At 37.5% G+C, this 132202-nt stretch overlaps 1 protein-coding gene across 6 annotated transcripts; it reads right to left on the bottom strand.

Moving 5' to 3' along the window:
* Positions 1–13066: 13066 nt before the first annotated feature.
* TFAP2A (transcription factor AP-2 alpha) lies at positions 13067–94953 on the bottom strand. Of its 6 annotated transcripts, XM_044065243.1 has the most exons (9): positions 87349–87638; positions 84915–85352; positions 82603–82654; positions 80114–80345; positions 78782–78900; positions 56128–56269; positions 49540–49821; positions 49267–49419; positions 13067–19066 (listed from the first exon to the last, which is right to left on the bottom strand). In XM_044065243.1, the coding sequence occupies exons 1-8, from the start codon at positions 87535–87537 to the stop codon at positions 49299–49301; spliced, it is 1575 nt and encodes a 524-aa protein (XP_043921178.1). In that variant the 5' UTR covers positions 87538–87638; the 3' UTR covers positions 13067–19066; positions 49267–49298. The 6 variants fall into 6 exon arrangements, with proteins under 6 accessions (XP_043921178.1, XP_043921181.1, XP_043921180.1 ...); XM_044065246.1 differs by lacking the exons at positions 13067–19066; positions 87349–87638 and adding an exon at positions 94849–94953 and having other exon boundaries at positions 48432–49419; XM_044065245.1 differs by lacking the exons at positions 13067–19066; positions 87349–87638 and adding an exon at positions 89450–89674 and having other exon boundaries at positions 48432–49419.
* Between the last annotated feature and the right edge of the window lie 37249 nt (positions 94954–132202).

Raw genomic sequence — 132202 nt, 5'->3', positions numbered from 1 at the left:
TGCCTCCTCATACACCTCCGGTTCACCTTTTCTGCATACAACACAAGTATCGCCTTTGAGGAATTTACTATTAAACACACACCCTCACACGAATTACTCACACCCCATAGAGCACTACTTTGGTTGTTGGCCCATGACACGGCCAGAGTTACACACTGACTACCCTACATGTGTCGGGTACCTTTATGGTTGTGTGGACTACCCTGCCATGTTTGCTTTCCATATGCTATACCTCACGCACATAGGTACATGCCCTTACTTCACTTTCATTACTTGGTTGGTGTATCCGGGTACTACCCGTTTGACTGTGTCACATACACGTTCGAATTATACAGCTGACTTCCGGATTTTGCCAGCCTGTTCTACTCATTGGTAGGATGGCACCTTTTCCTATGTCCAAGCTATTCCTTACACATGTCCGACCGTTGTGGACATTGCCTCCCCACAGCCAACGGTTGTGTTTCCACCTTTTCAATTGGCCACAGTGTGACATAGGGTTACCACCTGTCCCACTTTGCGAGGGACAGTCCCTCTTTGGGCAGTTGTGTCCTGACATGTAATTGTCAACATGGCAAATGTCCTGAGATTTTAGGACAAACATATTTCTTATATTTTATGTGATAGTTGCATTAAACAGTTAATTCTGTATCTGAAATACCTGACTGTTATGAGAAACAGAATAAGCAACTAAAATGCTACAGGAATATGCTTTTCTGTAGGCAAAACAGTTATGTTCAGTCCTTTGTACTGGCCATGGGTATGTGTCGGCCTGTACAGTCTGATGTCTGTACCAAACATGTCCCACTTCGGCCATTTGTAAGGGTGGTAACCCTACTGTGACAGTTGCGGTGAACACAGCATATTTTACAGGCCGACACATTCCCAAGGTCAGTTTGGCAGATAGAACTTACAATTCTTGCCTATATAAGCTTATTCCTGTAGCATTTCAGTATCTTATTCTGTTTGTTATGACATTTATGTATTATACGTCCAGTGAAATATGTTTAATGCAACTATTGCATGACGTCTACCGAGGAATTATGTCTTATATTCTCTGGACATTTTCCAGTTTTACATGTTTGTGTCAGGACACATCTGCCCACAGAGGGACTGTCGCTCGCAAAGTGGGACAGGTGGTAATCTTGGTCGACGGTACGGATCATACTGTTCCTTTCAGCCTACATGTGTCCGTGTTGTTATGGCTCGTTTATATGCTCCTTCTGTTTCATTTACATTCATATGCTATTTCTTATCACATTTGGTACGTGAAATACGGACATACCTTTTGTATGTGACTATTACATGGCTTGTGGGATATGATTCAGACATACGGTCACTACCTATATCTACATTTCTCCTCGTGTATTTTGTTATGGACACATCTGCACAGTTATGTTCCCTCCCTCAAATTATGGGTCGGCTGGTGACCATCTCCGTTGGACTGGACGTACCTACTGGCGGCACGCTAACATCTGATACATTTCACTTCCACATGGTATAGCTATCAACACTATGTTGGACTACAGGCACACGGTTTTCCTGTCATTTGTTCATGGGTAGGGACCCGTTATTCCCTACCGTGCATTTGTGTTTGACTCTTCATTTTCTGTTCACAGGGACTCTGCTTTGCATATGTTTCAGTCTCCACGGACACTGATAGGTATGATTACTATTGCTGGCGGAATATAATATTCAGTAGTCTAGGTTGCTCCTCGAAAAGCCGACATTGACACGCCTCCCTGCGCAACTTCGATATGCCCCTTGCACTCGCGCACATTTCCTATGCACATGGCTGTGGCAGCTGTGCGCCTTCATTAATATGCATATGGCGCGTCTACTCATCTATGCCGCTCGGCCAGCGCAAGCCTTATGCCGGACTTGCGCCAAGCTTCATGAATCCGGGGGATTAGGTATATGTAGGATTAATCAAACAAACTAACCTAGAATTGAAATAAATTTTACACCTGATAAAATGTGCCCATCATAAAATGTTAGTGGATCAACAGTTTGTACACTTATCTTTCATGATTAAAGATTGGAAGGCTGCAGGTTTTATTTCCATACTAGGTGTTTAGATTTGTTTCCCTATAATGGCACTGCAGTGCAGAATAAGGGGGTGGGGGGGTGGAGGGTTGCTGCACTCCTGACTATGTTATCTTTTAGACGAGCTTGGGTCCCATCTGCCTACGTTGATGGTAGCTAAGAAGGAAGTAAAAGATACAACAGCACTTATAAAAAAGTAATGGTTCTTTATTACGAATTTCTATTTACACATTCTATACTTATACATAAAACATGTGCATCACTGTCATATTTACATATTTATAAAGAATTTTTCACTCTTATTTTTTTTTTTTGCCCACTACTTCTGTTGCAGTCAGAATTTTATTCTTCTGATTATTTTAGTTTCTATCCATGCTGCTTAGGTAAACAAAAAATTTTTACATACCATATTTCAAATGTCCTAGATAATTGAAAATGTAATTTTGTCCAATTCATCAGTTTGCCTGATACTACATCTTCATAATAGCCATACAGTATAGGTACATAGGTAAGTGCCCCTGCAGGCCATTTAAGCCTAGCTACTTTCCCTTTTGGTGCTTAAATTAACTTCTCCCATTTTTGTTAGATTGGTCTTAGCCATCCCATGGTCTATAATTATATAGTACCCCTAGTGAGAATAACTGGGATCATATCATAAATAATTTAAGGGTCACATGCATGGAATAAAGCATTTAGGAGCTACTTCTGTCCATTACTAGTACAGAAGACAGTCCCAAGATAAATTTTCTATTATACCATGACCACCCCATTAATATTTCAAAACATGCACGCTGATTGGTCAGCGTGCACGTTGTAAATCGACTTATACTAATGGAAAAAGGTCCAGTCGCCCGGCCTTTTTCCATTAGTATAAGTCTTTTTTAAAACACTGTCTTGCTATGTTAAAGTAGTTTAACATAGCGACACAGGTTTAAAAAAAGCAACGGAGTTCTCTGTTGCTTTTTTTAAAGCTGTCTCGCTATGTTAAACTCCTTTAACATAGCAACACAGTGTGTAAAAAGCAACGAAGATCTTGCTTTCTCCATTGCTTTTTTTTTAAACCTGTCTCGCTATGTTAAGTGGGTTTAACATAGCGAGACATCTTTAAAATTAGCAACGGAGATCTCCGTTGCTTATTTTAAAGCTGTCTCGCTATGTTAAACCCATTTAACATAGTGAAACAGTTTGTAAAAAGCAACAGAGATCTTGCTTTCTCCGTTGCTTTTGCCCACAGCTCTGATGTACTGCGTAGGCATGCACAGTACATCAGAACTTCCGCGGAATACCAGACAGCTGCAGAAGGGCAGCAAGGAGGCATTATACAATGCCATTATTTAAGAAAAGTAATTATTTTTTTTCTTAAATAACGTCATTGTATAATAGCAATAACCCACTTCTGGGTGTGGGTAATGCTGGATTTACCCACGGTTGGCTTTGTTTGGTCCCTCGGGCTTTGCCCTCGGGACCAAACCATGCCAACCGTGGGTAAATCCAGCATTACCCACACCCAGGCATGGGTTATTGCTATATTATCCATTCATGGATCCAAGTTGCACTTAAATATGGATAGGTATTTGCTTTGGTTTGCATGGATGGGAAGTCTGTTCCAGAACAGAGGTATTCCCTGTGAGATATACCTGCCCCTTCAAACCTTTCTGTTGATGTTTCGGAAGTGGTTTAGATCCCTAGACTGAACATTTTTTTATTTCATTTGTCTTGCTAATGTGCAATGCATCCATCAGTACTGGGTCAGAGAATGCCTTTTATGCCAGATATGGGTTGCTTCTTAGCAATCTGTGGGAAAGTGAGTATAGTAACAGAGCTTTAGGTCAGTCCATGTGGAACATATTGTTTAGGCCTTTCATCATTTTAATAAAGTATCTCTGTGGATATTCCAATTGCTCCATGTGTCTGGGCAGATACATGCCAAAGGGGGATTATACTCAAAGATTGGCTTAATGAAAGCTGAGTAAATGGGAACAAATACATCTCTAGTTCTAGACACAATCCCATTGTTTATAAACAGCACAAATTGAAAAGGCTTTGTTATGGCAGTCTTCCTTATTTATATTTATATTTATATTATATTTATATTTTCCAAGCCTTTAAGCATCTCTATTCTAAATAACTTATCTGGCAGCTATTTAATTATTTCACATGATCGAAACTTGTGTTCTAAAAATTCCCTCTACCTTGCATATATTGTTCCTTCAACTACCAATTTATTCTAACAATCTCCATATGAACCCTTGCACTTGTACAATACCTGCAAGTTTTTTCTTTTTTCTCCTTTATAGCACATTAAATTATATCTGTTCATCCCACAGGGTTCAGTACAATAAAATTAAACCATAGCTTCATTATTAATACATTTTCTATTCTCTTATATGCATTTACATTTTTGCCAGACTTTGTCATACAAAGGCCATAGCAACTGCATCACAGGTGCACATTTCCTATAGTTCATAAGTTTCAAAATTTAAAATAAACTGTACTGAGCCCATCCACCCCTGGAAAAAAGACAAGAGTTAATCATTTCAACTTCATAGCCATTGTCTTTCTTTGTTAGAAACATAGGTATTTATTGTGGTAAACATTTGAAAACCTGCAACATTGAGTCCCAGAATATGGAGACTGAATGGTCAAAAAAAAATCATACTTATAAATACCAAGTCTAAGATGCCATTCCTTAGAATACTCCCTTTTCTCCAAGGTATGTCAATTTCAGAGTTGGTATATATAATTTTGGGGGGTGTAAGGGGTTTACCCCTCAAGGGGGTGCAAGGTGACTTGCCATCCCTGCAAAAAAAAAAAAAAGTTTAAAGGAGAGGGGCAATTTTTCAGATTTGCTCTCTCCAGGTTTTCAGTCTTTTTTTTTGTCTTGTCAGCACTCAGCACTTCCGGCGACAATAAAATAAGCCATTTATCCTATGTCACCATTTCCTAAGTCACTGAATTTACCAAATACAAATTCTTCCTAAATTATTACTCATAATCTTTCCAAAGCTTTGTAATATTTTGTAATGCCACTAACATTTTTCCAGCTGTTCTCTTATCTTCTATTTTTTTCAGATTTTATTCCCAAAGTTCTGGCTTCCGTCATTCTAATGTAAATATGTTTTAACTTTATCATCTCAACAAGACACTTGCACTTTTTTTCTTTATTTGGCTTCAAACCTCCATATTTCAACAGTATTTCTATCTCTTTTTCTAATTCCACAATCCATCTTCTATTTCTTGCTATCAGACTATATTATCTGTATATGACATAATAAAAGGTCATCTTATATTTTCTTTAAAAATATACTCTCCATCCCCAAATTTGCTTAGTACAGTCCACGGTACTGCTTTCATTCCAAACAAGAATAAAATATTACATACTCCTTTTTCAATTTTAATACTCCTTCTCAACCATTCATTTTGTAGAAGAATTCTCACATAACTTTAAGTCAGCATTAAGAAATTCAAAATATTTTCATATTCAGTCATCATATAATATATCCCATAATAATTGTTTCTGCACAATATACATTGAATACTTTTGATGCATCACAAACACAACAATCTTAGCTTCTTCTCCTTTATACAAATATTATGTCCTAATTATTTTATTATAATGAGCATTTCCATATTCTGCCAACCTTTGATCCCATTAAACCCTTCTCTCCATATAAGCTTCAAGAAATTCTCAAATTGTGTGTGTGTGTGTGTGTGTGTGTGTGCGTGTGTGTGCGTGTGTGTGTGTGTGTGTGTGTGTGTGTGTGTGTGTGTGTGTGTGCATACTTTTCATCATTACTTTATAAACAGCTATGTTACAGGTTCATATGTTCATAGGTGTTTACTAGGCTAATGACCACAAGGGCCTTTTTAAGCCTAGCCATGCATCCCAAATCTCTGACAAGTTCTGATACCCTTGACAAGTGTAAGCATGGGTCTGGGAGATGAGTCATTTACATGTTACCTGCTTGCATTAGAGACATAAGTACCAAACCAGGGATAAATTTCCAGTTTCCCATCCAATTGTCCAAGCTGCACTTGAATTGGGTTAGGGAGGAACTCTGCTTCACATGGATAGGGAGCCTGTTCCATAGATGGGGTAGTCTCTGGGATACATACTTATCTCTCCAGCAGGTCCTATTTATATCACAGGCAAGGTTTAAGTATTTAGAATGGGTAATTCTGGCACTGTTTGTTTTCTGAATATGCAGGAGGTCCATCAGAGTGGGGTCTGACAATGCCCTGTATGCCAGGCATAGATCTCCCCTCAAAAGCCTGTAGGAGACAGAATACAGGAATAGGGCCTTGAGACGGTCTGCATAGGACATATTACTTACACCCTGTATTCTTTTAGTAAGGAACCTCTGTGGATGTCCCAGTTGTTTGGTATGCCTGGTTAGGTACATACCAAAGGGGGCATTATACTCAATGACAGGTATGATGAATGCCAAATACAGTGGAACAATGACTTCCTTGAAATTAGATGCCATACCTTTGTTTATAAGTTGCCCAACATAGAATGATTTCCTCACAACTGGAAGGCTAGATTACTATCTATGTGTGTCCCTAAGTCCCTGACTACTGGGACAACTCTAAGGGGTGTGTTGTCAATATCATAGTTACCAGGGATAGATGACTTCCCAAAGGATACTATTATGCATTTCTTGGCATGTGCTTTAGGTCATGGCTCTGACACCAGTTGTTTGTCTGTCAGGCCCTCCTGGCAAACATTTGTGTCAGTGTGAGATTCAATGACAGCTCCTAATTTGCAATCATCTGCAAATTTAGTCAGCCAGAGACCACTGACATTGGCCTTGACTTCTGAGAAGTAAATGCCAAAAAGGAGCAGTCCAAGGACTGATCCCTGAGGGACTCCACTTATGACTGGCCTCTTTGTAGAGGTGGACTCCTCGATTCTAACTTCCTGGGTCCTGTCTGTGAGCCAATTGGCTATCCACTGGGTGACATACAGGTTTATACCCAAACTCTTGAGTTTGTCAACAATGGCCAAGTGAGGTATTGTGTCAAATGCCTTGCCCAGGTCAAGGTAGGCAGTGTGAATGATTTTCCTCTCATCCATTGCTTTGGTGACCTTCTCAAAGAAGTTCACCAGGTTGAGTAGGCAGGATCTTCCCTTGACAAAACCACACTGGGTTGGGTCCAGTGTCTGTAGGTTTACTATATCTCTGTTGATCATCTCCATGATAATTCTTTCCATGGCTTTACATATAAGACTAGTGAGACATATGAGTCTGTAGTTTCCAGAGTCTGTAGATGGCACACCTTTGTGCAGAGGGGTGACTGTTTCCTTTCTCCATTCATGAGGCACGAAGCCTGTTTGGAGGCTACAGTTAAATAGTAATTCCAGAGCCACTGCTCATGTTTCATGCTATTTAGAAGGCATCCTGGGATACTATCTCAACCCACTGATGCATTGTTCTTGGTCTTAGAGAGAGCATTAAGGACCTGTTCCCTAAGTAATAGTAGTGGGAGTTATATTTGATGATATTTCCTGAGGGAAGGTTGGGGGGGGGAGTAAAGTTGGAGCTGAATTTATCAGCCAGAAGGTTTGCTATATCTTCTGGCTCAGTATACGTGGCTCTATTTACAATGAGCTTTGCACACAACTGTGTATTGCCTTTGCGGTTGCTGACATAGCTAAAAAATGCTTTGTGGTTGTCCTTAGCCTGGAGGTGAAACTTACTTCAAATTTGGCTTTGGTAGACTTTATTTGTCCTCTGACTTTTTTTGATTCGTTTGATGAGAGTGCGTTTATCCTGCTGGGTGCTGCACCTAATAATTTTTGTCTAGATTTTCTTCCTCCTGTTATACATCCGATTGATTTTGTGATTCCACCAGGGTGGCTTGTTTTTTTGAGTTAGGTCGGATCTTCTTCCTACAGCTGCCTCTATACAGCTATTAACATGCTTGTACAGGGTTTCTGTGAATAGTTCTGCATAGGCATAAGTGTTCTCAGGGTTTATGGGGGTTTTGACATTTTGCCAGGTTCTCACTTAATAGCAGGAGGTTAGCCTTAGAATAGTTCCTGAATATTCCCAGTTTAGTGGGGTCCAGGTTTTATTTTTACTTCAAAGGAGACCATTTTTGTGGTCTAACCTTACCGGGTAAGGCATTACAGTAGTGGGTGTGCAGCAGACTCCCATATTAGTGAGGACTAGATCTAGTATGTTTGCACCTCTGGTTGGTGTGTTGATTATCTGGTCCAGGGAGTTTGTGTTTACAAAATCCAGTATTCTCTGTGCATGTACATTTGGTGTCATATAGGATTCCCAGTTAATAGTGGGGTGATTAAAGTCACCCATGAATATGTTATTGGGTTGGATGGTTAGTGTTTCTAATAAGTTTAAATACATGGTATGGGGATTTTACCTATGGTGTTTTGAACATGGAGTGGCTCAAGTGCATTGTCCTGTTTGACCAGCCTCGAGCTATATTTATTTTTGATGTAAATAAAGACAACTCCACCTTTAATCCCTGCCTGTGAAGTAGCTGGTTTAAATGTGTGAAAGGCAAGCTACAAGTACACGAGTACACAGATTAAACATTGATGTTCAGGTGTTGTCCCACCACATCAGCATGGATTGCATCTAATGGCAGTTACCCACACTGAGTATCAGACATAACACCATAATTATAATATATTATAATATGAACATATGTAAATGTGTCACAACAGGGATCATCAACTCAGGACACAACTGACACAGCTATGCATACACACTCAGAGTGTTGTATCAATGTATGCTAAACTAGAACGGACACACTTGAGTGCTACACATACATATCTCTACCATATAATAACATGAAAAAAGAAAAATCATGCAGGATATAATGCTGACTTTTTAGAAAACGCATATCACAGTACAGTAGTATTGCAATAATATGAGCCAGCTATGTGTACTACACTGTTGGACACACTCTAATGCAGTCTAGGGTAACCTTGCTGACATCTCACACCACAGTCCGCTCTGTCCCAACAACAGACACATCTTGCCCTGGCTGCTCTGCAAAGGAGATGGACGGGGCTACAACACCATGTTGAGATGAAGGAGCATGACTGCAAGGCAAAGGCCTTGTGAATGGCAGGACCACAGCAGATAGGCCAGCAGTTGAACTCTGTGCAAGATGGACCACAGACAGTGATTCTCGATGGCCAGTGGTGGTTCTGTGGACAGGTGGTCTGCCTCTCACAGGTTGCAATCTGCTGAGCACAGTCACATAATTCAGAATCCTGCTGATAGTAATACACTGCTGCAGTATTATAGAGGCCATGGTTTCCACCTACCATGCCACAGCTACCAGACGGTCTGAGTGACCAATGCAGCCATAATCTCACCATGTCTGTGCTCTTGTTCTTCATCTATGACACTTAGGTAGTGTGCCATATGATCTGTGGCATGGGCAAGTACATGCACATCTGAATGATGTCATTGTTATGACCATTCATTTGCCTGCAGCAGGAAGCGGTCACCCTCAGACATCTGGCTATGCACAACATCTGCTCATCTACATCTACCACAATGCCTTGTTCCTTGTTGTTGTGTGGAACTGCCAGCAACACTGCCCTCAACTGTGGTATGTTGGTCAACAGCCTCACCCTGTTCAACATCCAATGTGGCAGCATCCTCTGAACTAGAGGCTAGACAAGTGGGCCACCACATCTAAGGCTACTTCTGCTGAAACATCAGTGTCAAACTCACGGTTGGATTCTTCAAACAACTCAAGGTCCTCTGTGCCAGGGGCCATGCTACCATGCAGATTACTACTTTACTGTGTCCATAATGTACAGCAACATGTATGGTTCTGTTCACATAGCTTATACTACATGACGCTGTCACACTGCCTGAGGAATATATGCTTTCCATTACCGTTAATGCTTCTGAACACAGTGATAACATGAATGTATTTTTTCAACTGTTTATCTACATGAACTGTACATGTTCATACATTGAACTCTTAAGCCAAGATCATTATTAGTAGACCATCCCACATCCAGATGATGTGATAACATAAACTCTTTTCACTACATACAAAACATGCTTTTTCAGTTAAGATGTGTTAGGTAGGCAGGTATCTCTCATGGTTGTAGGTTTGGTTCTGTCCTCTGGTGAAGTTATTTACCAGTATTAGAACTGCATTTCTTCATCTGTAATGTTGCTTGGTTTACACGTGCAATGTTGATGGACTAATTGAATATGTGTATATGTAGTTAATGTGTGCTATGAACTTACTTTATTACCCAGGAACACACATTTACCATTGGCCATACACGTCCAGGTATGACTGCCACACAGTTTGCAACAAGTCTTAACATGATAATGCATAGGCAGATATGTTTTTCTGCATTTCATCATGGCTGGTATACACCCCCACCATGGTTGTCATCTTTCCATTTCCTGTGTTGTGCAGTGTGCTGTAACTTACCTGTCCTTACTGTTTCTTCCAATCATTTGTTCTATGGGTATACCTGCTGTGATGACCTTCATCTCCTCTTTCCTATGTTTACCTTTAATTCTATTCTTTAAAAAAATGGGACCTATTTCCACCAAAATTGCCATTGTGCTTCTGACATTCCCTCAGATTTTCCAATTCAAACATCCCTCTTGCGTGTCCCTCTTCTTTTCTTTTCAATCTCCCACTTTCCTTGAGTGTATGAATTACTTGTGTTCCCCACACATGTCCTGAACCCCCACACATGTCCTGAACCCCCACACATGTCCTGAACTCATTGTTAGCAATTTTAATTATAGCGATGTGGCCATGGTTGCCCTTCACCTTTAATTTTTTCATTAGAAAATTTACCGATTCCTTCAGAACCCCTAAGACCAAGACGATATATTTTATTACCTGCATTAATTATGTAGATATCCATACTGGTCTCTGAGCTTTCTGTAAATATCTATAGGTGTCTGAGATGTTTCTGCGTCTACTCCTGAAAATTTATGTTATGAATGCCCAGCTTACATTGGGATAGTTGGCATTCTTAATTTTTTTTTTTGTTATCGTAACAGAGTTAGTTGCATTCCATAGCTGTCCTTAACCTTACTGTACAGATTCTGTTGTATATATATTTCTATACGACTATCAGAATTCTTGAATTGTGATCATCTTTACATAACTTTGGTACTGTACAATGTGATTGGACAATCATTTCTTAATAATTATGGATTACTTATGCATTTATATAGTGCACTATTGATACTGTGATACTCTGTTGTGTGCTGAGCTATTCTGAGTTTCTTGTTGTACTTTAACATATTACAATATTATCTACAAGTTTTGTGCTGATATAGGTCTAATGCATCAGATTTGGTGAGCTTTATGGAATCCAGCCCACAGTCGACCCCAAATTGCCCTGGTCTATGACATTTCTGACGTTACATCTTACAGTTATCAAATGCCCCCTCTCCCCACAATGTTGACAACGCCATCTGACATAACCATGTATTAAGTGTTCATGAGATCTGGAGAAAAAGTAAGTCTTTGGCTAACTCAATATTTATGTACTCCTGTATTCCTGTTTATTATTAAATATAGTCTAAATGTCACAGTTTATTTTCTATTTATTGCAAAATCATAAGACATTTCCATGCTAAAGTCATAACTTTGCACTGCCTTTATGTTTTTACTCACTGTGTTGCAAACAGATTCTCAATATTGTCTTACATCAGCTACCTCAATATCCTTTGTTCAAAACTGAATGCAAAGTATTTTTCTTCATAATATATTATTTGCTGTAAAAGCAAACTCATTCCAAGAATAAGCATATTTTTTCACAAATACTTTCTTTTCCAAGATGTATAAAAGACCTCATGGATTATGACCTCTGCTTAACTGCAGCCTTTTCCTGTTTATCACCATTTGAAGCAGTAGCCATAACTGTGTCATTCCTTTGTCGTTATAACACATCGCTGCTTACGTTTTCTTCTTTCATACCATCCATGTCATTTTATAAATCCTCACAGTTGGCATTGCTCTTCATCTCATGTATCTGACATTGATACATAGCTTAGTGGAGTCTTTTAACTTTTGGTGCTTATTTAATAAATGTGAGATCGGGGTTATGGCTATCCCAGTGCTTTTTTGGTTTTTTTGATACATAGCTTCCTACTACATCACGTCATGACAGGGCAAAATCATCATCCAGACCTTGTCGTTGAATGAAATCTATCAGCATTTTATCACCAAAAACTCCTGACTGTAGGGTAATAATGTAATGTCCTGCAAATAGGAATCTACAGAATACTGCAACTCTGATTACTTTCCAGTAGCTTCTTTTCTTGTCATACCTCCCCATCCATCACTACTCTGTCTGTCGCAGCTACATTCACACTGGAAATGAAACCCATGGACCAAAAATAGTTTGAGCAATTTCCCTGCTGCCCAAGCCAAATTTGCCCTAGTCAAAATTAAATACCTCCTTGGGTCTCCCCTGAAAATAGGCCACACACCTAGTGAGAACAACACTGACAAAAAATGACATAAGTAAATAAATAAAATAAAAAAAATATTGCTGATTTTATGAGCAAAACCCTGTATGTGCTAAATAATGAAACAGAACTTCATTTTTTAATAATGGTTCCCTTATGAGCCCAGTGAGATGAACCAATCAACCAGAAATTAAATAAACACATATGCAGAACTCCACATGTAGTCATTCTTGAACCAGAGTTGCAATGTACTAATACTAGCAACTCTACGATGTGTCTTTGTTTTTGTTTGCTGTTAGTTGTACAGTTGCAGTATGTATTTGGTAATTTATTGCCCAGTATTAGCTCATGATCATGGTCAACTGCAAAAATAAATTATAATTTCAGAGATTAGTCTAATAAAAGAAAAACACTTTAACTGGAAGCATGAACAAGCACAATGTTCTAGGGACCAGAAACAGCAAAATGATAGCACAAACATGTACAATAAAATAGCAACAAATTGTAGCATATGCTATGTAAATATGTAACCAGAAACAGTTTAAATGAACTGGAAGCTATATTATCATGATTGCTTTATTTTTTTTTTTTTTTTGTAAAATAGTATCACTGTACAACAACTCAGAGGTAGACTCAGGACGTAGAAAGGTGAAGCCATTCTAAAATGACATGTCCACGGAGGAGTACAATGATGATTTAATTATGGTCACACGATGTTTGTGACTTATTTTCAGTGATTCCTCATCAACAGGGGCTAGAATGGTTTTATGATTTCCTATGTGGTAATTCAGAGTTAGATCATGCAAGTATACTTACCATCAGGACACTTATGGTGCTAGTTCTTGACAACAACTTTTTGATTTTTGAGAATCAAATTTCTAAACAGGTTAAGGGTGTTGCTATGAGGGCTGTTTGTGTCCCCATATTTGCTAATATTATGTTAGCTCAATGGTAAGCTCTTTTTGTCCTTAGATCCCAATATTGGGATCGTTGAGCTTTATATGGACATTACCTTGATGATACTGCAGTATTTTGGAAGGATAATCTAGACAAGCTGACTGATTTTTATAACTATTTGAATTCGACTACCCAGTTTCTGAAATATACTATGATGGTGAATATGAGCAGGGTCAACTATTTGGATGTTACTATTTTTAAGAAATATAGTACTAGACAGTTTCAGTCATCCCTATACAGGAAGCCAGCCTATTTGAATTATTTATTACATTATGCTACCTGGCATCAGCTATGTCTGAAAAAATCATTAGTCAAAGGACAATATGTAAGGCTGGCTAGGATGATATCTCAGTTGATGTTTCAGGAAGAATGTTTGAAGCTTTTACATATGTTTGTACAGAGGGGATACCCTGAGCCTTTTGTCTAGGACATCATGAATGAGGTGAAAATAAAAAGACAAATGGGAAGAGATTAAGTACTAGTGGTCAGGTCCACCAATGTGCAGACAGTGGGTTCCAGAGAGCCTTGATTCTCCCATTTAACTTACACTATTTTGACATTAAGGATATTATATATAGAAACTGGACTGTTTTTCATGTAGATCATGAACATCTTGCTATAGTCAGAAATGAACCTAGAAATGTATGTAGGAAGGATGTGAGCATTAAAATGCTGCTTGAGAGGTCACGTTCTAAGTTGAAGAGGGATGCTATGAAAAATGCGGGCACTGTGCTCAATGTAAATACATTTTGGAAGCTGACTGCATCTGTGTAAATGGTTTTGGTATGATAAAATCTATGTATAAATACTATTGTTTTATAAAAGGTGTAGTCTACATTGCTTTATGACAATTATTTGAAAGTTTTTATGTAGGAAAAACTAAAAAAGCTTTGAAGAACAGAGTATACCAACATGTATATGATATAAAGACAAAAGCTGAAACTAATGTGTTATACAAACATATAAAAAAATTTCTGCAGTATTATTTTAAATTTTTTGTTGTTGACCATGTGGACTTGGGGTCTGGGGGGTACCTACTGATGACTATATGGAATACAAAGAGCTAAAGTGTCATATCAGTACTAATGCCTCTGAACCCCCTGGACTAAATGAACGGGTGTCATTAAGCAGTGTGCTTAGGCTGAAAGCTGATTATTTTATGTAAAGATTTCTTGGTGGTGCTTTAAATAAGAAAGTTTATTGCTAATTTTAGTATGATTATTTTAATTTTTCTGTTGTAGTCTACATTAGTAGATATAATGCAAAGTTTTTTATCATTTAAAAAATATGTTAATTGATCAGTTGGTTACTAGTGTTGATGTATTTGTATAAAAGAAGGGATGTTGGTGTGTTTGTTATTCTCAGGAAGTCTGTTTTACCAGGATGGAAGTGCTTAATTTAGTTGATTATTAAACGTGGTTCGGCAATTTTACCTAGTCCCATTTTCTTATGTTTCAATTTTTTTGTTTCCATTGCTTTTTGTTTTCTTAGTCTGTCATATGGAAGGAGACAAGGGGAGTGATTGTCTTCCACATTCAGGCTATCAGGATGTTGTAGCCTCAACTGGAACTCTTACCATGTTGGTGAATGAGCTTTCACAAAAAGTGGCCATTTTATATAATCAGAATGGGAGAAGTAATGTTTCCATTGATTTACACAGTGGATCATGCAATTCTCAAGGGACTAATATTTCATTCATTATTCCTGCACAAAGGGAAAATCTGCCTGCGAATTCTACATCAGGTCCCTTTAATTCTTACAGTGAAGCAGTAGGTTCCTCCAATTGGAAGGTTCGTGGAGGGTCTGATGACTTTTCAGCTCATTTCTCCTTTAGAGACTGTTTAAAGGAAGGACAGCAATGGAAGACTGAAGCGACTGCTGAAGTTAATAGTTTCAGAACACTGGACCAACAAATTAAAGCTTTCCGTGACCTTGTTTTTAAGTACAAAATATTACAGTTGGAAAACTGTTATCTCAAAGAATGTTTGAGGCGTGAGTATGTATCAAAAGGGCTTTGTACGTGAATGTACCTGACCGGTCTACTGAAAGATTCATCTTTATATCCTGAGTTACTGGTGCTATTTAATAAACATGGCTGCAAGTTGTTGGAATGTTTTAATTAAGGACAATGATAGCAAAATGTAAAATGTAAATGCAGAGATTAGTAGAACTGATAACACTATACACATGGACTTATTGTTTGATAGTAAGAATAATGAATATAAGGCTGCAGTTAACTATGTGGACAAGAATATTGTTGAACTTAAAATCAAAGAAGAAAAGAAGTTACTGAGGGATAAAAGGGACAATAATAATGGGCGGGCTAATCCTGCTCCACCGGAGGGCCAACAGCAACAGAGGCAAAATGGTGATTATTGTGAAGGGCATGTTGTCAGCAATAATGATGAGAATGGTGAGAATCCTGTTATGGACTCTGACCCTTTAGTTGCTCCCCCTCTGACAAGATTGGAGAGGTTAATGAATCAAAGGTCAGGAGCATTGTAGGATATGAGTCATGCACCCTACCATTACCCATCCTAGCAGATGGAGAAGGGGCGGGGAGAGGGAGAAGGAGGTTCAATTAGATACGGCTGAACATATCGAGGGGGTGTGTACAATTATTTACAACTCTAAGGGAGATTTCAAGATCTATTATTTCAGTCAGGCGTGTATCACTACTGAATGGGTGAATTTACTTGAAAAGGGCCTGAACGTTATCCGTACCCAGAAAGTGAACACAGAGGAAACTATTATACATTTAAAACATTTTGTAAGGAAATTACATTTTGGATTTTTTTTTTAAGGGATTTTCAGATCTATGTACTGCCCACACTTGTCTGAACTTAAAAAGATCTAGTGTATTTACCCTCCTATTGAGCCCATTATTAACATATTTAAAATATATGTGAATTTGACTTAAGGTTGTTACTCAGGAAGGAACATGGTTGTGAGAGGGGTGTGAACTTATCTACTAGGGAGGCCCAACTACTTGGTAACATCAGTTTGGATAAGGGAATCAGAGTAATGAAACCAGACAGGGGTGGGGTCATTATTGTTATCGACTCTAATGCTTACATCAACAGGGTGTTTTCTATCCTGTACACTATGTATGAGGAAGTTTCAATAAAAGAGTTAAATATTGCTTATCGTAACATTGATTTAATGTTGAAAAAACTGTTGTTAAATGGACAAATTTCTGTCGAGGAGCATGACTTCCTTAAAGTACCCCACCCTTGTATCCCTACCATCTTCGGAATCCCAAAAATACATAAAAGTGTGTAAAATCCCCTCCTACATGCCACTGTGGGTGCCAAGTCATCAAAGTCATTTCCTATTGCTAAGTTTGTAAATCATAAGATAAATGGTGTTTTAGACTGATGTCCCTACTAATACCGAGATTCTTGGGACTTTTTATCTAAGGTGCCCAAAGAGGTATGCAGTGATGATTTAATTATGGTCACAGTTGATGCCTGTGACATATTTTCAGTGATTCCTTATCAACAGGGGCTAGAATGGTTTTATAATTTCCTATGTGGTAATTCAGAGCTTGATATACAAGTATACTTGCCATCAGGATACTTATAGCACTAGTTCTTGAAAACAACTTTTTGATTTTTGAGAATCACATTTTTAAACAAGTTAAGAGTGTTGCTATTGGGGCTGTTTGTGTCCCCATGTTTGCTAATATTGTGTTAGCCCAATGGGAAGCTCTTTTTGTCCTTAGTTTCCAATACTGGGATTGTTGGGCTTTATATGGACATTACCTTGATGATATTGTAGTATTTTGGAAAGATGACCTAGACATGCTGACAGATTTTTATAACTATTTGAATTTGACTACCCAGTTTCTGAAATTTACTATGATAGTTAATATGGACAGGATCAACTATTAGGATGTTACTATTTTTAAGAAATATAGTACTAGACAGTTTCAGTCATCCCTACATAGGAAGCCAACTGATTTGAATTCATTACATTATGCCAGCTGGCGTCAGCTATATCAGAAAAAATCATTAGTCAAAGGACAATATGCAAGGTTGGCTGGGATGATATCTGAGGAGTTTATGTTTCAGGAAGAATGTTTGAAGCTTTTACAGATGTTTGTACAGAGGGGATACCCTGAGCCTTTTGTCTAGGACATCATGAATGAGGTGAAAATAAAAAGACAAATGGGTTTTTATACCGTTATTAGGGAAGAGGTTAAGTACTAGTGGTCAGGTCCACCAATGTACAGACAGTGGGTTCCAGAGAGCCTTGATTCTCCCATTTAACTTACACTATTTTGACATTAAGGATATTATATATAGAAACTGGACTGTTTTTCATGTAGATCATGAACATCTTGCTATAGTCGGAAATGAACCTAGAAATGTATGTAGGAAGGATGTGAGCATTAAAATGCTGCTTGAGTGGTCAAGTTCTAAGTTGAAGAGGGATGCTATGAAAAATGTGGGCACTGTGCTCAATGTAAATACATTTTGAAAGCTGACTGCATCTGTATAAAAGGTTTTGGTATGATAAAACCTATGTATAAATACTATTGTTTTACAAAAGGTGTAGTCTGCATTTTATGACAATTATGTGAAAGCTTTTATGTAGGAGAAATTAAAAAAGCTTTGAGGAATAGAGTATACCAACATGTATATGATATAAAGACAAAAGCTGAAACTAATGTGTTATACAAACATAAAAATTTTCTGGGGTAATATTTTAAATTTTTTGTTGTTGACCATGTGGACTTGGGGTCCTGGGGGGGACCTTAAGTGGCAGATCAATACTAATGCCTCTGAACCCCCTGGACTAAATGAATAGTTGAATAGGTGTCATTAAGCAGTGTGCTTAGGCTGAAAGTTGCTTATTTTATGTAAAGATTTCTTGGTGGTGCTTTAAATGAGAATGTTTATTGTTAATTTTAGTATGATTATTATATTTTTCTATTACAGTCAACATCAGTAAATATAATTCAAAGTTTTTTACTATTTAATAAAATGATGTTAATTGGTTGCTAGTGTTGATGTATTTGTATAAAAGAAGGGATTGTTGGTGTGTTTGTTATAATCAGGAAGTCGTTGTACCAAGATGAAAGCACTTAATTTAGTTGATTATTAAATGTGGTTCGGCAATTTTACCTAGTGCCATTTTCTTGATTTTCAAGTTTTTTGTGTTTCCAGTGCTTTTTGTTTTATTAGTTTTGGGAATTTCCCTGCTGCCCTAGCCAAATTTGCCCTAGTCAAAATTAAATACCTCCTTTGGTCTTCCCTGAAAATAGACCACAAGCCTACTGGGAGCAACACTGACAAAAAAGACATAAGTAAATAAATAAAGTAAAATATTTATTGCTGATTTTATGAGCAGAACTCTGCAGTGCTAAACCATGAAACAAAACTTCATTTTTTTAATAATGGTTCCTTTATGAGCCCAGTGAGACTAATTGATCAATCAAAAATTAAATAAACACATATGCAGGACTCCACATCTAGTAATTCTTGAACCAGAGTTGCAATATACTGATACTAGCAACTCTACAATGTGTCTTTGTTTTTGTTTGCTGTTAGTTGTACGGTTGCAGCATGTAGTTGGTAATTTATTGCCCAGTATTAGCTCATGATCATGGTCAACTGCAAAAATAAATTATAATTTCAGAGATTAGTCTAATACAAGAAAAACACTTTAACTGGAAGCATGAACAAGCACAATGTTCTAGGGACCAGAAACAGCAAAATGATATTACAAACACGTACAACAAAATAGCAACAAATTGTAGCATATGCTATGTAAATATGTAACCAGAAACAGTTTAAATGAACTGGAAGCTATATTATCATGATTGTTTTTTTTTTTTTTTTTTTTTTTTTTCATTTAGTAAAATAGTATTGTAGTACAAGGAATCAAAGGTAGACTTGGGCCATAGAAAGGTGAAGCCATTCTAAAATATCTTGGGAACAATAATGCTGATAATTTTACATGATGCACTGACAAGATTATTCAGACAGACTATTGCCAACTTTATAGTGCAATGTGAACATCTTTCTAGGTAAACATTTTTTTAATTATTCTTCTGTCCTACTGACATGTTTTGCCTGGTTCATGGCTGGAAAGGCTCCTCAGACATGCCCACCTACCCTGCTAACAAATGTAACATAAAATAAAATGAAATAAAATGAAGTAAGTATTTGGCATTTATTGTTTTGTGTTTTTGGACAAAGCTTAAAACAAACAACATATGCATATTGCTGGAAATATAAATGTACTCTATTCAAATCTCTGCATTAATATTTTTGCAGGAGAAACTGTTCATGATACTGATTCCTGCCTGAAAATGAAAATACATTTTTATTTTCTAAACACTGGGCAACAAATTCTGACACAGAAAAATATGAGAAATATATTTAAAGGCAGAAGAAATAACTGTAAAGATTGTGAAATGCCACTTCCACTTCTGCAGCTGCTAATGAACACATAAAATAGATATAGGCATAGAAAGCCCATAATTTCAAAGACACATATATGTAAAATCAAAATGAAAACTCCAGCAAAACTAGAACTTCCACTGAGTGACTTCCCAAACCTCTTGTATCAGAGGCACATGGGATATATGCAATTGTAATGCATATAAACACAGAATAAATGCATACCTCTGTAGCTCTATTTACTTATACACACTTGAAAACATAGATATGCTTGAAGAACCTCTTCATTTACAATAAAATGTAGTAAAGCACATTTAATAATCATAGAAGCTCCATGGGCTTGTATTTTTGAAGCCACAAATAAACACACAGAGGAGGACACAGGCTTGTGGTGAACCTGTAATTAATTATGTGCCAAGCAGTACTAATGCATTCCATGAAATGCATGCATGCAAAGTGATCCTGTGCTTTCAATGTGAAAAGTACTTGCAGAAACTGTAATTGCAGAGCGTATAACTATTTGGGCAAACTGTAAAGCTACAATGGCTGGTGTATGATCACATACATTTAAAGGATAAGCCCCTGACACATTAGATATAGTCAATGCTGTCCACAATAAGAATCATGGTATGAAGTGCACAGAAAAAATATGAACACCATGTGATGTGATGTATCATAGTAATTCTCCACTCACAAATGGTGCACATTCTGTGATGTGATATAACATAGTAATTCTCCACTCACAAACGGTGCACATTCTGTGATGTGATATAACATAGTAATTCCCACTCACAAATGGTGCACATTCTATGATGAGATATAACATAGTAATGTTCCACTCACAAATGGTGCACATTCTGTGATGTGATATAACATAGTAATTATCCACTCACAGATGGTGCACATTCTGTGATGTGATATAACATAGTAATTATCCACTCACAGATGGTGCACATTCCGTGATGTGATATACCATAGTAATTCTCCACTCACAAATGGTGCACATTCTGTGATGTGATATAACATAGTAATTCCCACTCACAAATGGTGCACATTCCGTGATGTGATATACCATAGTAATTATCCACTCACAAATGGTGCACATTCTGTGATGTGATATAACATAGTAATTATCCACTCACAGATGGTGCACATTCCGTGATGTGATATACCATAGTAATTCTCCACTCACAAATGGTGCACATTCTGTGATGTGATATAACATAGTAATTCTCCACTCACAAACGGTGCACATTCTGTGATGTGATATAACATAGTAATTCCCACTCACAAATGGTGCACATTCTATGATGAGATATAACATAGTAATGTTCCACTCACAAATGGTGCACATTCTGTGATGTGATATACCCATAGTAATTCTCCACTCACAAATGGTGCACATTCTGTGATGTGATATAACATAGTAATTATCCACTCACAGATGGTGCACATTCTGTGATGTGATATAACATAGTAATTATCCACTCACAGATGGTGCACATTCCGTGATGTGATATACCATAGTAATTCTCCACTCACAAATGGTGCACATTCTATGATGAGATATAACATAGTAATGTTCCACTCACAAATGGTGCACATTCTGTGATGTGATATAACATAGTAATTATCCACTCACAGATGGTGCACATTCCGTGATGTGATATACCATAGTAATTCTCCACTCACAAATGGTGCACATTCTGTGATGTGATATACCACAGCAATTGTCCACTCACAAATGGTGCACATTCTGTGATGTGATATAACATAGTAATTCTCCACTCACAAATGGTGCACATTCTGTGATGTGATATAACATAGTAATTCTCCACTCACCTATGTCAACTTGGTCTTAGCCAAATGGGAAGTCAAGATGGTAATCGAATCAATATACAGTAACAACTGATCACTTTATAGAAGATTACTGGAAGACATATGTATCCTCTGGGAAGAGCCAAAAGAAGAAATAGAAAAATTCATTGAATATATTAACAACGGTACTGATTTTCTTGAATTTACCTACAGAATAAATTATGAGAAGTTGGAGTACTTGGATATAGAAATATACAAGGAAAACTCACATTCCAGGGTGTATAGAAAGAGTACCTATTCTAACTCTTATTTGCACTTTGAAAGTCCTCACTCTTTGTACTCCAAGAAAAATATAGTTAAAGGACAATGTATTAGGGCCTGCAGGATGACGTCCAGAGACAACGACTTTGAAATGGAAAAAAGGTTACTAAGGAAAATGTTTAGGACGAGGAAATACCCAGATGATATGATAGACAAAATTGAGACTGAAGTGACAGAAAGGAGACCAAATGACTTTAAGCCAATATTAGGATTACCAGTATTTGATACTGTAGGTCCAGTAAAAAAGGCAAATGACAATTTTGGCAGTGCACTCATCTTGGAGTATAATGCTTGTACAAAAATGGTAAGACAAACTTATAGATAAGGAATGGAATACATTTTTAGCATTCACTGACTTAGAGAAACTAAAGAATGAAAATCTAATAGTTTATAAGAATTCAAGTAACTTAAAACTTTTAATGGAAAATGGTACAAACCAAGAAGTTCAGAGACGGAGAAAAAGGAGAGGAACGTTCAAATGTGGACATTGTCAGCAGTGTGCTTACATTAGCAATGCAGAAAGTGTGTATTTGGAAAGCAGGGGTGTCACCCTGGAAGGCAAGTATTTTTATAATTGTGACTCCTCTGGGCTTGTATATTTAATGAAATGTCAAACCTGTGAAGCATTCTCTATAGGGAAGACACCGCAAGCTCAGGAGAAGGGTATATGAACATATGTATGACCTAGAAACAAATAGACTAATGCATTGTACAAACATAAAAAAAGTTGTGAAAATGCATGCTATACATTTTTTGTGATAGAAAGGGTGGAAAAGAGTGGCAGAGGGGGTTTATGGGAGGAATGTTTGGAGTACAGAGAATTATGGTGGCAGATCACTTTGGAGGCCATAGTAATTCTCCACTCACAAATTGTGCACATTCTGTGATGTGATATAACATAGTAATTCTCCACTCACAAATGGTGCACATTCTGTGATGTGATATAACATAGTAATTCTCCACTCACAAATGGTGCACATTCTGTGATGTGATATAACATAGTAATTCCCACTCACAAATGGTGCACATTCTGTGATGTGATATAACATAGTAATTCTCCACTCACAAATGGTGCAGATTCTGTGATGTGATATAACATAGTAATTCTCTACTCACAGATGGTGCACATTCTGTGACGTGATATAACATAGTAATTCTCCACTCACAAATGGTGCACATTCTGTGATGTGATATAACATAGTAATTCTCCACTCACAAATGGTGCACATTCCGTGATGCAGTATAACATAGTACCGTTGGGTAGTTTGCACAGAGAAATGAAGCATCAGTGCAAGACTTTTTGAACCATAAGGTTGGGGGGAGGGACAAAACAAATGAAGTTCTTTTGTGCAGAGTGACATAGAAAAAAGAAGATGGAAAAGCTGTTACAAAATATAAGGAGGTTCTTGTCCAGTATAGGGTTTCTATAAATGTTGGATATCTATAGGAGCTGAATTGTAGGTATTTCAGTGGTATTAGGTAATTCTGCACAGTATCAAGCACACACAAACAATGTGAGTGAGTATTTCTGACATAGTGTGCAACTAAATATTTCTGTTGTATTAAGTACATCTACACATTGTAAAAAACAAAATGGCTAAGCAGGCACTTCTTCAGTGTTGTGTGTACCTGCACTGAGCAACTTGTGCCAGCACTGAAAAAACTCTGTATTCAGCAATCGTAGTTGCTTAAACAAATCACAAAAACACATCTGGGGGGCCCCCTCTCCCTTATAAAAATACAGGTTTAAAGGAGATAAATGATGCCTGATATCTGCTCTTCTTCTGTATTTTATGTCTTTTTTTAGTATGTCATAATTCGTCAATCTAAGTTCATCCCATCTTGTATACAAAGTCTTGGACAGCCATTTCAGCAGATAAGCTGTTTTTAGAAAGTTCTTTGCTGTAGGCTTCAATCATGCCCAGATTCCATGTGTGTGCTGCAGGTATTTTCACTAGGTATACTAAAGAAGAAAAGGTCCTGACTGGACTGTTGAACTCCATGCATCCAGGCTCCTCCAGGGAAGCCTATGCTTAATATTTCTAGAACCTCCAAATGAAAACATCACATTTGGTTTGCTGTTTGCTGGATAACTCATTTTATGCAACAGTAATTGGCAATTAGCAGTGCCATATTCTCTAAGCAATTTATGCAAGTTTCCAGGTAGACTTCTGTGAGAGTGTCCCATGCACAAGTCATTTTAGAGGCATGCTACACATGTTCTATACCCAATATGTAACTATAGAGATAGATAGATAGATAGATAGATAGATAGATAGATAGATAGATAGATAGATAGATAGATAGATAGATAGACAGATAGATAGACAGACAGAAAGCTAGACTGTACCAGTTGTAGCATGGTGGTTATGGAAAGTGTATGAGCACCTTTAAACTTTAAATGCATTCTCAAAATTTACAGCATGCAGAAACATTCTCACAGCAAATAGCTACATCACAAGGTCTTAACTGCCAATTACTAAAGTGAAAAAGGGAGTAGCCTGAAGGGCTAAATTCATATTAGTTCTTCATTGAATGATTATTTGAAAGGTAAACCTTGATGTTTGGTTTGAGAATGTCCTCATTTGGAGATAACATCTATAAACCTATGGATTATACCTTGTGGAACTATCTGATTTTAGAGCTGAAAGCATGACCTGGTAGCGGCCAGCAGTCTTGGATTTATTTGGGGCCTGGGAAACCTATAATATTCTTTCTAGTTATAAGACAACCTGTGCTCTATAAAGGCTGTGTGGACTAGTCACTGTTATGAATGCACTGTTTGTTTTTTTTCTGTTTTGATAGTACAAAGCCAAATGGGCTAATATTGTGCTTTATACAATTTAAATAGATCTGTTTTTATATACATCCATCTCAAGTACTGATGTCTTCTTTACATGAACCAAGTTTCCTAATCCTGCAGGGCAAAATTTATGCAGGTGTGTTTTATTTGTAGTTAAAAGTAGCTACAGATTTTCATTCACAGTGTTATTGTATGTGGGCTAGGGTATTCTTGAATTGCATGTAAGTACCCCTGTTTTGCATTTGCAATGGGTGAAGCTTCACTTTCATTTTTAGTTTGTAACAGAAATATGGTGTGTTTGGGAATTTGAGTGGAGTTGATCATACCCCAAGGATGTAATGCAGAAAAAACCTTGGGAAAGATAATCAAATATATATATATAATGATCATGATCATACCATGTCATCCGGGATCATAAATGTGTGTGTGTGTGTGTGTGTGTGTGTGTGTGTGTGTGTGTGTGTGTGTGTGTGTAAAATGATGGATTATAATAGGAGTAATTCAGATAGCCATGCAGGGACCATTGGTCACCCTGTGCACTGGCCAGGCTATCTAAACATACAACAGTTTTCTTGAAAGTTAACTCATTTTATTTAGCTTGCTTGCTGAATGCAACAGAAACTGACAATATCTGCATTTTTCTTAAATAGTGCAAGAAACAAGTAGCTGCATTCCAACAAAACTATGTTGTATAGCACTGTCTGTGTTTATGCTCCAAGCAGTATGCAGCTATGACCCGTACTGCTTACAAGCTGCTCGCAGTTTGATTTCAAATTCAGTTTTTGGTTTTATTATCCTATGGGCAGTGATGAAGGGCTGGCACTTGCAGTGTTGTTTAAAATTATTTTTTGTTTTATGATCCAGTATGCAGCGGTGACCTGTACTGCTTAAAAACTGCACATGAGCAAGAAGCTGCTTGCAGTTTTATTTAAAATTCAGTTTTTAATTTTATGATCCTATGGGCAATAGTAATGGACTAGCACTCGCAGTATTGTTTAAAAATCGTTTTTGTTTGTTTTATGATCCTATGTGTACCAGTAACGGGCTGACATAATCTAATTGTTATAGATCACACACAGATATGATTATGTATTTATTTATTTATTGATTGAGTGATTTATATTTATTTATTTATTAACTGGGTTAAAAGTTATTAGCACCAATCCAGATGGACCCTTTTCACATATTGTCTTCAGGAAGTGAACTCAGGTGAGAAGATACTTAAGTAATTGTCTAAGATTTTGTAAAATGTTCTGATTTTGCTTCACTTTATATATATATATATTTATATATGTGGGTCTACTTCACGTCACCAAAATCCCATTTCACTGACATTCATTTCACTGAGGCCAACTCAACTAAAGTTCAAATTACTGAAAATTCATTTCACTGAATCTCATTTCACTGAATTGTAAACTATAGACTTGATGTGGCAGTGTGTAGAGTACTGTAAGGCAAGTAAAGGGTATATGCTCTCACCCCCACTGTAGTGCGACCTGGAGTTAGTTTGGTTTTATATTGTCTGGCTTCTGTTAAAAGGCTAAATAAGTAGTTTTTAAGTTGTGGAAGGAGGTAGGCTTTTCTTTAGTAAGTTTGTTTGTCTTTGGTTTCCCATTTAGTCTTGTGAAATGTTGCATTGTAAGCTGTCCGAGCGAGATTCGTGAAATGAAGTTTTCAGTGTTGTGAACTTTAGGTGATTTGGTCTGAGTGAAATGAACTTCAGTGAAATGAGATTTTAGTAAAGTGAAGTAGACCCATATATATATATATATATATATATATATATATATATATATATATATATATATATATATATGTATATATATATACACACACACACTTGTATATGTATGTATATATATATATATATATATATATATATATATATATATATATATGTGTGTGTGTGTGTGTGTGTGTGTGTGTGTGTGTGTGTGTGTGTGTGTGTGTGTTTATTTTTTGGAAATTGCTGAGGATTACAGCCAGCTGATAAATAATGCTGGGCATTAGAGTGTCATACATCTTGTTGTTCAGAAAATGTGCAATGATGCAAAACCTGTTGTTCTATTAACTTTTTTAACTGCATTAAAGTAAATTTTAAGAAGCTATCCTGTGTGTTTGTAGTGGACGATTTACATTGTGCTTGTAGTTAATTAACTCTTTTTCAAAAAACTAATGTGTTGAAGCAAAACTTGTGCTATTAACTTTTTAATTGAATTAGACTAACATTTAAAAACTGTGTGTGTGTGTGTGTGTGTGTGTGTGTGTGTGTGTGTGTGTGTGTGTGTGTGTGTGCGTGTGTGTGTGTGTATTTCAGGGAAACTTGAAGTGAGATCATAAAAAATTTATTAGGGCTTTATGATGACTGCTGCAGTTTTGGTTACATGCCTGTCCCTTGCACTGCACCTAACTTTCCATTGAGGAGTACTGTATCGAAATAAGAGGGAGGAAGGGCTGTAAATGAAAACAACTAATGATCTTTTATTATTTGCTCAGTGCCCAGCTTAAAGAATGACATTACAAGACTAGTGTGCATTTTATGACATAAGATGGATTATTTACTCTCTCGCTACTGTTTGTTTAATGTGTGCACTCTTTCAATAGCTGGGCTGTGATTACATGGTGACAAAGTCACATTTTTGGACTGTCACATTTCAAAGAATGTCTATGATTTTGCCACATCTTTGGTCTGTTGTGTTTTTTTTTTTTTGGCAAATCATTGAAATTACAGTCATTAGAAATTTGGCATTTGAGTTTTCAGACTCACTAACCTTCAAAAATGCATGTCAATGCAAGAGCCATTTTCTCTTTTAAGTATATAAGACCTGTAATATTTAAATCCTTTCCTTGTGTTTTAGCCTTTGTCCCTCATTGTTTTTTTTTTTTAGCCTTGATCCTAATTCTATTCATAAGAAGTTGATTGGTATTATTTTTATCACAGTCAAGTGATGTATAAACAACAAACTGGCTATTGCTGTTAGAAGAGGGGTGGAAGCTGTATGTAGATGAAAATAGCTTACTCTTTTCAAGTTGTTTGCCCAGTTTAATCAATCATGCTTTACAGAACTAGTATGAATTTGTGTGAAATAAGTTAGAATACTCAGGCTATTGGGTGTGTAACAGCTTGAAATACATTGAGTCTATAATTATTTACTATAGTCAGACATCTAAGGTATACACAGAAAACAAAAGAGCCATATTAATTACTAGGTATAGGGGCTGCCTGTGAATGAGAATGGCTGACCTTGGCTGTTATGATCAAGCTAAACAATCAGTAATCTGTCTTTGAAGGATTACTGTGTATTTGTGCAAAACAATTTTAAAACAGTAATTAATGGGAACAGACAAATTACAGCAGTGTGAACCATCTTAAGTCAGGAAGATGAATCTAAACAAACCAAAAAAAAATGGTTGCATGGCTTGACAAGCACTCAGAGCTCACAGTCTGCTTAATCTGCCACTCTATACATTACACACATACACGTGTGTGTGTGTGTGTGTGTGTGTGTGTGTGTGTGTGTGTGTGTGTGTGTGTGTGTGTGTGTGTGTGTGTGTGTGTGTGTGTGTGTGTGTGTGTGTGTGTGTGTGTGTGTGTGTCTGTGTGTGTGTATATGTATAGATAGATAGATAGATAGATAGATAGATAGATAGATAGATAGATAGATAGATAGAAACCAAAGAGCAAAAAGGTCACACAGACAAACCAATTAGTAAAAACTACAAGAAAAACACAGCCAAGCTAGAGTTTTCACTGTGTGATACCTTAAACCTCCCATTATAGAGAGCCATGGGATATATACAAATCACCCCTTAAGGACATCATGTGTTTCAGCAATATGGCTTATAAATGTCCATGACTTTTTACTTTTTCTGTCTTTGTGGATACATACAGGAAAATAAAGCCAAACCTCATTAGCTCTGGGCATGCATGTTTCAGCCATTTTATAACCTCATCAGCAGAGCATAACTGGAATGTTTGACTACACTTTAGAAACACAGGGTCTATAACCCAACTGATGTCCATAGCCATTAAGGTATCTGCAAACTATCCCAACTAACATCCAAACCAAGATGTCCTTAAGGGGTCATTTGTCTATATCCCATGGGCCTCTATTACGGGAGGTTTAAGGTATCACACAGTGAAAACTCAGCCGTGGCTTGTTTTTTCTTGTAGTTTTGATGAGGTTGATGCATTTTTGTCTATTCTTATTTATCTGAGTAAATCACATAAGTATAATGGAGCAATGATGCTGCAGTAGCTGGGTCAGTTCCCAACCTCTTTTCTAACTCAATAGTAGAACAGTTGAATGGTGATCCATAGAATGTTGAATCAAACACTTATTTGGTGCTTTACTCCAGGATTTTTACTAATTCTTTGCATCCAGTACTTAATAGGAACCTAGTTGATCTTTGGTTCACTTTTCATCTGAAAACATCAAACTGTTTTTTTCTTCGGGGTGCATGGTCCCTAAAGTTTTCACCTTGATGTATGTAGCTGTACATGCAAACACAAATATAAGCATGTTGCTTTAAATAACCAGTTTCAAATTTGCTGCAGTTAAGAAAAAAATGGCTCTGCAGCAGTGATATTAGAACAATACTTCTCTTTATATCAGTCAGTTATTATATTTTCTTTTTGTCTTGCAGTTGGGGTCTATATTATAAGATCGACAGTTGAAAACATCGAACACCATATGGTCGACACCATATGGTCGATGTCTTCAAACATCGAACTTATAAAAGAAAAGTATCCTGATGGGTTTAAGCAGGGGGGCAAGCCTCCCTGCACCCCCCACACTCCCCCTCGCTACTTAAATATACCATCTCAGAGACAGCACTACATTGCAGTAAATGAAAATCTCCGCTTACGGAGATTTCCATTTACACGTTCGATGTGCGCTATTGCTATTCTCGTGTCGGCAGTATCAGCTTCGATATTGTCGTCTTTCAAGAATATAATATAAACCTTTGCAGTTGTCTTGTTACCATTCCTTCTATGGCTGGAGAGCACATAAATCAACATATAGTCCCATTCAGTGGAGATCATCTCAGAGTTCAGTATACCAATACAGGACTAAAATACACTGACACACACACACACACACACACACACACACACACACACACACACACACATACATGCACACACGCGCGTGCACACACACACACACACACACACACACACACACACACACACACACACACACACACAAAACACACACATAAAACTGACAATATAATTAGTAGAAATTCTATTTTTAATTCTTCCTTATCATGCATATTCTTTTGAACTTTTAATTTTAATAACATAAAAAGGATACTGACTATGTTTTTGACACACAGGATAAAGCCCAGACTATGGCTCTAGTCACTCAGGCTTGACTAGTAGCCCATACTCTGCACAATCTAGTTAAGGAGGGATAGAATTGAGGGACTGATTACAGTTCACCTCTCATGGGTGGTGGGATTGTTTGTCTCCCACAACAGCAGCAATACTAGCTGGTTATACAACAGGCTTCTGCTCTGTGTGTGAAAAGGTAAGTTGTGGGGAGGGACTAAACCTGCTAAGTGCATCATCTCTTGCAGAAACATGCATCTATGGAAGAGTGACTATGGCAGTAGCTGCATAATTCATGCCTGCACTAAAAGTAGGCTGGAGTAGGACATAACAAAAGACTACCTGATGTGGATGGTGGCCTACTGATGTCTGACTCTCTCCCCACTGCATGGATATAAGATAGTGTTACCAAAATGTATCCCTTTGGAAACAAGAGACTTTCACACTACATGATAATGTGGATGCTAATTGTAGGCAGGATAGGTGAATGAATCACTTGATAAGGTGCAAGGGGGTGTTTAATGTGAGAGGCTGGTAATGGACTACCAGTGGATAAAAACAGTTGCCATACACACAAAATAAATATATTTTTCTATTTTTAGTAAATAAAGACAGTTGTTAAATCAAAAATGAAGATTATATCAACAAAGTAAGCTCCATTTGTAATGATAAGCATATTGTAAAGTTAGTTGTGAAACACTTAAAATCAGTCAGTATCATAAGCCAGAATATACCAGGCTTTGCTTGATTTTATTTTTTTCCCACAAAAGTTTCAAAACAAAACTCTTTTTCCACACAATATTTCAGAGCAGTACTGTTGACTGTGAGGCTATCTGCTATGTTTTGATCATAGAGTACACATAGCAGGTGATCATAAACCTGTCTAGTTTAATAGACTTTGCCCTTGGGTTACTGAATACTCCACAAGTAATATTGTACAAGAGAGGCAATATTATTAAGGAGAAGGAGTACTGGGCAACATTAAACCACTGGATAATAACTGAAACTGCTCAGTAGATAGTTCTGACACATCAAAACATCAATACATCTAATGTCCTTTTTGTTCATTTCACTCTCAAGGCAAGAAAAAATAAAACATTTCATAACAGTTAGTCTTTTGCCATGTAAAAAGTTATAAACATAAATCAAGATGGCACTACACTGCTATTCATCAGAAAAATCTGCTGAAAACACTCTGGCATGTTGGCATGGAAACTGTAGTGGCTACTTGTAAAATGTGGTAAAGAAATTAAGTCTCTAGTTAATATTATTGAAAATGTGCAAATAATTATAGTGCTCAGAAGTACTAACACTGAATTTAAGATGGTGCTGTAGCAATGCAATATTTTAAGCACTTAAAAAATGCATAGAGAAACCTTTTCAACATGTACTCAGTGAAAAAGTGTTATTGTGCACTTTTGCTTTAAGAATATGTTTGAATTAAGTAAAGTGCTGCCTTCTGTATACCGCATGTGTATGCACACGTGTGTGTGTGTGTGTGTGTGTGTGTGTGTGTGTGTGTGTGTGTGTGTGTGTGTGTGTGTGTGTGTGTGTGTGAGACAGAGAGAGAGAGAGACTGTTAGGTAGAAGGCTTTAATTATGAGCATGCATACACAGTTCTTTTCTACAACTCTATTTTAACATCATTTCTAGTCTCTTCTGTGTCGTGTCATTCATTACAACAAAGTGCATGCCTTTCATTGTAAAAGCAGCACAGGCATGTATTTTTTACCACTCAGAGATATTGTTATGCCCTGTGGCAGATATGACTGCATGTTCTCATGGATGCTCAAACAATACTGGACAAAAGTAATAAATCTTTCTTCAAATACCTTTTCACTATGACCCCACCTCAATGGGATTATGCCATAAAATCACAGTCTTACTTTCTGTCAGCCACTATTCTAACAAATGAATGAACATTGGTCTGGTTTGCAGAGAGGTAAATTAAACTCTGATCCCTGATACCTATTTTTGTGGGACTCAAAATTACTTAAACGGTGCACTTCCATTTTGTTGTACTCTGTGTTTATAACTTAAATTAAGCAATAAACATGAATGAAACAACCAAGAAAATGCAAAAGGATACCTCAAATAGTGTTTTACAAAAAAAGAGATTGCATAGATCACCATAAGTTGTAGTTTATAAATGGCTTTACATGTTTCTGTGACATTACATTATGTTCATAGTAAAGCTTTGGAGGTAAATGTAACAACCCCTTTGACAAAAAAGATGGTTTGAGTACACTGAAGTATTCATGAGAATAGAGGAACAGGGTACAATGAAATATCCACCTCAAATATTGCCTTACTTTATGTGCATATTTTGTGCCTTTGAATGGTATTCTCGTGTTCATAGGTTCATAGGTTCATAGGTAAGTACTAGGCTATCTGCCCAAGGGCATCTATAAGCCTAGCCAGAATGTGTTGGCTTTCACCGCCCCCTAAGATTAGTTCCCTGTGCCTCGGTCCAGCAGAGCCATTAGTTCCCTGTGCCTCTGTCCAGCAGAGCCACTGCAGTGATCCCTGGGGTACATTTTCTGTTTCCCATCCACTCGTCAAGGTTTCTCTTGAAGAGTGTTAGTGAGGGGCTCTGCCTAATGTAGATTGGAATCCTGTTCCAAAGCATGGGGAGTCTCTGGGACAGGAATCTATCCCTCCACCATGTCCTATTTATCATTGTGGTGAGGTTTAGATCCCTAGAGCGTGTGGCTCTTGGGGATTTTTTTTTTTTTTAGGTGGAGCATGTCCATCAATTCTGGGTTGGACATGGCCTTGTATATCAGGCAGAGATCATCTCTGAGTAAGCGGTATGCAACCGAGTACAGCTGGAGTTTCTTCAGTTGAGCTGCATAGGGCACATGTTTGAGGCCAGTAATCCTCTTGGTGAGGTACTTTTGTGGTCTTTCCAGCTGTTGCAGGTGTCTTGTAAGGTACATCCCAAATGGGGCATTGTACTCTATGATGGGTCTAATGAGTGATGAGTAGAGGGGCACAATAACCTCTTTTGTTCTAGATGTGAACCCTTTTGTGATTAATTGGGCCACATAGAAGGATTTTCAAACGACCTTGGCAATATGATTATCAAAGGAGAGATTACTATCTACTTGGGTCCCCAGATCCCTTATTTCATTTTCTGTATTTAGGGGACTACCACATATGTGGTAGTTCATGGGTATTTTGTTTTTTCCAAAGGGGATGTCTATGCACTTTCTGGCATTTAGCTTGAGGCCATGATTTTGACACCAGGTATCCATCTCAGTGAGACCCTTCTGGAGGATGTCTGTATCAGCTGGAGAGTCAATTATGGCCCCCAGTTTGCAGTCTGTGAACTTGGTCAGCCATAGTCCTCCTGTGCTTGCCTGTACCTCTGGGAAGTATATACCGAACAGGAGGGGTCCCAGGACTGAGCCCTGGGGGACACCACTTGTAACTGGTTTAGAGTTGGACCTAGAGCCTGCAACTCTCACCGTGTGGGTTCTGTCCATGAGCCAATTGGCAACCCATCTCTTGATGTAGGGGTTTATGTTCAGGCTGATGAGCTTGTCTATAATACCAGAATGGGGAATGGTGTAGAAAGCCTTTGCGAGGTCTAGGTAGGCTGTGTGGCCCTCCTTTCCCTTGTCTAAAGCCTTGGTAACTGTCTCCAGGTTTAGGAGGCATGATCTTCCCTTAACAAAGCCAAACTGGATAGGGTCCAATGTTTGAAGGTTCCCAATGTCTCTGTTAATAAAGTCCATGATGATGCCCTCCATAGCCTTGCAGACCAGGCTAGTCAGGCTTATAGAGCAAATGTTCCCAGGGTCCGTTGTAGCTCCACCTTTGTGGAGCGGGATAATGGTTGATGTGCACCACTCTATGGGTAAGTAGCCTGTAGACAGGCTGGGTTTGAACAATGTGTTTAGGTGAGGGGTTAGTTCATTTTGGAGCTCATGTAAGACACAGCCTGGGACACAGTCTGGTCCCATTGAAGCTGTATTTTTGGCTTTGGATAAGGCTGTTTTAACATGTGTGTCAGTGATTGCCAGGGCTCTACATTTTTCTGGTATGGTTATGGGCCCTTTAGGGGGTGAGAGGGGGGTGAAGTTTGCACTAAACCTGTCTGCCAGAATATTGGCAATATCAGTCGGTTCAGTGTATTTTGTGCCATTTTGCACTAACTCAGAGCAGATCTGAGAGTTTCCACTTATGTTCTTGACATAGCTAAAGAATGCTTTGTGGTTATCTTTGGAGTCCTTGGCAATTTTTCTTTCAAAGCTAGACTTGGATGATATTATGAGAGATCGTAGTTTCTTGCTGTTACTGATCAGGGATGCCTTTCCTTGTTGGAATTTTACTCTTTTCTGCACTAGTTTCCTCCTTCTATTGTATAGCTTGTTTATGGCAGGGGTCCACCAGACTGGTTTCCTTTTCTTGGAGGAGTGAGTCTTGGTTTTGCTTGGGATAGCACGATCCATGCATTCTTGCAGGTGCTCATAGAGTGCCTTTGTAAGGGATTCAGCAGCTTGGACAGCATTGTCCTTTAGCATGGGGGCTGTGAACCTTTCCACCTCGGTCTTAAGTAATGTGAAGTTTGCTTTTGAAAAGTTTTTCATGGTGGTTGGATATCCAAAGTGATTAGTCTATGGTCTGATCTAACCAGCGAGGGTTTGACTTCTGGTGTAGAACACCGGTCGCCCATATTGATGATGACCAGGTCCAATATGTTGTCACCTCTGGTGGGGGTGGTGACCAGATGATCAAGGGCATTTGAGTTTATAAATTATAGGAAGCATTGAGCAAGGGAGTTAATACTTGAGTAGTTCTCCCAGTTAATGTTTGGGTAATTGAAATCACCCAATATTAGGGCATTTGGTAGGACCTTCATATTTTCCAGTGTCTCCAGAAATGCGGAATGGGGGTCCTGGGTCATGGTGGGTGATCTTAGCAAGCTACAATTTGAACTGCAGTACTGCCCATTGTTAGTTGCACATGGATGATCTCTGAAGCATTGTGCTGTGCCACTAACCTGGAGGTGTGGGTATCATTGATGAATATGGATACACCCCCACATTTTGTGTTTCAGTCCGGGTTCTGTGGCCGAAAAGTATGGTATGAGTTATAGCCTGGTAGTGCTGGGGTGCTCTCAGGAGCCTTAAACCAGATTTCTGTTACTGCACAGATATCGATGTTCTCCATACTGAGGAGTGCCTCGAGTGCATGCATTTTGAGGTTTAGACTTCTGGCGTTGAGTAGCATAACCCTCAGTTTTTGGTTACTTGTGCTATTTATGGTGGTGGGTTTGTCTTTTGAGCCTTGCCTAAAAAAGGTTCTATGTGAAATCCCTGCATAAAGAACATCAAAGGTCATTTTTACTACCATCTATGTTATAGTGGTGCACATTGTGCTAACGTTGGTAAAATTCACAGTGCATCATTAATAATGTAAATGTATTTGTCTATTACAGCATTTCTCAAATGGTGAAGCCAGTTTCCATATAGAGGACCAGGTCCTTTTAATGTAGGTTTTGGATAAATAAAGGAGAACAGTCTATGACTGCCTAATTGATGGCACATTAACAGCAAGAAAAAAAAGATGTGTGTGTGTGTGCGTGCGTGTGTGTGTGTGTGTGTGTGTGTGCTGGGCTCCATTGTTTTTCTGATTCTATATATTGCAAATTTTAAAAAAGAAATGGGAGGCACAAAAGTACCCTTTTATCTCTAGAGGAGATCTGATGACTTTTTTGTGATTTGAGAGGCACACACAGTGGCAAAGTCCAAGATTCCATGGTCTGTCATGTTGTTGGTTTTTCCCGGTTAGGGGTCACCACAGCAGAACTCCAGTCTGCTAATGATTGGTAGTTGGTTTTTATGTTGTCAAGTTGCCAGCCCAACACCCAACCTTCAACAAAGGCACACCCATTCAACACATGTCTTTCGGACACCCACTCAACCACAGGGAGGAATGCAGACTCCACACAGAAGGCACTCCCAACCAAAGCCGAGAATCGAACAGGAGAACTTCTTGCTGTGAGGCAACAACACTACCGCTGCACCACCGCAGAATACAAAAAAAGGTGCAGTGTAAAGTCTTACAACTATAGCACCATTGCAGGTCAAAAAAAATCATACTGAAGACTGAAAATCAGTGAAATGAGTAACAAGGTCTGGTAGACAACAGGTAAAGCATAAGCATTTCTGAATTGTTTGATTTGTTTCGTTTCACAATAAGTAGAGGTCAGTTCCCCTTCAGTCCTTGTTTGCCATTATTTAAAAGCCTGTGCCACATGTATTTATCAGAATTCTTACAAATGTTATGATTAAAAAATAGCACAGTGTAACTTCAGATTTCTGTTATGAGAGTTCATGTGGGAACAATGGTTAAATTTAACAAAATAACCTGGTACATGTAGCTCTGCCTTTAACAAATGGCTATTTAGTTTTGATGCAAATTTTGCTGCCGGTGGGAAACTATGACAATGCACATCTGAGAGAGTGTCATTCCTGCCCCAGTAAAATGGAGAAGCTACTGCCACTGGCAAACGTGAGAGGTGGAATAAAATGCATTAAATATAATCTGCAACCCTTTTTTCCATTTTTACACAGAATTCATTAACTATAAGACAAAAAAAAAATAAATTGCAGTAAAGTTTTACCTGCTCGTACATATTGTGAGTAAACATAGCTCTCAACCTTGCATCCCCAAAATGAGGAACACCAGCCCTCATAATGTGGAACAAATGGGGTAAAAATGTGGAACACATACTAACAGCTTACTAACAACTTCAACTAGGAAGGTCATAGGATGACTAAAATATGCTGTTTTTACTTATAAAAAAGATATTTCAATGAATTAACGTGATTAATTTATATTTACCATGGATATCAGTTAAAAAATTCCTAACACAAAATGTGTGTCAGACCCTTTCAATATGGAACTTCAAGGAAAATTAATTTGATAAGACCCCAAATAAGGTACGTTCCTCATGGTACACTTGAGAGGTATGTGTGTAAACCTTTGAAGCCATACACTTTAATACAGTATAGAAATAATGGCTGTGAAAATAAATTACTTCCCCATCCAGACACCCGACCTTAAACCAACCCGTTCTGAACATCTTCGATCTACTCATGGTGTCTTCTGGCTGATACACTGTGAGCTACTGATTGTTCCCACCCAAGACAATAATTCACATTTCTGATTTTTTTTCTTGCCGATGTTTTCTACTAATGAATAAATAAATACATTTTAGCCATGGCAGCAAAGTTTTACAATAACGGTCTCATAACTACCAAATGTTACACTATGTCCCGATGTAATATCTCATTAACGATGACTTGGGGAGCAAGCACGAAAGCAAATTACAATTGTTTTATGAAATAAAACCCCAAAATACTTCTGGAATGCACTATAGGCTTAATAGGTAAAATGGACTAAATTATCTTACTGAGTACAAATCCTAAAATGTGGAACCAATGTTATTGTTGTCTTTAAACAATTGCAGCTTGGTGGATGTGCTAGATAGCTGGTTTATTTTCATATTTTGGGAAGGCTTACAGTTATCATTTTACCAAGAATATCATCGTTAGCTTTAATTTCATTTACCAGGAATTCATGTACAAAATGCATGCCATTTGCATGGCGTACTTGACAAACGATATACAGTTTCATTCAAAGGCAATTGACTTCACAAACCCGATTTAAGGCATTAAATAAGCTTCATCCAAATAAGTTACCTCCAGGATGAACTTGCAGTATAGTAAACGTGGCAACGTTCTCCAGCAAGACTATACAAAAACGCTAAAATAATAACAGAGCTGCTGGAGATATGAAATACACTGGAGACTACTTCTATATACTATGGAGCTGTGATAAATTTAAATTGACACCTGGATGGGAGAAAGTGGAAGACAATACTAGGAGGGCCTTATAACCTGACAGGAATAATACTATCTTATGACTGCTTGGCAAGAAAAAACAGTGGAATAATGTAGAATACCTATGCATGTTTTGACTAAAATGTTGTGTTGTTGGTTACAAAAAACGGTCATGCTGCTGTGATTTTACACGTCTTAATTTTTTTCTGTATAATCTTATTTTCATCTCTGTTTAACTTCCTTTGTATATTTCATTGCTCTGTATTAATTGCGTGTTTTGTGTTTTTTCTGTTCATGTAATTATATTTGTACTGATTTGAATACTTTAATAAACGTGGATTAACCTCTCTATACCTCAAGCATTAAATATGCAGTCCTATGTAATGACTTTAAACATAACAAGTACCACTAATAATGCACACAGATACAGTAATGAAATTGACCCGTCTTTTTTATACATATACATATTACCCCATTTGTCTCTCTCACACACACACACACACACACACACACACACACACACACACACACACACCGCACGGAAAATAGGCATCCATATATCATTTAAACTGTGCTGAGCAATACAAAAAAATAAACTGTAATATTAAGTCTGTAAATCTGTGAAGGCAAAATGCTTAAACAATTACTTCTGCAATATAAACATCCGATGTAAGTTAACCTGCTTGCCTAGCTCGCTATTTATCAAAATTAGAATTCCATCATAGATATTTATGCCAACAAACAATCGTTTCTTTCTTTTTTTTTTCTTGATAAATACAGACTGTGTCCTCCATAGAGATTAACCTGGCAATGTTTAGGAGGTGAAACTGTAATTAATATTGTTTCAATAGGTGGAACTGTGACCATACCAATGTGGGAATTTCCGGGATTATTTTCTGGGAAAATAAATGAGGAAGTGGATCCCACGTTTAGGCAGTTATTGCCCATTTTAAAGTATGAACCCCTATATCAAGGTAAAACTAAAGAGAAGTCGGTGGTTCTGTTCACTAACATACGCTTGCATCCACATAGTTGTTACTCATAATAAATATCTCCATTTATATTGTTTCGAATTCTTTTCAACTGGTTACTAAAAATACTTACTACCAAAAATTAAACACTCACAGGCATGCTTTCAGAAAATAGCCATGCCTGCTGCTCTGGCACGTGTACTATATAGGCAATAAAACAATACTAAAGCATGAGGTGGTGCTTGCTGATAAAGTCAAGAGAAATGTGCAATACCCCCATCAAACTGCTTAATGTTGAGGGACCCTCTCATTGTGTCACACCGTCCTGGTACTGATGGAGCATGAAGTGGTTTGTTAAACGTCCATATAATTTACAGAGCCTGCTGTTTGATAAAAGAAGACAAAATTCTGAAAAGGGTGATTGAAATGGCGTGTGCCTAGCTGATGGGAGCCAGAGAAGGACAAAGCCTAAAGAATCTATGGACACTCGAGCAATTATTCCTCCTCTGTGCTGAAGGTGGATTAGTGCAATGGAAAGAAGCATATGTTTGGCCTGGGGCAACACTCCCCCCGGCTGAGCTTAAGAATCTGAGCAGAAAAAGACGATGAAACAGGCATCTGAAGAAAGAAAGGGGAAGGAAAGAAGAAATGAAAGAGAAACTGTAATCCGTGTGTGTGTGTGTGTGTGTGTGTGTGTGTGTGTGTGTGTGTTTTACAGCTGATTATAAATTCAAATTAACATTCTGAAAATATGGGCATAAGTCTGCACATAAGTCATTTCAAGTCTTCAGTTTAAATGACAGACGCTTAAGTAATCAAAACAGGTACACACGGACGTTGCTGAGAAGCAGTGTGTGCTTGTGTGTATGTTGGGGGTTGTAGGTTCTATCTTGATTATCAAATGGAGGAGGATGTGTCTTCTTAGCTGGGTACAGTCCCATTAAATACTTGTTCATTTACGTGCTAGATAACACAAATTGCCATCAACTACATACAAACTGTCGACGGTCAATAAATGGAATCTGAAACTTTCCAACCCGCAAGGCTTTAACTAGCAGTAATTATTGTCCTCAAACAAGCAGATTTGTTTTCTGAGCATCTACTGCAAGCTTTATTACTCAAAAGCACAGAATGTTTACAAATGTCTGCGTTAATGTTTACAGCATAGACTTAAACAAAACATGTTTATGCAACATAAATGCATCTCTGCAAATAGGCATGTTATTGCTGTAAGTGGCAACAGTTGAAAACTATGCTCCCCTTTTATATTTGTACAGGCAGGGGCAACATTTGAAGAGTGAATATGTTTTTAAATGACAGGGGGCTGGAGAGGGTAACAATTGTAGGACTGAGCAAAAATGTATAATTTTCTGGCTACACCTTGTCTGCTATCCTTTAACCTATTATTGTTACCTTCATGATCTCTTCATCTCCCCCAGTACCTCGCAATGGCTTGGAGGAGGCAGCCTAAAAAGTATAAGACAGAACCTCTCCTTGCAACTTAGTTCACCAAAGTGCAGTGAAGTCAAACCAAGCCAAATTAAATATGCACATCAGAAAATGTAAAATGGTGTAGCAGCTCTGCACACAATGGTTAACAGCCGTACTTTACATAACGGTTATTTAGTGCTACATCAAAATACTATTTTTCGTTTGTGTTACAAAATGCACATCCCACACTTTTGTATTTCTTAAGCAAATGTATAAATAGCATTATCAGTCTGTAAAGAAGTTTATTTTGTTTTGTCTTGTATTGCAAATGCTCCCCCCCTCTCTCACACACACACACACACACACACACACACACACACACACACACACACATCCTTTAATTACTTTTATTTTTCGTCGAAACTTGTAAACATATAAAATGGGATTATGCTTTCCTGAGGGTAAAACAGAAGACCATTCACAGACACTGAGCAGTTTCTGCAAATTCCCTACAACAATGCACCCCCCCCCCCCATTTAATTCAATATTACACTTACATAATATAAAATCCAAGGATTACACTGTGTCTTTGTCGTGCAATCATCGTACCATTTACTATTTAATTACAGTGCAAACCTGAGTTGTGACCCTTTTTTAAATATTTTAAATTGTGTAAACTATTTCATATTACAAAATAAACTACAGACTTGTAGGGCAATATTAAGGTAGCACGGATAACGCGCTGCAACTTGTGGAACTAAGGAACGATTGCAAAAAGGACGAGCACCGACAAACTAGACTAGCTGCGAGTAACAAATAAAAGGTGAATCCGCGGGATTTGAAAATAGCATGTTGTAAATTATTTTAAAACGCCTGCTGTGCTGTATATTTTTCAGTAGCCACCCAAATTAAGTTTGTCATTTTTATCATACGGATGTAACTGTGCATACCTCTCAACTGTACAGATTTTCGCAGAACGTCCAGAGTTTTGGCTCATATTTTTGGCCTGTTCCTCTTTTTTCCTGGCAAATCACTGGAATAATGCCAGGATTTAAGTCACTAAATAATCATATACATTTGAGTTTCAGACTTCAAATCCTTCAGAAAATGTATATTGAAACAAATCATGTTATTCTCTAGCAACTTTCTGAGTTTATAAAAGCAAAATATGTCCCCGTTTGTACCCCCATTTTGTCAAGCCCAGATTGTTTGCATTAACAGCTGGACAGGTATGAACTGTGGTACCCAATGCTTGCTTGCAGATAGTAGATATAACGCGTGTAATTACAAGCCGGGTCCACCAGGCTAATTGTAGAATGCTTCGTGTCTCAGGTATTGGCATTCCCAGTTTTAATATTTCTGTTGGTAATAGACTTCTCAATTGGTGGGGTGTTTCCACCTCCGGTGACTGTATTCAACGTCGGAGTCACGAGACCACTTATTTCTGCACACTAGAAACCAGAGGCGTTTAACCTCGGAATTGTCAGCAAATTCATGCTCAACTGCCATTGCAATTTCTGAATTTTACAGTTCAAGTTACACCTTAGTCTTTGTATTGTAAACTTTATTTACAGACCTACAAAAAAATAAAAGAAAGGTGGCAAAATGAGAAACTCTTTTTAACACCCACCGTCACTAAACCACAAAATTCATATTCACAATTAAAGTGTGTGCGTGCGTCGTCGTGCGTACGTCCATGCATGTGCGCGCGAGACAGCGTGCGTGTGTCTGTCACATTAAATGTGATCACTTGATCATTTGTACACTCATACATAGCCTCATTTAGAATGCCTGCAAATGTATACTTTGTCTAAATCCTTGCAAATGAGGCACATTATTGCAGAGCACTTTAAATGTACAGGTCTTGGTTCCAAGTAAAAGTATTTAAAAGCAGAGCACAAGTGTATCGAATTGAAAGGTTGGAAACCCATTTAAGAAGCACTATTTTTCATGGAAACAGTGCGTGTGATTGCATCTGCCAGTTCTTTTTTTTTAATTATAATTTTTTTGTTCGTTTGTTTTTTTAAGCATGCACATGTTTGGTTTTGCTGATATGATACAACATGGTTCTTGGAACGAGAAAAACGGGAGCGGGCAGACTGGAAGAAAACCAAATCAATACAAGTTATATGGCAAAATTATGCAATAAAAATGAGTGATGCAAGCAATATAACTCTTCTAAGAAAAAAAGAAGCGTCTTATAACCAGACATAAAGCAGTATGCACTTAACCTGGTGCATGTGGTCGGTGTGCGTGTGTGTGAGGAAATTGTTCCACACAAAAATGCAAAGTACCAACTGTTACATATTCACACATTGACTAAACTTCTATTTCATTTTACGCTTCCGTCTTAAAAAGAACACTTAAGTGACCAGTGATTTGTTAATACTTTCTGCTGTCTTCCTCATCAGTGTTGTTACTAAGATGCAGATTAATATTAGATCTGATTACACACGTTGGCGGGGGCTGTAGTACCAATCCACTGAGATAACCGCAAATACGATTTCAAGATTTCAGCTTTTTATGATAATTTTAGTGTGTGAATACATTGGTTAAAAGGGCAGTTTTACAAACAATGCTATCGACACGTTTTCAACGTCTTACAACTGAGGAAATATTAAATTGTGCTGTTCCCTGACGTCTAATAAACTGAGTGTTTTGAAACGTCGGGAAAAATATGGATAGTACAGATGCAGTGCATACAACAGAGAGCGAGCAAGTATACACACACACACACACACACACACTGGTTTTGCGTTTGTCAATCGCTTTCAATATACAAAAAAGGAAGTTCTGACCAAACTCACTGCACCCATCCAGAGACTGATGCGTACTGCGTGATATCTGTAATATGATTAGTATTGCTTGATATTTGTAGTATAAATATTGTAAACCCAAATAATCTAGTTTTCCCAGATAACATATAGGTGTTTTACTTAAATGTCGCACTGTATGCCTTCAAATGCACTTTAATTTCAGAAGCATCATGCATTTCTTAAAAAAAGTATGAAACTGCCTTTACCCATGCAAAAATATTATTTGTCGCAAATCACTGGGAAATTATAGTCACTGGATTATCTAAATGATTACGTTAAAAGACGTCTTTATTATTGAGAAACTGTTAATTAAAACACGTTTCCTTGTGTTAGCACATTTCTAGATGAATAATGTAACTGCTCAGAAACCGTCAATGCTTAGAAGCCTTTGTTATGACTACATCCCACTTTGCCTCTCATATGAACCGTACATAATACAACTTTTTTTGCAAAAATCAGCGCGCGCACAGACACACACACACACACACACACACACACAAAACACATGTGCATGCATTTACATGTTCTTTTCAGATTAATGTATATGCATGCAGACACAAACAGAGCGGCGCAAAAGCACCCTGCCTTTAGAGTACAGGCCCCTGGACTGTCAAGAAATGAAATATGCTTGTTGCGATTGTCTTTAATGGGGGTGAAGCAGATGTTGGATGTTGGCTCCTAGAGGTCCTCAAATCTGATTATACTTATAATGCATTAGACAAGCATTTATGATTGATAATGACGCTGATTAACCCCACCCCAGACAAATACACAACACAGACGTGCCTAAACGTTCCCCGTCCACATAGCAGCAACACAGACAAGTGGAACAAACATGAAAACAGAGGGTGGGGGGCGTGAAAAAAAATGGACCAATTCTAAGACAGACAGGTGTGAAAGCGAGACTGGTTGGGTGAAAAAGAGGGGTTATGTGCTACTTCTGGATTCTATCACAGTCACACAAACGTTAATAACACTCATTTAAAAAGGGGTAATTCAGAACTTGGCCATATGTTTACAAATCCGTTATGCTAATTAAAGAACCCCCCCCCACACACACACACACGTACCTACGATGTCATTTAATTATAAATCAACATTAGTGGGCTAAAGACCTGAAAGGAATGGCATCTGTTATACTGTATTCAATAACTGTAGTGCTCACTTTCATTTGCTTTTATACATTGCCCATGGATTGATAAACTTTTTAGGCAGCAAAGCGAAAGTCATAGGAAAACGTCAGTAAGCCCTGCACTTTTCTGTACGCAGTCATGTAAGTGCATAATGCCATTAAAAATCTAACCTAACTGAAGGTTCCCTTATCATGCGGTTTCAAGTAAACACAGACAAAGAGGTAAGCACAAAATCGAGTTCTAATTGTGCCTGTTATAGCAGCACATTACAAGAAAACATCGTTATTGTGATCTGTGACAAGAGAAACATCTCTGACAAGCCAATAAATTGTATTCAATTAAGAAAAGTCCCCTACACTTCTGAACTGAAGTACAATGGACTGTAATTGATTTATTTAAAACCAGAGGTTAAGGGCTGAATTAGCCAAGTACAACCGGGTATTTCAAGTCACTGACTTCTCAAATGTCAGATCCCAGTTTTAAATATTATTTCAGCTGCAGGGCATTGCTATCCTAATAGCTCTTCCACCAGTAAAAGGCCAAATGCACTTAATATTTAGAATTTTAGAAAAAGAATGCTATATCTAATGTTGCATTACATAAACGTACTGGGGGATAAAAGGACCTACCAATATGAAAATAAAGATTACTGCAAGAGCAGACATACTAAAATAATACTCATTATAATAGTCATTGATAAGAGCAATGAAGTTGAGATGCACCATATTGCTTGCGTGTAGTGTAATGAAGAAAATAGATTGGAATCATTGGCTTGTGCATTGATTACCTTACAGGCAAATACGGAATGTTTTGCAAAAAGTCTGTGGTAGGGCAATGTTTCTCTGTATACTATAATGGTGTTTCGAACATTTACAGTATACATTTTATTTTATGTCTAATGTCATATGCAGATTTTTTAATGTTTTCAGACATAGATATTCAGCTAATAAATGTACTGTGTTAATTAAATATGACATTTAGCAATGTTCCCTATTCAAGTGGTGCTTAATGCCCTATGTCAGAATAAAACTGCTGACAAATCAATATAGACTGCAACATGTAAAATATTGCTTTTGCAGATGAAACAAAAATGCATGCATCTCCCTTTTAAAGATGCTTAAGCAAGAAAGCTAAAGGTCCACAGTATATACATGTAGAGGTAGATGCATTAGCAAATCCAGATCCAAGTGACTGAATAAGCGGTATTTAATAAGACTGTTTTCATTTAAAATGAGTATTTATGTTTTGCTACAGGAAAGATCAGCCATGTATTGGTGTTTATGAATACTATTGTGCCTGAGGATAGGATCCCACACACAATCTGAGAAGCAGCCAAGAAAAACAGTCCTGAAAAGACAATGCTTCACTTCACCTGCTACAATGGTGTGCATTTCATTTATGTCAACAATATGTACAGTTAAGGTTCATTCACCTCATTATTTTCTGCAATCTACTTTCCAGATAACCAGTCTCTCTTGGAAATAATAAATAACCATTCTAAAGACAATTTCTGCTTTGCATTCAGAAGACTTCATTTCAAATGACTACAGACCTTCCATTATTATAAACTCTCTGCCTTTGGTAATGGAAGTCTCCACCAAACATATTCCTAGTGCTTGATAAAAAGACTGATTTTACAGTGCTTCCAATAAAAAGGTTATCAGCATAACACTGAAAGAGCTTGAGGATTCTCCTTATGCTTCAGATTACCTACAACATAAAGCCAATTGTGTGAGTATTCATTTTGGCACATATCTGTCTATATAATGTGTGATTTAATAAACACACACATATACAAATAACTGTGTGGTGTTTATATATATATATATATATATATATATATATATATATATATATATATATTTTTTTTTTTTTTGTCTACCCATCAATCTAGCCATCTGTCAAGGTATTTCCTTGTTCATACAACTAGACAGATGGGTAGACAGAGAGGTATATACATACAGCTGGTATATATGTATTTAGCCGTCTGTTACCTTGTCGATGTACCAAATGACGAAAGCAGTGCAGCAGTTCTCATATGTCCGAACTGGAGATAGTAAAACACACAATACCCCCCTCCTTTTTGACCCATGGTAGCACTTGTTTAGGTGGTAGAGTGGTTGGAAATGTCACTTTTGGTGTTTCTTACGACATTCCAACCATTCGCTACTTTAAAATTCGACATTCTGGTTTGGAAAAACTAACATTGGGAGATTGTTTCAGTGACTAAATGCATGTATACCCATACAGCCATATGTATGCATATAAGTACACCACACAGTTACACTTATTTGTGTTTTTAAATCATTCACTTTACAATGAAAAATATGTCAAATAAGTTAATTGGTAATCACTGTCATCTACAAAAAAAAATGAAATGCATTGATTGCAAACATACCTCTCAACTGTCCAGATTTTCACAGAATGTCCAGATTTTTGCCTCATATTTTTGGTCTGCTCTTCACAAAATTTGTGGTTTTCTGGCAAATCACTGGGATGATCTGAAGACTGAAGTCACTATATGACATGCATTTGAGTTTCAGACTTTAAATCCTTCAGAAAATGTATGCTAGCACAAATACTATTATTCTAGCAACTTTCTAAGTTTATAAAAACAATATTTAAAATCTGTCCCTATTTGTAGGTGTTTGTACCCCCATTTTGTGAGGCTTTATCCAGATTTCTTGTTCTAAGAGGTTGAGAAGTATGATTGCAAATGTAAAGAAAACACTTTAGAACTGCAATCACCTAAACCAACTACAAATGCCCACAACCCTAGAAATTAAATATGCTAACTCCATGGTTGCACAAGAAGGAGAAAAGAGGACAGCTTCTGAAAGTATATTGCAGTTGAACTGCTGTAATATAAATAGAGTACTTTAACCACCTAAAACAACTGCTAAAAGCAGCAGTGGCAATATCAAATTGATGACAACCTAGTACCATTATAAATACACACACACACACACACACACACACACACACACACACACACACACACACATACACGTGTGTGTATGTGTTTCTGTGCATTTGTCTATGTGTACATACACATGTACACACACATACATTTATCACTTAACAATTCACTGTTCTGAAAAGAAAAAAAATGCACTTATAGTAAAGAAAACTGTGTTACAGATTAAATAATAAAAGCACTTTATACTTAAAACAAGACTGGAGGTAGTAATTTGATCTGATTTCATGTTCTATTCACCAGTCTTTTTTCCTCTGGGGGTCTAATTGATGAGAGTTGACTATGGTGTACTTCTCTTACAAGTAGGACTACCGCAGAAGACTGTAAGGGTCACTGTGGACTTTGAATACCTGTTATTGGCTCTTCTCTGTCTCCCCCGTTATTAATCATCATGCCAAAAGAAGGTGACTGTAAGAAAATTGAAAGTATTATGAGTACCATTACAAACTTATACAGACCTGTAGCTGATGTGATTTAGATGGTAAAAGTTCTTGAAAGAAAGCAGAGCTTATGTTGTGCATGTGAGTGTATACACAAGTATGTGTGGATGTATATATGCGTGTGTGTGTGTGGGGGGGGTGCACTTTAAAAAAGCGTATTCTACTGCTTTCAGTTTGAAAATGCAGCCACTGCTAGTGCTGATTGTGAAAGTTATACCATCCTTTTGTAAAGATATTCCTTTTGTTAAAGCAAAGTCCACTAAGACTGTTTTTACATCTCTCTATAAACATGGGAAAATTTAAATGATCAAATGAATAATAAATCACTACTCATTTTTTTATGAAGCCACCTTTTGCCTAAGGATAATGATGTTGCCATATTCTCAGTAATACAGACATTTTTCCTAAAGAATGCATTGTGTTTTATTGTGTCATTTGTCTGAATAAATGCTCTATAGAATATCTAAATGATGCCCTGCTCTGAACTCCAACTTGAAAGTAAGTTTTTATTATACTTCAGGGAAACAACGGGTTCAGCTGCTTATTGCAAAGAGCAATTGTCAAGGGAGAGTTAAACTCAATTACTGTAACCATACTGAATAAAAAATACTGCCAAGAACAAAAACACGCCTGAGTAAAGACAGCCACTGAATTAAAAAAAAATCGACATAAAGTGTATCAAATATTTATTTATCTGGGCAACAAAGGATTATGATACATTGAAAGGCATGGTTACTACTGCCAGCACAACTTTATACATACAGCTAAAAAATGCTTCCAACATGGCTGTTGAGATACAAGACATATTACGTGGTCCCAAATGGCTGAATTCTTGCAAAAAATATATATCTATGTATATACTAACCCACCCCAACTCCCTCTTTTTTGCTAAAGATAATAGCTCAATTTATTGCTCTGATGGTGCTTTTGAAGGAAGAATGCTGTATGCGATTAAACCTCATTTCACAACACATAAGGGGGCTGATAATCACACACGTTAGATTGTTTCCAAGGTCCATTACTGTCCTTTATTTTAATGTGGAACTAAACATAATACTAATTATATATAAAACATATCTTTTTATTTGTTCTGCTGCTTCACTGTTGCCTTCACATGCTACAAGATGGCTAATGTGATGAATCCCAGTGGAAAAGAAAACAACAAAACCTGTTTTTTTCCTAAATAAGTACCATAAAACCACATGAAGAACTGAGAGTTTAAACTCACTAAACAAGAAGTAAACAAGATCACCAGATAAATAAAAAACTTTGAACAGACACACCATATTTACAATTCCCATTAAATTACACATAAATAAATATATACATACATAAACACTGTTTCCCTTATATAGCAACCATGGATTGTGCTAAAATAAAAAGTTCAAGTTGGTCGCTTTACCTTGAGGAGAATATTCAAGCACTGAAGTCATGGCGTGGCATATTTATATACTTTTTTTTTAAGTTTATTCACAATACTGATAAAAAATGACATCCTCTTTACCTTCTTTGTATGGCAACAATCTTTATTTGGAGTTATATAAGGGGAAGTCTTGCTTCAGTCCGGTGAAACTCTTGCTCATAAAAAAAGTTCACAAAATTGGACAGAACTTTCTTGACGGCCCCATCTCCTGCTCCAGACTGGAATGTTCCAAAGCTGGAAGAAGGAAACTAGTCTTGAAATATCTGAGAACAGGCTTGGAATAAACAAACATACTTTTGTTTTCTATGTTGTATTAAGAACACTAGCAAAACCAAAAAAAAAAGAGGTAATCACTTTCTGTGTTTTTCATCCTTGTCTGCACCTTTGTTGCTGTTCTCTGTGTGATTACTCGGGTTGTTAAGGTACATTTTGTCCATTGCCTTCAAGGCCTCATTGAGATAATTTTGTAGAGCTGTGATGGCAGCACATACAGCGTGAGTGCCAAAACCATGTGAAATGAGGTTGAAGTGTGTAAGACAACTCTGGATACCAGGTTCAAGAATTGGGGTCGGCCGTGAATTTCCAAGTGGAGAACGGTCCTGAGCCAGTAGATCAGTAAACTCTTTACAGATTTGCCTAATACAAAGAAAATAAATCACAGTATAAGAAACAAGGGTCTGGCTGATGGGCTTGTAATTTCCTGTAATGGTAATAAGAATTTGAAGATTTATCTGTATCTATTTATATTATATAACACTCATGCACGCACTCACACACACACACACACACACACACACACACACACACACACACACACACACACACACACACACACACACTGTCATACCATATGCAGATAATACCATAATACCTGCAGAACACAACAGTGTTAGAAATATGTACACACTTTACTTGACTAAGAGAACACCTATAGCGCAGCAGTTACCCAGATGCACAAGCTGCATTCAGTGAGGCCAGTGGATTACCCACAGTGTGATCCACATTCGCCTGAGTAGTTCACAAAATGAACTACATACCTAGTAGCTATCACCAATGACCACTTAGTAAAAAACACTGTTTCATGGGTGCAAGCAAATAAATAATGGTTTATCTGGAAGACAAACCTCTAACCATTATTCCATAAATGACACTACATAGAATGATTTAGGAAAAGTTAGTTACATTCTTCCTTATGCCTTTTGGCCATCACCAGTTGTTAGCTTGCTTTTGAACTTTTGATAGCAAAATGTATTTGAGGAAAATATTCCTAACATATAATCCACCCCAGAAACCGCTCATGTCACACATGTAAATGTGTGTCTATGCTCACTGTACACCTGAGAACATATATGTGTGTCTTTGTGTTTAGACAAAACAGACAAAGAGATAGCTAGACAGATAAAATACATCTGAATACATCTTCAGACAGTTGTAGGCACCATAACACCTTAAGCAACTGAAGTAAATATATTATTCCTTCTTTATGAATACTGACTTATTAGAAAACAAAAGAAAGATTCACTATTATTGCATGGATTGTGCTGCTTTATGCCCTTAAATGTTTGAATACTTTGTTCATCAAGTACAAATAATACGATTATCCAAATCATGAAGAATAGTAGGCAAAGCCTATTTAAATTAAAATAATCTTCATTTCATTAATCAGATGTACTCAGAGTGTTAAATGTTTGTGTTTATGACCCTGTGTGCATAGATATAATTGATGTTGGCATGTATAGAAATAGACAAATCTGTAAAGCATCCATTTATGATTCAGTCTTTGAGTATGCATTCTGTGACTGCTGACAGTTTTAGATAACTATAACACAGACAGCAGAATCTGTAATTAATTAAATGTGTGTTTTGCATATATCTGTGCACAGTTAGATTAAAAATCTGATGGCCCACAACAAAACAGCTACACTTTCACGAGAACAAGAACTTTCTCTGAAAGTGGAGTATACTGGAAGAATATGTACATTTAAAGTGAGAGAAGACCATGTAAATACTACTGATTTTTAACAGTACTTTGCATGTTTGCTGTTTGACATCAGTAGTCTAGGCTTCTGTTGTTACCTTATTCTGCTTGTCTTTTAATTGCCAACTGAGAAAACTGATTTTATTTATCAACCTTACTCTGTTTCATGTCTACTTCTCATACCACTATGCATCCAGCACAATCCAGTAGTTCATAATAAGAAGATCTTAAATTGCAAACAAAAATAATAATATAAAAAAAGAATATATATATATATATATATATATATATATATATAAAGGTCTACTTCAAAACACCGACACGCCAAAACACAGATGACGAGAACACCGAGATCGGAAGATCGACAACTGAGATGACCGACAGTTTTAAAGCACGAAACTTCACATGCCCGACAAACCACAATCCCCACAATCAACAAAACAAAACAAATACCTTTTCAGAAAAACACACACACAAAACAAGCACACCAAAAACCTTACAAACCTACACTAAACCTTACATACACAACTATCTATGCACTAACCTTAACACAGACCCTAAACCTAAGGTCCGTCACTATCGCACACTCACCTAAGCTGCGCCCTAACCCTAACTCACTTAACCCACCCCTAACCCTAAAGTCTGTCACCATCGCACACTTACCTTACCGCACCCTAACCCTAACTCACTTAACCCACCCCTAACCCTAAAGTCTGTCAATATCACACACTTACCTTAGCATGTCGGTGTTCTCATCTTCGGGCTTTTAAACTGTCGGTCATCTCAGTTGTCGATCTTCCGGTCTCGGTGTTCTCGTCATCGGTGTTTTGGCGTGTCAGTGTTTTCAAGTAAACCTATATATATATATATATATATATATATATATATATATATATATATATATATATATATATATATATATATATATATATATATATATATATTAATGTATGTATAATGAGATTGACCTCTGCAATGGTCAGGATTGATTTTCATGTTTTCCATGATCAATGGAGGTAAACAAATGACTTTCAGGTGTCACCCTGATTTGCAAAGTATCTCTGTTTAGTTACTGTGCTTCTACTGTGGGACCTTTTTGATCTTTTTTATGTTTACAAATAAAGACAAGGTCTATGTTGCATCTTACCTTCAGTGACTAGGATCTCTTTTAAAACATCTTTATGACAAAAGAAAAAATAGCACATCCCCCTGCACTACTATATATTCTCCAATTTACTTATAATGACTCTTATTCATAAATGAGTGCTTATTCAGCTCAGTAGTTTTCATACTAATGACTGTTTTTTTTTGACCACTGGACACCTCTTCATTTTACTTCACCTTATAATCCTCCCTGTATTCTCAGCTTCCAGTAGTTGAGTTGATATGATAAGATATATTTACTGCAAATGCTACAGTTTTTTTGTTCTTTCGGGGCATTGAAGGACAATCATGAATCAAATCAGTACCTACAATATCATATTTACATTACATTATTGTACAGCTTATAAACAAAGGGATTGTGTCTGGATCTAGGGATGCCATTATCCCTTTTTACTCAGCTCTCATTAGGCCAGTCATTGAATTATAATGCCCCCCTTTGGCATGTATCTGTCCAGCCATATGCAACAACTGGAACAACCACAGAGATACCTTACTAAAATGACACAAAGCCTAAACAATATGTCCTGCATGGACCAACTCAAAGTCCTGTCACTGTACTTTGTATCCTACAGACTGCTATGAGTGACCTGTGTCTGGCATACAAGACATTCTCAGGCCCAATACTGATGGATTTACACCACATCAGCAAGTCAAATGCCATTAGAAATACTCAGTCTAGGGATCTAAACCTCTTCTGCAACATCAACAACATGGTTTGGAGGGACAGATATATCACACAGAGGATACCGCTGCTCTGGAACACACTCCCAATCCACATAAAACAAAGTTCATCCTTGTCCATATTAAAACACAACTTGGGTATATGGATGGGAAACAGAAAATTTTCCCTAGGACTGCTCCCTGTACTACTAATGGACAGACTGCAACTCCTACATGCTTTATCCCATGCATGGGTTGCCTCAAATTATCTATGGTATAATCCCAGTCATTCTCATTAAGGTAATATATAACTATTGACCATTGGATGGATAAGACCAATCACGAAACCAAATGGGATAGGGTAATTCAAGCACAAAAAGACCTGCAAACACAGCTAGCCTAGTACTTACATATGAACCTAAAATAATTAATCACTGACACTGTTAAAATATTTTTCTGTGCCAAGTCTTTCGTGTGCCAAGACTTGTCCAAAGGGTCTCCTAGACCACGCCTGAAAAAGTCAGATGTGTGTGTGTGTGTGTGTGTGTGTGTGTGTGTGTGTGTGTGTGTGTGTGTGTGTGTGTGTGTGTGTGTGTGTATGTGTGTGTGAATGTGTGTATATATTTATATTTTTGGATGGTGCAGTGGTGCACCGGTAGTGTTGTCACCTCACAGTACACGTCCTCCCTGCATTCATATAGGTTTCCTCCGGGTGCTCCGTTTTCCTCCCACGTTACAAAGACATGCGTCTGAAGCATTTCTCCCCGGGCCTCAGCTGAAAATTGGCTTCATTCCAACTCGGACTTTCCCGGGCAACAAATGTTAAATAAATGATAAATATATATATATATATATATATATATATATATATATATATATATATATATACACACACACACACACACACACACACACACACACACACATATATATGTATATATAGGTTTACCATGAAAATGGAGAATGGAGGTTTGGCGAAAAAAAGAATGTCGAAAGTCATTTGGCTGCTTGCCATATTGCTGACCTCCAATACTCTGAGTGTTCTGTGCAGCGAATGCACTATGCATTTGCACATATGTGGTCGACTTTTCGACTACAGATCATGATACAGTGCCAACCAGGAAATTACACTTCTCCCCACTGTAGGGCAATCTCAGAGTTGGAATATATAATTTGCAGGGGTGTGCAGGGGGCACAGCTCCCCCTGCAAAAATGTTAGGTTATGTGATTTCCAGTAATGAACTGCAAAACTAAATGTCGAACGTGTGAATGCGATTTTTTCAATACATGCATTTCAACTTTCTGACCTGCTTAATATGCCGGAAGTAGTTTTTTTTTATGTCAGGATTTTGAACAGATTATGTTATGTTGTTCGCACATTTCATGGTAAGACATATATATATATATATATATATAGAGAGAGAGAGAGAGAGAGAGAGAGAGAGAAAGATGTACTTAAAAATCCCCACACATCATAAGACTGATGGTCAAAGACTGAAAATGAAGAATATAAAAAAATGAAAGACTGTGGGGGGTTGAAGCACTGAAAAATGTGACAACAATCTAATCACATAAAAAACAATGAAAATGTGACAAAACAAAACAACATTTTCAGTGTTTTTGTGGGGGGGGGGCAAGAATCCCTGCACCACCATGTGGTGGGGGTTGCACCCATCACACCCTCTGCTTATTATATATACCAACGCTAAGGTCATACAGCAGTGGGAGAGGGGGTATAAACTCCTTACTAGTATAACTTCAACTTTGTCAGTATTTCGTGTCTCAATCTTTTCTATTTAGGTTTATTACATTTCAGTCTTTTAACTCAGTCTTATGATGTTTAAGTCATTTTAAGGACACACACACACACATATACGTGTGTGTGTGTGTGTGTGTGTGTGTGTGTGTGTGTGTGTGTGTGTGTGTGTGTGTGTGTGTGTGTGTGTAGAGATAGAGAAGGAGAGATTATTCAGATATCACTAGCGAAGTAGACATGCAAAGAGTTAAATGAGGAATAACAGTCAGAATTCTAAAAATCACTTATTTTTCCAGCTAACATTTGAAATGACATACCAAGTTCCCCTGCTCATGGCCCTAGTCTCATTTTTACATAACAAAAACAATGAATGGAAGTTTATTATATAACTCAAGTTCTATAGAAACACATTCTTTACGTTGATATGTCTAAGGAATAGCAAAATTATATTGTGTATAACCATAGTCTGATTAGTTATTTTGTTAACAGATGGCTGGCCATGAAGGTAAGTGCAAACTTTCTTCATTGTCAAGTACTGCAGATGCTCTCAACCAAAGGATCACCACCTAGTGAAGATCAGAGGTTAGTCCACTGCACAAAAAGAGTGAAGGAACAATGGGTAATGTGTGTTGAAGCAAACACACATACGTGTGTGATCCTGCTAGATGCATGATTCAGAATGGGAAGCTAGAGCTGCACATGAAGACTGGGCCCACAAGGATGATGTCACTCAAATGTTACACCATTAAGTCTCTGGTCTCACAAAGATGATGTCGCTCAAATGTCATACCACTAAGTCGCTGACTTCATAAGTTTGATGCTATTTAAATATTGGGAAAATGACTCTCCTCTAATTCATCTTATATGCAGGAATGAGATGACAAAAGGTAGTTTTCTCTTTTAATAGAGCAGTCTATCCATATGGTGATGTGAGGAGCACAAGAAAGCAGGCAAGAGGAATAATATCAATAGCTGGTTTTAGAGACTGGAATAAACTATGATTAGTATATGCCTATGCCAAAAAGACACAAATGAACAATCTGTAACCAGGAATTAGGGCAACAAGTGAAAAGAGAAAACAATACAGAAAGTTATTTTTTTAACCATGGTCTCTAAAATCATTTCATGTGTGCATCAGCATAATCCCAGTACAAGATTCAAACATTCCAATCAAATTATATTTCCAAAACACACTATTCTGTAAATAAATATATGAAACTATTTAGAACGTAAGTAATTCATGTTTCCTCAGACTAGAACTGCAACTAATGACAGAGTAAATTTGTTATTGTTACTACCCAAATCATATTGTACTAAGATGCCTATGTCAGTTTGGTATGTTTTCTTACTCCTTCAATACACTGTAGAAGGTGCAGTTACTTACTTTGTTGCAAGAAGCATATTTTTTCTTGTGACTTGCTCATTTGGATCAGAATGTTGTCTGTTCATATATTCTGCTACTGCTTTGGCTGGAAATTCTGTCTCGCACACATAACCGAAATCTCTGGCAAGGTGAACTGCTTCTCCTGGAAGGTGGAACAGAATGAAATAACCTCTAGTATACATATACTGCACATGCAAAACATACACACACACACACACACACACACACACACACACACACACACATTATAGCATTCATTTAGTACTGAAGATGAAGCACTGTGTAAAATTCAACTTAAAAAACTACTATGTTACAGTCAATTATACAGCAAATCGTGTCATAAAAAAATTGACAGGTAAGCAAAATGCAGGGACTCTGCCCATACCTAGTCAGTGATATAGAGCATTACATAAACATGAGTGTCAATGACACAGAGGTAACATTCACAAAGGATAATGCATTGCGCAAATTACAATGCAGGTAACCTGAGCTTGAATAGCAATTCAGGGCACAAGTTGAAGACTGGAACAAGGAAGAGAGGAATGATGAGGCTCCACTTGATCACCTTTCTTGGGGGCAGGGGTTGGACTGGATGTGTGTTTTGTTCCCCTGGCAGGATATGGTGTGCAGACTGGGTATCACTTGCTGGGCATCTGTCTGAGATGGGAGACATCACCTACAAATGCCATCCTCAGAGCAGCAGCAAGCATATGCAAAAGGATGGGGCCATAACTTGAAGCATTAGCCCACTTACCCTCACTGCAGAACTTAATATGGGGTGAGAGGGCACACCTCCCCCATGTTCAGCTAGGCCAAAATGGGCATGGTAAACACAGTATCAATGCAACGGATCCAGTTAATGGAGTGTCACACTATTGTGGTAACCATCAGCCCTAACCATTTAACCTGCAGCAATAAATAGATAAGAGGGGATTAGAAATAAACAATGCATGCAGCCATATGTAGCACAGCAGTGCAACAAACAAAAGGCCAGTAGCATTTGCATCTTACATTTAAGCCCAGTAAGTTAAGGGAGGCATTTCTCCACCAGTAACAGTCCCTGTGTAAAATAAATTCAGAAGCATGCAGTGAGTACAGGAAATAAATACTTTAACTTGTAATATGTGCAAGATTTATATGGTTCGTCTGTGTCACCTGTAGGATGGCTGAGTATTAAGTGTGTGACAAAGGACTAGCATCAAATGTCAACTGAGGAAATGATGCTGTGTTATGGATGTACAAGATATATTACGGATATGGTCCAAAAATATAATGACCGTGTTGAGGCTGCTATTGACAAGAAAGTATATTACATTGCTGCTAACAAAAGTATTCATTTCTGTGGAGAAACTTGGATGTGACTGTAGACATATCAAAACAGTGAACCATGCAATGAACATTTAAGGTGAATGATTATGTTTCTTTACCCACATACTCTGATTTTGTTCTACAACATAATGCAAATGTCTAGAAACAGCACTCATGTCTTGGTCCTTGACATTTAAGAAAATATATAGAGCAGTCTGTACTGAAAGGTATCATACATGCAGTTTTCCTTAAACTACATTCTAAGCCCTTATGCAAAGAACAGGTGAAAAGGAAGCAGCACAAACGTTCATATACTGCCCAAGTTTTATCCAACAGCAGTGGGGAACTTGGTGCCAGCTGACACTGCTAAGTGCAGGTTATGAGAAAAAAAAAAAGAAATGTACATACTGCAGTAGCAGCATGGTGTGTGTGTGTGTGTGTGTGTGTGTGTGTGTGTGTGTGTGTGTGTGTGTGTGTGTGTGTGTGTGTGTGCATGTGTGTGTGTGTGTGTGTGTGTGTGTGTGTGTGTGTGTGTGTGGCTGTGTGAAAATGATATGAGACCAAAAGCTGAGTTTCTCTGTTTACTTGACATGTGCCTTAAGAACCATTTGCTGTACACCCACAATTAGTTTTAGGCATTGTCTCAAAAAATAGTAGTTTAACTCATTCTTTGAGACAGATTTAAATGTTTTCAGACAACAATGATAATTTTAAAAATAAGAGTTTATTTAACATTCCTTGTACTGTAGTAATGGGTTCATATAAATAAACTTTCTACTTACTGATGTTTTAAAATGGCTAATTTCTCAGTTCATTTCACTTCTGCATGTTATCACAGCTGCTGGAGTATATAAGCTGGTGACAGTTGTTCATGTAATACTGGTGCTCACTTCACTTACAAGGGACATATTATTGTTTGAAATGCAGCATATTTTGTGCACTTCAGTCTTGCACCTTCCCAGATAAGGAACAAGACAGGTTTGCAATGCTTGTCATTGATAACTCTCTCTCTATCTCTGTCACTCTCTCTGTCTGTCTGTCTGTCTGTCTCTCTCTCTCTCTCTCAGAGAAGCATCAACCTTGAGTGAGAATAATATAAGTATGGGGATGCAGTAGCTGAACCCCATACATGGGACTGTATAAGGGCTTATTCCCCTGCAAAATTGTTTTTTTTTAAATGTTTAATCTTATCTCACTCAATTGTAGCTTAACCAGCTCGAGTACATGTGTTATGAACAGTTTTGTAGTCACACTGTTAGTTATGAACAGCAGTTGCTTGGCAACTGTGATACAAACCTTTATGCTCTGTCTAGTCATAATGGAACATTTTTTAAGCACTGTACTTTTTATTCTAATTCAGTTGTAGGTTCTCTTCTATAATGAAACAGTTCATTCAATGCACCAAACTTAAATATACTATTTTTTATTGTGGATTTGATTCAGCTGATAGCACCTGTGTAACAATTAAAGTGACACACTACTGCAAACGTCTGGAGTGCAGGTGAAGAATCAACAGGGAATTGTCAGAATGCCAGCCAACACTCATCATCCTATTTACTTCGCTAGGCTCTAGGACTAGTATGAAAGAGCAGTGCATAAAAGCTACACGTTGTGGGTTATAACTCTCACACCTCTCATTACTGTAAAACCTACTTCAGGATGATATGCCTCCCAGACTAAAATCAACAAATGCAATGATGACCAGTGTTCTGCCACCTGTCATAAATGTTTCAGACTTGCTCTCAGTGTAAGTGACCACTTACACTAAGAGCAGTCATTTTGGAATATGGTCCCCATAGTAAGCCTGTTTATAGATAGGCCTTACACCAAACTAAGCCACTTAAACTGAGAGCAGGTCTTTAAGAATCAGGGCAGACTTATACTGTGAGCAACTCTTTTGAATATGGCCCTGCAGGTTTGTTTTTGTGTTTGTAGCAATGTTTTCCATTTCTCATATGACTAAATAACTGTTGCATACTTTTTATCCTCTCTGATATTATCTGTTTATTATCTGTCCTACTTAGACTTAATGCGGTGAACAGTTATTTGGAATATTTGTCATGGAGCTCTCTTCTATAAAATTCCTATAAAATTCTCTGACAAAAATACTGCTTTTCTAGTATACTGTACACTGAATGAAACAAATGCTTCTGTGACAAACAGTAACACACCTATCAGGAAATCTGAACAGTTTTATTAATGAGATGAAAAAGACATACAACTAGAAATATGAACTTAATTTTATTTTTGTACTGTGTTTATATGTGTGTAATAATCAGAAATGTATTTTACCTTGATTTTTTGTACATTTTCTTCAGGTTACAGTAGATAGATTTGTTCTGCCTATGTTTTCACTAAATAAATATAGCAGTAGTTGTAAACTATTTTATTTCAGTAGGCCACTCTCTCTCTCTCTCTCTCTCTCTCACACACACACACACACACACACACACAAATATATAAACACACACATACATACATAAGCACACACAATATGGATACACACAGACATACATACATACACACAGACACACACACACACACACACACACACACACACACACACACACACACACACACTATGAAGAAACATACACACATACAACATGCTGACACAGAAATGCACAAATCAGTACACATGCATAAAGTTCTCAAAACATCATGAGTCTTTCATGAGACATCATAACTAAGTGGTCTGACCAACAGCTGGTACAATCTACCCCATTTTAAGTGGAAGTTTCTATGTTTATGTTGTCAGGACATGTCTAAACACATCCTTTATAAGAAATGGCATGGGAGGAGATGCAGAATAAAGGTAATGGCCTAATAAATATTTGCTGATACACCAACATTCATCAGAAAATGTGATAAAGGTGAATAATGCAATCCTGCTGTTTGTCTACAGTAAGTTACCATGACACTTTCAAAGACGGACACATCAAAAAGTTATCACAGCAGTCAAAAACCTGCAGACAGCCACAGTGTCTACTGCTGTTCTATTCCATCTTCAACTCACCATATTTTAGGTTGTTAAGACAAGAGTTTTTTTTTGTTTTTTTTTTTTAGGCCCAAACATTTTTTATTATTAAAATGAACATTAACTTTAAAGAAATAGAAAAACAATAAATAAGAAACAGAGCATAAAAATAGCAACTTAACACATGAACATAATATATAACACACATTGTTGTGAACTTTAACACACAGCAGCTCAACAAAGGTGTAACCCTTCCCACATGAATATTAGAAGGACCTGCAAGCCATGTTATTTTTCCCCTGTTAAAATGTTTCAGCCCTTTCTGGCTCTGTGGCACACAAGTGCAAAGCCCTGACTGTGCTCCTGATAACTTGTGCTCACTAAGCAGCACTGAAAGTTGGAACAGCCAGGCAGGGAGAATGGGAGTGAAATGCTGATTTCAACTCACCCATCTTTGTGAGGGGGTAGGAAGGCAGTCTAGTCCACTGTGGTGTTGACCCCACCAGGAGTGAGAGTGGTACAGCATGCAGTATAATAGGCCAGACTAGTGATGGCGTGCTGCACTACACTAGAAGGACTGCGTGTATGTATGATATACACATGCACCTTCCAAGCAAGCAGATGTAGAGAGTGTCACAGCCACCACAGAGAAGGATTAGGCCTGGGGGACATGCATATGACGCCACTCTCCTAGAACCTGACTGTCACCTTTGAAGGTAAGAAACTGGTGATATGTGTTTTCACTTCAGCCAGGAGTTAAATCCCACCTTTATTAGGGCACAAATTAGCTCAGCTGTCACTCTGAGAAGAAATTAATGGGTATGGCAAAGGGGCTTGTTGGCCTGTGGGGCTAAAAAAAATTACTTCAGCCTCATAACCGCTTTCCCTATACCCCATCTGCCAGCTATAACCCTGGAAATATTGCACTTATGCCTTAACCTGACTCAGACAGGGAGACACAGATAAAAAGACCTAATACAAAAATGCACTGAACACTCTGGATTACATAAGACAAAAAAAAACACAAGAATATCTCCATGTCATTCCTGAAATCTACCATAGGTTTCATAATGTTCACTCTCTACCAGTAATCAAAACTTAACAAACATGGTAAAGAGATACATCAAATCTCTGTCGTCAGATAAAATGCTCAATATTATAATTAAACTATAGTACACCATTAAAACCTGGTGCTAAAAATTACATTCTGAGTTAATAATAAGTACAGGACCATGGGAACAGATGTAATGGGAATTTTAACAAACTGTAAACATTTAACATTGAAAAGGGTGATCACGAATGGACATTTGTCTGAATCTAGAACTGATATGATGGAACTCCTTTTACATGCACCATGTGATGGGTTGTACCCTGCAGCTCCTTGTTGCTTACTATAATCACCATCTAACCTTAGCATTCCTTAGAGAAAGGCAAAAACTTGTTTTTCATAACAATTAAGTCTCTGCCTTCCCCTTTCTTTGGCAGCTTCACTCCAAGGATAAAATACACATTTCTGAAATACTGTGCTTGAATTCCTTTGCTTCAATTATTTGGGTTTTGGTAAGGCTCCCATTTTGTATGCATTTAAGTATTAGTGTAAAAAACACCAGACTGTGGAAGTGCTTGCTATGTGTATTTTTTACAACAGCAATATAATAATGTATCCCTATCTAGGGCTACCACCTTTTCAAATGCTCACACTGGGACATTTTTTGTGGAAACGTGAGATTTTGAACGGCAAACCATACCTACATCCAGTACAAAGAATGACATTTTTTTTGCAAAAATAAATGTTTTTTCTTGCAGAGTTTGAGTTGTATATGCTGTTTTATATAACACGTGGGTATTTCAGATGCAAATAATACTTTAAAGGATAAGAAATATATTTTGTCCTAAAATCTCTGGACATCTGGCACTTTTAAGTATTTTTTCAGAGGACACAACTGCCCAGATAGGGACTGTCTGGCACAAAGAGGAACAGGTGTTAATCCTATGCATGTCAAGATCAAGAAGAAAAAGAAGCACATAACATATAGCATTTCTCCGGGGAAAGGAAGCATTGCACATATAAAACAAAGTGGTACCATACAGCATTTTAGCATTAAATACTGCAAGTGTCTGTAATATACAGGAACACTTAATAATCACATTAAATATTTCATGATTCTGTAATACCACGATACTTAATAATCATGTCATATGTAGCACAAATAGTTAATGCAGTTTTATTTTTTTTCACCTATTCTAACTGTGCAATGCTTACTCTGACTTTCTGAGCTTTGTTTTAAATCTCTGAGAATACTCCCATCTTTCTTACACAAGGAACGCCATTATCTCATGGTTGTCTGTGGAATATATATATTAAAAAATATTTTTGTACAAACTCTTAAGCTATGCAGCTAGTGTAATAAGTTACAGTGCATAAATGAACAGGTTTCGGTATATAACCTTTATAGATTCCACAGTTCATAAAATCAAACTAAAGAAGGCCACCATGTGGCCCAAAGGAGTATATGCAATTCATATGCATGTCAATGCAAAAGTACCTGGCAATTTAATTATTTTATGAAAACTAAACTTCCTTAATTCCTACAGAAAATAAAATAAAACAGATGACAAAGTTACAAGCTTATATTTTAAAATGAGGTGATGCAGTAAAAAACTACAACTGCATATGAAAAACTAACTAAATAAACTGCTATTGTATTAACACAGGCCAACAATATGCCCCCAATATACAGACATTATATTGCAAGAGAAAGTGAGATTTTTTACTCTGTTTGTTTATAAAATGACACCAATAAAAACAAAAACAATATGCGTCCCATGAATATGTTCTACATGCATTTGTAAAGCAAATTACTATGATTCACTGCATCTCACTTAGCTGGAATGCACAAAAATTGTGTTTCAAATTTTGACTTTGAAGTGACACATATAACCATATACCCAAACCTTAAATGTAAAAAATGAAATATATGGACAAGCCCCTCTGTATTTCTTGAAGAGAGGGTCATGTATCCCACTCTCTAAATAGATTAGCATTTTAAGTTGCACAGGTTCAGACAAAATGAAAAATGTGCAAAATCCCAAATAAAACTGACACTGTCCATTTCTTCTGGCTCTTACAACCAAAATCCCAAGCACATCACAAGCTACAAATCCAGTTTTGATTGTACTAAAAAAGTTGGCAACAGAAATATCCAATCTTCTGCCTTTGATAGATTGTGGACATGATAACATGCCACATGAACAGCAGTAGTGTTCCCATCTGTGACAGATTGTGGCATAATAAAATGCCACATGAACAGCAGTAGTGCTCCCATCTGTGACAAATTGTGGATTGATAACATGCCACATGAACAGCAGTTGTACTCCTGCCTGTGACAGACTGTGGCATGATAACATGCCACATGAACAGCAGTAGTGCTCCCATCTGTGATGGGTCGTGGCACGATAACACGTGACATGAACAGCAGTAGTGCTCCTATTTGGGACAGATTGTTGCATGATAACATGCCAAATAAACAACAGTTGTACTCTCATTTGTGACAGACTGTGGCATGATAACATGCCACATGAACAGCAGCAATGCTTCCATCTGTGATGGATTGTGGTATGATAACATGCCACATAAACAGCAGTAGTGCTCCCATCTGTGATGGGTCATGGCATGATAACAAGCGACATGAACAGCAGTAGTGCTCCCATCTGTGACATATTGTGGCATGATATGCCACATGAACAGCAGTTGTACTCCCGTCTGTGACAGACTGTGGCATGATAACATGCCACATAAGCAGCAGTAGTACTTCCATCTGTGATGGAGTGTGGCATGATAACATGTCACACGAATAGCAGTAGTGCTCCCATCTGTGATGGGTCGTGGCATGATAACGCGCGACATGAACAGCAGTTGTACTCCCATCTGTGATAGATTGTGGCATGATAACATCATATGAACAGCAGTAGTCCTCCCATCTGTGATGGGTTGTGGCATGATAACAAATGACATGAACAGTAGTAGTGCTCCTATCTGTGACAGATTGTGGCATGATAACATGCCACATGAATAGCAGTAGAGCACCAATCTGTGACAGATTGTGGCATGATAACATGCCACATAAACAGCAGTAGTGCTCCTGTAATGGGTTGTGGCATATGAACAGCAGTAGTGCTCCCATCTGTGATAGGTTGTGTCATGATAACATGCCACATGAACAGCATTAGTGCTCCCATCTGTGATGGGTTGTGGCATGATAACAAGCGACATGAACAGCAATAGTGCTCCCACCTGTGATAGATTGTGGTATGATAACATAGGTTCATAGGTTCATAGGTTTATACTAGGCTATCTGCCCTAAGGCATTTATAAGCCTAGCCCAAAGTTTTGTGGCTTACGCCACCCCTTATATGAAAAAAATACTGTGCCCATTAGTTTGTTGTGCCTCTGTCCAGCAGTGACACAGAGATGATTCCGGGTACCTACGATCTCCCATCCACAGGTCAAGATTTCTCTTGAACAGAGCCAGCGAGGTGCTCTGCCTCACATGGACCGGGATTTTATTCCACAGCATAGGGAGTCTCTGAGTGATAAATCTATCCCTCCAGCACGCCCTATTTATATCCGTATGCTAAGGTTTAAGTCGCTTGCTCTAGTGGTTTTGGTGGATTTGGATTTTGAGGTGGAGCATGTCCATTAATTCTGGGTTGGACATGGCCTTGTATGTCAGGCACATGTCACCTCTGAGCAGACGGTATGCGACTGAATAGAGCTGGAGTTTCTTCAATCTGGCAGCATATGACAGATTTTGGAGTCCCTTTATCCTTTGGTGAGGAACTTTGGGGTCTCTCCAACTGCTGCAGATGTCGGGTGAGATACATCCCGAATGGGGCATTGTACTCATCATTGGTCTGATAAGTGAAGAGTACAGGGAACAATGACCTCACTAGATCTGGATGTGAATCCTTCATGATCAGGTGGGCAATGTAGAAGGTCTTTCTAACCACTTTAGCAACGTGAGTGTCAAAAGAAAGGCCACTGTCAACCTGGGTCCCCAGGTCCCTGATAACCTCTTCTGTGCTTAGTGGATTGCCACCTATATGGTAGCTTGGGGTTACCTTGTTTTTCCCGAAGGTATGACTATACATTTTTGGCGTTTAACTTCAGGCCATGGCTCTGGCACCAGCTATCTGTTTCCGTGAGTCCCTTCTGAAGGATATCCGTGTCCGATGCACTTTCCACCATGGCGCCCAGTTTGCAGTCGTCTGCAAACTTTGTCAGCCAAAGTCCTCCCATGTTGGCCTGTACTTCTGAGAAGTAGATGCCGAACAATAGGGGGCCAAGGACCGAGCCCTGTGGGACACCACTTGTGACCGGCTTGGAGTCTGACATAGCGCCAGCAACTCTAACCCTGTGGGTTCTGTCCTTAAGCCAGTTTGCAACCCATCTTGTGACATATGGGTTTACATTTAAGCTGGTAAGTTTTTCTACAATACCCAAGTGGGGTATTGTGTCGAAAGTCACATGAACAGCAGTAGTGCTCCCATCTGTGATGGGTTGTGGCATGATACCATGCCACACAAACAACGGTAGTGCTCCTGTCTGTGATGGGTTGTGGCATGATAACAAGCGACATGAACAGCAGTAGTGCTCCTATCTGTGATGCTTTGTGGCATATGAAAAGTAGTAGTGCTCCCATCTGTGACAGGTTGTGGCAGGATACATGCCACATGAACAGCATTAGTGCTCTCAACTGTGATGGGTTGTGCATGATAATAATCCACATGAACATGAGAAGTGCTCCCATCTTTGATGGCCTGTGGCATGAATAGCAGCAGTGCTCCTGTCTGTGATGAGCTGTGATGATAAAATGCCACATAAACAGCAGTAGTACTCAATTCAAAAACCCAGAGTTCTACATTTTTCTGAATGATTAAACATTTCTTCTCCATGTTGCTTTATAAGCATGTTGTTTTTTACTGCATTCTGCTCTCAATATATGATACAATAGGTGACTCTGTAGGATGCTTGCTGCTTTATATTCAGCATTTCCATTAACTGGTCATCCATAATGCTTTACAGACCAGTACTAATTCCCCATGTTGCTCTATATATGCCTTATAATATGCAATCAGGCTGACAAGTCTTTCAGTATAATATAAACATTTCAAACCTTTAATTATCTTTTTATATCTTGTTTGAATTTATTCAATATACTTTTCTTATTTTCACTGTAAGGTGACCAGGTAGATATGCACCTTCCCTATACCTTGCATATGAAGTCAATGAGGTTCCTTGTGGCTGAGTTCAACTACCTAATGTCAATCTCAACAATTATTGTTTCCACAGGAAACTTCTGCAAGTGCAGTTGCTAAGGGTGGGTACTGTCACTAACAGCACTGTGTGATTTTTTTCCCTTTTCCCTATATTTGTGAGTCTGTAATGTTGACATATTTAAGTTCAGGGTATGTGAGGAATCACACACACACACACACACACACACACACACACACACACACACACACACACACACACACACATACACGGTATAGGATGGAGGTTGCTTCCTTGCGAAAATCACTTGCTTTAAACTTTTAAATGTGGTTGAATTCCCAGAAGATTGAACTCAGCAAGAAAAAGTCTCATGCAGTTGACCACTGTGGACTCAGACGTGAAGACAACTTGCCATGCTTCAATTTTTACTTAACTATGATATAAATATTGACATTAATATCTGAATGTCTTGAGGTGTAATATGCATCAATATGCATTCAGTTAATACCAAAGCCTCATTATAGGTTTTATCAGTACTGCATATAAAATTAAGATTGTCATCAAACTATAATACAACACCTCTATATTGCTCTGAAGACTAAACATTTTTTCCCATATAAAATAATCACTAGAAGTTACTTTTTTGTTGTATTGGTGCCAAAATCTACACAAAGCCAGATACACTTTGATGGGAAAAGATAGTCCAACATATTAAACTCGATTTGAAGGCAAGATCAAAACTTATAGAGAAAAAAATGCATATCTTTGCCTTGTTGTGAAAATGAGAGAAAACATAATGCTTGAAACTAATTTTTTTTGGGGGGTAGGGGTTGAGGTACTGCCTTCAAAATAGCTGCAAGTTTGTAAAGATTAACTGTCACAGTAAACCATTCTGAAAAACATGGCTATACTTTAAGTTGAACTCAGAATTCTAGCTAACATAGTTAGGAACATCCAAACTTGGTAAGCATTTCCAGTGTGTTAAAAATAAGGAATATAATGGGGTAAACAGGAGTATGTTCAAGTAACACATTAAGATATGTAGATATTATGGCATTGCTATGCTCCATTTATTTATTCATTGCTTTTAATTCAATGTTGTGGTTTTAAACCTCATAGGAAGTATGTATGATGGTCTGTATCCCTTTAAAACATTAATTGATGGATAATTTAATGTAATTAAGGGTGGAGGGAAAATGTATTTAAGTGGCTGGGTATGTAGTTCAGTTTGTTCTGTTGAAGTCCCATATTTTATGGGAAGAAAGAGCTTAACACATGAAGAATATTTCTTGAAGTTTTTATTGGCAATGTTTTTATCTTTTGTACCTTTGTATTGTGAATAAATGGGTTCAGCTACTGCAGCTGGTCCAGTTTGTAGTTAAAAGTTAGGAACGTGTTTGTAAAGGCTGCTTTTAGGAGTATAATTTGTATTATGTCAGTATGTATGCTATATTCACATATGGTCCAAATGTGTTACTCTACAGGTTTTTTTTCAGTAAATTTCTATTAGTTTTATGTAAAATAAAAATGAACATAATTGTGAAAAGTGCATGGCTGTGTCCTAACTATAGATATACTGAAGAAATATATTCATTTGGCAGGGTACACTCAAAGATATTACTATTCTAATTGAATGCCTGGTTATCAAAATAAGTCAGCAAGTCACCAATATGATGCATAGCTAGCAGTATTACATAAATACATGTGAGCATTTCCAGGGCAGTAATCTGGTCTAAAACAGTATGTCTTCAGTTAATATTTATGATTTATTTTCCAAAAGGGTTAAATGATGCTGAGTCCCTCTAGGGTCACTGACAATTACCATCTGTTATTATAGTGTGTTTGTCTAATTCCCTCCATATTAGCAGATTGACAGCCACACAAGTTTGGGCAAAGGGCTTTTGTAGCCTTGGTTCATAGGTCTGATTCTTCAGACTCTGGATACTGATGTCCCCAACAAATCAAATGCTTAAATCTCAACCAACCAGTTTACTTAAAATAGCTTGACAGAAGATTGTGTATTACCAATCAAACCAAAAATGTAGTCAGAAGATTTCACTTGAAGTTCACAGACAGTATGGAGGAGGGTGTGAGTTGAACCTATGTAGTCTGTCTAGGCTAGGATACATCCTGTGCATAAAGTAAAATTTTGTACCTTTAAATGTAGCCCATTTGACCAGCTTCTAGAAAGCAGTCTATTGCTTTTATTCCTTTATGCAATTCTTGCAACCCTAACATATGGTGGATGAATATATTCCTACATTAATTTTCATCTTCAGTTTGTAAAGTTCAAGCAGTTTATATAACAGGAATTAGGAGTGGAACAGAGTGGTGTGGAGACCATGTACAACTTTTGTCCTCTAGCTCCGCATATTTGAAAGAGATATTAAAGTACATCTCTACATCTCTGAAGTGCTTCCAACAAAGTATCAATAAATATGACAAATAACTGAAGGCCAAGTCCAAAAACACCACACATGTAGTAATGAATCACTGCCGTACAGGATAGCAATTGTAAAAGGATTTATTTGATAAAGTGCTTTTTATCCCACTCAGTTGTGGGACTTCCTCAGATAAAAACAATGAACACACAACTTCAAAATATACAAATCTCCCCAAGTCACATGACAATACCTGACAGGACGTGATATCCTATCAGTGATTGTGGTTGTGAACATGTGACTTGGGGAGATGTGTATTTTGAAGTTATGCATTCATTGTTTTTACCTGAGGAAGTCCCACAATTGAGTGGGATGAAAAGCGCTTTATCAAATAAATCCTTTTACTATTGCTATCCTGTACGATAGTGATTCATTACTACATGTATGGTGCGTTTGGACTTAGCCTTCAGTTATCTGTCATGTTTTTTCCTAGTTTGGTTCAGTGCTTCAGTGATTTAAAGTATCAATAAATGTGGAAAACGGATCATTAGTGCCCCATCGTTTGTACTGTACCATAGTTACTGCCTTATTTAATTAAACATTTTATCAAAAACTCATTTAGGTATGCAACCTAAGGTCTTGTTCTTTCTTCTGAGACTGTGAGTGTTATACAAACTTCATGTGTCTTTTTCTTCTACCACCATTAGGAACAATACCAGATATTGCCAGAGACTGCCAGGGATTGCCATAGATTGCAAGTTCCTGTGCAAAACAACAATAGGTTTCATACTCCAGCTGCAAAAGTACCTTCTGTAATAGTTAAATATTTGCAAGGACTTACAATAGTAGAGTCTAAGTGCTTTTTTGGAATGAAAGGACATAGCAATGAATGCTGTAAACTCGGGTAAAATTATTTTTTGTCGGGCTATTATAGCTTTCTTAGAAAAGAAAAAATGTATAACCAGAGCAATATAAAAAATCAATACGTATAAGACTCCATCTAAGTTAAGATCAAGATCTTACACATTGTTTGGATTAGGAGTAAAATGAATTTTATTTAAAAAGAATCTTTGATGGATACATCTGTAATAGACAGAGACACCCTAGCTTGATCTATGAGATTCTATGAAGTTTTGTACTATCTATTAACTTCTTTGAATTATTTTGCTGTCATTATTTTCAGTACTGAGTTCCACAGTCTAACCACCATTCAGAAAAACAGTTTTCCTAAGTTTCGAGTTATGTATATTGCCCCACTAATTCTAGTTTTTATCCTCCTAATATTAATGATTTCTCACTGGGATCAAAATGATCTTCTTTTGGGAGGTGTCTGCTTACTCAGTGTCACTCTAATTCTTTGCAATGCACTTTGTTTCTGAAATAGACACACTTAAACATTGATTAGAACAATACAACTGCCCTACAATTATCCCACTAAATTGAAATTACACTGAAAAGCACTGGACTAAAAGGTTATGTGTGTATGTATATATGTATTTATGCATTTATAATACCACTACTTGTACATGCTAATGGACAATTAGGTAGAACTATCAGGAAAGTGGGATTAACTGTAAAGTTCAGACTAGACAATTTTGTTTCACCTCTAAAACAACCATAACAGACAATTTCTGTCAGTGAAAGTGCAGGAGTGGGAACCTCTGTGTTACTGAGCTATATTACAGGAAAACTGGAATTGCAGACAGGTAACAAGGATACCCACTACTGTAAAGTAGATACAGTGCCATAAAATAATTAGCAATCAAAACAAGCACCGAGTGTTTTAACATGTATGAAATGATTGCCACTCTTTGTGTGTATATTCCACTGTGCAAGCATATCAAACACCAACTGGTCTCCTTGATGGAAGTTTCAGAATTTACTTCCTGTGACAATTTATAGTATAAAATCAACACTGATAAGCTCTTAGAAGTGAAACAGTGAAATTAGTATTGGACACAGAAATGGTGCAGCAACTTTTGCTTGTTTCCGGGTAACTGCGGTATGATAAAATATATCAGAAGTATCAAAATATGGTGATTGTCATTTAAGCAAAAAAATGAAAGACATTGGGGGATGAAGCTATGGGTATGCATGTAAATGTACATCAATTTTACTGAAAGACATTGGGGGATGAAGCTATGGGTATGCATGCAAATGTACATCAATTTTACTTGGTCACAGTACGAAATCTCTGAAGGGACATAAACATTTTATATGTCAAATGTATAATAAAGATGGCCTAAGTACAAGCACACCAATGAATGAAAACCCACAGAAGCACTGCAAAACAGAAGAACAGTATGCATATATGAACATGAAAGACAGAACACCAGTTGGAGAAACATGTATACAAAAAATATACATCTATGTCATGAAGAAATAAATTATTTTTTAAAAATTACAAAAGTGAGTGATATACAAATAAAAACCACAGTAGAAGGCATCATGTGTGTGCTAAATCATGTAGATGGGTGGATGCAGTTAAAAAAGCTCTGCAATCACACATTATAGAGATCACATTATATATTAATATTTAGTAATTAGTAATTAGTTGTACAACAAAAAGTTACAAATTATATACCCTTATGGCATGAGCTGCTATGCCAAGGAAATGTGCCTGCAGCATAAAACACAATAAAATATATTTCACTGCAAATTCCATGATACAAGAATAAAACCTACTACACATAGAATAATAGTCAATGCTTTTAATGAAAACAAATACATGCATACATACATATATACAAAGAAAAACAAATTTCTAAAAACCTTCAGCTCAGATGCAGAGGTAAACACATGTACATATGTTGCAGTGATATGGCTGTCAGCCCGTATGTAAGAATTATATTATTATTATATATATAATAGATTTTATATTATAGAACCTCTTCCTTATCCTTATATTATAACTAAATTTCTGTGCTTTTTACTACTAGTGACTGATGATACTTTTTCCATATTTATTTGTTTTTTTTCTTTCATCACTTGTTGATACTGGTACAATAATGCTGATTAATTTATCTCCGTTTTTACCACTCTGAATTCATCTGGCAACCAATTAAATTCCCGCTTTTATGTATATATTCTGTATATGTTACTGCAATCAAACCAACTAAATTCCTGACTTATGTATATATTCTGTATATATTACTATAACCACTGTTTCTACTTCTGTGCCAATTAATGTTTATTTTTTTTTCTGCATCTATGTTCTTGTCTGAGCTTTTCTCCCCGGGCCTCCACTGAAAATGGGCTATTTTAGGACCAGTGGACTTTTCTGGTAAACAAATGCAATAAATAAAATAAAATAAATAAATTAGCTGTTGTATTTCAAATTACAAACATTAATATATAAGGTTAACACTTTTACTTACATTCTAATAGGTAAAACACATCTAACAGATGGAAATAAGTCATAGTGGTTATTACAACTAATGTTATGTTCAGTATCAGAATCCATCAGCTATGTTACAAAGGGGATAGAGGTAACTGTAATTTTTCCAAACAAAAACTCATGCACTAATAAAAATGCCACAAATGAACATGACGAAACAAACTGATATGTTACCAACAAATTCTGCCTCACAAAAACTTGGTAGAAATCAGTGGTAACATTAAGCCTTACAACATATATATATATATATATATATATATATATATATATATATATATATATATTCACAGAGCACTGATCACTACATTACAAAAAAGTACAATTAATATACTGCATCTAAAATATCAGAACATTGGTGGAACTTAAGAAGCATCTACAAAAGCTTTAATGTTTCTATTTGCAGGTGTGAGGAGTGTTATATTTTTATGCTGATCAAAAATGATGATAACTGATGATGAAGTAGAAATGTCTTTAGTATGCTGATGAAAAAATACCTGACAGCACCCACTTTATATGAAAAAGTTTATGATTATGCCATGGTCTCCTCACTTTTAGCAACATTTAATTAATGAAATCATTTGTTTTATATTATCAAGACTCATCCTAAATTGTTAGCAACAGGATTTTATGTTAGAGATATTAAAACAAGACAACATGGAGTATCACTTTATGATTCAACAAACTCTTTATCTGCAAAGATGTCTGTTTAACCCACAAGAATTCAGGCTCTTACATCAAGTAAGATAACAATGTCATCGTAACTCTCATGATATCACTATGACGTACAGCAGTACAAAATAACATGAAAATGTTTACTTCTCTTTCAGCTGAAGATGCTTTTTTTAAATACAGCACAACATCACTTGTTTTGAGATCAGTAATACAACTAACAACATGTTTTCTCTGAATTACTAACTGTACACAGTAGGAAGTATGCACCTCTATTAGCACAAAGTTTGATTTATGTATATATTCATGGCCATAAAATATTTGCAAAATATTAACCAAAAATGTGGTACTAGTGATGACATATACAAGCATGATACAGAATAACTATGGACTGATATAGAAAATGGTAATTCAATTAATCACAATAAAATGAAAGGTTTGCCGCAATTATATCTGTTTGACCTCCTTTATCCTTACATAACACACCATTCATAAAGGCATAATGGCTTTCTGCATTAGGAATGCATGTGTTAGGTATTCATTTTACCTACTAAAATTTAAGCAGCTGATACATTCATAAATAACAAAAATAGCACCTCTGTGATAAATATAATAAATGGAACAAAATACACAAGCAGACTTGTCCATACACAGAAATAAGACAATATGCAGGCAATCTGTGCAGCATGCTTTACAAACATGAATATTAATGTACACCCTGATATTATAAACAATATGCAGTGGAACCACACTGATGCCATAAACACTATGCAGCAGAACAAAGTTCCAGTCCAGTGTGGTGGCTCCATTATTTGATAAACAGCAGTATAAGCTAAGTCACTGGCTTTAACAAAATGCTGCACACTGACTACATGTGGAAATGAAATACTGCACTGAGTGTAGCACATCGAAATATGGCAGAAATACCACCAAATGGTGTCATTTAAAAGTGCAGCATGCATGTAAATGTGCTATATTAAAAGTAAACAATAATGACTAGCTAATTGTATAGAAATGGGATGCTCAGCATCTACTAGTCAAACATAGTATATGTATTTTAGTAACATAAATAAAAGAAGCAAGCTAAAGTTTTGCCTAACTAGACCAGAAAATATACATTACTTCTGAAATAAACTTGAGATACTGATCTGTAACACCATACCAGCATTGCACTGTATCAAAAGTAGTTATGCTAAGTGAGTTACTTATCTACAATAAACAACCTAAAAATGCTTAGATCTGAGCATGTTTGGTATAAAATGATCTAAAGCAAATTGGATTCAGCAATGGATGATACCCAATCATCTTTAGTGCTGCAGGAGATTAATCCTATCCCACTGCTTAGGACAGTGATTAATGTCATTTTAATCCATTCTCTGCCTTGTGTTCACTTTAAGGAAACTGATTTTATGATAACATGTCATAATGTAAAATTCAGCCACATACAACCAAAATGTATTCTACAGCAAAGCATAATATCATGAAAAGTTTATTTATTCCACCAGACTATGGTCACTTGATATGTTTCACTTCCTTTGGTTTAGGCCTGGTTTCATTGATGTGATTTAATAGATTTAGAGAGTACAACAACAGCAACAACAAGAGAGCACAACACAATCCTAGTACGGACCTGCATGATGTATGAATCCAGACGTCTAAACTAAGTTAATGCCCTAATTTGTGGTAGAGATTTACATGCAAAAGAACAAACTGAAGTATTTATTTAAAAAAAAACTACATGAGAATGTACAGTACAGAAATACACAATAATAATACTGAATTGCATACTCACTCATACAGCCTCCCTCCTACACACACAGACACACACACACACACACACACACACACACACACACACACACACACACACCAACACACATGCACACAGCAAGATCATTGTGGAGTCCACGTGTACATCTAAACAAATTAGGGATATGTCCAAAAATTGTGTCACACCTATAAACCCAAGACACTTTGCATTCTCTTCAAAGAAAATATCTGCAAGGTTGTGTATACATAACATAAATATGTTTGGTGGTTTATAAAATGGATAAAAAAGCCATCCATTTTGTGACACGTGTAGTGTTATGCATTGAACCTAACATCTATAGAGGAATACGTGTCTCTTGTGTAAAAGTGGCACATGCCACACCCCCAGTAAACATAACAGGGTGCAATAATGTTTCTTCTTAATGAAGTGGTACTTCTGGAAAAGTAAGAGATATTACATTATGTGGGGCAAGTCTCCTGATCCCCCATATGGATCATACCTGTGGTTAATTAATATAAGAAACTCTGAGGTTGCCTCAGCTGACAGAAAGAAATATTACTGTAGTCTGTGGCAACCCCAGACTGCAAAAAAAAAATGGCAGACTGCCATCTGTGATAGCATTTGATGTGTTCCCTTCCACTTCTGCTTTCCCAGAATTGATTTCCTTAAATTAAATGAATACCCTATACAACAGAAACTGTGCAATAATGTTAAAATGAACTGTAAAAGCTGCAACAGGAGTATATACTGTACTGTAGCACATACTGCATTACCTACCTAACTGTAAAGACCATATGAGAAAACATAAAGTACCCGAGGAGTCTAGCACGGCACTGGTGTGCAAATAAAGCAGCGAAACAAGGCCAGATGCACTGTCTAGTGTGACTAGGTGAAAATTACGAGTTTCTTTTTTAACTAATCATATTTATAGTCATTGCAAAATACAGCAGACAAAAAGAAACATATGTGTCGCAGCGCACTGCATAAGTACATACATCATGGACACGATCCATGAGTACAGCGATCTGCCCTGGTTAATAACGGATCTCAGGACAAGCAAACATACACCTGTAAATTTATAGCAGTTTTACTAAAATACGTCCATTGTTAAATGTAGAATTTTCTGCCACCTTAAAAATATATGGCATCTGCACATGAACTCACAATATTTGGGAATTACTTTTAATATTATAAAATATATCCCATGCACAAAGGCCGCAAGTTAAGTATGCATTAAACAACATACCACATAACATGGTAAACTGTGCAAATAGTTTAATTTTGCAAATGTCACTACAACTCCAACTCTAAAAAAAAGATAATATTTGGACGTTCCCAGCATAGATACTGCAGTTTGGCTGTGTTGCGTCCTGAAACTTTACACTTCCTAAGAACACAATGGCTCAAACGTTGCATGAAGTAATAATACACTAAACTTACTTCTCAGCAGTCACAATTATGCGATTTGTCATTCATTGCAGTTCTCTAAACATGTTGTACTATAGCACAGAAGCACGTTTCCTCACTGTTCAATAAAAGTGAACAATAAACTCATAGTGATTTACTACGTACTGCCGTCCGCAAACGCTCAAATACAAAAATGCCATTGTATGTACAATGCTTACTTCAACTCTAATCATTTACGGCACATTTTGCCCACTTGAAACATACTGTGCCACATGCACATTTTGTGAAGAAAAGTTGTGAAGTGTGCAAAGCACTGCAACGTTTTAATCAAAATACTATGGTCAAATTAAAAAAAGAAAAGGTTTAAGAGTACAGGAGTACTTGGAAACGGGTAGCATAAATTAGATGCACAAAATCATGATTGAATGTTATTGTTCATTCAAATACGCAGAAGGAGAATCCGCGCGTGTGTGTGTGTGTGTGTGTGTGTGTGTGTGTGTGTATGTGTGTGTGTGTGAAAGAGAGAGAGAGACGGGGAGAGAGACTTCTCTGCAAGATAAAATAGTAGGCAATTGCGTAATCTCTTTAGTTCTTTCACTTAAGTCCAAAACAGGACTAAATCACAAAATATTCTATATTCCTATTTCTGCATGTAAAACAACAACATTCTTGTAAAATTAAAGCAAGCAAAACTGAGATGGCATTTTGTAAGGGCAGCTTGGAACGCCCAGCAAATGTCATGATCTTATACCGTGCTCCCACTGTAACCTGCCGCAGGTATTAATGATTACAATCCCCTCAGACTTGCAGAAATCCACATACCTATTCCTCTACAGTAAATAGCTGAATTGTTTACTAAACAAGAATTCAGTAAAATTCAGATTAGTCACAGATGATCTTGTAATCGAGTGGCCGTGTATCATTTAGCCGTTTCTGACAATTCTGTAGCCTGAAAAGGTACATGGTATAGCTCTCACCCTCCGAACATTAACAGCAACAGCGTGGTTTTGGGAAAACAAAATTCACAACACAGCACCCAGAAGAGGACCACTATCTTCATTTTGAAATACAAAGTCTTTGCATACTAGACCACATATAGTCAGTAATCAGGAATACTCATACAGACTTGTTTCAGTTATGTGGTAGTGTAAACACCCTTTAACAAAAGGAAAAAGGAATAGACAGTCAATGTCATAAAATGTAGGGTGAGCAATACAAATCTAAGGTCAAAAACCACAACTATATGCCTAAACCACAGCAGCTGAGAAGTACGATACAGATTTTCAAATTCCAGAACCAAACTGGGTTTACAGCAGGGGTGCCTTTCATACGTTCAGCACTGCTTGCCCCCGGAAAATGGTGCAGTCCATAAACAAAAGCAGCACATGCCCAACAAGTCCAACCTCCGTGCTTTAAACTGGATGTCTTATCACTTTTCCAGATTTCTAGAGCAGTACTAAAATTTGTGTATCCTTACATGACTGTCATTACAGGAATTAGCAATTGTACTTTAAAACAGAAAACGAGAATTATTTCATAAGTGGCTTACTGCCCTGAAGAGATACTTTAAGCCTAGCTGATAACCGGAGGTCAGAATCAAACTCTGTACTTTGAGTCTATAAGGTAAAGACCTTAAACATTACTCCAAACCTAAACGTGATGGCCAAGAGTTTGCGAAAACATGAGAAAATAAAAAGCATTCAGTTTCTGCGAGGATTTCCTTGCAAATAATGTCAAAGCCAAAGAACATTTTAAGGGTCCTGTACTTCATAGTTTGCTTTTTGGGGGGAAGGAGTTAATATTCTGTTCATAACTCAATGATAAATTCGGTTTTGACTATTTTATTTAGCGTTCAACATTGTCTGCTTTAATTGTATTTCATGGTTTGCTATAAATAGTAATATTACACTTGAGTCCTAGCGACATACCTACCACTCAACTTCTTTGCTCGCGAATTCTGGACAGAGGCAAAAGTAATGGTGCAGCAAAGGTCCCAAATCACTAACAATTTTAAATATTACTCTAATTCACTTAGCAGAAAATAGATCCACAAATTATGCGCCGGTATGCATTTTTGAACAATAAGTATGAAGCTCTAAAGTCTGGCATGACTGACTGTAATCCTCACTCATATACGAGAAAATCAAAATATTTACTGTGGTAGGGTAAAGAATACGATGTGAAATCATAGATTTTAAGCAAAATCAAGGACAGTTGAGAAGAATACCCAAAGAGCGTACCTATGTTGAAACTACACCCCCCCCCTCAAAAAAAATGATTTTTAAAAAAGTTACCGAAAGCTTTATTTGTTCGACTCTTTCAAAATAACTCGCAAAAGCATTCGTAAGATGTAAACAGTAAAGCGATGAGCGTATTTTCACAACTATACAATTGAACGAGTCCTTTTGAATTACTAGACATTAAAAAGACCTACTCAAAATATAACCAAACTATTTAAATATCTTACCTTCTACCAGTGACGTCAACAGCGTGACATTGGCAGCCTTCCGCCTTCCTGCTGGTAAATTTAATCCAATTTTGTCTAACTTTTCTCTTAACGATCGCCCACCGTTTTTAGATTTCGCCCTGTGTCATTCACAACATATTTATCATTATTTAATACATAAATACCATATCAACAAATAATGTTTTAACAAGTAATAACATGTAGATTCAGCAAGGCGATCACTATTTCTACTTCAGGCAATGCAGCAAAAGTACTAATTTCTCTTCCATTTTAAGCAAGAATAACATAAAGCAACGCTGCCTAAACTGAGTTAAACAAATTGTTTATTATAACTGCTTCATTCAATATAGTTCTGACATTACTTCCTGTTCCATTTTAAACAAAAACAAAGCCTACTAGACAGTTTCTGGCCTCGTTGAAAAGACCAAAATTCCGTTGTAATTCAATCACTTATCCTTCCAAGTAAAGTATTACTACGAAACTGTGCATGAATATTTGATTCCTGCCATTTAACAATTAAAATTATTTGCGCTTTTTTTCTCAGTCCCAATAAGTTATACTCGCCTGCTGACATCACATTATGTTGTAGTGAAGTACCAGTGATGTCACAGAAATGCATGTGACATCACACATAAACAAAAGCAAATTAATTGGGTAAGTACATTCAGTTCAATACAGAAAGACATACTTATTTGGGGTAATAAATGGTGGAAGAAGAAATGTGTCAAAATAAACAAAAGACTGGATCAAGATGCAGCATTTTGATAATGGTCTGCTCCACTTCTTATTACAATTTCTTTGCCGTTGACTACAAACTGCAGCAGGTAGGACCTTTTCGCAGAACAAAATTGTAAAGTCTATTTGCTCTAATTAAAGTGTCAAATTTAGTGTGCCACATGCCGTGAAAGCATGTTTTATAAATACTCCAAATTATATAACTTTTTTCAACTCTACGTCCATAACTGCTCATCAACATTATCTGGGCAGCCAGCATCTTAAATTGAGATATGTTTTAAGACCTTGGCTATGCTTTAGACTCAAGAGCCTTATTTCTCTAATCACTGTTCCACTGCAGATGGCTTCATACATGCTTACAGGAAGTTTGTCATAATCTAACAAGCAGTCCCAAAGAGTCATACATCATTTAACAGATAAAAAAGTATCCAGAAAACCAGAACAGAACTAAAAATGCATTTACACAGTCTAATAAGAAATGCCAGATTTTATGAAATAATAAGAGCAACGTTTACATGTATTAAGATAGTCAAGACTACGCACATAATTAAAGACTGTCTGGCATCGCTCATTTGCTTGAGTTCAACGTGTTCTCACCTCCTTAGTACCCCTCCAAGAAGAGAGGCGTTGAGGCACTCAGGAGGGGAAAGCCGCCTTTGTACTTCCGCCACTGTGACCTTGTACTTTGATGTGGAGCTGAGTAGGGATAAGCGACCCGGAACTGAACAGAATACCTCGTTTGGGTTCACCACTCCTCCGAAAAGACCATCCTTATTAATGGGAATAGTCGGCAAGCCGCTGTTGCTGGATTTAGATAATGACACCGGCCCTAAAAGAAGAACAGGTCAACATTATAAAACTAACTAGAGATATGTGTCTTAATGGTACACTCTACAGGCAGTGTCTAAAGCGAGTAAGACCCCCCTCCCCCATACATCCAAACAGGAAGTGTCTGCATTTGACTATATTTGCTTATTTTTAAAGCTTCTGAACGATGAAAGGAAAATGCATTAATATTACCGCACCAGACATCCAGACACTTTAAAGAAATTAAAAACGAACTCTGAAACGCTTGAGTATTTTCTACACAGTGCAGGCTAATATCGTTTTCAAAGACACTACCAGTATTCTGAAATCAGTTTCTTTTGTATTAGAAAGATTGCCAGTCTTAAGACATAACGATAACGAGAATGAATGACCATTGGGGAAAACATTTGCTTATGTGCACATTTCTAGGCTGTGTAAAACATCGACTTGCCTTTGTTAATACATTAAAGTAATAAGGCACAGTAGCACGTGACAACCGCACAGGTTTGAATAAATGTACTTCAGATGGGTTAAGATTAAATAGCATATCAAACAATCACTGTCTCTGCTGTTTACTATACACAAGCTAACTGTTTTGTTCCTCTTCCTTAATTTATCTACAAATATGACAGTAGAGGCAATTTAAAGAGTAAAGTCGATCAGCACTTTAAAAGCTGTTGTGCTGAAGAAATGGATGCTTATTTGCTTTCCGGAACGCAGAATAAAACCAAACCAATAACGTTCCAGTTCTAGACTTTCTACAAAGGGATCGCGTCATTTTACACAAAACAAAGAATAAAAGTTGATTTAAAACTAAAATAACATAACAATGTATTATTGTACACATTGTCCTACTGATAAGAGTATGGACAGCAGATTTTTTTCTAATTTAAAATATCCCAAACCAGAAAAAAAACAGCAATATCCGCAACTGATTTGATGATGCAAGTTGTACTTTATGCCACCCCCATACACACACACACACACACTAGCGTGCATTTTGTATGACATGGGGGTTCACTGGTCTGGATAGATCACTTGTGACATTAATCGCTCTAGGGAAGCTAATAGAGACAATAGGAGTTAAACGAACTCTTGAGATTACTAATAAAAGAGCCAATTATCCTGTCGACTCGGAAAGAGCATCTACGAGTTATCCCCTGCACATCCGCTCTAACCAGACAAAAGCTTCAGAAACATAAAATTAAATTTTAAACCACACCACTATATACCAAGAGGGTTTGAAATTAACATCGATAAACCGTTGCATTTTCTGAAGTAACATACAAAAGGTTCACCACTTGCAAATGCAGACAAGGGGGACTTCCTCCCATGCAACTAAATATTTTGGCTTACCTTAATAACAAAAGGTGCCTATTAAAATGAAATGTCAGCGCAATCAGAGTTGCTGAGCACTATTCTCCACTGAGAAATTCTGCTGACAATATATAATTCCTAATGTTCTCTCACACAGAAGAGCTGCAGCAAAGTTTAACTAATAAAAGAGGGTTTTAAATAGTTCTCGGTACGCACTTCCACCCACACCATTTTCTTCAAAAACAGCTTGGCATTTGCTTAAGATACACCAAACGTATTACCAAACAAGAGCAAGCAAACGATTGACACAGAGATAATAACTTCTTCGTTAAAATAATAGTAGTAATAATTATCTTTACGTCAAGCAGGACATTTGTAATAGCGTACTGCATTGGTAGCCTATTCTCAACATTAGTTTTGGAACAGCTCATTCCAAGTTGATAAGACGCAATTAACATGAATACCGAATACTGATTAACTGAATGAAAGCACAACCCCACTAGAACAGCAGTTCTTGATCTCTGGAAACCACGATTTTAACTCTCCAGCCCCTGTGATGTTTTTAAGCTCTTACAATGCCAGCCTGCGGCACATATCCGGCAACACTTGCGCCACTTGCTCAATTCTTTCCCTGGATAATAACTGAGAACAACAATTGAAAAGACAACGATGACTGCAGACATTTATTGACAACGAGCATTTTCAATGTGTAGTTTGAACTGCCCCTCCTATCTGAAACGAAGTAGGAAAGAAAGAAAGAAAGAAAGAAAGAAAGAAAGAAAGAAAGAAAGAAAGAAAGAAACGAGAGGGAGGAGAGCGGAGAAATAAAGAACGAAGGAAGAAAGAAAGGCAGTGGGAGGAAAGAAAGAAAGAAAGAAAGAAAGAAAGAAAGAAACTCTGACGACCATGCCAGTGTGTCATGTATAGAACATTAAGCATGAATACCAAACAGAATATCTTACCTTTCTTAATTACAGTCTGGTCGGGGATATTAAGGCCTGGGTCTTCAACATGCTAAAATAAAATTATATAGTTATGAATACACATTTATGGAACAACTAATACGTCTTATTCTTCACAAACTGTAATGTAATAATTTAAACCTAGAGTTATGCAGTATTCATGAAAACCTCATGAATTTGTACATTAATACTGCAAATGAATTATGTTAAAAATATGTAAGGTGCATATGAGGCAGTTTTGTTTATTGCACTGAAAAGTCAACAAAAGCGACCATATGACAAAATAACTGCACTAGAATGACAAATGATGACATGCAAATCTAATTTCACAAACCTTGAATTTTAAAATGTGTGTGTGGTTAAACAAATCTAATATGGTATTTTGTGAGTAAATTATATATAATTAAAAATGCATCACCGAAAAGGGAAGAAACTAGTCTTTAATTGTATCCTGAATCTGTCATAGCAGGTTAGCTACTTCTCTTGTGTGAACCAGTTAAAATAAAAATGTCATATTTAAAACAGACAGCCAGTATAACACCTAAAGGTACAGACGAATTAACCAAACTATAACAGGTCTGAAATAATTCGAAATACGTTGCAGAATATGCAGCAGTTTACGTTGTTCTTAGTCGTTGTCAAAAATAAATAAATAATGCAAGTCTCATTTTCTACTTACTGTGTGCTGGATTTATGCATCTACTGTGCCCGGTTTGAATGATTCCAGGAGGACTGAACTAAGTTGCTTTATTACTCATTTTATTATACTCAGTGCTCTCATCTACAACTTGCCTAAAGTGATTTTAAATTTAAATATAATTGCATGAGAAATATTTCATAATATGCTCTACGCTTCCTGTGCTTAAATACGCAGGGAAATTCCATTTATTTGTGAGAGTAGTTAGTTGTGAGACAATTCCTCATTACAGAAAACGTAGACTTTATTTAACCCACATAAAAATCAGTTTCTTTTCGTTGCTAGCATCATTTTAAAATATATAATTAACTGTATCGCCGCATAAACATTAACTTAAGAAAATTATTTAAGGAGTGATGCAGTTTCACGTTTTTGGCAGCGTTAGTTTTACACGATTTTGTGTCTCTTTTGAGGATTCTTGAGGCCATTTCTTGTACTGAATTTCACCACTCCAGCTATGATTGTTTCACTTATTTGCTCTGAAAAACGGGAGGGGGGAGTAAATTACCGTTTTATTGTCTCACAACTCTGCTTTCAGTGACTTGCCGGCATATGTAATTGGATGGATTATCAGTTGCTGAAACTGAACACATGGTATAAGACATTAGAACAAGGAGCTTACAGTGAAAGAGGTAATAAGTTCCAGAATGAAGAGCTTATTTTGAACATATTTTGAATACCCTTTTTAAAACATTAAGTTAACAGTAGCTTTGCATTTGTAGCTTGTGCTCTGTATAATTGCGTGTACTGGTATAGAAATTTGATAAGCCTTTTGCAACGTCTATCGCTTGAAAATGTGTGTCTATTTCTATAAATCAGATAACCGAATAACACAATCTTTCTATGCTTTTCATTTCCATGTATCTTTATGTTGTGTTCGTCTTATCTAAGGCATTATTCGCGGTGTAGTTCCCAATAATTCTGCGATATTTCTGTTTTTGTAAACCAATAAACATCAATTACTTGTGCAAAGAAAACAAATCTACTAAAACACGGTAACTGTATTTCACGGTACATGAGGTGTTTAAAACTACATTTGCTCGTATGCTAGATGTATCGGATGCTCGACGTTGGGCGAAGTTTGCAAATATAACATTTAAATATGCAGGGACCATTTGTATTATTCTGCTTGCACCCCGAAACTGATGGGTGGGAATGGGATTACAGTTACTTCGAGACAATCAAAAGCTTGTTGCCATTTAAGCAAATAAGCGGGTTTGTTGGTGTACTGTTTTTAATGCATGTTATATTGTTTAGTTTATAATGCAGAGTCACCACGGTTAAATGCTGATTAGAAATACCTTCATTAAGACTCAGCTGAAGCCAGACTGTTGGAACCAGTGCCAGATACCAACTAAATCATACATGAAATCACAAACACAAGAACAAATGTATATCACTTGTACTTAGGCACAGAAATTGGAAGCAACATTTAAATCAAATGTTTCTTATTTTCAATAACGTAAGCCAACGGTTTTAGAGATTGTTGCACTCAGATTGCCATGCTTACCGTAAAAAATATTATTAAGGAAAACTTAAATAGACTTCAGATTGCACATGCATCGGGAAGGGTAGGATTTGAACTAAAGCAAGATAGAGAATCATTGCTATTCACCTGGACGTCTTCAATTGCATGAGTTATTCCGTGGATAGGTAGTGTATCCCCAAGCCCTGCGCTTAGTCCATGGGCCCCATGCAAGAGTTCTTCTGCCCGCCGGTAATCTCTGCGAGGGTCCAAACCAGAGAGCTGGTGATGCAGGCTGCGGTGCGGATGAAGAAGGCTTGCTTCTTGGCTCTGACGCTGTCCGGGCCAGCCAGGATGCTGAGGCTGTGGCTGGGTGTGCAACGAGTTCAGTGAATATGGGTCGTTAACGTGAGCATAAGGGTCCTGTGATTGCGGATAGATGGGTTGATATGGAGGTGGGAAGTAAGGAGGCTGAAAGTCAGCATTTGGAGTATGAGACAGTGGAGGTGCGCTTGTGTAGGGAGACTGACCCACTGACCCCAGCTGGGGTAATCGAGCTGTCCCGTTGCTGGTACCGTCATGACGATCCTAATGATAAAAAAACAAACACAAAATAATGCACAGTAATCAAATTCACATTTCCATTAAGCATTCCAACATTATGCACAGTTCCACGATGTCCTAAAGCTGTTGTAAATACAAAAAAAAATCGGATTTGTCCCGATTCTGTGCTGTGGCTCTCGCTAACAGTAAACAACAGGGGCAGTGAGCTAAACGACATTAAAGTATACGGCTCACAACAGTAATAAATATGTGCAAACAAATAAATACGTATACCAATGCGGGATACTAAGCAAAGTATTTAGACAGGTATGTCTATCTCAGCCAACAAACAGAAGCAAATAGTTCTAAAAATCTACATATCATTTAGTTTATAGGTTCATAATTCCGATGAAATGGCTTTTAAAAAATCGAACAGATCACTCAACTGAATTTATGACTCTGTGACTTAAAAGGGGACATTTTAGAGTTAATGTTTAATTAGACAAGACCAGCTCAGTCGGCAAATGTATGTTGCTTAATTTATAGAATACAAACAACACTGTTTGAACATAAATGGATAAATTGTTGTTGCTTACTTAAATCAGTATGATTAAATGAAAAAATCTAAAATAAGAAAAACAAATAAATAGATATCCTAGTAAACTGTGTAACAATGAGTCTCTACTTTCGTCTATACGAGTTATTTACTAACGCACATAATATAAAAAATGCAGTTTGTATTTCTGTGAATTATTTAAGAAGTCCCAAACAAACTCATCAGATTAATCAGAAATAAATGTAAAATTACAGAAACATGAGTGCGGTGACATATTGCGTGTCTATGTGTGTATGAATGTATCGACCTACTATTTGGCCATCTGTATGGCTATCTGTAAATAAATATATTACGCACTAATTAAGTAAGGTACTATACAGCTAAGAGCTAAGCAACACCTGTAATGTACAAGGAAAATGAGGAAAAAAGAATAACAAATTTGCATAGCATTGGGAACGCCAGATATTTATTAAATCATCTATCCTGTAAAGCAAAAGCATAAGTGAAAATAAGTTAGCAATAAAGATAGAAAGTACGTCGGAGCTTCAGAAGATAAAATAAAATTAAAAAAAAACACCAAACTGAAAATAATTTTAAAATAGTATGTTGCCCTTACGTTAGACAATTATTTAAATTGAAATTCTGTGATTCTTAAGCAACTCACCATGGCTGAGAAACTATGCACTAACATCTGTGCAGTTGGGGGTGAATAAGTCAGCGTGAGAAAATCAGAAAACAGTGTACCAAATGTGAATATATATATTAAATGGTGAAATGAAGGAGGAAGTCCAGTATTATACTATCTCTAAAAGGTCACGATGCCAAAAGAGTCGTATGCACCCGGAATGAATCATAATCCATGAGAATTTAATATAAAATCCGATTGCGCTTCCCAGAAGTAAGAGAATCCAAGCTTGACTCTCGCATAGATGTTAGAATGTTAAAGTTTATTTTCCTTATCCTTGACTATTCTCTTCTCAGGTATTTGCCGCTGTGTCACTTGAGCTTGTAATAGCACACAGATCGGTTGCGGCTTCCCTCGGACTCCTAATGGCAGATATTCATGACTGTTAATATTACACGAATACTTAATAAGGGAAGAATGGTCGGAAATCGAGCGTGAAGCGAAGAAGCAACTCAAGGCAGAGTCTGTTCTAAATGACGTCCATTGAATGAAGAATCAGTGTATCTAATCAGAGATGGAGAGGGAAAGGAGAGAGGGAGAGGGACACGCACACACAACCACGTGCGCGCGCGTCCACACACATACACACACACTCATAGTGTCATATAGTCTCGCACACACACACACGGGGGCACAGACACGGGGGCGCACACACACACGGGGGGGGGGGGTACTCTTGCGCTTCTGACGAATCACTGGGTAGGAAAATTTTAAAAAGGTTCCAGGGCATGCAAAAAGTGAAACAGAAAGGATGGGAAATAGAGAAGGAGGGAGGGAGGTAGAGGAATGAAAATGTGCACCTCGGAGTGGTGAGATGTTGATGCGAACCCTGGGAATGTAGCTGCAGCTGCTGTCAAGGCCATTTCGCCAGCCGGCCTTCCTCCCTTGCTGTTGTTGCTGCTGCTGAGTGGTGGTGAGAGCCTCTCTGACCTCTCAGTTCCCTCTTCTTGGCGCTGAGACTCTGAGTCTCCCTGTCCTGCCCGATCCATGTCGCCAGCAGAAGCGACTGCAAGTCCACTGCGCCGGGCCTGAGACTGGCACACAGCCTCCAGAGGAGATCCGACTCTTCCGGTTCCACTCCCAGCCACCGAGTACTTCTACAGTAGTACTTCCACAGCACCATAAAGAGTCAGAGTACTGCTCCCGAAGGGTGGTCAAGGTGCCCGTCAGCCGAACCCGAAAAGATCCCCTGGCAGACTTGGAGAGCCCCCGGACGAGTTATTAGCGCGGTTAAATTCCCAAGGATGTAGAGCCAAAAAAATTGAGAAAGGGCGGGTAGGCCAACTTCCTGCTGCTTCTGACTCCTGAGTGTTGTTGCCTGTCCTGCCTTGCCTACACAGCTCTGGAATAAACCCGTCAGACTGGCTATGCAAGTCACAAACTACTCCTAAAAGCTCTTTCCAGCTCCACTGACTGACTCGGGTTATGATAACAATATGTGCATGCCGAGACAGAACTCTGCACATTTTGAAATGCTATTGCAGGCTCACATAAACTGTTTCTTTTGCACAAAATCAAGTTACAATAACTGGTTCACGTTAAGCAGTTTTATGCGTTTGTTCCGGTCTTAAAAAGAGCAATATTCTGGATTATAATAAGGACAAGAAGAAGCTAACAAAGTAAACGAATGAAAATGTGCTACCCATTTCACAAACTTTCTTCAAAGTTTAAACACTACCTGTCTGGACGGCTGGACTAATAAGACTATGACATGTTTAACAGAGATGGCTACTGCGTTAAATAGTTCGTATAGAAGTCCAGATGGGTCATTAAGCAATGCATTACTTGCACTAATTTAAACTAACCGCATAATGCCAGAACAGTCATCTTAAACTAAACGTGATAAGTAACACATTAGCCCCGATGCATCTAATACAATTACCACTAATGTATTTTTTAATTATTTTATGGGGCTCTAAAACGAAAACGTGTTAATTGTGACATCATTTTACTTTTGCAACAGTAGACAGCAAGACACACACACACACACACACACACACACACACGCATCCTTACAAATATTAAAGGACAACGATAAACAAAGTACACGTGTAGTACCACTAATTTGTTCTTTCTCTGATGACCCTTTTTCTAACTGCGTAGGGCAATGTGGAAATGTGGACCCCCTTACGGCCACACAACAGAACGAAAAGCCTAAAAGTTATAAAATATGTACATAAATTGCCTAACTCCAAGTTACTGCACTTTTTTACCCGTTACTTTATCAGCATGGTGCTTTTTATACACTCTTCGGGTTATTTTCCCTTACAACGTGACATATAATTTTTAATAAATCACACACACACAGAGGATCAAAAAAGTAGCCAAAAGAAATCCACCCAGTTCTGAAAGCAGAATTCATTGTCACTGCAATTGTCAACAAACTTAAAATCATTATTATGAAGCAACCCTGTGCAAAAAAATGCAGGAGTCATGTGGAGCAATAAAAGATAAAACCACTGATCGATTATACGAATACATGCATTGCTTTGATCGATCTAGCCACTTTGCTCCTGTTCTAACAGTAAAACGTCTAACGCCTCTCATGTTTATTCAGCTATTTTAGCAATACCAGATAGAGAAGATAGGTAACCTAGTCAACGGACATGCAACATTCAGTACAAGATACGAATCCTTAACCCAGGTCAGGTCTATCAAAATAAATAGAAAGAATACGAGAAAAAAAAAACTGCGGACTTTCTAGCATTAGTTTGAGTAAACGCTTAAGTGAAAAGTTGTTGAGCAATGTTTTAGTAGTAGCAGTTATAAATACACCCATTAATAACATACTTCAGGACAGAACAGTATGCCAGTTATTGGCTCCTTTTTGCAACTGTGATACGTTCAACTATTCTTTTTCATCGAAGTGCTATGAGTTTTTACAGTTTAGTACAAACTTACCTCACAATCCTCATACTTGATACTATCCGTTAGTTTCCAAAGCATTTTCATGGATTATAGCCCTAGCACTATAAGTGAGTCGTTTTCAACTATCAGTGCTGCAACTGTTTGTACCTATATGTGTGTGCTCGAGAGAAGGAAAATGTGTGTGTGTGTGGGAGTGTATGTGCGCGCGTGTGTGTGCATGTGTGTGTTCGTGTCAGTAATATGGGAGCCGATGCTCTCTGTGTGCTCAGATCTCCCTCTAATGGCTGAACTGGTTCCCGGTTCAGCTCTATACTAACTGGCTAATCACCTCATTAGCATACCGGCTACTGCCTAATTTTCTTTCTTGAGACCTGCAGCTACTCCCAATCAAGCTTTATTTTTAACCGCCAGTCTGTGTTTAAGATACTGTAAGAGACAAGTCACTAGTTTAGCATTTTCCTGATTCCACACGTTTTCAGCTAGTAAGAATTGTGCATACTAGTACTACTGTTAGGGTGAAATGTACTCAGCGTGCATATACTTACACGTGCGTTCTCCTTAATGCTGGGACTACTGCTGAATGCCCAAACTATTAGCGCCAAACTAACTGAATGCACTACGCTAAGATTTTTTTAGTAATAACTTACTATTTACTAACCGTGTGCGGTGTGTGCTGTGTGTATTAGACAGCACGGTCTTGCAATTTTTAATAAAGGAAGGTTAAATAAGTATATAGATCACATGATCGTGGTCTTTTAGTTAGTTGTTCATCCAACATTTTACCATAGTAGTTGTTTTGGGCTTGCAACTTTTCATCGTATTTACAGCTACAGCGCTTAGTTATATCTTTTAATTATGTTGTGATCTGGATCTGGAATGCCTCACGGGGTATCAAGCTTTTATATCGCACAAGGTCCATAGCAAATTTAAACGTTCTAGTTTGCCGCCACTAACTTGGTATCAGAAGTAAACTCCGAAAGTCTGTTGAAGAGTTCCTTTCCCATTCAAACTTTATAGCGTAATTTTAAATCCCTGTATCATACTTTTTTTCTGTTTTTCGTTTATTTCTAATGGCGGTAGACAAGTGTTCATAGAAGATTACTGGGCTAACGGCTTAAGAGCCCTTACAAACCTAGCCAATATAATCCAATTTTACCCAATATATGGACCATAGGGGCAAGAAGATGGCATAGATTTGTGTATAGCCTTGAGTATCTTATAAACTATGCCTGTCATAAAGGACGTAGGTGCTACCCCAGGTGAGAATTTGAGATTTCCCACTAATTGATCCAAACTGCGTTTGAAGATGTCCAAGGAAGGGATCTGCTTAATGTGAATATGAAGCCTGTTCCAAAGAAAGGGCAATCTGTGAAACACAGCATGCACATTTCTTGTATGTGTAAGAAACAGCTGTGGTTGTACACAGTTTCTATAGTGGCAAGGGAATATTTGTACAGCGGAAGTCAGTTATGTCTGATATGTTTTTTTACTAGCAATTCAAAAGATCAAATCTGGAAGAAGTTTACCCAAACCTACTATAACAGAACTGACGTTGAATTAGACATGTCACAATTCCTGAGGTATGTGTGAGATTTTGTCAAACACGCTTTGTGCACATGCACATATGCATTTAGTTATATATTCGTTGCGGAACTGGGAGAAGTCTGAGGAGGAGAAATCTTTTGCAATATACCCCTTAAAACTCTATTAAATGTAAACGCGCCATCGTGTGTTTGTACGTCTGTTGGGTGATGGGACCAATACCTTTCTTTTATCTTCATCTTTTATATAGAACAGTGCAGATTTGCCAGATAATATTAATGTCAAACTAGGGTTGCCACCCTTTCAAATATCCAAAGTGGGACATTTTTTGTACAAACATCAGATTTTGCAGGGCAAAACATTCCCACGCCCAGTACAAAGGACATAACTTCACTTTTTTGCCTAAATAAAAGCGTATTCTGTAGCATTTTAGTTGCTTATTCTGTTTCTTATAACATTTAGATGCTGCAGATGCAGAATAACTGTTTTATGCGACTATTACATAAAATATAGGAAACATGTTTGTCCTAAAATCTCAGGACATTTGCCATTTGTTCGATTTATTTGCAGGACACAACTGCTCAAAGAGGGACTGTCCCTCGCAAAGTGGAACAGTTGGTAACCCTAAACCTACGAGACGCTAACAAATTTGCCCTTGTAAGAAATTTTGACTCTATTAGTCTTTGTTCACAAACTGCTCAGCTCTCAGTAAGTCAGTTAACCCCGTTACACCCGGTACCTCACAAGAAATAACATTTGTGCCCTCTGAGCATACCCACTTGACATACAGCTTACATGTTTATTATCTTTAATGGGAATGCGAGTACTTATAGATCACTGATTTCCTTGCCATCTTGGTTTGCATAGGGTTACATGTAGGTTTGTCGCACCTTTGTTTATTTATACAGAGTGCTGCACTGTCTTCTGACAGCCCCATCCACCGGGAGGTTCTCTTTCTTCTTCCCCCTTAACTTATAATAATAACATCAGAAAATTGCTTCTAACCATGCGTGCCCTACTTGAATAGGTGCTGTCTGTAAACATATTCTTTATTGTCAGTTTTGGAGGAGCAATTACAGTAAAGACTGTTTGCCTTTAAATATATAACAGTGAGAAAGCAGTCCACTAAGGAAAAAGTTCTTGTAAGTGAAAAAAAGTCAGCCCCACTGTAATGTTTCAAACAAGTAAAGGCAGTAATTTCTTCAACAATAAAACTTTTCTTGTCAATTTAAATATGCTAGAAATAAAAAGCAGGTCAGTAGCAGAGATATATATTAGCTGCTGTCTCCCCCTGTTTGGCATCTGCCGTATAACAACAGGAAGACATACGTATTCTAGTATTTTAGTACTGTTGTTACTGCAAGAGTGTTTTACGTTTGCTTTAATTAAGTGTATGCTTTCTACGTGTAATGACGTGCTTTAGTGTGGTGCTTCTGTTGTCAGTTCATCATCATAAAAGAGGGCTGTTTAAATAGCCACTTAAGTAATTCGTACGAATAAAACAGAATTATAGCAGAGTAATTATTACACACATACCGAAACACAGACGCGCCATCACCGCAACCAACAACAACATACACAGCTGATAATTTCTTCAATCAATACACGCTTGTTCATCATACATCTCAACTGTCCAGATTTTTGCAGAATGTCAAGAATTTTGCCTCTTTCTTTTGGTCTGTTCTTCATAAAATGTGTGCTTTTCTGACAAATCAACAAAGACTGAAGTTATTAAATAATAACATAAATTTGAGTTTCAGACTTCAAGCAATTCAGAAAATGTATGCAAATGCAAAACCTGTCATTCTTTCAACTTTCTAAGCTAATTAGAGCAATATGTAAAAACTGTCCCTATTTTTGAGCCTTTGTCCCCCTCATTATTTTTGACTCTGTCCAGATTTCCTACAGTAAGAAGTTGAGAGGTATGTTGTTCATTAGGGACAGAAGAAAAATACTGATCACGGGGACCATACGAGGCCGCCTAGCCATATACACCTTTAAGTAGACACACTTAAAAGTTCTTGGGTCTCTTTCCGACTTCTTAATAGTGCCTGAGCTGCTGTCGAGTTAAAATTTGCCATGAGCAATTTTATTTAGAGTAGTTTAGCATTGCTACTGTAGTGTTGCTCTCCTTACAACAATTAAAAATAATAAACCATAGCACCTTTACATTAACTATTGTTAAGGATGCTCTTATAAACAATCTGAATGCTATGATTTTTTTTTGCATCACAGAGTTAAAAGATTAATTTGCGTACTTAAAGCTTACAGCTATCAATTTAAGTAAGTGTCTGTTCCACACAAAAGCTCAGACTGATACCAGTAATTGTCGTGCCTAGGTGACTAGTTAAACGAAGTGCTGCCTAATACTGATGATTGCAGCATTATCAGTTATTTGACTTTTTATGTTAGTTATCCACTCTGGGGTTATCCAAGCCTGCTACCAGCGTGCACAATTTATTTTGTGAGCTGAAGTGCACTCTCCCTGACTATGGAATAGTGCCCCATCGCATTGTGAAGAACAGAAAAACGTGCAATTGTTGCTAATGTCCTTAAACCGGAAGGTTACCTCCATGCTTAAAATCAGTTGCTATGTGCTTAAAATCAGTTGCTATGTACTTGTATAGTATGCTAACAATTAAACTACGTGATTCAACATTATTTACCAGGGGCTATTTGCTTGAAATATTAACAGTAAACGCGATAACACGTGGAACATTCCCAGAAATTAAGTAAGGTTGAAATATATGCTATCGGGTTAGACAAAATAGATATTGTATCGACAATATATTCGTCAGCGTTATTTCCAAACTTAGCACTATTTCATTTGATATCTTATTTCATCTTCTGAAGTTGCTGCCATGCCTTTAACGCTGTCCCACTAAAAAGAAAAGGCCACTAAGGCTGGAGACGATATTCCTTCGTATAGACTAACAGAAGCTCGACGTTCGGACGTGTATCCTTTTAATTATCTATCCAAGCTGAGGCTTCAACGAGCGATGCGTGAATAACATGAACTCAATGTTAAAAATAGCTATGTATATTGTTCCAAAGCTTTTGCCCTAACACACACACGCACATACATGTAACTAACCCAAGCAATCGTAAGAATGGAAGGGTCACTGTAGAATGACATGCTCTGTGTAAAAGATATGGACAATACAGAGTGTGCAGACATAAATAATCTTTATATAATGAATTCTGGGCAGACAGTCCACTTACGCATTTTTTTTCTGCAGCATTGTGTTGGCCGCTTTCCAACTACTGGACGGAAGAGAGAGCTGGAAGGTCATGTGACCTGTGCAGTGTCCAATGAGTTGCTGGCTATCAAGAAGGCGGTCAAAGGGGCTGGACAGGAACCCCCACAATCTCAAACGAGTATTACAAAGGACAACTGAAACTGCCTCGTCTTCATATAATCTAGTTTGTCCTATCCAGGATGCAGTTAATCAGATCCTCTAACCACAGTATCATGCTGGTGCAAGCTTTGACTGTACGTACTGGGTATGTCTTTAGTCCTGCTATTTTTTTCTCTAGCCAGGTAAACATAGGGCTAATACAATAACAGCGGACTTATCACATTTTTAACACATGTACAGCGACTACAGACATCACACAACTAAAAATATGCTGCAGACCACCTATTTAAAATCAGTCCCGGAAACTCATTTAATTAAATGTGTTGCTCTAGCCACGTGGATTACATTAAAACCAGATTAAACCGTAGAAATTATTATATTTTTGGATCACATTATAACTGAACACGAGGGTCTATTATCAATAACAGCATTACTTTCACTACAGTGACGGGATAAACATTATTATATAGCAGCATACATTCCTTCCTCACACACACACACACACACACACACACACAAAGCTCCACATACCTGCCAAGCTCCTATGTTGGCAAGTATCGACATTTTCAGGCGCTTTCAAACTGTTAAAAAGGCAGCATCCGGAGTTCCATCTGAGTTCTTGATTCTTTAAACATATCCAGCGGAAACTTTTTATTTGTTTAATAGCCCATTAAAAAAAATTGAATGCGCATGCGCATTGTTTCCTCGCCCAAACCATGGCATTTGGACTAGAAACATGGATGTACAGAAACCGAAAGCACAACATCCTGATTACTTCCTACTGACAAAATCAGCAGAGTAGCTGGTTAAGGTTTATCTTTTGCTGCTCTAAACGTTGTCAATTAGAAAGGCATGATGCATAAGAGAGTTTCAACGGATTATGGTCCAAAGAAAAGCCTGCAATTCGGGACTCATGTTATACTATCATCGGTCGAATATGTCTTGTAGTACTAGGATACAGTGCTTGTTCTTTTATACCTAGTCCTGTAGTAACACATAACACCAAACGGATTAGCCTGCAGATTCTTCTAAACTCCATTGTCTATATTTTTTCTGAACTTAGAATTCCAGTTAATTTGATTCTTAATAATTGTAGCCTACCTTTTCTGGATTCTTACTCTTAGAATACCTTATAGGTTTTAGTCAGGGTAACAGATCTTAGACTCCTTTTCACGGAGGTCAACTTTGCCAGAGAACATCTGTTTGCGGAGTAAAGACCTTACCTTGAAGTACAATATTTTCGGTCACTAGATCTTGCCGTCGGTTCCTCCTGTAAACATGCAGTAGCACTGAGCCTTTCAGTTCTGACCATTACGTCCTGAAGTTCCGAAATGTCTCAGCAAGTCTGTCTGGAGATGTGCCAAGTAAGGCAGTCATTTAGATCTAGTTATGGGATTGACAGGAGCTGGACAAGTTGGTGTCCATTCTAGTTTTGAAAATTTAATGTCGGAAAGATAAACTATGTACACCAGAAGCACTTGCATTCGTTAATCTGGCAGCACGGGCGGTCCGGGGACCTTTTCAGGCATAAAAATAACAAGCAGCAGCATGTGTCACAAATTGATAATACAGAGGAGTACGGCAGACGTTTACATGCACAACAATATAAATATATACGTCTTAACATTGTGTAAAGCCTAACAGTTCGTAACATTTGACAGGCTGGAATGCAGTTGGCTGTAGCTTACTGATAGCACAGTTATGTACTAACATGACAGAGTTACTGTGGCAAATAAGTAATCATACCTCTTAACAACTTAAAATCTGGGCAAATCATAAAATAAGAGGGTGTTAAAGGCTCAAAATAGGGACAAATTTAAAATATTGCTCTTTTTAACTTATAAAGTTGCTAGAATAGCAGAATTTATGTTAGCGTGTAATGTATTTTCTGAAGGATTGAATAGTCTAAAACTCAACTGTATTTCATTAATTACTGACTTCAATCCTCCGTGATTTGCCAGAAAACTACACATCTTATGAGGAACAGGCAAAAAATATGAGGCAAAAATTTGGACATTGTGCGTAAATCTGGACAATTGAGAGGTAATTATTAGGGATATGTCATCTTTACAACCATACAGTGTCCAGGTTACTTTGGCAGCTTTTTCGTAAGATGGATTTATAATTGCTGCCAACTATCCATTGTGTATTTTCTTTTCAAACTTTTGTTACATTACAATTAAAGCAGTATCAGTGTGCACATATGATTCATAATCACTAAATAAAGCAATTGCTCACAGCTGTTTCTTGATATGGGGTTTTCTGGGAATAGTTGTCTAGCTATACGATTCACCAAGAATAACTGGGAATTACATAATGACAGTGGTAACTAATTGTACTCATTGGTGGGTGGATTATATAGCTCCAGACAAACAATATTTACTACCCAGAAATCAACTAAACAACGTATACGCGGTGATGACAATCCTTACAGAAATGTAGGCGGTTTATGTTGACAAGCCAATAGTATGTTGTATACTTAGAGAGTAATTGGCATGCCTTCCTCACTTTCGCTTCATTCCATCTGGGCTCATGCACATGCTCACCTCACAGCAAGTGCAATCCGAACTGTAGCAGCACTGTACGTATCCTCAACGTCATTTGTTCAAAGAGCGGGAACGGAGCCAAAAAAACGAAGGGAGGGGGCAAAAGCAACGTTTTACAGTGTTGCACCAACTGGATAAAGTTGTTAGAGCAGCAGGCCAGGGTTTACGCCAGCATTCGTTTACTCATCAATAAGAAGTGTGAAACCCTAGTGTCTTGCATTACTGACTGAATTTAACCCTCTATTATTTCACTAGAAAAAAAACCCGGAAGGGACAGGGTAAAAAGTTAAGTTCGTGTAAGCTCACATTCATTACTTCAGCAATTTTAAAACATTAGTATTGTATACATTTCTACTCAGAATACAGATACAGGTTCATGGCAATAATTTATACAAAGAGGAGGAAATACACTAACTATAAATCTGTTTTACATTTAGTCAATTTAGTGTTATATTTATAAAATGCAGGTAAATATATAAATATACAAAGTATGCCCTGGCAGCTGAATAGAGGTATAGGACACGACACAGAGCAACAAATAATTATGCATGTTCTGTGTATGGCTACTAGAGGAAATTAGATTAGATGTAATAAAGACAACAAATAATGTTAGGTAGATATGTTACTGGTAATATCCCACGGATTAAACAAAGCAGAAAAGGAAGCCAGTGTGAAGGGAGGTGAGAAGTATAACAGAAAGGTAGAAGAGGTGGTCAATATGATGGGACTTAAGACTTAGAATTTACAAGGACTCTGATAATGACAAGACTATGAGTCCAATAATGGCAAGAATGTCTGCCAGCACTGGGAGTCGGGAAGATACAAAGTATGGAGAAAAAAAAAAGAGATGGACGGAGTAATGAATTGCATTTTATGTGTGTGATCAATAAGAAGTGTGTGTGTGTGTGTGTGTGTGTGTGTGTGTGTGAGAGAGAGAGAGAGTGAGATATATAGGGACAGGGTTATAACGCTGTCAGGAGATAGACTGAAGCTGAAGAACAGGCATGCATATATGCAAAAGTAGAGAAAAAATTGTGAATGTATTTAGCTATGCCAAGTTACTACACAGTTACAAGACCTGCTACTAATAAGCTTTCTTGTGCTAACCAAGATCAACATGCCAGCTTGCGGATTCTGTCTGTATTTAATGACTTCATAGCTGCTTAATCAGTTTAAGAATATAATTTCCATGAATTGTATTAATATTAGTTCTATGCAAATGTCTGCCATTGTTTAACTGTTGTATACTGAATGCTGTATGATGATGTCATTTGAAAACAAAATCCTGAAACAAACTAACTAACCAACTAACTACTTGCTAACTAGTTTTTTTCTTTACTAAGACGACGTTTACTTCATTGTTATGGTATGTAGACAACACTGGCGGAGTCACATTGTCTACATGTAAAGGGACCAGAAGCTCTATATTTTAGTTAGGAACAGCATAGATCTGCCAGCTACAGATACTTGCAGTTTATACTTCCCTTACCCACTTAAAAATACATCTTTTTATCAGATTAATGCATTTTTTATTTTAAGGTTAAAAACAAACTGATAAGAGTCCAGTCAGTGAAGTAGAACTAAACATGGCATATAAGTTCTATTATTGCTTGTTGAAATTAGGTCTACAGACTGATCAATTTTTATGATTATCGTAGAGAAAAAAAGGCATCTCTCGTTAGAATCAACATTTTAACCACATTTTCAGTCCTGCAAAGTTAACTTTCCCTAGCCTGCTATAACCGTTAATAAATGCTTAATGTTTAGAGTAAAGGGTGTTCAACCCTTCTATGTATTTATTTCCTGGGCCCTTATGAAGTCTAGTTCAGTGCACTTGGGTTTTCGGAGTAGGCATACAACAAAAAGAATGATGGTGTTTTACATTTTTTTTAAATATGCATGTAAATAAGTTATGGTGTGCATCGAATTTAAAGTAGTATTGTGGATTCTACTTAGAATGCACCAGCAAAAAGAAAATATTTGGAGTGCAGTTGAATGGACAATAACTGATTAGGCAGTTTGGCCTTCTTTTCACTTGGCTATTCAACTTATGGAAAATGTTACTTAGGTAGCATTGCCTGTTAATTTTGTTGTTTGTTTATTCTAATAATGTTCATAGAAGTCAGTCATGCTGGTCACTTTGATTTGTTGCTGCCTGTCATTATGGTAAACTTGTAAACAGCCTGACATTACAAGTCATGTTATATTAAAAAAAAATGCCATCTTTGTCACACTGACAGTTTTTGTTATGTTTGTATTTGTATTTCGTAGTTGTACAAACGTATGTGTGGCTTTATAAATAAAGCAGACTTTTTGTCTTTTAATGGCCGCTGCCAGACAAGAGGCTTTCGTGATGTGTGTGTGCGCGCATATTAGGTGGGTTGAATATTCTTTGCTTCTTGAAGACAGGTACAGACGCCTTATCCAGATTCCCCTTCCATTCACTGATTGCTAAGACATTCAGACTAAATCAGATTCAAAGCATTTCTATCTCAGGGTTCGAGGACATAAGCTTTTTCAACTTGTTATAGTCATAAGTTCCTTAGAACAGGTGACAGCAAATAGGAAAGGGGTGCTTATGTACAAAAAGACACACTCCGCATGCTTGCTTTATCGGGATAATTAAAGACAAACTTTTTATATAGAATAACGTACTTGATAAGTCATGTCTTTTTTAATATGTTCAGCTACCGTCTTTCTCATTCTGGGATCTCTACCCCCTGCCCCCAAAATACACACACACACACACACACACACACACACACACACACACACACACACATCGCTTAAATTAGGAAATTCTGGGAATACGTCCTATACCCTTTTTCGTGATTGTCATTTGGTGCAGACTTTGGCAATGTTGTTGTCCCCATTTCCTACCTTGAGTGGTAAAATGTGCGTTCGGAAGCATTCTGAGAGTTCCACAGAGCAGGTTTACGCAAGTCGGAAATGTTGTAGTATCTTTCGGCTTTTCCCGGTTAGAGGTCGCCACAGCGGAACTCCGGTCCGCTAATGACTGGCAGTAGATTGTTACGTACTGAGTTGCCAGCCCTAACATACAACCTTCAATGAAGGTACGCCCATTCACGCATGTCTCCACACAGAAGACGCTTTAGCTGAGAATCGAACAGGATAACGTCTTACTGTGAGGCGACAACGCTACCGCAGCACCACCACCGCAGTACATTACTCTCAGAACAAATTTGGAATGGGCGTGGCTATAGTCTTAGTAAAAAAATGTCTTAATTCGTCCCTGATTTTCAGAGAAGATTCTCATTTTGACTGATTTAAGTTTGTTTTGATTTTGTGTTCTGTTTTTCACTGTCTTCTCCGCGATATCAATCCATTCATCCATCTATCCGAGAGCGAGAGAACGCGATTATAAATAGAAATATCTAGCCATATAGCCAGATACAAACAATTATACACTCTATATAATATAATAGAGTGTATAATGTACAGTGTATATAAGTATTTTATGGGTACAAGTAATATACAATTACTGATGCTGTAAACAAGATTTTTGTTAACTGTTACCTTTCAAGTGTATATCATTACCAGAAATGTACCTCATTTGCGGTCTAAAAAAAGTTCACGTTCCTCAGTGATAAATGGGTCTGCCGCACATTCATTGTTAGGTATTTTTAATGGATATCCAAGGTAAATAGAACTAAATCATATTAATCAAAATAACTTTTTATAAATAAAAAGTAGCATATTTAACCTTCATATTTGCTTTCTTGGTGAAGTTCTTAGTAAGTTGTTAGTAACTATTCTACATTTTACCCATTTTTTCCCACATTATGAGAAGTAGTGTTCCTCATTTTGGAGATGGAAGGTTGAGATCTATGTTTGTAGCAGGACAGTGTCCAGTAAGCAAATAGCACTAATGTCAAGATAGTAAGTGTTTTTAATTCTTCAAAAATAATAAATAAATAAAGGCCCTGTTATTTCAGCAGCACCATGAAACTGTCCTTGCTGATTTTGGCCTTGTTCTAAATTTATTTGAAGTAGTGGCCTGAGACCTCTGGAGAGGTACCTTAAAATGAGAATTGATTATACCTTTTTATCATGTCGAAGTGTAGCACTTAGGCAGGCAACCTCAAGAACAAAAGTTAGCGCCACAGCCAAAACAAGAATTTCATGAATAAACTGTGTAAGGTTATAAACTTTTCATATCTCACCACTGGTGGTACAGAGACATACCCGCAACCTCCCATATCCAAAATGTGGAAAACACCCTTTCATGATGTGGAACAACTTAGGAAATTGCGGAACTTTTAAGAACTTCGAAACAAACTGATGACCAAAATGTGTTACTTTATTTTTATACAAGTTATTTGACGAATTTATTGGATTCGGTATTATCATAGATACCGGTTAAAACATTCTGAAGATTAATTGTGTGACAGACCCTTTCAGTGTAGAACTGTGAGGAACATGAACTTTTTAAGACTGAAAATGAGGAACATTAAAGAGGTGTGGCAGCAAAATAGTCAAACATAAACGGATTGAAATGGTTTCCCCTAATACAATGTAACACGGAGTTAAGAGCACTAACAGCTTATGGTTTGACTGGATACAAGGTGAGGCACACTAAAGAGGTGTAAAATCAAAACAATCAAACACAGATAGAATGAAAGGGTTTCCCTAAGGCAGCTTAGCCAACTGGACACAGGTGCAGCAACAGAACTGTTGCCTAACTGTATCTAGATGAGGAGTGTCCTGTTTGAGTTTCAACAACTGAGAGCCTCAAGCATTTTTCTCTCTTCTTCCTCTTTTCCTTTCTTCTTTGCCACCTTCTCTCTCTCTATATATATATATATATATTATTGCTTATTCTATGTAACACCTGGATTTATATGCATCCCTTGCTACTCATAACTGTATAATATTCAACTGTTCTGTCGTACCTAGTATTGTATCATGTTATCATTGTGTGTACTATGAATATGTTTCAATTTGCTGTTAGTATAATGTTATATCAGCTTTATCTATTTTCTATAATTTTGTATACTTTTTTGGTAATTTCTTTTTGTGCTTTGCTTGATCTTATGAAAATGTTATTGAAACTTTTCAGAAACTTTATGTACGTTTTAATATTACCTTGGAGCTTTTCTCCCCGGGCCTCCACTGAAAATGGGCTTACTTTGGCTCAGTGGATTTTCCCGGTAAACAAATGCAACAAACAAACAAACAAATAAGAAGGGACAGGGCGGAGCAAGGTTCTGGTTTGGTGGGAGGAGCCTGCTATCTGTAATCAGAAGTAAAACAGGCGTTCCGCACGTTAAATAAGACACAGGTCTCAATCTTCTATCTCCTGAATGTGGAAAACTACCTCTCATAAAAATGAAGGACAAATGGCAGAAATGTGGAACATCTACTAACAACTTACTAAGATAGTTAAAATGTGCTAAGTTATGCTTATTATATGATTGAATATTATTTACCATGGATATCAACTAAAAATTCTTAACATTGAGTGTAAGATCTGCTCAATGTGGAACTGTGAGAAACATGGACTTTTTAAGACTCAAAATAAGGAGCGTTCGTCATAATGAGGTACACTTGAGGGGGTAGAGATGGTTGTTGTTTACAGGCTAGGGAGTAGTCGAGACCTTAAGAAATCTAAGGATTACTTCATACCTCTCAGCTGTTCAGTTTTTCGCAGAGTGTCCAGGTTTTTGTCTCATATTTATTTGCTCTGTTCCTCATAAAATTTGTGGCTTTCGGGTAAACCACTGAGGACTTTAGTCACTAAATAATGAACTAAATTCGAGTTTCAGACTTAATATACTTCAGAAAACGCAAGCTAACATAATTCCTGTTTTTCTAGAAACTTTCTACGTTTATAAGATCAATGGTTACAATCTGTCCCTATTTGGGGGCCTGTGTCTCCCGGGCCCCCACTAATTTAGGTTTTGTCCAGATTTCTTGTTCTAAGAGGGTGAGAGGTATAACGGATGTTTACATCACAGGTCTAAATGAAGTTGCATCAAAAGCCAAAAACATAATATCCTACTGGGAATCTATTTCTTCGACCAAGTTTAAGCCTTAAAATATAACAAGCACCGTCCTTTAAACTCTCATTCCCAGACTGTACACTTGGTATGGTATCGCAAACTTTCTTAGCATTGAACAGCACTGAAATGTAATAGTATCCAGTTTAAAAAACATCTGACAGTTGCTTGCAGTTTTCATTGTATATTCTAAATAACTCTTATTAATCTTTATTATTGTTTGAGATCTAAACCAAATGGTAAAGGGGCGTACAGTCAGGGGTATTGCCAGAAATTTCCACCTTGTAGTTAGTATTTTACACCCCCATCCACCTGACATCTAAAAAAAGACACATGACCGCCCCCCCCATATATTTTCCAGTAGTTCCCTCTAAAGTCATAACAATATTGTTTTTTGTTTATCTTTTTTGGCAGCAAGTTACGTGTCTGTTGTTAGAGGGATCAATTTAGCCAATTGTAGACGTGATATAGCCTGAAAAAGCTACAATGTTTCTATGTGATGCAAATTAAAAATGTGCTCTGTAGAGTGCAAAGAGTATGCCTAGTTGCACCCTTATACACTGATTTCAGGCAGCTAAAATCTGTAAGAAAGAAAGACTCAGTCAAGGAAGAATCGGTCTAGAGTGGAGGGCCATGGAATATGTGACCCATTAATGACTTAACAGTGTTTCAACTACATGGCTTCTGAAAACACCTGACTTTTCATTATTTAAACAGACTATTTCGGAAAGTCATACCTATCAACTGACCCTGATTTTGGCTCACAATATTGCTCTACCCCTCCTCCACTTAATAAATAATGACAGCCATTAGAGTTATAGATTTCTTTTAAAAGAGAAAATGCATGTTAATTCGCATTCTGTTTTTGTCAGCTTCTGAAGTTTATAGTGACTGGCCCCGATTATTTCTAGATTTGGCCCTGACTCTGGAAGTAAGAGGCTGAAAGCTATTCAGAAAGGAGCATTGTACCTAATTCTTTGATTAAGTATGATAGACGCATCTTTCAAATATCCCAGTCGCATCATAATTGTGGTGTGTGTGTGTGTGTGTGTGTGTGTGTGTGTGTGTGTGTAAGCACACACATACATACTACATATATATATATATATATATATATATATATATACATATATATATATATATATATATATATGCATATATATTTGTATATACGTACTACATATTACATAACGCAGTGTCACTTAATGCATTTCAATAATAAGAAATAGCGCAGTTACAAGCTTGCTATTCTTTAAGAAACACGTTAATATAAATTCTACTATACCACAGAATTTTAAGCCAATAGTGTAAATACTTAAACAGTGACTCTGAGTTCGAATTTTTGCCCCTCACTATTGTTGACTGTTATTACTAGTTCTGTAAAACACGGGATGATACCTACTATGGCAGGATGTATAAAAAGTGGTTATGCATCATTACCTCCATTTAGTGGATTTTACAATACTTACGCATCTTTCTTTCTTTCGTCCCACAACGTTTGTAGAAAAGCGAGACAAAACAACACCATCCGCGCAAAGACAAGTTTAATCCATGCTAGCAAAAGTGGGTATTGGAAGAAACAGAGACATACGCAAAATACACAAAATGATATTATAGACAAATGTTACACTGCGGTGGCAATCTCTCTTAATAAGCTATCAATGAGCGTAAAGCTAATCACGAGCTGAAAAATTACATTTTACAATAATGAGTAAATTCATATTTTGCTATAAAACCATAACAAGTATTGGTGACTACAGTTGACACAGATACTTTGCTCGGTTCTTTCTAAGCGCTCTCAAGAGATGGTCCAATTTCTTTGATTCAGTCTAGAGGCTAGGGGATCGTATTTCAGGTTGCCCCCCGCCCCCCAAGTCACGCTAATGACTGTACTGTCTTCATGATGACTATAGCATACAATTTTTGATGTTGGAGGCCTCGCTCAACTGAGGTAGGCCTTTCACCACTTATTGATTCACAGCCACTGCATGCATTTCAGGTGTCCCTCATTTTGCAGAAAATCTCTGGTTTTGCCTTATATTTTGCCCTGTCTCTCGTAAACTTATTTTATTTTCTGGAAAATCACTGAGTGTTGCAGTCAGTAAATGCTGACAGACAGTATAGTTGCATGCTTCTTATTAATAAACGCATGTCGTCCCAGTAACTTTTTAAAAACAATTACAGTACTATTTAAAAACTGATCCCGATTTTGAACAATTGTTTCCCCGTTATGTTTGGCCTGACCCCAGATTCTTGAGCAAAGAAGTTGAGAGCTATATCGCTCTCACATATATTTATAGTGGAGGGCCATTTTGCTTGTACATGGAGAAATATTCAAGGCATTTTACTCATTTTAATGTGGAATATTTTGCCAGCTAAAACGCCAACCCAAGCAGAGGCTTGTCTGCCAAGAAGATTCAGCTTTATATTTCAGTATCCACGAATTCAATATTTTGCAAATATAGGTATATATATCTATGATCTTCTTGTCACCTCCACATGGAGCTCCACATTAACCTACCTTACTTGTTAAGGTTTCCCAATCTGCAAGGGAAAAAAAACGTTCACTCTCACACTCATATACTATTACTACTAGTAGTGCTGCTGTTAATACCGTACTTTGAATGTCATTGTACGTATTATGGTGTTTATTGCCTGCTGGATTAAAAACGAGTTGACTGATTACATTTTGATAATTGGTTGAGTCCCACTGATCCGATGCTATTTTCATGGGATAATCTGGGAGCAAACCCCAAGACAATACCAAATTAACAAATAGGAGTCAGCTGTAGACTGGCATCCTATTTGGCACGAGTTTCTCTGCCTTGCACTAACTGAGCTCCGGAATTGGCTTTTCTCACATGACCCTGAACTAGACTGAGTAGGTATCCTGAGAATGAATTAATTAATGAATGCATAATAAAGGGGCACCCTTGCACTGTTTAGTCAGTAGTTTTGCATGGTTAGCCGAGTTACTACAATAAATGCTTTGCCTCTAATTAGTATAAGGTCGGACTATACTACACACATGACGGCATATTTAAATATTTTATTTACCCAAGTATGTTTATTAAGTACCTATGTGTCAAATTACGAGCTCATGGTTAGCAAAATAAATGCTAGCTAGCCCCGTGGCAGGCTTTATTGCATGGAGGTCGAGTTTACAGATAGCAAGAGAGCAGTGCTGAATGAGTTAAGATTGTCAGTGTCAGCATATAATAAGAAGTTAGCTGTGTGATCACAAACCGCTTTGAGAATTAGATTGTAAAGCTGAAAATATAAGAGCACAGTCATTTAGAATTATGAATAATTCACATATCTTCTGTTAGTATTTTATTAGTCGCGTTTGTGGTCTAAAAGTATGCAAAGCGGGAAGCCGACAGTGCATACGCGTGTGTGTGTGTGTGTGTGGGGGGGGGGGGGGGGGGGGGGCAACACATATAGCTCATAACTTATTTTCTCAAAAAACAAGAGAAAAAAGGTACAAATACCTAAAATCAGGGACACTTTTTAAAACGCTGCTCTAAACCTCTTAAAAGCTAAGGGAACAGGTTTTGCATCAGTTTGCATTTTCTAAGCAATAAAGAGTATGAAATGAATGCCTGGCATTAATACTCATTGTAATCCGAAGCATACCTCCCAAACTCATAGTCAAGAAATCTGGACAAAGCCAAAAATAACCGAGGGCAAAGAGCCCAAATCAGGGACAGATTTTAAATATTGGTCGTACAAAACTAGAAAGATGGTAGAATGACAATGTTTTATATTAGCATTGATTTCTCTGAAAGACTTGAAGTCTAAAGCTCAAATGTCTATGATTATTTAGTGACTTAAATCCAGAGTAATTTGACAGAAAAAACAAACATTGTATAAGGCGCAGTCCAGGACTATGACGCACAATTCTGGACATTCTGTGAAAAATTGGACAATTGAGAGATATGAACGTCCGTGATTTACCCAAAAGTCAACAACTTTTCCATGGTCAGGGAAAACTATGGGGCAAAATTAACGACATTCTGCAAAATCAGAAACAAATGAAAAACAGAGGCAACATTCATTTCCTAAAGATGTTGATTGCCCCTTCTGCTGAAAAATGAACCAGTTCTGCAGCATTTCCATCTTCATAAATACCAAGCACAGGTAGTCATACTAGACTAAACTCCTTGATTTGAAGTCTCCATAATATTTAAAGCACATTATGTATGATCTTGTCCTTTTACCTGTAAAGGCGCTAGGGAACACAGCTTTATTTAAACACTTATTTAACCAACTAGCTAACCAATTAATTAACCAACCAGCCATCATAGTAACTAACTTTATGGACTTCTGATAAATACACTATAAACATCTTGCAGCACCAACAAAGAGCGAACTCCAGCTTTTTAGTCATACCTCTCAACCTCTTAGAGCAACAAATCTGGACAAAGCCATAAATAAAAGTGGGACAAATGACCCAAACTAAGGACATTTTTTTAACATCGCTCTTATAAACTTGGAAAGTTGATAAAACAACGGTTGTGCATTATCATTAATTTTCTGAAGGTTATGAAGTCTGAAGCTCAAGTGTCTGTCATTATTTTGTAACTTTAAGCTTTAATGATTTACTAATTTGCCAGAAAACCACAATTTTATTGAAAAACAGACCAAAATATAAAGCAAAAATCTGGATATTCTGCGAAAATCTGTGCAGTTGAGAGGTAATCTTAGTCCATGCCTCTTGTATGTTTGGAGTCTATACGTTTTACACTTTCTTTAACTGGCAACATCCATTGTGTGTGTGTGTGTGTGTGTGTGTGTGTGTGTGTGTGCTCTCGCGAGCAAATATATATATGCACATACACTTAGAGGTGTAACACAAAAACACACAAACGCACACATATCCATCTATCCATCCATGAATTCATCTACAATTGTTAGACACGACCATCCCTCCAATTTTCGCCCATGTCTCACGTTACTAGGGCGAGGGTGAATGCAGTATTAAGAGTAACTTTGTTTTTAAGACTTAAAACATTGGCTCAATCAGAATGTTCTTCATAATGAGGTGCATCCCAGACGTGCGCTCGCACGCTGAAAACCAAACAAAAATCTTCCTCGTTTTTGCCCATATAAATATGATTTATTTTATTGATATTTTCTCACTATTTGTAAGCAAGCATGTTTAAACGTAGTTAACAACAAGGGTAAGTACTGACTTTAGGGCAACATTCTTAAATAACTTGTGTTACAAAACTTAATTATGACACGTAATTCAGAGAAGTGGGTGAAACAGTCATAACACAGGGGAGAAAGTTTATTTTTAGTTGGCTCTGGACTTTCTGGTGAATGAAAATGCAAATTTTCAAGTGATGTTGTTTGACTATCATGGACAGTTCAGAGTACAGCTGACGTTTACATGTATGGAAGTGCTTGTTGCTTTGTTACAAGTGAAGAGAGATAAAACCTGAGTGTGAATTTTTGGGTACCTGTGTTTGATGTGTTTGTGTGTGTGTGTGTGTGTAGAGGGGGTGGAATTGATTAAGTAGCAGGTTCACTGATTTATTAAACTGACAGTTTAATTCTATTTTCCTGAAAACTAGTAGCTGCTATCATAGCTCTCCAACCAACCAGATACAAATCTCAGCAGAATTAAGGACAAATCACAAATAATCAGGGACAATCAAAGACCTTTTTAAAATAATAGCACTATTAACTTGTGACATTGGTAGAATAACAGAATGAGAATTAATATACATTTTTGAAGTAAAATAAATCTACAGCTGAATTATTGCTGTTATTTAATAAGTGTGATTCACCACATTTTCTCCGAGCCATCAGTTTACGAAGGATTGAGAGGGAGAATAAAAATCTGAGTCAAATAAGGAGTCCCTGAATATCAAAGACAGTTGAGAGGTATTGCTGCTATAAGAACTTCCAAAATCCTCAAAAGTTGTCCTGATCAGAAGAAAGGACGCAGCTATGGCGTTGCTGGTAAATAAACAAATAAATATATATGTATTCGACAACATCGTTTTACTGTTCAGTAACCCTGATGATCCACGAAATACAGACTGCTCCATCCATCGTAAGATACACCCCACACCCCCTGCAAATACCAACTCTGAGATCGCACTATACTGAAGGAAAAATGTAAACACCCACGGCACGCCCACACCTGTGTGAGAACTACCCGTGGAGTGCCCACGTACAGCATCACCTATTTGTTACGAAAGATTCTGGTAATTCAACAAGTTGCTTAGTTTAATGTTTTTTTTTTTATTATTTTTAACTTTCGATTTAATATTGTCCCATTAAAAACTGGAAACTGGTCGATGCATGCATAATATCTGGCTATATATATTCCAGACTCGGACTGGAGAAAACGAATCACTCTTTTTGATATTTAAAACATTTAGAAATCTGCATACTGCACTATTTACTCGGCGAAGACAGTGAGAATTAGAATATATGCAGTGACTGCTGCTGGATTCATATGAGACTCAGTACTACTCTTAGTGCATCATATGCTACCGAGTCAGTAGTATATGATGCACTAATGGTTTCTGATTATGAAGGTGCTTGTATACCACTCATATACTCCTTACAAGTTACGACTGTGAAGGGACACATGGGAGTGTGGATGCAAAATGATGAACGCTGTTTGCAAAAAAAAAAAAGTTTTCCTAAAGAGTAAGAATTATGGAACTGCAGTCTTTGCCATTAGTAACTAGGGGAAGTTTAACTGTTTTATCTTATCTTTCATGAGGGACAGAACAAAATACAAGTCCAGGCACGTAGAAAATAATCAGGGAAAATGATTTACTCATGAGCTAGTTAGTAGTACTGTTACTTAACAATAGTAATTTTTATATGGATCTCGTCACACAGACCCCCGTTCTAGGTGTGCGTGACCACCGAGTTCATTTTAAAGTAAATTAATACTATTCCATTCTTTTACTTTTCTACATCTGTTGATGGATATCAAACGTTCCTTTCGTGGTGAATAATATTAAGGTCCACCAGTGACTTTCACTAGTAGCCAGGTATATCAATGTTACAAGCATATGAGTTTTGTGTTTACATACCTAACAATTCATAGCTTTGGTAATTCCAATTTACTTACGTAAAGAGGACTCTGTGACTTGTGCTTTATTCGCCACTCATGTGTAGGATTGTTGAGGGTGGGGGGCATGCCTCTCAACCTCTTAGGGCAAGAAACCTGGACAAAGCCTATAATTATGGGGAAGACAAAGGCCCAAAAGCAGGGAGACATATTTTTAATACTCTGCTGATAACCTTAGAAAGTTGTTTGAATAACAGGACTTGTGGTAGCATACAGTTTCTGAAGGATATAAAATCTGAACTCAACTATATGTCAGTATTTAGTGGCTTGAGTCCTCAATGATTTGCCAGAAGAAGACACATTTTATAAGTAAAATACCAAAAATATGAGGCAGAAAATGAACATTCTGCAAAAATCTGGACAGTTGAGAGAGATGAGGGAATATCTATAAATAGAGAGTTAGGGAATTAAACACAGGATTACAGGATGAAGAAAGTTTGTTACCAGCTCATAACGTTACTTCTCCGTGTTAAATTAGATTAGAAGTAAAGCGACAAAGTATGTAATACAAGATGTAATACAAGTGTGTCCTCCTATGTACAATGTAAGCGTTATCTATCTATCTATCTATCTATCTATCTATCTATCTATCTATCTATCTATCTATTAAGAAAACAGGAACCTTTCCTAAATAACGTCTCTCTCTTTAATAATTGTTTTGTTATTGTGTTGTTTAAGTCAATGGCATTCTTCGCATCAAGACGTGATGCACATCGGAGCATTCACAATAATAAAAACTCCAGTATGTAAACTATGGCTACATTGCAAACAACCCCTGCACCTGTCCAGCATTTGTACTGGGAAAAACAAAAGAGGGTAGCTTCAGTCACGTAAGTAGGCTTCCTGAAAGTTTCTCGACACAGTTATCCGTGAGACACATAGGTCTGCACATTTACTTTTATTATTCTTATTGGGGGGCAGCAACTTTTCAACAGTCCATCCTTCACGAATTAAAATTTATGGCACACGTCTTTATAACACATAGCAAAGAGTCAGAAAGAGGAGCACTTTATTAGTTTGTACAACAAAATGTCTTTATATACTACACCCTATATAGTTAGTGATAGGGAATCTTTGTATAGCCTTCGTTTATATATTTAGTTAATAAAAGTAAGTGCCCATAAACACGTTTGACTGTAAAAGGAACATTAATAATTCTGGGAGGAGCAAAGGTGATTCGGAGGGTCGAAATCATAGCAATATGAGTAACTATTGAAATACATGGGTCATTATAGTTGGTACTGCAGTGCTCTGCATTTGTGTGGTGCAAAGCAACGCCTATATGTAATCAGTCAAAAGTGAAGATATTGTGAGAGCACTGGAGCTACCTCCCCTTGAAAAAGCCCGAGCTAACGTTGCTCAGTTATTGCTCTTTATGTACACCGAATGCCTTGATTCGCTCTCCCCATCTCTTCATCTCTTTCTCTCTCAACACACACAAGCACACACGCACACCACTGCTACTCACTCTTCACAATGTAAAGATGTCTGCATATTAAGGCAAACCGTGCACCTGTTGTGCACAGGTCTGTAGAGGTGCAGAGCTCCGAAATCCAGAGGTATTTAAGGTGTGGGGAACTACTAACAGCACTTGTCAAGTTTTCACATCCTCATGAATTTCCACCGCTGCTTCAATGCGTGCTTATGATTATGAGCCCTAGAGCGGCCTTAGGTCAACTGGCAAAGTAGGCTCCTCCACCCCTACCCCACCCACACCGCATCGGGTGCCCCATCCTAGTCTACCACCACCAAATAAAAAGAAAAAAAATGCTACAGCGGCGCCCTAGGCGGCCGCCTAGTTGGCCTATGCCTAAGGCCGGCTCACCCCGTGGTATTATATTTTCATCAACACTTTCATAAAATCAATTCATTTTGTTTGTAGTGTTTCTGTTTAAGCAGATACATTGTTTGTAGAGGCGCAGAAAGGGAAGTAACAGAACCATATCTCAACTTCTTATTCCCTGAACCAGGAGAAAAAAAAACAAAAACAAAACAAAAGCAGTTAGGACAAAGACTCCAAATCAGGTATATTTTCTAAAGTTTGGTATTACTGACTTAGGAATTTGGAAAAAAATGAAATAAAAGCATTTTCCGAGGCAAAGAAGTCTGCGATTGGAAAGATTGCGATTGGTTGCATACTATAATCCACCCACCACCTTTTCTGTCAATGTCACCGCTTTTAGAAGGGGGCAGAGGAACAAATGAGCCAAAGTTAGTGAATCAGGGATGCTTCAGACGTATACGTGGGCGTAGCTAGGCATACTCACTGTACTTAAGTGAGCGCGTTTTATTCTGAGCATCTCTCAGAAAAGTTATAGTTCAAACGTTATGGGATTGTTTAGCACTGTCTGAACTATTGCCTCCCGTATAGTGCTGTACAAAACTTTTTTTCCTTAAGAAGAATCTGCTTCTAAAAGTCTTATTATGTTACAACTGACAACACTTTTAAATAAAGCGTCCCTTTCTGAAGTGCATAAGGCCAACATTTTGAGAACTGAGTAATTTTTTAGGCGATGAGTAGGGAAACAGCATACGGTCTGACCACAAAACACGGATTTCTGTCTACACTCATGTATCTAAATGCTAAGACCACCACTGCAAAGGCGATATTGTTTAAAATGTATTTGAGTTGTGGAATGCAGTGCAAGAAAGTGGTAGAGCTCATCTCAGCGAATTTTGACAATCTGACCGGGTAGCTGGCCACAAGATACGACTGCCATCACGGCAGGTTTTTTTAATTAGTTACATATGTAATTTTGTCAGCATTAAAGGTACTGCTTTGTGCCGGGTGTGGGAAGCGTTTAACTACAACACAAATTAATTCAGGAGATTTGGGAAATGTTACACCACTTGCTTATTGCTGCTATTTTATACATTACCACACGAGTTATCTTAAGCGGACTTATGACCATGTTTGCAGAACGTTTCAGACATGCATCTCAACCTCTTAGAGCAAGAAATCTGTACAAAACCATCAATAATGGGGACAAAGGTCCCCAAAATAGGGACACTTTCTAAATATTTATTTACAAATTTAGAAAAGTGCGGCTGGACAGAGGCACAGGGAACTAATCTAAGGGGGTGGCGAAAGCCAACACATTCTGGCTAGGCTTATAAATGCCCTTGGGCAGATAGCCTAGTACTGACCTATGAACTTATGATAGAATAACAGGTTTGTCATTGGCATGAAGTTTCTGAAGGGAATGAAGTCTGAAACTCAAATGTCTATCATTATTTGCTGACTTCAACCCTCAGTGATTTGCCAGAAAACCACACTTTTATGAGAAATGGACCAAAAATGTGAGATACAAAAATCTGGACATTCTACACACATCTGTACAGTTGAGAAGTATGGTTTGAGATAGTGGCTTTCACCAATTTAATATTAATGTACATATGCCTGTTGATGTTTGGGGGGGGGGGCAAGTACCCGGTGAAATCCCAAGCAGATCCAGAAAGGACACAACATCACAAAGAAAAACAGTACGTTGCAGAAGCTCAGTACTGAACCCCAGACTCACGATAGAACTTTATCAACTAATTCGCCCCGCCGCTGTTACTTTTTATTGTATCGTTTTAGTACATTTCAGCAAGTCTGCACATTCTAGTGAAATACCCAACTTAAATGTGTCGGTAAACACTGCCACCACAGCAGAGTGAAAAACAAAGGAACTACAACCAGTAAAGTCTATGAAACTAAAAATGACAATTACAAATCTGGTTTCACTATATCATCAGCTCTTGCCCAGGAGATGCTTCAAGGATTCTCATAAGTATCGTGAAGCAAACAATCATTTAGCAAAATATAAAGTGATGTTCCGGGGCTACATTAATAGTTATGTACACGATCGGGCTATACATCTGTAATTCTATATTACTTTAAATTCACTTCAAATTTTTGGTTATAACCCTTAGTAAATGAACTACACCGAGTAAGGAAAAATCCCCTAAATATATAACTAACACTTCCGTGTCTCTGCTCGACAGTGGCACAGGAAAATAACATTTTTGGATGAAGTAAGCCAGGGAACCTTGCGGGCTAAGCTTACTTTGGCCTTTGGGCCCATAGGCTAGCCTAGTACCTACCTATGAACCTATGAACCATCTGTAACAAAGAAGGCGTGCCTCTAACTTTACAAACCATTATTAATTAACATGTACGATAAACCTCAAATGCAAGCATAAACAGGGAAACAAAAAGTGCTAGTCCACCAGTATCTTAAAACAAATGAAGTCTTCGCATTGCAAGTGCTGATAAAAAGTGAGTACAAACCTGTATATATGTATTTTCTGTTCTTTTATTTGTGGAGATTTTCTCTAAGGCCCTTTGTTGAAAAGGGATAAAGTTATCCAGTCTGACTTTCCCAGTAAACAAATGTCAATAAATAAATAATACATAAAACTAAAACAAAAACAGTTAACAGACTCCACTGGCAGCAAACTAGGATTAAGGAACAACCCCAGGAGGCTGAATTGTTACATAAAATCCTTTATTTGTTAAAAATTAGGTTAGCGCTTTCGCTTAACCCATAAGTTAAACTTCATCAGACAGTTGGTAATTTTGAAATCACTTCCTATATAAGCTTCCTGTTACACTGATTGGTGAATCAACTCATGAATCTTAATAAAATGTAAGCACTTCATCTCATGAATATAAAACACATTCTAAAAACCATCTGCCTGCCACTCTATGGCTAACAAACTAATAATAAACTGAAAATAGAATTCATATTAACTTCAGTGGCAAGCAGATGCTTTTTAGAATATGTGTTTTATATTCATGAGATGCAGTGTTTAAACTGTATTAATATTCATGAGTTGATTCACCAATCAGTGTTACAGGAAGCTTATATAGGAAGTGATTTCAAAATTACTAACTGTCTGATGCAGTTTAACATATGGTTTAACAAAAGTGTTAACCTGATTTTTAATTTTTAACAAATAAAGGATTTTATGTGACAATTCAACCTTTTGGGTTTGTTCCTTAACCCTAGCTTGTTGCCAGTGGAGTATGTAAACTGCTTTTGTTTCAGTTCTGAGTTTACATTGTGTCTTTTGCGTTTTCTAAATAAATACATAAATTCATAGGATTCATAGGAATTTCAAGTTGATTTAAGCTTGAGACCATCAATACTTCACTAATCCCCACTCTCAGGCTGTAACCCCTTTCTCAAGTAGGGCTAGGTCAGCCATTGTAAAGGTAAATCTGAGGGTAGGCCTCTAGTCACTCAGGTTCTGTTTGAAAGACAATAGTGTATCACACTGCTTAACCTGTAGGGGCAGCTTATTACAGGGATGGGGGGCACTATGCAATGATTATCTCACTGTCCTTCTTTCTTCATTACATTTCTATTTATCTGTTGCTTACTTAAGCTATTAGACTTGTACAGATATAGGAACTCAAGGACAATAGGGTCTCTAATAGTAAGTAGGCCAGCCACAGATTAGCCCTCAAGAGACTACAAATACTGACTAAATGGTGATGGTGTGAACAGTGCCTTTAGATGATTGTCACTGCTGAAGTGACATCCTCTGCAAAAATGGAAAAAGGAGTTATGGATGTATATATGTATGGATGGATGGACAGATAAAACTTCTAGCCTGTCTTAATAGTTTAAGGTCTTTAAGCCTGAGATATTCTTAGTTAGGGACCTCTGGGGCTTCTCTAGTTGTGTGATATGTGGTCTTTGGTACATTCCAGTGGAGGCATTTCTCTCTGTAATTGGTCTAATTAGTGCTGAATATATGGGATTAATGACATCTTTAGATCTGGATGATATATCAATTGCTATTATTTTTGCTAAGTGTGATGCCCCTGCACTGGCCCAGTAATCAAGTAGCCTCAGTCCTTACCATTAGCACCAGTCAGGGACATACACATCGGGAGCATGACAAGTACACACACTGTAAAGTATAATTTACCTTTAGAGCATACAGAAATCACAATCAGTCTGGGGCTGGTTTCTCCTTCTTTCTCCAGAACCCCAATAAGATTCCCCACTGGCACAGCTACAGGGTTGAGATTTCAGCTGAGTAGCCAAGCCAAAACCTCCAGCACCCTGTCTGTCCAACCAGTGCTTCGTGTCCCTGCCCAAGTAGCTCACACACACACACACACACACACACACACACACACACACACACACACACACACACACACACACACACTTTGAGATTTGATTTATACACAAACACAAACACACACCTGGGAAATGCTGGCACAGGTTTACTAGCTATTCTCTCTTCTGCCCAGACTATAAAGTAGTACCATCTGCCACCAGCCACTACTTATCAACTACTTTTAAGGCCCTAACCAAAGGGTGCCCAATCTTACTGTGTAACATTACTATTAATCCAAATGGTAAGTGTGACCAAGACTTTCAAGACTTTTTAGGAGTGGCCTGTATAGTGTCACCAAATGCATATGCAAGTACTCTAAGAGCTTAAATATCTCTAAACAAACCAGCCACAATTAAAATGTTTATATATATTTAATAATAAATAATAAAAGAACAAGAGAATACTCAAACAACACAGTAACTACAGAGTTCAGAATCACAAGTAATATTTTAAAACAACATTGCAGGACAGTCTCAAATGAATACAGAAAATATATAATCAAATCTTCACTATATTCCTATCTATATCTAAAATAAATTATTGTACCCTAGACTTACTTACAGAGCAGGGGAAATGCAGATGAGAAGTGCTGAATGAGTGTTTCTAGGTCCAAGACAAGATGCAAAATGCTCAGACTTTCTCTCTGAGAGAGTTCTTAAATTAATATTCAACATTACTGCTGGGTTAGCCTGTTTGAATCACTCTTTTTCATCTACCTTCAGTTCCCAGGTTAACAGAAACTTAACAAAATATAACATTTCTGTGTGAAAAATACTTATCTCTCAGATGTTTTCTCAGAACTGGAAGTTGTAAAACAATTAAACACTTTTACATTTGAAACTTAGTAATTATTTCTGTTTCAAGACAATAGGAAAACCTCTAGTTCTAGACATTGTGTCTGCTTACTGAGAGATAACACAATCATAAAACATTCTGATTCCGTCCTATTTTCTTGAAACCTTGCATGGTAACTCTGTATGTTCCAGCTTCTACTATTAAAACATACATTTGCACAGGTATATAGTTTATATACATTTTTGTTCTTTTCCATTAGGGTACACTGTGGTTACATTCTTGAAGCTTAGTACATAACATACCGTTCTCTTACATTTGTAAGACAAGCATATTACTATTCACAAATGCCATATGATTATTTACAAAATTCCAGATAGCTGGGCTTGTGGTATTTCCTTTTATCACATTTCTATATACATCATATTAATATTTTCAAGTGACATATACTTATTTACAACATTTCAGATAGCTGGACTGGCAGTATTTCCCTGGTGTTATACTAGATACAAGGATTTTCTCACTATAGTTGCCAAATGATAATTCCAAGAGAGCAAATTGTCAACCTAGGTACTTGGTCCCTAACTACATTGTCACTTATTAGTGGAATATTGTCTATACTGCATATATGTGGTTGTTTGTAAAATGAAATGCTACAACATTTTTTCACATTTAATTTGTACTCATTTTTGGTTTGTCTATTATCCAGTTTACCCACAATGGCCAGTTTTCTCTAGTGACACCAGAACATGTAGTATTTTTTAACTTGCCAACTAGTCTTTCACATATGCCTCTTTCTTCAGCTCTCGCCTTGAATTTTTCCTGAAATACTTTCCAGGGAATAACACTGTCTGATCCATCAGCTGTTCCCAGTATTTTAAACATGGGTAATGATTTAGAGTTTTCCTCATGGGTCCATAAAGCAGCCCTAGTTAAAAAGAGAGTTTATTGGTGAAAGGTCTTTCTGCCATTAAAGAGTCATGTAATTGAAAAAAACTGCCTTATTGTGTTGGTTATTCCCCATATAGAGCTGAACTTGCTTCCTATTTTATCCCCCGCCCCATTAAGTGGTGCCTCTACAAAGAAAATCTCCAGACCTCCCACTAAGGTCAATATTATATCTTTCCAGTTCGAGGTAAGTGAATTACATAATAAATCACAAACTGCTTTTAATCTGATGTATACTTTGAGGTTAGGAGCTTCCACTCACCATTGCATGAAAGGCAAGGTATTAAATTCTATGCTGTTTGATGTTTTGCATTCACCCAAATAAAATCCATTGAAATTTTCCTTAGGCTGCAAAATGTTCTACTAGGAAGGGGAAGGGGAGGCCCTGTGAGGCATATAATACAATGTGAGAACAACCGAGGAGACAGCTTCAGTGCAACAAGCGAATTAAGGCAAAGCTGCTTCCAGCCCTACAATACTAATTTTTCTGTTCTTCAAATAAACTGAAAAGTGAGCTCTGCTGTCTTTTCCAGAAAGGCTGCAAAGATTAACCCAAGATATACCTGGGAGTATGCTGCTAACAAAAAGGGATATTGATGAGATAGATGGTCCACAGGATCAAAATTAACTATAATTACTGTGGTTTGGGAAACATTCATTTGATAGCCAGATAAAGCCCCAAATTGTTTCAACAGATTAAACAGATATGTGAGATCCCTGGCAGTGTTAGTCAGATATGGCAATAAATTATCTGGATATAAGAATAAGCCATATTGCCTCCCTGCAATAGCATATTAATCTAGTGGGGAAGCTCTCAATCCAATAGCTAGTAGTATTAGGAACGAGAAAAAGAGTAGCGGGGACAAGGGGTCCTGTCTTGTTCCACCAAAGAGCTACAAATATTGGAAAACCTTTAGTATAGCCTATGAATGAAGGCCCATCTCGATTAAGTTAGCACAGTGCAGTGGAAAACCCTGATCTTTCAAGATATGGAACAGATACCCAAAATCTACATGATTGGAAGCCTTTTCTGCAGCCATACTCAAAATCAACAACTTGGCTTTTGTGAAATTGACATGATCCACTATTAGAATGCCTTGAAGAAGTTATCTGTTATAATGTGCCCTGGGATTAAGCCCATTTGTTACAGATTAATTAAGGAAGGAAGTACTGGAATAACCCTTTTTTCTGTAATGGGCAGGGTCTTTACCCAGCTTTAGAATAACTATGATAAGGATTTCTCTCCAGGAAAGTGCAAACAGCCTGAATTTTAGAGCATTGCCTCTGCAAAGATCTGTATGAAGGTCTCTCCCATGAGGACACTTAACATTAATAGGTCATCCTTTATTGAATGAGGAACACCTGGCACACATTGTCAATTGCTACATTTTTAAATAAATTAGCAGCCCTTTCATCTTTCATCTTAGGCAGTGTTATTTGCTTCACAAAATTCACAAAATCCCTGGCTTCCCATTGGATTGACTAGTGTCATTATATAGTCTTGCATAAAAGCCTTTAAACCCTCTGCAATATCTTTTGGAGCCAAAAGTATCCACTCTCATCCCCATGGCACAGGGTCTTTAATCCTGGTGATTTACCTGCTGTCCATTTACTGTTACAGTCTAATATCTAAAAATTTCTGACCTGTTGGGACTGTGAAAGGAATTTAAAGCCATTTTTAGCATACTCCACCTTATCCCCCAACTGCATACTGATATTGTTGCCAAGCTCTTTCTTCTTCTTCTTTCAGCTTCTCCCAGTTAGGGGTTGCCACAGTGAATCACCTGTCTGCTCATGATTGGCAGTGGAGTTTTATGGTGTCGAGTTGCCAGCCCGGTGCCCAACCTTCCACAGAAGGCACACATGCACACACTCATGCCTAAGGCCAATTTAGAGTGTCCAATCCCTCTACAGCATGTCTTTGGGAGGAAACCAGAGCACCCGGAGGAGACCCACATGACCACAGGGAGGACATTCAGACTCACAGAAGGCACCACAACCGAGGATTGAACTGGAGAACCTCTTGCTGTGAGGCGACAATGCTAACCGCTGTACCAAAGCACCTTTGATGCTCTTAAACTCTTCTTGATTGCTGTTAATCAACCTAGTCTGTTCTAAAAGTAGCTCCTTCTGATAAGCCCTCACCTCTGCCAAGGTCTACCTTTGTTTAGCAACAACAGCATTTTTTAACAACATGGACAATCTAGTCTTGAAGGTCTCCGAGCAACTTGCCAGGTCAGCTGGACTGTTGCCTACCATCCTTGTCTATCCCCATTAAAAATTCCTACTCAGTGCTTGAGATATTTTGCCTTTACATTAAAAGAGGTTCACCTTCCACTGAGCAGCTCCAGTAGGCTGAGGAACACTACATTTCAATAATAAAAGTACATGAAAGGAAAGTTGGTGAGATTTCTAAAACCGCAATGAAGTGCCCATGTTCTCTGGCTATTAATGTACTCTATATCAAATAAAAGGATTGATAATGATATGTTATTTTATTTATTTTTCTTTTTCTTTTAGTTTGTTAACCAGGGTCAAACACTGATCCCATTGGACTCATTTCAGTCTCAGCCCAGGGTGAACACAATAGATACATGACATTACATACAGAGATAATGACAAAATGCAACATACGCTTATATTATACACAAAGTGAATATTATAGTTGGCTTGAGGGTAGAAAGGCAATAGATAAATTACATTATATATAGAGTGACTGAAAAAGCACAGTAGATACATGCATTATATATAGAGTGGCATCATATTTGGCATGCTGGAAGAATCACAATAAAAAAACAGAGTCAAAGCAAGGTATGTAGATGGAAGAAGGGAATAAAGAGATTAAGTTATGTGACCAGAGAGATACCAGATGCATTTTCCTAGAGTTTTGAAATGTGCTTTTGTTTGGGAACAGAAAATGGGATAAGAGGAATGATCTTTAAGAAAAGAAAAGATTCACACAGTTTGGGACCAAGGACTGAAAAAGCATGGCCTGTGTAGTGAAGCTTAGTTTGGGGGGTTTGGAGAAAAGGAGAAGACATGAGCAGTTAAGCTGTCTAAGGTTGTATATCGGTGCATCTCTGAATAGTCTGGAAGTCAGTAGAGGAAAGGTGTCATTCTTGATAAGTTTAAATAATTGAGAGGCATGTAGAAAGTCAGTATTTTTTTATGCAGCCAGTTAGCTTTTTCATTGGTTTTGCAGTGGTGCTCATTTCTTGGGGAGAGTACAATGAATCTGCAAATGGCATTTGTAATGCACTGAATAGTGGATATATTTCTTTTAGGGTATATTATATATCAGAAACCCGAAAGCCAAATTAAGCAAATCTGTTTACATCGACACATAAAGGTCGATGTACGAAATGAGCGAACACTGTAAATGCTGAAAAGGAGAACGCTGAACAGATTTCCTCGACCAGCAGGGTGATCATGGGGATGATAAAGTAAATCCTTTTCCCCAATGTAGTGTGGTCTTGAAGTTGGTATATTTAAGTAGGGGGGGTGTGGGGGATGCAGTGGGGCTTACCCCCCTGCAAAAACTTTTTAAAAGTGTTTTACCTTAATTTTTTGGGTTGGGTTTATCTTACCTGTATGGTGCTTTTGCTTCCAGAGTCATGTTCGGTGTTCTCTCTTTCAGCATTTACGGTGTTTGCTCATTTCAGTCATCAACTTTTATGTGTCGATGAACTCAGATTCACTTAATTTAGCTTTCGGGTTTATAATATAGACTCTTCTTTTAGAAGATGAAGCAATTAGTGGGAGACAATATTCTAACTGAGCCAGTAAGATACATTTACCTATGGCATTTCTACAGGGTCTGGGTAGAAAAGGGAGATCCTATTAACCCAGAATAGGAGGAGGTTGATTTTTTTGTGTGTAGTCAGGCTTTAGTTGAGAATTTAGGAAGCGGTCCAACCAAACCCTAGGTATATGAATGAAGTGACATTTTCAATAGTGTTTTTAAGATTTTCAAGGATTTTTAGTTTCCTTGACATAGAAGTGAGCTTTTGCCTAGTGTCAAAAGCATTTTTTTATTTTAGAGGAGTTTAGTGAATTGTTTATCATTGATTGAATAAGGGCATGAAAATCATCCTGAGATATGAATGACAGCTATATCTGGCTCTAGTTGGAGAGGCCCAATCAGAGGAGTCTTGCTTCCTAATAATTAGTTGTTTCTTAAACAGAGGACATTTCTATTTATCCTTTTTTGCTCTGCCCACGAGGTTCTGATTATGATTTGAATATTGGCCTTGAACCCAGTGCTTTGGGTTTTAAGACAGAACCAATGCCAGTGAAGACTAATGCAGCTTACGTAGTGCCTCTTCCTCAAAAAAAATGTGGCAGAGCCTTCTCAAGAACCATACTCTAAGCAAGGATGGATAAAGAAGTCTAAACCTCCCTTTATTTAGTCTGCAAAGTCTTATTGTCACCTAGAAGGCTTCTGATTTTCTTCTGGTTTCAGAGTTGTAGCCACTGGCTGTGTAGATCCACAATCCTGCAACCATTATAACATTTCATGGGGTCCATAGTGCTGAGAGGGCCCTGTTCATCATTGCATAGTTAGAAAACTGAAGTAATATGGGTCTAGGTGTCTGAGCTCTTTGCTGAGAAGGCATAAACACTCAATGCACTTAATCTGCCAGTATTTCTTCTGAATGGAGCCCTATCCATTCCACGGACTTCTGTAGGAGGAAGTGTTTACAGTCTTTCTCCTCTTCTCTTTCAGGCACACTTGTAACTCTAATGTTTTCCTTCTTGACGTAATCTTTAGTGTCACTAATCTTGGCCTCAAGGTATTCAGAATGATCCTCCTTTGATTGCACCTGTCCCTTAAGAGATCTGAGATCATTCACCTTAACTTGTTGCTGGTCAGAATGCAGGGACATGGCAATTTCTATTTCTTTCAGCTCCTCGTCTACTCTACTTATGTAATCTAGTACGCTTTTGTTGATTATATGTATTTCTGACAATATCATGTCAAGCTTTCTGTTAAGATTCTCCATTTTCTCCTTGCACATCACGGCCAAGTATTCAAGGTATAGCCCTCACTCTCTGAGCCAACAGCACCTGCCTCTTGGCCTCACAGTGGAGTGGGAAAGTCACAGATCTTCTTTGATCTCAGGGTCAATTTCTTCCTTGACATCCATATTCCACAAGGTTTGAAGTTATAACCAGCTAGCATAAGTGGGATAAATTTTGAAAATTCTAGCAAATGTATTCCTTAATCAGCATGTTAATCTCAGCAAAGGGAGAAGCACAGAGGAAGAGCATGCTACTTCATCTCTGCCTTGACCAGAAGTCTGTTATCAGGTATTTTGAATCTGCTGTATAATTTAAGGAGTTTTTTCTCTTGTGCTAAAGTTTGTTTATGTTGGTAGACAACCAGAGTGGTTTGTTTTTGAATTTCTCATTATATTTTCCTCTGCGTGGGACTAATTCCATGCATTTGTCTGAGTGGGAATACAACTCTTTTGTGAAGGTGGCTGCTGTGTCAGTGCCTAAGCTGGTGCTGTCATAGGTGAATATTGAGATTTTGTCATATAATTGTATGAACTTTATGCATCTGAAGTCCTTAAATTCAGATATGTTGGTTAAATAAGCTTTGGAGACTTTGATACCACATATCATAAGTTTATGGCCTGACTTAAGTGGGGAATGAGAGAGCCAAGGAATAGTGCATGAAGTTGCTGCATTAGTGAGGACTGGGTCTATGATATCATGTTCTCTAGTGGATATATTATCTGTGTGTTTTTGGGAATTTGTGTTAATTAAGTCCAAGAACATTTGGACATAACATATATTGGGAGTATAGCAGTGGCGGCTGGTGACTTCAAATTAAAGGGGGCTGCAGAAGATGGCTGGATGGGTGGGGCCAATGGGAAGAGGTGTGACCAACTACAAAAGGGTGGAGCTATGCTCAAAACCACAACAACTGGAACTTTAATTAAATATGCTGCCCTGGGTGCCAAACTATAATTACGAGAATCCAATCAAGACAAAATGAAGCGTAGAAGAAAAAAAAATATTTCAATGCATTGGCTACATGACAACTTACTTAATATCTAGATGGAAACATAAAGGTTGTGAGGCATGAAAAAAATAAATTATTTTTAAATACATTACTGGAATACCAGTCAAAATCAAGTATAAAAAACAAGCAACACTCAATTCAAACCACTTCTCCTTGCATTGCAGTTCTAATTCTAATTTATATTCAGCTTTATAAAATTACTAAGTGACATGCTGAAAGTCGCAATCTCTGTGATACCCCCACTTGTAAAAATGTTTCTTATCCAAAAAATACCTGCTGCCTGACAACTATCTACTTGTTTCACGGGGAAGACATGATCAAAGTAAAAAATGAACAGTAAACAAGAAACAAGTTGAAGATAAATTGCTTAAAGGATTACTGCACAAGTTATGGACCACACATGATAGACTGGCATTCTGTTTAGTTTACAGGTAAAAACTGCAAAGATGACTGCAAGTCTCCAACAAATGTAACGAGTTTCTGAAAATACTATAATCTTGTCCTTTATTACAAATACTTTCATATGTATTTCAATGCCTAAGGCTTATATGTTACCTAATTATGTAAATATTCTCTGTATGGCAACAATGAAAAGGCTTTCAATGTTGGTAATTCTTCAACAGTATGCTTATTAAAGCTTACTTGCATCTTACAATCTCCGACAAGCTTACCTGATGGTCATTAAAGCATTGCTACTTAAAACACAGAGCAACAGGGCACTGCGGCAGCATGCATTTTCTGAATAATAAGAAGCATAAATCAACAGTATAAAAATATGACAGAAAACCAGAACATTCTACAAAATCAAGGACAAATGAAAAGTCACGGTCATACTTGTGGTCTACCTTGGATGGGGCAATACTCTGCACGCTTACACTGCATAACTGCTCCTTGCCTTGATTGGACACATTCAGAGCCACTACAATGGAGAGTGGGGTGCAACAAATATGTCACAATTTGAAATGTCTCTGGCTGACGGTGATGGCTCTGACACTCATACCTCTCAACCTCAGAGCAAGAAATCTGGACAAAGCCATTCATAGAAATGAGACACAGGCCCAAAAATAAGGACAGTTTTTAAATATTGCTCTTAAACTTAGAAATATAATAGAATAGTAGTAGGTCTTGCATTACTATGAATTTTCTGAAACTCAAATGTCTGCCATTATTTTCTAACTTCAGTCATTAATGATTTGCCACTAATTTGCCAGAAAACCACAATTGTATGAAAAACAGACCATACATGTGATGCAAAAATATAAAATTGCCACACAATACAGCTGGGAAACCTGTCAAAGAATGGACACCTTTTTAATATTAGTACTGTTAACTTGAGAAGCTGACAAAATAAGATCATCTACATGCATTTCTGAAATAAAAGTAATCTATAACTTTGATCATTACAGTTATTTATAATTGTAAACCCTCCACGTTTTCTTCCAAAATTGCTATTTTGTGGAGGGATTATTAGGGGGAGAGCAACATTTTGAGCCAAAATTGGGGACAGTTGAGAGGTTTGGCTATTCCTAATTTTATCAAGTGATTTATTTGCATGTACCTCTCAACCTCTTAATGCAGGAAATCTGGACAAGTCCAAATACATTGGGGGAACATACAAACAGTACTAAAAATGGCTCTTATATAAACTTAAAAACAGTTAATAGAATAGGTCTTACTTTAGCAAGCATTTTCTGAAGGTTATAAAGTCTGAAATTCAATGTCTGTCATGATTTAGTGACTTCATTCCTAAATGATTTGCCAGAAAAACACACATTTTATGAGGAACAAACCAAAAATAAGAAGCACAAATCTATTCATTCTGCAAAAATCTGGACAGTTGAGAGGTATAGTTCAGCCAGGGCTGTCTGAGTTTGCTGCCATTCCCCCCTCACAAAATCATGGTCAAATGGAGCCTCCCTCCTGCAGCCATTCCAATGTCCCATTTCTTGGTTATTTCACCCTATTTACCATAAACACTGTAATATGCATACTGCTTTACTTCTGCAATGATTTGGATTTCATTTGAAAGTTTTATTTGCATTTTACAGCACAAATACTAATAGATATCTGTTAAACAAAGCAATGCAGTCTCACAATGAAAATAGACTTAGTATTACAACTTCTCTGCCTTTAAACTCACATTCATTGAAACAGCATTGAAACCCACATTCAAAGAAAATACATTTTGCCACTGGCAGATAAAGATTAACTTTGGGCTGTATTCAAATAATAGCCCCCTTGAACACGAAACATACAAATGCTCTTTGATGCACCTTCCTGACTGTATTAAATTATATTCCTTGTACAATACAGTCCAGTTTATTAGAGGGCATTTTAAATTTATTGTTTTGAACATTTTTCTAATAAACAATGAAACAAAATGCATGCATCAATAATGACAAAACTGCACAATTCAGAACATTTCCATCATAAAAGTCTACTCAAACGTCTACAGTCTACCAGTATCAGTAAATATGCACAATCTCTGAAGAAGTAAAAATCATCTAAATAATTCCACATTAAAGACATCTGTAACTAATGAAGAGTTTTCTGCTAGCAAACAACTTTATATGTCATTGTTTCATCTACAAAGTGCCTGTTGCCCTTGAGGAAAAAAATGCCTATGTTGCATTAAAAAATGCTAAGCTAGTAATATCGCAATAGGGAATGGATGGCAGACTGATAACAGGTTCATAGTTACTAGGTATCTTCACCAAAAAGGGCTGGAGTATCCACCCCCTTTACAACACAGTACAGTATCAGCAATGCATCGACCTACTGTGGGAGTAGAACCCATAGCCTTCTGCATCAAAAGCAAGTACACTACCTGTTGTGCTATTAACAATGTGAGCAGCTTTAGCATAAACAGCACTAAACTTTTGTTCCCCTGCAGCTCTCAGCTCCTTGTAAAATCTACTCGACACCCAGCTGTATCTCTGAACTTTGGAGCACAAGAAATCTGGAAAAAGACAAAATTTATTGGGGGGGGGGCAAAAGCCAAAAACAGGGACACATTTTAAACATTGATTGTATAATGTTGGAAAATTGCTAGAATAAAATGCTATGATACTACCATACATTTCACTGCCAAGACTTGAACCCAGGACCCTGTGCAAAACAGTCAGAACAACATACCACTATGCCAAATCAGATATTTAGTAAAAGAAAGGAAGACTGAAACTTAAATGGCTACCATTTAGTGAATTCAGTTCTCACCATAGCTGCCAATCTCTTAGCACAAAACACTTTAACAAAGCCAATAATGGGGGAATACAGCCTCCAAACATATTCAGTGAATTCAGTTCTCACCATAGCTCTCAACCTTAGCACAAAAATCCTGGCTGAAGCCAATAATGGGGGAATACAGTCCCAAAAATAGGGACACATTTCTAATATCCATCTTATAAACTTAGAAAATTGCTAGAATAAAAGGTTGTGTTACCATGTACTTTCTGAAGAATATGAAGTCTAAAATTCAAATGCCTGTCATTTTTATTTATTTAACATTTGTTAACCAGGAAACTCTGACTTGCAACAAATGCCAATTTTCAGCAGAGACCCAGACAGAAACAGTCCAAACACATGTCTTTGCAAGATGGGAGGACACCAGAGCAAAACCATGGAGAACATGCAGACTCTACACAGAAGGCACCCCAGCCAAGAATCAAACCAGAGAACCTGTAGCTGTCAGGCAACAATGCTACCACTGCACTACTGCATCATCAACTATGTGGAACCAAAATTAAAGAAATCACAAATTTTATGAGGGACAGAACACAAGAAATAAGAGGCAAAAAATCTGCAAATTTTTAACAAATGGTGGTGGGTAGGGAAGTCAGGCTCTTGTTACCTGCACCCAAAATACAAGGTTCAAGCCTGACTACCCATCACCATGTATCCTGAGTTGTTTCTAGCCACCAGTGTATAGCAACTGGGACATTACACACACACTTTTGTTATCACAGTTCCCCCACCTGAAAGGGTAAACAATGAGCATGAAGTTCCCAACACACACACACACTTTCATTGTTGCAGTTCCCCTACCTGAAAGGGTAAATGAGCATGAAGTTCCCGAGTCCATCTGCAGCAGCGCAAGTCTGAAATGCAGCTTTGTAAACGAGCTAGTTTTCCAACTGCCTGAATTGAAGTTCCCAAGTCCATCTGCAGCAGTCTTGTCTCGATCCCATGTAGCTAAATGTCTTCCTGGGTACGGTTTCCCCATGAGAGTAGGTTCCAGCCACCTGATGTTGCAGTCCGAACATCTTCCTTTCTGTGCGGTCATCACTGCATAGACTTCTGGCCATCTGCAGGGCAGAGATGCCTTTCCTCCTATCTGGACTGTTGACAAAGCAGTCTGGAGTCTGAGTTTGAGTTCCCAATCAGCAATCACGCATGCACAGAGTTCCGGGGACTCATGAATGTTCCTTTTTTCCTTGCAATTTATTTTTTAATTTTTTTCTTTACTCCACAGCTGGGGGGGGCTGCAGTCCTGCAGTCCTATAGCAGGAGTCACCCTTGGAGTATAGGTGCTCCAGTTAATTGTGGAGTAGGCTAAAGTGTCCCATGATAATGGAATTCTTGTTAATAGGGAGTTATTTGAATACTTTTAGGAATCTAACATAATCTTCTGGGGATATGGAGAGTATCTTGAAGCATGCTATATGATGATAGTTTATTTTATTTATGGTGTTCTGGAGCTCTATAAGTTCTGTTTGTGGGTCTCTGGAGTCTGTGTGGATGTGATGTGATTCTTGACAAATATGCATATATGAAGATGACACAATAGTTATAGTTATTATCAGGCTTGAAGACATAGTAGGTGCAAAACCCAGGTATAGAAGGCATATTTCCTTTACATTTAAACCAAATCTCAGTTATTACACAAACATGGATATGCTCTAAATGCAGGAGGCACTCAATGTCAGGAAATTTGTTGTTGATACTGTTGGCATTGAGAAGGGCTACCCTAATGTAGTTCAATTGGGGTTTGATGAGTTTGCTACATTGGAATGTCCATTAATGGGTCTCTGCCTAAAAAGGCACTATGAGACAGCAAATAATTAAGCCAGTATTTGAAAGCCTTTAAACGAGTGGAGCAGGTAAGCCATTGTGAAGGAAGTTAGACTATCAGTAATCTAGTCCTATGCTTACCCATACTGGATCCTTGTAGAATGACACCAACTATTTAGCCAATTGGTAAAGACAATTATGTTTTCTTTGTACCTAGATATCATTCTTGGTGAAGGAAGGATTACATTCAGGACCAGTGTTTTGCCTGTAGTTATCACAATGATCAAATAATCAGACATGTCACGAAGCTCTTTCTTAGGTATTTACACCAAATAATTATTCTTGGATATGAAGTCGCTAGTGGTTGTGAGTGAGTAAGCATTTGTGCAAACCTCAAATTCACTTAAAGACTGCTTTGACAACAGGAAAGACAAGTAAAGCAACAATAAAAATGACAGTAGTAGCAGTGCATCTAAAATTAAGAGATACATAGAACACATTTTAGAGCCATCTACTGGAAGTATAATAATAGACAAGGTAGAGCTTTCAGTCTGGACAAATCTACAGTTGGCTTGAAAACTGAAACAGAGAGAAGATCTAACAGCTGACAGTGAAAACACATCTCATAGAACCCACAATTCTTTGCTCAGTAGAAGTGGGAGAGGTTAATAAATGCTCTCTAAGATGCATAAAATAGGTCAGACCTGTGTTGTTTTTAAATTATGAGCCCCTGAAGACTGGAACCTTCATTTTTGTAGGATATGTCTTGATGTCTGGTCAACAGTCAAACAATAGCCTTGAGATTGGATGTCTGGTTTCCCCCAGCAATGTTCAGTCATCTTCATTGTCACCATGGTTGCATTTAGGATTTAATAAGAGTCCAGCTTAGAATACATAGCTCATCCGGTGTATTAAAGAGAAACAGGATGCAACTAAAGTGAAATGACTTCCCAGGATGTAAATGACCTAAGTGCCCTCAAAAAGACCAGAGGACTATTGAAAACATGCTACCACCATATGCCTGCCTCTTCCTCACTGCATTTGAATACGATACAAAGATTGTAGGATTACATTTTTTCACATTGTCAGATTAAGACATGCATGGTGAATGTATTTTCAGGTAAACAACTTGTCATTTGGATCAATAACTATATTGAGAATGCTTGTAGCAGGTGCTCTATGGACATCTTCTTTTGGAGTAGCATTGAATTCCTTTCCTTGGGCTGAGGTTCCCCAGCCCCAACATCATGTTTACTGTTATTGATCAGCTCATAGAGTCTTGAAACATCGTTCTCACTCTTCTCTCTCTCTCTCTCTCTATATATATATATATATATATATATATATATATCTTTGTATCTTTGTTTAGTAGTTTTCCCCAAAAAGTTAATAATGGAGAGTTACAATGAACTGCATACAGATGAGGAAGCCTGCAGTATCTGATGTTAATGAAATGTCATACTTGACAATATTTAAAATAATATTTACCCTCAATGTTATACATATATATATATATATATATATATATATATATATATATATATATAAATATATATATATATATATATATATATATTTTTGCATATCTGAGAAGTATCTGATCACTATTATTTACTACATTCACATAAACCCAACTACTTTACCCCATCAGGATTCCAAAGAAAAGGAATGTAATCCAGGGATAACAGTAAGAAGGCCACTCTTTAGCCCCAATCTAGACCATGCAAGATTGCAGAACACTATGTATATAGTGCTGAGATGTTGAAACAAGCTATAGTTTTATGTTTTCATTGGCACCCATGAACAAAACCATTTAAAATAATCTGATGACTTTTAGGTAGGAAAAGGGACAGCCCAGTAAGGATATAAATGGACTAAAGGGGTTAACAAAAGCAATCTTTTTGTCATGGAGCCATTATTAGAGTTCTAGTGAGATACCCTTAGTACCAAATAACTAGCCACAAAAAGACAAAACAATTTTTCCCACTGGCACAGTAATGATTATGATCAAAACACTGCCAAAGGAAAGCCAAAAGTCTCCTATTATACCTCTCAAGACATTTAATTTATGAATTATGGAATTTGTAATGCCTGTGTATGTCACATGCCATAGAATAGTCTGCAGTTCATAGGTTCATAGGTTCATAGGTTCATACTAAGCTATCTGCCCTAGGGCATTTATAAGCCTAGCCAGAATGTGTTGGTTTCGCCACCCATTTTAAATTTATTTTGCTATGCCCTTTTTCGAGGTTAGTATACTGAGCCTCTGTCTAACAGTGACACAGAAGTGATACCTGGGGTAAACCTATGATCTCCCATCCACTCATCAAGATTCCTCTTGAAGAGAGTCAATGAGGGACTCTGCCTAACCTGGACTGGGATTTTATTCCAGAGTGAAGGGAGCCTCTGGGTTATGAATCTGTCCCTCCAGCATGTCCTATTTATTTCAGTGCTGAGGTTCAAGTCTCGAGCGTCTAGCTCGATGGGATTTGGATTTTCTGAGGTGTAGCATGTCCATTAATTCGGGTTGGACATGGCTTTATACATCAGGCACAGATCGCCTCTGAGCAGGCGGTATGCCACTGAGTAGAGCTGGAGTTTCTTTAACCGGGCAGCATATGGCATCTGTTTGAGCCCTTTGATCCTCTTGGTGAGGTACTTTTGGGTTCTTTCCAGTTGCTGCAGGTGTCTGGTAAGGTACATCCCAAAAGGGGCATTGTACTCAATTATGGGCCTGATGAGGGATGAGTAAAGAGGCAGGATGACCTCCCCTGATCTAGATGTGAATCCCTTCATGATTAGGTGGGCTGTATAAAATGTTTTTCTAACCACTTTGGCCACGTGGTTGTCAAATGAGAGATTGCTATCAACTTGGGTCCCCAGGTCCCTAATTACTTCTTCTGTACTTAATGGATTTGGATTGTGCCAAGTTTGGTTCGGGTAGTAACTGTCAGGAAGTAGCTTGTCCTGAATAATCTTCCTTGTGTATTGTATGTTTTATAGTTGTGTGTTTTTGCTCTTTGAACCAGAGTGTGTTGTTTAGGACAATACCTAATTACTTGATTTTGCTGGTGAAAGGGATGGTGCTACCTGACACTGTCAGGGTACTAAGTACTGGGGAATGGGAATTTTGTACAGGTTAGTAGAGAACATTATGGGATTACTTTTTGCTGCATTCATTTTGAGTTGTGAGTTCTGGTGCAATTTTTCTTATTATAAGAAGCCGGATCATACCTTTGCTTTGGCTTTGGTATGGTTGTTAGATAAACAAAATTATACTCTGTCATGAGCAATGTGGGTGATTTGTAGCATTCCA

This window comes from Protopterus annectens, chromosome 3.part0 (assembly GCF_019279795.1).
Source record: "Protopterus annectens isolate FY-2018-M chromosome 3.part0, PAN1.0, whole genome shotgun sequence".
NCBI classification, from domain to species: Eukaryota; Metazoa; Chordata; order Ceratodontiformes; family Protopteridae; genus Protopterus; species Protopterus annectens.
The sequence above is the reverse complement of the archived record's forward strand: the minus strand, read 5'-3'. Positions and strand labels throughout refer to the sequence as shown.

Excerpts from the sequence above, each read along its gene's own strand:
- TFAP2A (XM_044065243.1), bottom strand. The coding sequence starts at position 87,537 with ATGGATCGGGCAGGACAGGGAGACTCAGAGTCTCAGCGCCAAGAAGAG. Across the intron at positions 85,353-87,348 it reads CAACATCTCACCACTCCGAG|GATCGTCATGACGGTACCAG; the intron begins GTGCACATTTTC and ends TTTTATCATTAG. Across the intron at positions 82,655-84,914 it reads ATGCAATTGAAGACGTCCAG|CATGTTGAAGACCCAGGCCT; the intron begins GTGAATAGCAAT and ends ATTTTATTTTAG.